The sequence below is a fragment of the Pholis gunnellus genome (genome assembly GCF_910591455.1).
Source record: "Pholis gunnellus genome assembly, chromosome: 9".
Classification (NCBI taxonomy): Eukaryota; Metazoa; Chordata; class Actinopteri; order Perciformes; family Pholidae; genus Pholis; species Pholis gunnellus.
This window is the reverse complement of record NC_136535.1, coordinates 19,926,682-20,070,860: the sequence shown is the minus strand read 5'-3', so window position 1 is coordinate 20,070,860 and position 144,179 is coordinate 19,926,682. Positions and strand designations below refer to the sequence as shown.

General features: G+C 41.9%; 5 protein-coding genes across 7 annotated transcripts; 4 read left to right on the top strand and 1 right to left on the bottom strand.

Moving 5' to 3' along the window:
• The first annotated feature begins 34,834 nt into the window (after positions 1-34,834).
• ccnl1a (cyclin L1a) lies at positions 34,835-44,152 on the top strand. Of its 2 annotated transcripts, none has more exons than XM_079166269.1 (10): positions 34,835-35,153; positions 35,365-35,439; positions 36,248-36,357; positions 38,208-38,328; positions 38,492-38,556; positions 41,069-41,168; positions 41,289-41,393; positions 41,724-41,977; positions 42,148-42,219; positions 42,352-44,152. In XM_079166269.1, the coding sequence occupies exons 1-10, from the start codon at positions 34,914-34,916 to the stop codon at positions 42,833-42,835; spliced, it is 1,626 nt and encodes a 541-aa protein (XP_079022395.1). In that variant the 5' UTR covers positions 34,835-34,913; the 3' UTR covers positions 42,836-44,152. The 2 variants fall into 2 exon arrangements, with proteins under 2 accessions (XP_079022395.1, XP_079022394.1); XM_079166268.1 differs by having other exon boundaries at positions 42,148-42,246.
• A 5,750-nt stretch (positions 44,153-49,902) lies between these two features.
• On the bottom strand, positions 49,903-105,442 carry veph1 (ventricular zone expressed PH domain-containing 1; the record flags this gene model as incomplete). The annotated part of the gene is made up of 14 exons (XM_079166265.1): positions 49,903-50,085; positions 50,421-50,474; positions 53,189-53,325; positions 62,189-62,306; positions 69,137-69,271; positions 69,651-69,790; positions 73,154-73,515; positions 74,083-74,310; positions 75,062-75,282; positions 81,077-81,286; positions 82,398-82,561; positions 101,751-101,925; positions 104,925-105,143; positions 105,305-105,442. The coding sequence occupies 14 exons, from the start codon at positions 105,440-105,442 to the stop codon at positions 49,903-49,905; spliced, it is 2,484 nt and encodes an 827-aa protein (XP_079022391.1).
• Positions 89,860-97,273, top strand: ptx3a (pentraxin 3, long a; the record flags this gene model as incomplete). Its single annotated transcript, XM_079166270.1, has 4 exons — positions 89,860-90,001; positions 92,112-92,271; positions 92,861-93,333; positions 95,468-97,273. 4 exons carry the CDS (start codon positions 89,860-89,862, stop codon positions 96,130-96,132), a joined length of 1,440 nt encoding a protein of 479 aa, XP_079022396.1. The 3' UTR covers positions 96,133-97,273.
• Positions 105,443-114,528: 9,086 nt separating the features above from the next.
• Positions 114,529-120,888, top strand: LOC306701049 (lysosomal amino acid transporter 1 homolog). The gene is made up of 8 exons (XM_079166275.1): positions 114,529-114,694; positions 114,891-115,284; positions 115,493-115,622; positions 116,006-116,093; positions 116,592-116,701; positions 116,946-117,047; positions 118,200-118,385; positions 118,553-120,888. The coding sequence occupies exons 2-8, from the start codon at positions 115,085-115,087 to the stop codon at positions 118,667-118,669; spliced, it is 933 nt and encodes a 310-aa protein (XP_079022401.1). The 5' UTR covers positions 114,529-114,694; positions 114,891-115,084; the 3' UTR covers positions 118,670-120,888.
• A 970-nt stretch (positions 120,889-121,858) lies between these two features.
• golim4a (golgi integral membrane protein 4a) lies at positions 121,859-137,864 on the top strand (the record flags this gene model as incomplete). Of its 2 annotated transcripts, none has more annotated exons than XM_079166267.1 (16): positions 121,859-122,063; positions 128,950-129,024; positions 129,312-129,361; positions 129,632-129,685; positions 129,875-130,025; positions 130,744-130,826; positions 130,994-131,077; positions 132,719-132,943; positions 133,028-133,258; positions 133,702-133,994; positions 134,699-134,775; positions 134,885-134,955; positions 135,388-135,612; positions 135,761-135,829; positions 135,975-136,067; positions 137,116-137,864. In XM_079166267.1, 16 exons carry the CDS (start codon positions 121,877-121,879, stop codon positions 137,281-137,283), a joined length of 2,136 nt encoding a protein of 711 aa, XP_079022393.1. In that variant the 3' UTR covers positions 137,284-137,864. The 2 variants fall into 2 exon arrangements, with proteins under 2 accessions (XP_079022393.1, XP_079022392.1); XM_079166266.1 differs by having other exon boundaries at positions 121,877-122,063; positions 133,717-133,994.
• Positions 137,865-144,179: the final 6,315 nt, after the last annotated feature.

Below are 144,179 nucleotides of genomic sequence, written 5' to 3'. Positions count from 1 at the left end.
TTTCGGACTACGGGAACAAAAATATGAGCTGTTGTGGTCCTCCTATGCCTGTCTAGTTAGTAGCGCCGGTGAGATTCACAGCTAAGCCAACATTAGCATTTAGCAGACGACTGGGAAGCCTGTAAGGGGATAGCCAATCAGAGACAGAGTAGGAGCGGGTCTTCCAGCGAGGCATTTAATCTGTAATCAGAGCGTTTTACACATGAATTGATGTCTGAATAAATAAATTAAGCAATCAATAAATCAAATGCCCTGACAAAAAGAAGAAAACAAATCAGGTATTTGTCGCTGTCCCAGGACTGTAATAATTTTTGGGGAGTGTCTTTGAAGGGAGGCCTGAAGGGACGAGCAGTCAATGTTGCCGACTTGGCGACTTTCTTGCTAAATTTAGGGACTTTTGGAGATAGTACTGTTAGCAACTTTCGTTGGAAAAGAGTTGACAGCACTGGGCTGGATTTGTCAGTTGGATCATTTTCAAAATCTAGCATACTCTTGCTAGATATTCAAGATGAACAAAGTTGCCTTTGATAGTTTTATTAATGAACCATAAGTCCGTGGAAATGAGCCTGAACTTTGCCACAATTTGTAAGAAGCTTTTAGTCTCGTTGGACTGATTTGCAGACCTCGACAAAGCACACACACCTTAGCCAGTCACCTATATAAGACTCCAGACTGATCTGGGCGTTAGCTCACAGTTAAACTGTGCTACCTGTCTGTCAGCGTTCTGTGGTTAGCGTCAAACAGCAGAAGAAAAGTCAAGGAAAGGGGGAAAGACGGCGAGGTTGCCTAATGTGAACAGACGAATGTGGTTTATGGTTTGGTGGAGAAGAAGAGGGTGGAAACGAGAGAACAACCTCAAGCGATGTGGAATTTTACAGAGAGCAAGACAAAGACGAGCACTGAGGGCAGAGGGAGATGAAAACATAATTCATCCGTGATCGTTTTGTGCAGATGTCAGCAGCTGACTTTACTGACAACTTGATTTGAAGGTGACTGACAGAGAATTTTGAAAGTGTGGGAGTTTTCATTCAACACGCTGGAAAAGAGGATAGAGGGGTGACAGGGAAATCAAGGTTAAAAAGCAATGACTAAGTGTGACTAAGGGTGTATGAATCTGTCTGTGTAGGTGTGTGTGTGTGTGTGTGTGTGTGTGTGTGTGTGTGTGTGTGTGTGTGTGTGTGTGTGTGTGTGTGTGTGTGTGTGTGTGTGTGTGTGTGTGTGTGTGTGTGTGTGTGTGTGTGTGTGTGTGTGTGTGTGTGTGTGTATGACCGATCCCTGAACCGCAGCCATCTGCCAACACCCTGGGCTATCCTTAGACTATATGGTGTCTATTTCCTAGGAAACTTTGCGTATGTGTGTGTGTGTGTGTTGTGTTGATAGTGACAGCAGCAATATAAAAACATCAAATATGTTCTCAGCAATGTTTCCATCTCCTCCCCGTCCCGCACTGTCTCCACATCTGTCTGTCACCGTCTGTGTTTTACTGTCTGTCTGTTAGCCATGTAGTATGACTATACTATGTCATTCCATATATACTGTTGTCAGGAGAGCTATTACGTGAATGTTCGATTAAGAAATCTTTCTGTTGCAACATGCATAAATCATTAAAAGATTTATGCACCGCATTAGAAATAAACTCATTCCCTGACGTACAAGCATCAGCTGGAATAGAGTTTGTGGTTTAGAAGCTGGTATTGCTTTTATTACGCATAATAAACTATGCAGACTCCCAACAATGTTTGCAGAATGTGATATTATAGTGATGTAGACCTCCGATGTGTAGCTGTTTGTGTGTTAATAGGTAACTGTAAAGGTGTGATTAACAGGACCCTGTTGTGTCACATTAGATTACACTTATTTATACTTTACGCCTTATAAATGGCCTCATACGCTGTAAATACCAGCATATCTGGAGGTGCTGGGTGTGTCTGTGTGCGGGTGTGTCTGTGTGCTTTTGTTGGCTGGAGAGAGAATATGTGACCAATTATTGTGAGTTGCGTTATTGAAATGTGATTATTTAATTTTGAAATTGATAGTCTATGTTATTGCAGAACACAGTATTTGTGAGTGAAAATATGTACCAGTTGTGTGGTACTGTGTTTCTCCCCTACTTATATCTACAGTAATATCGTTACCCATGAAAAACTGGCCAGTGATATTAGAGAATCCCTTTTTCTAATTTTACGATAAGTCTTGACAGAAGCTGCCTGTTCTTTTCACATTTTATGTAATTCTGAGATCATTTCACTTTCAGTATCACCTTCATCAAGTTTTCTTGTAGATTGCTCATACAGTGACCTTTTCTTCTTACAGTTGTGTTAAGGCCCAAATGCACTGAAAGCAATAAATGACGCATCAAATGAGGCAGATTGATGCTGCTGTGGCGCACTGCAGGCATCCGGTTTGAAATGCCAACACCACAGAGCCAGCAGCTATTTAGACAACATTTGTTTTATATTACAGAAACCCATTAACACCATATCTACAGCCCATAGTCACTAAAGTAAATATCGGAGCCATTTTCACAAGCCACATATCTTACAAACATTCTGACTCTAAAATTGGAAGAATCGGGGGAACATTTACATTTTTCGAAACCTAACTGTGTAAATGTCTAATCGAAAAATTCTGTTGTTTGTGTTGATGATTTGCCATAAATATCTGAAGCTTCTCTTAACTCCAAACCTTCCCTGGTCTTAATGGTAAGTTTCTCAGAAAGGATTTTTACGAGGACTGGTCAATATGTCAAAGAGGAGGAAAGTACTAGTGTTTGTAAAACTAGTTTTTTATCTCGTTTGTCATTTCTGCCGTCTACTGCAGCACTGCAACAACCTGCCCACTAACAATACTCTAAAGCGCGGTTACAGTACCTTGATGGCCAGGTGCCACTAAGTTGCTGTGATATTTACAACCACATCTTGTTACACTGTGTGTGTCTGTGTGTGAGCACTGTGACACACAATAGAAGCACTGCAGACAAAGTCAGTCAGGCCTGTTTGCCTTCATTGCAAAGTCTTTCTGCTCCATCAAGTATTTATACAACCATTTCTGTTTGGATGTGTCCATTACTGTTTGTGTTTTTGTGCTGCTCATGTGTCTTTCTGCAAGTAGCCCTTTCGCCATCAATTATTGTGTGTTCAGTATTATTATTGTGAGTCTGTGTACGTTTCTGAGTGTTTCTGTGCGTGTGTTGCTTTACCCTGGCGAACCTTGTCATGTCACAGTGACCAGAAAGCAATTATCGGTGTATTACCGCTTTGAGGAGGACCTCCTACACTTCCCGCTTCCTGCAAAGAGGGAGCGAGAGCAAGAGGGAGCGAGGGCAAGAGAGAAGGAATAAAAACAAAGCCGCAGAAAGAGAGGAAGAAATAGATGAAGAAAGACTGAGAGGAGAGAGACAGTGAAGAGATGGATGAAGGAGAAAAACAGTGAGAGAGAGAGAATGTTAGGAAAACAAAGACTTGGAGGAGGAAAATGTCAGGCTGACATTGCTGGATCAGTTTGAGGGCTGTCCAGAGTCACAGCCACTGTGCCCTGCGTTACGCTCAAATGGACCCTCACAGGCAACTCTCTCAATATAGATTGGACACACACCCACACACACACTCACAAATACAAACACATAACGCTTCTTTGACACACTCCACTACCCACACTACGAGCCTATCGGCCATACAAACAGCTAGTCAGACACCCACACGGAGCTTTTGTCTGTTGGCTTTTTTTTTTGGCTGCTTTTTTTGCTTTATAAAACAGAAAGGACTCAACCTGCAGCGCGTGCAGGACCACCATGACCTGAGGAGCGCTTGAACCTCTTGGTTACAAGGCAGCATGGACGTGTGTCTTTAAAGCAGCACAGTTCCATTGTCACACCTTCAGTCCCACACACACACACACACAGAATTGTGTCATGACGTTCAGACGTTCCTCAAAGTCACGTTTGCCGGAATAAAAAGCATTTCTCAGAAGGTTTGGTTTGTTTTATGCATGTTTGTAATTGCGACATGTCTGGACAGGCGGAGTGATCCATTACAACTACAGAAGAAGAAGCTCCTTTCTCTCCACAGAACTATAGTGCAGCCTTGCATCATTGGTTTAAGACACTGAGTATGCAGATCGTGATAGTGAGTTTCTCACTTCTACTTGAAGACAGAAGCCAGTATGCAAATATTTATACTGAAGACAGTTGTGTGCATATTATAACAAAAGTGGTGTTTTTTCAGAAAACAGTGACGTGCCTCGAGTTATTCGCCACTCAGACTTGGAGCTTAAGTGCTTTTCTCTTGCGTGATATCCACTGCTGCCTTCAGCTGCTGGCCGGACATCAGGCCTAAATATTGCAGTTAAGCATTTCTTCCAGGTCTATTCTTTTTTTAATAAAATGCATCCACCAGCCTGGAAGTTGTTATGTAAATTTGAATTTGCCGAGCAAAATGACACTCCGTACCTTTGCAGGATCACAGCAGGTTCAGATTCAAGCACATAGAAATGAGCCACACACAGCCTACAACATGCTCACTCACATCAGGTGTCTTCTTATTCAAAATGTGTCTAAGAATTCATGTTCTACTACAGTCCTACTATGTTTATTACATGTTTATTTGCAACTAGCTTACTAATTCTTTTATTTTGTATTTATTTTGTATTGTACGTCATTGCTGTATACGCATTGTATCATAACTGACAAGGTGAATATAGAAAGACAGTGAAGGGAGGAAACAGTAGCAATACAGCAGCTACTTTGTGTCAGACACACAACAACAAAGACTGCCAGACTTTGGTGTACAGTTTCATGGTTTCCCTTGAACACAAACTCCCTCGTACTCCCTTCTTCTCAACACTGTCCCCTCCTTCTGCTCCCCCCATCTTTCTCATTTTCAACCGCTTCTTTGTGTCTCAATTTACCACCTTGGTTTTCTTTTCAATACTGTATTTCTCACTCTTCCTCCTCACCTCTTGTTTGAGGTACTCTCATGTTTCTGTCTGGAACGTCTGTCTTTCTTTTGTCCCCCCCCCCTCCTCCAGCTCTTGTTTTGTTTCTCCTTCCAATCCTGTCACTCTCGTGGATAGATTAGTTTGGTGTAGTAACAGTGTGATAGAAAACTCTACTGTACCTGTCTTTCTCTTTCTGTAAATCATACAGTGTAACAGCCTCTGGTGACAAGCTTTGAGACGGCGTTCTATGCAGACAAGCTTTTTAATCCATGTGTGTGTGTGTTTGTTTGTACAGTGCTCAGAGAGGAGCTGAAGCATTCCAGTGCGGAGTTACAGAAAATGAGAGAAGTGAAAGAGCTCCTAACTCAGCAGCTGATGTAAGTATCTACACGTATGTGGTAAAAGCATGCACATGCACAGATGGGGACGCAGGTGGATTTTGGTATGTGGAATGTGTGCCGGGTGAAGAGAAGGTCACCGCAGGGCTTGGCGCTGTATAACTTTCCTCTTCCAATCAAAACCTTCTGAACAGCCCCACTTGCGCCGCCCAAACCAGGAAATGCTCACGTTCCACATACCGGGCCTGCTAAGCTGCAACAACAGAGGATTTGACTTGTATACACTCACACAAAGGTCTAGTCAGGGGTTTAGGACTTCAGAAAATAATATGCCCCTGTGGCTGTTGAAAATATGCTGATGACGAAGCTCTATCAGTTCAAACATTTTGCTCCTCTTTTGACATTTGTTGTTTTCCATTTTTACCTGGACCTGCAGACACACACACACACACACACACACACACCACACGATGTGTAATTTGTCCAATGGTTTGGTTTATGCCATCAAAACGTCTCAGCTGTACTTTGTTTGGTACTACCAGTTTAGCAAACATTAGAAATGCTAAAGAGCAAAACTAAGAACATGTTAAACATTATACCTGCTAAACATCAGCCTGTTAGCATTTTCATTGTGGCCAATGTGCTTCTTAACCACAGAAGTACTTACTCCATAGACACTGTATGCAGTGTTTTCCTTGTAGCATCTACTGTTATCACGAGCACTATAAAACGCTCACTGTTTAGGTGAAGTTTTGCCGTCCATTAAAAAACTTCCAAATAGATCAGTTATTCCATATTTGGTCATCTCCTGACTCTAGTTTGCACAGAATGGTGGCGACTTTTACAAGTGTTTGCACACGTCCCACATTCTGAGTTCTGGTGTTATTTTGAAGCAGCAGTGGATGCTTTTTGATCTTGTGTTAGTGACTTTCATAATATTTGACAAATGATCCACTTTGAAAGTGCACACTCAGGCGCACACAGATGGGCAAACGGCCACAGAAACACTCGCAAAAGTAGACAAAAACACAAACATCCCCCTTTACACACAGGGAGTAAATGTTAAATGTTGCTGCTATCTGAATATCAGCACATTAAAGGACTACTTGACCTGACAGACTGCAGATGAAGCACTCATTTGCTCTCTAATGTTTCCTCCTCCTCCGTTTATAACCTCATCGGTCTCTCTCTCGCTCTCTCCCAAATGTTTTTTGTCAAGAATCTATGTTTCTGACCTTTAGAAATGTCAATTTAAAGTCCTCAGTTATGGGAAAAACTATCTCATGCCACACAAATTGTCCATGCCACTTTGTGCATGTATCCAACACAAATATGACTTTGTGTGCGCGCGTGTGTATGGTTATGTGTGTATGGTTATGTGTTTATGGAATGTGCACGTCAGGGATGCAATACAGGGATCAGGGCTGAGACAGAGAGGATGGAGGGTTTGCAGTCGCACGCGACCCACCCAGACATATGGACATATGCTATAGGGAGGATCAGCCTTAAGGCCATGCATGAGGTGTGTGTGTGTGGAGGAGGAGAAGGCGAGTGAACTCAAGACTCTCTCTGTGTGTGTGTGTGTGTGTGTGTGTGTGTGTGTGTGTGTGTGTGTGTGTGTGTGTGTGTGTGTGTGTGTGTGTGTGTGTGTGTGTGTGTGTGTGTGTGTGTGTGTGTGTGTGTGTGAGTGAGAGAGAGAGTGAGTGTGGGAAAATGGGGGCTCACCTCTATCTGAGCAACTCAACTCTGCTGCTTAACACTTCGTACAATATTTAACCTAAACTGTAGGCCAACGTTTTTGCCTAATTTTGCCAATTCTAGAGCAATAGTTAGGCCTATCATGTACCTTATCGTTCATATTTTTTAACAACAATTTCTAAATTCTTATTTTTACAAACCTTATTGTAAGGGTAGTAAAAAGCGGTTTAATTTGAAACATGTCAATTTAATCTATATAGCATAAAGTCACAACATCTTTGTGACAACCTCAATTTCTTTTGAATTTAAAAAAGTAGACACAATTAGCAATGGTATGAGGAACATAATTACAATTTAAGGTACATAAAAGGTGTAATGAGTATAATGAGGAAATATTTTACAATCACAAATTGCAGTGGTGTGGAAAGTTGTCAGATCAGAGATAAAACATTGAATTGTTGGTATCAAAAAGTACTCAATTTAGAATACTGGCCCCAGCAAGTGTGAAGCTAATCTGTGTATATATATATATATATATATATATATATATATATATATATATATATATATATATACTGTTGGGCAGTTTAAACAATGTATCATATTTTACAAGGTCACCATATGTTTTGTAAGTAAGATGTTGATTTGTAATATAAGGATTAGAAGTAAGAAGTTAAAATCCATCACTAACACAATATAAACACAACCCAATGATTTCTCTTCTTGTCCTATATGTGTTGGCAGACAGTCCTGCGAGGTCTAGACTTAGGTCCACATGGGACGTCTGAGTTGATTGGCTAAGCCTCCTTTCACTTTCCTGTTGATGCCGATTGGTTGCCTGTTCAAACACCCTCTTCCATGTGCGCTGTGTGTGTTTGTGTGTGAATACGTGTGTGTGTGTGTGTGTGCATGCATGTGTGTGTGTATCCTTTATGTCTCACCATGCATCATATCAGCTCCGGAGCTTCACAAACCCGTTATGCCCACTTGAGATCCAAGAACAAAAAGTACCAGCTTGTTTATGTGCTAGAGGTGTTACCATGACAACTGCCCAACCCTTGACCCATCAAACATCAGCGTTAGGTTTCTCTGGCGCCAGCTGCATTGCCTTGGAAACTCAACATACACATATATTTCAAGGGCGGTCTAAGGACAGTGAGAGGCTGTGGAATCCTTGTGATCCTGCAATCTGATCAGCACGCCTGAGAGACTCACAAGGGCAGATTGTTTGACTATTTGCGCACTTACACGCTCTTCAGGATCTTCTAGCTTCTTCTCAATCTTCTGAATGTTCCTGTACTCACACTATCTGTATATGGACTTCCTTCGCATGTGAACAGTGCCGGTTGTCATGCTTGCATGATGTGATGATCAGCTTACCTGACTTCCAACTCACACCATTGGCCACTGAACAAGTCCATAGAAATGATGTGCAGTTACAGTGTGCACTTTCCCCCTCGGGCACTTTGACAGCGTTTGTCAAATAGGATCACAGAGAGCGCCGCAAACCCCCCTCCTGTAACGTCTGGGTGACACGTATGTCAAAGGTGTTTGGGAAGCTTCCTGCTGCCTCCAGATTGGCAGGAGACGTTGAGCTCATCCTTTCATCAGAGGATGAACACATGGATCATCCAACACAGAACGCAGGCCAGGTTGAAAGGATGGATTAGAGGGAAGAGAGGAATAGATGAAAGACGGGATGGATGCGCTGAGCAAGAGGAGGAGAGATGAAAGAGTGGATGATGGAATGAGTGAAGGTCAAGAGAGAAAGAGCAAAGGATTCATGTGATTGATGTGATACAGCTTGTTTTCATAAGGCGGATGCACGCGCAGGGCGAACGAGTATGTTAAAGTGTGTGTGTGTGTGTGTGTGTGTGTGTGTGTGTGTGTGTGTGTGTGCGTGCACCGTGTGGTTCTGTGTCTGTCTGACTGTTGGCAGTAAAATAACTATTGATCCCAGGGTGTATCCAAGGACCTCATTTCCTACAAGATCTTGCTCTGCCATTTGCCTGACCCACACACACTGACACTTTTCTCTCCCTCCGTCGCCTCGGTCTTCTGTTTATCACATATTAGATGAAATCAATCACAGCCCTTCAGGAAGGGGGACGCCTTTTTCCTTTTTTTTTCCTCAAAGAAAAAAAAACCCAACTCATCCCTCTTGTTTCTCTCTCTCTCTCTCTCTCTCTCTCTCTCTCTCTCTCTCTCTTTCCCTCTTTCCCTCTGGGCTCTGTTATCATGTGAGCACATGCAGCACATTAAATGGTATTTTCCTGAAATGCAAAGAGGCTTTTCCCTCTCATGTGGTTTTTTTGTTTTTTGGTGACTTGCCATTCACCACGGTGGGAGGAGAGACTCAGCAGGGTGTCACGGGTACAGTACAATTTCAGTGTCAAGATTCACCATGTTTTTCGCCGTCTGCCACCCGTCTGCTCAGACTAAATCACAGCAAACTATGCTCAGTTTTTTTTCACTTTCATTTGTGGAGGCACACCCTCATGTTTTTCTTGTCTGTTTTACTTTTGTGAGACTTTGTTTGACCAGCTGGCACATCTAATTACATAAAATGTATATATTTTTATTCTGAAAATGACCAAGAAGGCAGAGTGAAGATAATGTTTGATTATTATCAGCATCTGTCATCCACAACACCTATTTAACTCGCTACAGCCAGCTGTAGGCGGCAGGTATGCGTTCCATCTGCGGTCTGTAATTTGAGAAAAGCGTGTTGTCATGCTGTCCACTGTGGTCTTATGAAACCAGTTAACTTTTTGTTCCTCCTTCAACACATAACTCTGACTGTTTATGATTCATAAGTCCACATAGTTTCTTAGTTTATGCTGTGCAAGCTATTACAAGTGGAGACGGTGGAGTCCTCAGGTCACATTGAACATAACCTGACACGCCAGATGGTTTGTTACACAGAACCATCTAAGGCCGTCATTATAAACTGTTTGGAAAAGGGCAGGCACTTTCAAAAAAATACTTGGCAGGTAATTGGATGAACCATCTGTCAATCAAACTCTTACCGAAGTCAGTTGGAAGAAAAGCAAAAACATCTTTATCACAGAGAAAAGCCTTCAGTGCCGTTTTTTTGCTTGTCTTTCTATTAAGAAACACTCTCCACTTTGTTTAGAACAAACAGTGGCCTTTCCATGTTGTCTCGCACACACCTAAGCCACGCCCGTAGCTGCCAGGAGCTCCTCACAGGATACTGAGTGATCTAGTCACTGGCCTATCGTGTGATATGTGATCCCGTGATTATCTTGGACCTTGTGACACTAAGAGAATCCAGCTGACGTGCAAGGAAACATTTGACTCAGCCGATTTTACACTTACAAGCTCTCAGGAACCTACACATGCTGTGATTGTAACTTGCCCCCGAAATGCCCACTGATAATGTATGATAATAGATTCTTCTTAATCTCACCTTGTTTCCATGTGCACACCGGGTACACCTCATGCCTGCAGCCACATTATACCCAATGTGCTCCGGTACTCCTTCGGTGCACTGTGCACTTGACTGCACTTTGAACCCTTGTAATTCACAAAAACAACACCTCCTGTTTTATATTTCTCTGAACTCCCTTCTCACCTCTGGAAAAAAAAAAGAAGTCAGGAACAGGAGACCAGCGGATAAAGAATATTGGAAACAGCACCCAGAAGTCAGATATCATGTGGTCTCTGAACGCGGAGACAGAACGAGGGTTGAGACAGAGAAAGACGAGGGTTACAAACACTATGCTGTAGTTAAACAGGCAGAATGTAGAAGCACTCAGGAGGCTGCTCTAAATCACCAGTAGCTGTGACAGCACGGGAGAAAAGAAGGTTAAAAAAAAATAGAGTGAGAGAGAGAGAGATGAAATGCACATGGAGATGTGTGATGAGAGGTACAAAGAGAGGCTGACAACTGGTGCCAGACAGCTGTGAGTGTATTACCCTGATTGTGTTTGTGTGTGCTTCTGTCTGTCCAAGATTATTGTCACTATTCGTATTTGAAAAAAAATGCTTCCAAATATCCTTAAATGTACAATAGCTTTCAGCATCATGTTGTTTAGTTATACACTTAAAAGGAAGAAAAGCCAACCAGCCTACCGGTATCTGGTGTGATGCAGATATGATAAATTATTGATGGAGTGACGAGCTACACTGGATGCTTTACTGAATCCACTTTAGTAAAATGTACAAATAATTCCACACAGTTTCCAGAAATGTCCGTTGTAGATTGGCAGTGAAAACAAGCCGTCTGCCTGTGAGCTCAGACGTGCGAGCCCTCTCACTCTGTATCCTCATTGCGTGTGGCTGCAAGGTCACAGGGCTAGACAGCCAGCTACACACACACACACACACACACACGCACACACACACAAACACATTAACTGATCATGCCGCCAGAGAGGGGATTAGGCTGGGAAGCCGACAGGGTTGGGAGGGTTAGGGTAAAGTCTCTGTGTGTGTGTGTGTGTGTGTGTGTGTGTGTGTGTGTGTGTGTGTGTGTGTGTGTGTGTGTGTGTGTGTGTGTGTGTGTGTGTGTGTGTGTGTGTGTGTGTGTGTGTGTGTGTGTATTTGTGTGTGTGCACAGGAGGCGGGAGTACCACATACTGTCATGGCACGCAGAATTAGAATTAAAACTGATTTCCAATTTACTTTCTCAAGAGCGAGGCAGCAGCTGCACATGGAGGACGAGGTGATTTCAAAAACACAGCCGCACACAAGCTCACAGCTTATTTGAATTTAACAACAATAAAATCTCAATGACTTGTGGAAAGCTGCTCGGTTGTAAAATGGCAACCATTTTGTAAGCCAAAAAGAGTCGTGATGTACTTTCTTGAACTTTTGATGATCCCAGAGGGAGAATTCAAAGTCAAGCTTCTTCCGCACGGAGATTCAAGTGTAGGAGTAGAAAGAATAGGAGTTGTATGGATTTGTTATCTTGCTCAAGTACTTTTCAATGGCACTTGAAAATGTAAAATCTTACCCTGGGAGTACATATTATATTTCCACCTGATTGTAAAATGTGGGTACAATTAACATGAATTACATTAAAAGAGGAGAGGATTATTGTATTTCCAGCTATGTCGGTCTACCTTGTGAGTAAACGTTCTGATTCAACAAATGGGAAAAATTGAGTGACCATGCTTTCCACTTTGTGTCAAAAGGGAGCAGAGGAGACAGAGTGAGGAGAAGCTGTCCCAACAGAAAGACTCTGAGAACCAGCACAAGGAAAAACTACTCCGGTATGCTGAGCTCTCTTCTCTCTTTTTTATCTGTACTTTTGCTTTACCACGTGATAAATGCCCATCTTTTCCCTTCTCCAACTTTCCCACAATCCCTGTACTTATCCCACTCATTGTCCTCCAAATCATCCTCTTCCTCTGCTTCATTTCTCTTCCTCCATCTCCTTCCTCCCAGAGAGAGGTGGGGATATAAGTGTCAGCTGCGATCTGCTCGTGGGTCAGTTGAGGAGATCTTAGGCTCCATAAAGTGCCAGTAACACTGCAGAGAGCCTTGTGTGAGGATGGTGAAACAGATGGAAGCACTCCTGAGTTGGCATGGAGTCATGTTTCTCACACCCACACACACACACACACACACTATCATCTGTGCACAGAGGCATGCACACATTATAGATATGCAGAGACACTTCTATCGGACTGCATCACACTAATACCCAGGCGGACACATGTGTGCACACACCCAACCCACATGCGATAGACATATACACATGGAGCCTCTCATCTTTCCGTGCAGGCGTTAGATGTATGTGGGGTGTGTATTTTTTTCACATGGTATCTGCTGGTATTCTTTTTCTAAGCCATCGGCAGCCTGGTGTGTTCAATTACACTGTCAATTTATTTCCCTTCCCACACAGCAGTCTCTGATCTCACCCTCTGGCTCCTATACAGCTCAACACATGATAGCACTCCACTGGGGGGGGGGGTGGAGGCTATTTCAGTAGGGATGGGAGATTGGGTGCCCCCCCCCCCATAGCTCAGAGAAAATGTAACAGGAGACAACAATTCGCCAAATTGTCCAAGATTGGAGACCACCGGTGCCTAAGGATAATGTTTGTGCGGTCACCTAGCTTTGGTTTTTCTGGAGAGAAATCAACTACTGGATGCTATCTAGTAGTTGCTGCTTTATGTTGAATGGGTGTTGTGAATATGTCCAGTTACACTTAGTTCAAATTTGTTGAAATGGCTTTTCATTAACTGATTGTCATTAACTTAATTGATCATTAAAATGGATTGTCATTTATATTGCCAAGCTTTCCTCTGACTAAGGAGGAGAGATTAGCTGAGAAAACACGTCTTCATGTGTCCATTATTGTCTCCTGTGTCTTCTAATTAATAATTAAACGCACAGTAAAGTATTAGTGCATAAGGGCCTATTCTCAGTAGGCCTACTGCTTGACTTGCCAAAGTTCACTGTCAGAATAATACTACAATGTTTGGGCCTTGAGCTGTGTGGAAAACCTTGCCTGTGTGTTTTAATACACAGAATAAACAGAAAAGTTTATGTTGAATGTTTGAATTTCGGGTTTGACGCAGCTTTGGTGTGTTTGTGTGTGTCAACCACAAGGCTAAAAGGAGCCTGATAAGGTTAGAATAAACGGCTTCCCTCTTATGTAACAGACTTGCTCTGACGCTTACACTCACCTTTTGACCTATCAGTATAGAGTTTGCCTGCTGGTGTGTGTGGCTGTGTGTGTGTGTGTGTGTGTGTGTGTCTGTGTGTGGCTGTGTGTTTGTGTGTATTGTTATTCAAAACATGCACAGACATACTGTACAAACATGCAGATGAAAATGTTTCTTCCTAGAAAATCCATAACAGCAGCTATGTGTGTGTTTGTGCTCATCTTCTGCATCCCTTCAACAGGTTAAAAGAGGAGTTGGAGGAGAAACACGAGAGGTGGTTGTCATGCCAACGCAGGTGTGACATCATGCAGGAGCAGCTGTCGTCATACTGCGCAGCTGAAGAGGAAGTGACACGACGGAGGGAAGCTCTGGAGAAGGTCCAGCAGGAAACGAGAGAGCTGAGGAGAGAAAGGTCATGATTGTGTTATCTGTCCCGTCCCGCTCTGTTTCCTCTCTCGTCAGAGACTCTCACCGTTTTCTATTGCAGTCTGTTCCATTCACAAATATGCTATACATCTAATTCTGAATCTTTAAGTATGACCTAAAAAATTCAGAAACACATTTTGAACCTTAAAATGTGTATGATGAGTTGACTTGCACTGGTCCCTCTCAAAGCTAGAATCTCGTCGTTTCTGAACCAAAAAATAGGTTTAATATTCACATTTCTACGTTTTTTTTAACTGCTCCTCTCGCTTTGGCCGTTTGTAAACTGACCTGACCTCTTCCCTATGTGGACTTTGATTAAACACATTTGGGATTTCTGTCACATTTTGAACCGCAGTGTAAAATTGGCTGCTACGTGTTGCCTAATCGCAGCTCGCTGAGAGCCAGCTTCAGTGCGTGGCTGAACAGTGACGTTACAACCGCAGACTGGTGGCTGCGCTGTATCCCTTTTTGGGCAATGAACTGTTTTGTTCTAATGTTAAATATTTACAACCCGTTTGTGTCTGAGAGCACATGGGGTGAGCACAGGCAGGAATCCTGTGTATGTGCTGTTGTCAATGCAAAACCAAAGGCCCACGTCTTTCTCTAAGTGCAGAATGGGTGAATCTAATAGAGTGTTGGGAGCTGTGCCCACTCTCTTATGTAAGGTGTTACCTCTCCCTGTGTGGTCAGCTCACTCTGCCCAGCATACTGCTCAATAACCTGGCATTTACAGCTGTTTATCCATGTCAATACCTTTATTTGTTTGGACTCCATCTCCCTTGCGGCACTATTTGGAGATAAAGTTGGACAGTTATTAAAGCTCAGGGGTGTTATATCGTGCCTCATTTCGAACTATTGAAAATTAACATTTTTCTATCTAAGATGGGATAAAAACAACATTATCTCCGTCATCTTACACTCGTTTAAGAGTGGAGGAAAACTGTTCTCAGCTTGGTGCAACTATAGAATTCCGATTATCAAATGAAGTTCCTGCATCCTTTATTATTTTTCCTCCCAAAAGATGATAAAGGGAATATCAAGACCCTTTTATGCTAGATTTTGGAGTGAGTATATGCGTGTGTCTTTCCATGCAGGACCTGAGAGGTCATCTCCATGCTGGGACTCGTAAGTTACAGTGAAGTAACATCAATATATGATGCATACAATTAAACATATCCTTCATCTGTTCATCTAGTTTGATATTAATATTTGAATAAATATCAATGGCTTGGTGGTAAGGCACAAAGAGACACCCAAGCCTGTTTGTCTGCAGCATTATCAACTGAACTGAATTCAGTTGTTTGATATCTAATGGTCTGTGTGTGTGTGTGTGTGTGTGTGTGTGTGTGTGTGTGTGTGTGTGTGTGTGTGTGTGTGTGTGTGTGTGTGTGTGTGTGTGTGTGTGTGTGTGTGTGTGTGTGTGTGTGTGTGTGTGTGTGTGTCTCTAAATGTTCTTTCTTCAGATGTTCAGAGAGGCTCAGAGGAAAAGGCTGAATCACTGACTTGATTGTACTCACTTTATGTCCTAACCACAAGTACTCACACATACGCACACATGAACACGCGCACACATTCCAAGACTTTTCTTTGCCTTCGTTATAAAGTCAAGGGATTTGACCACTTCCACTGACCTCCAGTGACCCATGAAAAAGGACACGCTGTTCCCTTAAAGGGTCTTCCTTGCACACTCACACACAGATTTATACTACATTTATACACTTTATGCTCCTGTGCTTCCTCTCGCCAAGTCTCCAATATTAATCCCATCCAATTCCATCTTTGTCCCCTTCTAACCCCTGTTATCTCATTCACACACACACTCACACACACACACACACGCAAACATACACTGACTCCACCCTTTGTGCAACGCCAAACCGTCACTGCACCACATCGCACAGTGCCAACACTTCTGTTGCATGATCTAACCAGAAACAAGCGTCATCTCTCCTCCCCCGGGACCCGTTTATGCAATATGTGTATAAATGTGGTAGATTGTTCTGTAGATTTAAAATACATACATCACTTGTGTAATAGGCCTTTTGCTGGTTAATAGCTGTTTAGGCTTTAGGGTTTAGGCCTTAAAACGTGTTTATCTCCAGGAGGCTGCGGAGATAGAACATATAGCTTTATTCCACTTTCATACCCGTCATCATGTTTAATTTTGCTCATAATGTTTAATTTAGCTGTAATCAGTTGTCAGGTGACTATAATATAAAATTAAATATAGGTAATTAAAGGAAAATAATTGTCACGGTATCCTTTTGAAATATAAACCCTGTTGCAAAATAAAAAGAGTACAGAATGAAATACTGTGATTTATTTCGCAGTCCCCAGTTATGAGCGAAATCTGTCACCCAAAACTGATGTATTTTCAAATGAGAGGCATTTGTATAATACTAAAGTCAAAACAAATTTAAATCAAAGACAATTTACTGCTACTGAAGAAAGTCACTCGGTCACATTCTAATTTTCCCCATTGTCTCATTGGCTGCAGTCTTGAATCTTATAATGTGGACCAATGCAGATGTTGATGAAAACCAGTTGTGAAGTGACATTGAAAAGACAAGTTACCAGCAGACAATGGTCTCCCCAGGGCAGAGCATGCAGTGGGATTGTGGGGTGGGAATAAAGTGAATGAAAGACATATGAGTGGAAAGGGATGAAGGAAGGAATAGAGGGAGGCAAAGAGAAAAAGAATGATGGGCAGGGAGGAGGATAGTGAGACGCATGAAGGGAGGAAGGGAAGGAAGGAGGCTGAGAGAGAGGGTTAGAGGCAAGGGGTTGAGGGATTGTTGTAGGGAGAAGGGATGGAGACCATGACTGTGGTTGCAGTGGTTACTTTACACACTGTCTGGCTGTCGCATGCACACAGCCTGGGTCACAGGGGCCGCACACAATCTACGCACACATATGAAACATGACAGCTTGCCCTTGATTCGGTATAACTGACACAAAGTTAGAGACAGAGAGACAGAGCGAGAGAGGAAAAGAGGAGGAAGAGGGGAAAAAAAGAAGGAAAGTGGCAAAAAGTGGCGAGAGTAAAAGATTTAAAAGTCAAGAGAGGTCAGAAGTATCTGTGCAGTTCCTCATCCATCTGTTAAATGTGAGAGGACTTGTTTCAAGTGGTTTCAAGCAGCGAAGGAATGTTTTCGTGACAGAAATTATGATCCCTAAAAAACTCTCCCTTCTGTCTTTCCCCATAGAGAGAAGTGGTTTAATGCCTTGGGCTTTACACAATTAGGCTAATAAAAGACTCTAAAAGATTAATGTCAGCAGCACATCTATAGAATACCTCCTTCAGTTTAGCACTTTCAAACAGCCCTTTGTTCTCTCTTCTGATTTTTGTAGTGGAAAGTATTATATCATACTTGTCTGGGTTTTTACTTTTATTGTGGCTTTCAGTCCTTTTTGATCACTTGTCATAAATTGCCATTTGCTGTGAATTCATATGCCAAATTTTTATAAGGCAGTCCGTCCCTGCCTTGAAAGCGTGGCGAGTGTGAGAAGATTCTTGACTTCTTAATCATCTCTCCAGGTGGAGAGTTTATGTCCCTGAAAAAAAAGCATAGAGGCTGTATGAGATGATGTCAGAGAAGATTACTGTTGATCTACGTTGTTGATTGAAACACAATAAAAAAAATATATTTAAAATTGCCCTTGAGCTTTGCTGCAAGAATCGGATATTATTTGGAGTAGAGTCAGCTTTTTGTGTGCGTGCGTGTGCAGATGCAGATTGTATCAGCATAAAGTGGAAAAATGGAATGTGCCTTTTGATGAGGTAGCAGCCGCTCACACTGCACACGCACCCACACACTGCACATACTGCACACACTGCGCATATACACACTCGCCTGTCCTTAAAAGCAGCCTGGCGTGTGAGGGAATGAGAGAGTGCTCCCAGATTTTCCCATCATTCCTCCCTGTAATCCCCCCAGACCTCCTTCTGAGGGCTGAATTTGCACGCTCACGCTCCCCGGGGGGGCCGCACACACGCATAGACACACATGCCAACAGCCACACACATGTGCACATGCAGGCTTAAAGTTGATGTTAAAACTTCTACCTTTGCAGGGGTCTGCTTTTTTTGATAATCAGGGAACCAGAATTATATATGACAGCGGGATACAAACACGCATGCATCAGCAGTTTGTTAAACATTAAAAAGGCTACAGCTTCATAAAACATCAAATCCTCACTTCCAGAGGTTTTTCACCAGCTACGACTTAACTGCAAAACCCTTAAAGAGTCTGCGCTTTGGACACAAAAAGAGGGCAAAAATCGTCATTATCTCGGTCGTGTAAAGTAGAAATGTCCCAAACCGATCCTAAGCATCTGTATCTGGGGCTGACCCAAAAACATCCCCAGTGTAGAGGTATCCGTGCCACATAACTATCCCAAACCTATCTATCAGAAATGTTATGATACTGGTGGATAGTTTCATAATGCTTGTCCAACAGCAACATTTCTTTAAAGCTTATATCTCCTCTCTGAATCCCATCTTTAACAAGGCTGGGACACATTTAAATGAGCTTCAGGAGTGAGATCTTGGCATCAAACTTGCAACTCTTGGGGAGCATTCATGCATGGCTGTCTGTCTGCATCTATTTTTGTGTGTGTGCGTGTGTGTGTGTGTGTGTGTGTGTGTGGGTGTGGTGAGTAGGCTGATGTGATTAGCCAAAGCCAGTGGAGTGAATAATATTGTGTCTGCCCCGAGTAGGAAGAGATGGAATGTAGCTGCTGCTCTTCATTATACAGCAGATCATCCACTCCACTATCAGATATACACAGAGTCAAGTGTGCTTGTACACACACACACACACACACACACACACTTTTCTTATACAGATGGGCCCACTTACTCGCACAAAGGGCTGTAACGCAGTGGCTGTATGACATAGGAATTTGCACATATATTGAAATGTTCTCATGTCATCCGCCTTTGCAGCCAACTCTAACTGTTTAAATATTGGTAGTGAACATAATGTCTTAACTTATCTGGGGCCGGATTAAGATCCATGCTGCTTCACATCTTATCTGCCAGACCAGCTGCTGAAATGACACATTATGTTTGGATTTGGATCCGCAAATCAATGAAAATTCCCCCTGCTATGTCAACTCTGTCTCACTCTTTCTCTTTGCAGATGTTTCTTTTCCTTCATCATCTCCCTCTCTCTCTCTTCCCCCCCAGAGACTGTTGGGAGTGCTCTTGTTAAAAAAAATATTTATGCAACCAGACATGCTGAGAGGATCATCAAAAAATAAGCATGTGCAAATATTATCAGAGCTTTTTGGATTGTGAGGATATAGATGTGATGTTGGCTCACTTATCTATTCAACTGCAGAAAGTGCTGCACGGACAAAATGGTTAATGCAATCCTGCGTGTGTGGTATATGAGTGAGAGCATTTTACACTTCCTTCACTCACTGACTGTCATATCTGCCTGTGTTACTGCTTGTTATCTTTTAAAAAGGTGTGCAGGCCTGCTTCTCTGACTTTTGAAGTTGGTGTCAGAATGTATGCATTTGTTATGTTTTGTTGTTGTTGTTGAATTTCCTCCATCTGAAATGGTATTTGAAAAACTCCAGTAGATAAAGCTGCCAGTGACTAGGAGCATGCTATTTTGCTCTCATATGGGAATCTTAAGGCATAAACAGCAGAGGGGCAATGGCTTTAGAAACAGATGGAAGACTGGCAGCTGCTGTATCGTGTAAGGGAAGGAGTTATTAGGGCAATTACTCTTTGAACATGGTTTCAGATGTTGCTGTTGGCTGATGCTCCATTAATATATATATGTTGTCAGATTCAGTTTAGTTTCGATTGTACATTTTTTTAGAGGAAATGTAAGGGTCCAGTGTGTCGGATTTAAGGGGATTTAATGGCAGAAATGGAGTCTAATATTTAAAAATAAATTCTGTACTGTAATTCACCTGAAACTAAGAATTGTGTTTTTGTCAGCTTAGAATGAGCATTTTATATCTACATACTGTAGGGAGTGGGTCCTTTTCCATGGAGTCCGCCATGTTGCAACTGCATGTTTCTAGTAGCTCGGAATGGACAAACCAAACACTGGCTCTAGAGGGGGCCTGTCCCGTTGTTACGTTACCGGGAGGCCATTGTAGGTTTTCAATGCGCTTGGAAAGGGAGAAGTAATCTTAAGGGTATTTAGTTGGTTGCAATCTGCAACCTCACCGAGCTACATGCCATTCAATTCCTTTCCTTTAAGTTATAAGTACAGGACATTACTTTCATGGCAAAGCAATATATCTGAATGACTGAATGCTGGAGTATATGTGTATGTTGCCCTGAGTATTCATATGTTTTCCTTGTGTGTGTGTTTACAGGGAGATATTGATAGAGTCCCATGGCAGAGCCCTGACCAAGATGGAAGAAGACTGCAGACAGCAAATGCACTCAAAGGTAATTATTTCCCCATAGTAACAATATTACTGCTGATTACATATAACCACAGTAATAAAAACACTGACAAACGAACAGTAGGTTTGCCCTTAGCCAGTTTGTAGGTTTGGTATCTCTGCTGATCCAGGCGTTTTATTTTATGACAGTATCTGCTCTTTAAAACCCATCTGGCTCCTTTAAAAAAAAGAGAAACGCACGACATTGTGATCAAGTTAACGGCTGCCCAACATATTTCAATTGTCTGCTAATTTTGATGTAGACTATTACGGGAACAGTACACAATGCTGCTGAATTATCTAAAAGAAATAACTAAACGTGACCCAAGATTTTTACAATTTTAATTGAATTGTTTAGTATAACTGGATATTGGTTACACGGTCTATAGATGTAACATTGTAATTATGTTTGATGAACTTAAACAGATCCAAACATTACTCATACGCTCAGTGACTTTGGGTGTATCAGTTCATGACTGGCAGACATTTAGTTCCAGTCTGTTGAAGTAAAATAGACTCTAGGACGGCATCCAAGCCATTGTCACAGTTCAGAGGAGTTTAACAGGGAGGATCCTGACACACGCAATGTGGATACGATTACGAGGCTCCAAGACCACCAGTCTGTTTGACACCAGATAAACTGGAAACATGCACAAACACACAAAATCAATCTGTCTTTTATTAGTAAAACAGTGAATGTAGTGTCTCTTGCACTGTCTGCCTCTCTGGCTGCAACAGTGACTGAGGTTCAGTTGAATGTCTAAACAAAAAGGAAATTTCGCCCCAAAAAAAGAGAAAAGATTAGCATTAAATCATTGCTGTCTCATGTCGGTATTTTGTTTTTGTCTTGTTAGCTTTTTTTTTTCTATACAAATTCTTCTCAGTATTACATTACATTGAACAGCGCTATGCGTTTTCTTCGGATCAGGATCAGATTACTGGTTTTACAATTGAAGACGATGATATTGGAGGATGAGGACAATTGCTCCAGTTGTCAGATTATACATAAAACAATCAAACTGAATCAGTTGAATGCAATTTGTGTGAATAGAACAGGAGAGTAGAATGTTTTACCTTTTGAAATCATAATAAAATTCAACCAATTTTCTTGTTATAATGACTCATTTTAATTCCGTCCAGTCATGATACTCTTTGTACAAGAAATGGTAACATTTGTTCTTTTTCCTGCTTTTTCCTGAAATACTTGCAGACCAGTGTTGTGGAAATTGCAGTGGCTTTCGCAGCTTAATAAATGAATAACGTACCGGCTTTAAACTGTGGATTATCTCACTCTCCACACTGAACTATTGCTCATATAACTAAACTGAGTCAACATCCTACAAATATAGAATTGTCACCCCTTGAGTCTCGCACTCTATGGGTGTAATATTAGCACCAGGACGGTTTCTACACACGCGTTCATAAAAGTTATTGTTCATTATGGGCTTCCTGGCTAATTCCTGGCATGGAAAGGAAGTGATCACTTTTTGAATATAAACGGCAGCTGTATACACGCACACATACACACACTCACACACACAAAAGGATCAACACTCACAAACCATTCTCACACGCACGCTAACCAAGCAAAGAGGAAGTGGTGTTTTGTCATTTGATCTTGCACACGCAATCTTAGTCTCTCATACAGTCTCTCAAACCACAAGCATAATACACACGCACACCGGCTTTCACACGCCAATCTGTCTTTTTTTTTCTCTGACACCCACGTGCATTATTTTTCTTTTTTCACACTTGCATGCATAAATGCACACTATGCACACACACACACAACCATGACCTAAGCCCATGGCACTGACGCTCAGTTTGTTTGATCTTCTAGAAAACAAGGTAGCCCTGGCAAAGCATGACTAAAAATATGTCACATGCAACTTCAGCCCCACTCTGTCAACAGCCAAATCGGGTGTTTCATGTCCCTGACAATTACATTGTTCACTGCCAGAGTTTGATCACAAGGCCAGTCACACACACAGCTGTCATTGTCACACTTTGTGACGCTTTTCATAACCACAGTGCCCCTCATATACTATTAAAAGAGTTCAGACATTATTTGTATTTAGAACTGCAATACAACCATTGTCTCATATCAGACACATTTTCAGTGTATGAGTGTTTCAAGCTTCTTCTTAAGCCCTGTGTAGAAGCTTTGTGTGACTGTCCTTCCTGTTTAAATCATGAAGAAATCAGCACTTCACTTCACCTTTTAGACTTTGAATCAGAGACAGGCCTTAGGATCTACTTGGAGTTTTTTGGAGTATCTTAAATGGTCAAATGCCTAATGTTGTCATTACAGTGTGTGAGAATGAACACACACTCCTAAACTGGTGTGTCAATGTATCCTTTGTCTTCCTCTTTGATTTTGAAGCTGGCTGCCGCCCTGGAAGAGCAGAGAACCCAGAATGCATTGCACCTGAGGGAGCAGATGGAGGAGTCTCGCAGGGAGGTGGAGTTAGAGCTGACAATTCACAGGGAGACGAACCAACTGCTGCTACTACAATACCAGCGGGACAGCACACAGCTTCAGGAGAAGGTGCAGACATATATAAAATGACACTGAACATGACACTGAACACTACCCAATATTACATTGCAGTAATATATCATTGACACGCACTTGTAATAGGCAGCTTATATTTTTTATGTTTAGAATATAAAGCTTCTTTCTATGCCCTCATCTCCAGCTTTCCTGTTATGTCCCCTTTCTTCACATCTTTCAATCACCATATTTTGAGAAGAAATCAAAAAAGATGACATGGAGATAGATCATCCTGTGGTTGCAGAGCATATGACAGACCATGTGTCATTGACTTTTTTGACTTTTTATTTTTCTTGCCTTCACCTTCTTTATTCTCCTTTGGTCTATCCATTTCCTCTCTGTGACTTTCTACCCTACAGGAATTTAAGAACAGGATTTTTCATTTTGTTTTTGCATGTGATGCTTGTCTGATGAGCCTATGCTTATTGTCTGTATTTCTGTTTGTTTCATATGTGTCATTAATTCCCTTTCATACCTTCTGTATTATTGGAAACAACATTATGAACACACGCTCTACAGACTACTGACACACGCACACGCACACGCACACGCATGCATGCAGACAGTGTGAATGACCCTGTGGTTATTCTCTGTAAGTACTGAGGGGATAAAGAAGGAAGAAAGACAGAGAGAGGCATCAAATCTAGACAGTGGGGGTGAGACAACAGAAAACAATGACACATTAGGTGTGCTGGCTTCCTATTGTTACCACACACTGAAATAAATATCCGCCCACAGCACAGCTTATAGTATGAGTAAGAACCCAAACACAAGGACGTTTCAATATACCTACAATTACTAATATGACATGAAGTGACAGTTGATGAATAAAACCGAAAATTCCAACTCTACCCCTTAAGCTTCCACTGTGCCTGGCTATGCACATTCCCCATCTACCCACTTCCTGTGCAAAATCTAAACGGGGTAACAGAAAACATGTTGCATCCAACAAATGGCACAGAACCTATTAACATTCATGTCAGCTTGATTTCCATGTAATGTTTGCTGCAGATTTGGGTGAGTCAGTATAAGATCAGAATGCTGAAAAGCATCATTTCTTTTGGTATTTGAGATAATCACATATGTACGTACGATGAATGAAATTCAAGAATTAATGAGCAAAGAGCAAATCTAAAAACGTTGATTTCTTTCCATTTGACAAAACACATAAACAGTTACAGAGTCGGAATTCACTGAAAATGTAAAGATCCACAAATTGGAATCTACTGTTTATTCTTCTCCAGCTGGAGGAGAGAGAGCAGGTGCTACGAGGACTGCAAGACAAGCTGCAGGAAGAGAGGAGAAGCAGGGTGGAGGAGGAGGAGAGGAGGAGGAGGAGGAGTGAGGAGGAGATACGTCAGGAGCTGCAGCACTCCCAACAGCAAGAGGCCCGACAGCTGAGCCAAGCTAAGGCTGAACTACAGCTGGTGACTGAGAGGAATGCTGAACTTCAAGAAGAGGTGTGTGTGTGTGTCATTGTCTGTGCATGTGTGTTACATGTGTGTGTCAATTGTCCACACAAGAATAAGAAATACAGAAAATATTGTCACTGTACGTGTGAAACCAAAATGAGATTTGATTTATTAATCTATTGGTGTGTTTCTGTGCCAATTGTATTCAAACAGATTTGGATTCAATGTAGTAAGTGTGTGTTGGTGTGAGTGTGTTTGCAGCAAAAGGAAGTGAGTGAGCATGCATACAGTCACATACGCAAACAAACACAATCCCACACAAGCAAACACTTGCTTTCTACTGCTCAACTTTAAATCTAATTTCTCTTAGAATGTACCTTGTATGTCTAAAAGCGCAAGGTCCGAGATTGGTAACATTTCGATCGCCTCTCGACAGCGAGCTAACAGCGCAAACAGTGTAAACTACGGCAAACGTGCTGACAGAGCCGACAGTGTTGACTGTCAGCTCTCAGCCCAACACCATATACATTTGCGAGTGGGAAAGAGCAAATGTAGAAAACTTAAACAATCCCAGTTGAATTACAAACGACGGGGCAAAGATCCCACTGAATAATTTATTTAGCATTTCATCCTTAACAGTTGTTCGCATCATGGTGCACAAAAGTGACTATACTGTCCATTGTGCGCAACAACAGAGGATTCATTGAAGGCTGCGAACACTGGGTCTTTCTATTCATTTATATAGGATAGGATGCTTCGTCGAAGGTGGATGATTCGGTAATACACAAGGCAATCAATATCACAGAAAACCCATCAATAAAAGCATCCATCCGAAGTCTGGAAAGGTCACTAAGTCAATTCACTGCCTCCTATCCTCTTCTCAGCACTTCTTCACCGCCTCCTTTCTTTCTCCTCCACCTCACTCTCTCATTCAGCTCAGCTTTGTCCTGCTGCAGTCAGACAGCCGACCCACTGTCTCTTTAACCGCCTCCCTCTCAGACTGCCTGTCCAGAGAGGTTCAGCCGGTTCAAGGTGCCCTGATGCCAATTTCACAGCTGACATGCTCTTTTATGTCATTCATGGACCTTCAGCACAGCAGCTCCTTCCCCCAACCACCCTTTTCTTTCTGCTCTTTCTCATCTAATTTAAAGGGGCCATTTTTACTGTGCTGTGTTTGTAGTTTTAGAGCAGATCAATCAGTATAATCCCTTTAGATGACCTTTGATTTTTCTTTCTTTCTTTCTTTATGTCTTTCTTTCTTTGCAGCCTTTTAACACTGTCCATCAGTTCTGTCTCTAATGATCCCTCTCAGTTCTTATCTAATTCAAACCCTAGCTTCTATCATCCTGTTCTTTAGAATAGTTGTATTGATCTTTGGATGTTTGTATGTGTGTGTTGGTTAGAGATAATCAGGTTTTGATCATGACCTTGTGATATCGTTCTGTTGCCCAGATACCGTTGCACTGTTGAGGCATTTTCATCATGAAGTGTCAGAGCATGTGTGTGACCTTTTAACCAGTCAATTCTAAAGATGCATCACTGAAAAAGTCATTTCAGGACTGAACAACAGCAATCAGACCTGAAAGTCTATTTCATTTTCACAAAAACTGAACAAAAAAACAAAGCAAAGGAAAATCAGAACTATGCTACTTTAAGCATTTAAAGACATATTTACACATTTGTTCCACACTTTTCTATAAACTTTGTATCTCATTGGGCTACCAACACATGCTGAACCTGATGACCTTATGTGGCTCCTGTTTCTAGTTGTATCCAATAAATCAGCACACCAGCCACCACTAATGCAGAATTTCAACTGCATGGTACGACTCGACTCACTTTCGGTACCAGGTACTTTTCTCGTTCGTTTTCCACTGCAGATAGTGAATTGCAAAAATAGCTGCCGAGTGCTCTTCTAGTTCATCAATGCAGTCATGAAAAGCCAAGTCCTGTGTCCTCTTTCTTAGAGGAATACATGTGTGTGAATGTGTTTTTTCAGGGAACAGTGACTTTATTTACAAAAAAAAGTGTATGTTATGTTTAAATGATTATTCGCACATGTTTTGTTTCTTGTGTTTTGAGCTCACTGCTACTGTGTTTTGTTCCAAACTTTTACAATCTCTCTCTCCAGCGCAAACATCATCTCCAAAAAAAGTGTATATATAATATTGTACATGCACGTCATTCAATGGGTGATAGAGTATGGAGATGAGGTTAGAAATGAGTAAAGCTTCGGTGTGTAATTGTGCACATGGGCACACACAAGAACACACACCCAAACACATGCTGGTGGTGCCCCATTCAATCCCTCCCCTCCCTCCCTCTGCTTTGTATTTTCTGCCTGCTCCCTCCCAAACTCTTTCACTTTGTCTTTCTTCTTTATTTTGTTTCTCTCTCTCTCTCTCTCTCTCTCTCTCTGTCTCTGTCTCCCCCTGCCTGTCTTGTCTCCCTCCCCCTCCCCTCCCTCTCTGGTCTGATTGCAGTTGGACCAGGACAAGAGGAAAAGGTCACTGTGTCTGGGGGGAAAAGACGCCTGACCTGTAACCTCTCACTGAGGTCACACAACACACACATGCAAGGTCTTATGGTTATATGCTTTAACTGCATTAGGGTCTTTGGCTGTGTTTTCTTTGTGTGTGTGTGTGTGTTGCCGCTGGAATGTGGTTTACAGTGTTAGATTAAAAGCAAGGGCTCTGTGGGCCTGCGTGTGACTTCCATCTAATAGCCCTGTAATCCTGCTCTCACTAGGAGCCCCTAATGATGGCTGTCTCTCTCTCTCTCTACCGCTAGACTGGCATGCGAGACATCACACGCATGCACACACGTAGGATGTAACACATGCCGGCATATAAACAGAGAGGAAGAAGACTCACACTCCAAGTCTTGCATACACACAGAGAAAGGAAGTGGCCAAACACGTATGTGCAAACGGTCACACTCACAATAATTGCAGACAATGGCATAAGGTGTGACACACCGCACATGGAACATGCATATTGAGGCATATAGGCACCTATTAACACATACGCATGTGTTGACATTTATAGACCCATAAAAAGAAAACCATACCCAAAGTATGATCAAAAAGGGCCATGTTTACTGACTCAGGACTGGATAAATATGACTTGGATTATACTGTACGAGTTGTGTCACAGTTTGTAAATGGATGGTGTCATATATAGTTTTAGTAACAGTTACTTCAATTTATCAATAATTATACTTATGGTGGCTATTGTCAGCTAACTTAAAGAAAGATATTGCTATGTAACTGGCATTGCTAAGTCAGTTCATTGACTCTATAAATAGTCTACTTGAGCTAATGTAACTATGTTTTAGTTTTTGATCATGACCGTGATATCACTCTGTTGCCCAGATACCGTTGCACTGTTGAGGCATTTTCATCATGAAGTGTTAGAGCATGTGTAACTATGTTTTAGCATTTAGCATTCTCTAATTATCACTTGCTAAACGGCAGCCACAGTGTTGTTTTAAAAAAAACATATGTGGCGAATGTGTGAGCTAATGACTTATGATTTGCGCGGCGTACATTATATTAGACCGCCAACAGGAACCTGCCAGAATCTTTCGTTAAAGTATCTGTTAAATTCTAGTATTTGCGTTTGTTACCCAACCATTTTGGGATGCATAAAACACAAGTCTGTTATCAGTCAGCAGATGGACGTAAAACCATTCAAATGGCACGTGTGTGTAATTAAATGAGCCAGTGAGCAGTGTTTATGGACGTGTGCCATACTGGTAGGAAATGCATGTAAAGTGATGAGAAAGCTATGAAGGGCCTTGCGAGAGCAGCGTTTATTTTTTCATCTTTGGCTCAGGCCATGAAGTGAGCAGCTTTCCCCTTTTTCTATCCGGCTGTCATATAACAAGAGCTGTAGTTTGTTTGAATCAGATTCACTGACAGAGGCTCTATTTCTCAGTAGACCTGAAGATGAAAACAACGTAATGTATCACATGATAACCTCCCACCAACAAATGTAGTGTATATTGTTTTGTGATTCTGGAAAGAAATGCACACATATTGTATATGCGCCTGTATGAATAGTTCATGTAGATATATTTTATTTGAGTCTGTAACTTGCAATTCCTTTGATGCTGTTTTGCTGGGGATTGTTTGGTGGTTATTTTAATTTTTTTTATTTGTGCTGTACGATGCTATTAATACTGGATCACTGTGACTGTGTTAAGGTGGATTGGTTTTGTTGACCGAGTCTCTTTGTTTATGTCGCTGTCAGCGAGCTGCTCAGAATCACCACCTCTATATTTGGCATCCCGGCTGGGTCTCCCTAATTACCAAGAGTGAATGAATGAATGACATCTATCTTAAGATATTAGTACAGTATCTTGTCGCAAATTGTAGTTTTTAGATTTTCTGTTAAACAAACGAGTACATAAGTCAGCTTTATAACACGGCCTGACTCCAGCTCTGTACTTCACTCACATACATGAGTTTATACTGATTGTCTCAGCTCACTCTCAGAAAGAACGTGAATATGCTTATTTCCCAAAAGTTATACATTTTTGGTTTGAATACTACAGACTAAATGACTTTCTTAAATACTACTCTCTCTCTCTCTCTCTCTCTCTTCCCAACCTCCAGGTGGCGTTACTCCAGGAAACAGTAAGAAGGGAGTGTGAGGAGAGGGAGGAGCTGACTGCTGCTCTGTCTCAAGCACAAGGGGAGCTTCTTGCCCTGCGATCCCCAGCGTCTCATCAGGGCTCCTCCAGGTCTCCTCCAAACCCCATGGAGAGACAAACCCCCCCAGTGAACAAGCATTTCCATCTCCATAGTCAAACCCGGGTAACTCTTACTCGCTCTTTGAACTCCCCAAACACACTGCGACCCTCCCCTCCCTTTACAGACAAAGACAGAGGCCAGGGCACAGATGGAGGAGGAGCGGGGAGGAGTTTAGAGTCTCGGAATCAAGATGAAAAAAGACGAGAGGGGACACTGCCCAGACTGAAAGCCAGCAGCACAGTGAGCGAGGTCAAACGTAAGGTTCGTTTAGTGATGGAGAGGAAGGAGAGACTGTAATACAATCAGAATGAAGGAGCATAAATATATTACATAACAGGTAGTGCAGCGGTTTAAAATAAAACACGATTTCAGTGTTGTTTTGAAATATTTTTTTATAGTATTTTAATATTAATCATATTATTTTAATAGTGTTTTATTGTTTCCTTGTTTAATAATACACACAATTTAGTCAAATATCCCTATAGTTGTCTACTCTAAAACTCACATACACACAAACACACACTTTATGCACAAAACACAACTACTGAGTCCTGCCCGAACAGCAGTAAACTCCCCAGACACACACACTCTGTCAGACATGTACTTGTTTTCTCACAACCCAACTCACGCAGTCTCAGTGGCACGCACAGGATAAACACACACACACACACACACATGCAAACACACATACACAGCCTGTCACAAGGGCAGAGATGAAGGAGCATGACAGCGTGTCCCTTGCCACCCGTGGACACAAAGAAAAGGCAGGCAAACAAAAGAAACTGTAAGGCAAGCACCCCCAGACACACATGCACACACACACACAAATTACCCAGCCCTCACCAATCAGGCATTGTGTGTTATTGACATCATTCACTCCGTGCAAGGTCTTTCCATCCCTCCCCCCCTCTCTTCCTCTCCCTCTACATTTGGGATGAATTGGCATGATGGGAGAAATGTGTGAAGTGTGTGTGGCATGGAACTCATTTCCCCGCTTACTGGCACACATGGAAAGCATTTAGTTTGACTTCCTCGTGTCCCTCGCTTCCAACCCATCTGCGAGACAATGCACATGCACGTCGTTCACACAGAAAGGTGGGATGATAATGATTTTATCCTGCCAAGGTTTCCTCTGTTTGCCAAAACACACACATATGGTTTATCTGCTTAGGGTCTCTCGGTCCGTGGGGAGAGGACGTTCTGAAATATATAACAATGAACATTCTGTTTCATCAAAAGCTAATTTTCTTCCTCCTCTGCTTTTGTCACGATGGTTAAAATGGAACATTTCCTACTACACATGACAAAGTGGTTCATGTTTTTTTCTGAAGTTGACTGTTATGAAGTCTGAATATAGAAATGTATTTAGGTTTTTCATTAATTTTATGAACTTTGTTTGCTTAAGATATTTAATAAGATTTCCAGAGAAATCTTCCTCCACATTCAACACTCCCTAGCTGCCCCTTTATGAAAAACAGCAATAAATATTCCGTTCCTTTTGTGCTCTGCCGCTGACTCTTTGTTGCCTTCCTGTGGCCTTGTGTGTGTTTACTCATTGCATGAGACTTTGCCACGTGTGTGTGTGCGTGTGTGTGTGCGTGTGTGTGTGTGTGTGTGTGTGTGTGTGTGTGTGTGTGTGTGTGTGTGTGTGTGTGTGTGTGTGTGTGTGTGTGTGTGTGTGTGTGTGTGTGTGTCTTCAGTGAGTGATTGTTTCCGTCCTCGCCACCATCACTCAGTTTTTTCAATCAAGTAATCCCACTGAAGGACATTGATTATACGGTAATCATCACAATGTGGTGTGTGAGTGTGAGTGTGAGTGTGTGTGTCCATATGTTACACTGAATGGTTAGTTTTTCAATACAAGTGTCTGTTTCTGTACCAAAATTACTCTTCTTTCATTCGCATTGAGCAATATAAAACGAGTAAACCCTGTATTCATTTAACACAATAAGGGAAAAAGATAATTGAGCTTGACAATTCATTTACAAAACGGTCTCAACTCAAGGTCCACTTACTGGCTCGTTCCGAAACTTCTGACCTGATCAAATGGTCTTCATCAGCAGATGAGGTTTGCTCGTTAAACTGTATGTGTTGAAACTTTCCATTGTTCTGAGCACTTGTATTTAATTTCGGCTTAAGCGCTGAGCTTGGCGGTTTATTCTCTTTGTCAACTTCAGTTTAGATTTAAATTAGCAACTGTCTCATCACAAAATAACTAAACAGGAAGAAGAAGACGACCAGACATTTGTTGCCAACTTTTAGTCCTTGACAGTTTTAAAAGCTCAGTGCAACAGATACCTTGATGTCAGTTCCAAAAAGCTATTGAGGTTTTATACAAAGCCTTATAGACCCTTTTTGTGGCAAACGTGTAGACTTGTCAAAGCAGGAAAGGCACAAGTAGAATTAATAACATGAATGATGGTTGAATTATATTTAGCCGCTTCAGTTCCATGGCGCTAATGTTGTTCATGCTGTCTCACTGTCACACTGACATGGCTGACTGGGTCATTTGAACAGAACAGAGCCGTCGTTAATGTTTCTATATTTCCACCTCTTTTTTTTCCCCCCTGCTTTGACAAAATGTCTGCCGTGAAAAGGTCCAGTCCAGACACATAGGCTGACCTGATGACAACCGCTCACATTCTCCCTGCACATGCTCTTCTGACCGTTGACATTTCCTTTTATCCCGGCTAAACTTCCTCCCACCGTGACCTGCATGTCTGCTGCGTATTAAGAGATAACCTCTTCTCATGCCAGTCAGTGGCATAAAAACACACTCTGCCTGCTTCTACTCTCTACCCCACGATACACACACCCCCCCTCTCTCTCTCTGGCACACACATAAATATGTCTATTTGTCAATATTCTTTTTCAACTCTTTGGCCTTATTTTATTATTCAACCACTGTGACCCTGTTTCTAAGATGGACTTCCCCCTCAGCCTCTCTTGCTGTGCCTTCACTGTATTGATCCAGTTAGCTCTCTCTTTTCTACACCTGACCTGGTGTCCTTCCTGGTTTGTGTGGTGTGTGATTGTGTGTGTGTGTGAATAGATACAACTCCTTGAAATACTTTCCACATCTTGATATTTATGTAACAGGCTCCAAACATAAAGCACAATTGCGTTGACATGAATGATCGCCATTAAACATTCAAATGTAATCAGCCTTAACAAATGGCCACACACACACACACACACAGACAGTCATATGTAAACACACCAGGCGTGCCTTGCACACACATTAGGAGTGTGATCTCCTCGCAGTAATTATCATAGCAAGGCAGGCATGCACACGTGTCCCTGGGGAATCTGTGCAAGTTGCTCGTAAACACACACACACACACACACACACACTCTCCAGGGAGTGGCGTGTGTGTGTATAACTAAGCCCTTGTTCGTCACTGGGCGGCCCTGAATGCCTCTCTCCTGCGTCGTTTTTTGGTCGTTCCGGAATTCTGCTGTCCCGTGAGCCCTCCCACACCCTATAATTAGTGTCACCCGGGCAACCGGAGAAAGAATGCTCAGCATTCTTGTCGCTGTGGTAACTGCGTAAGTGCGGGGACCCGAGGTGCTGGTTTTATAGGTGTTGGTTAATGACGGGGACAATGAGACCTCAGTCTGCCACCTCATGTGGTGTATTAGGGAAAAAAAAGGTAGGTAAGTCTGTGTGTGTCTGTGTGTGTGTGTATATCTGTCTGCCCCTTACATGCCACATAGAGCCTCAGACAGGTTATGAAAGCAGACCCTTGTGCCATGTTTGCATGATTATGCTATTGCTTACAAAAGCTTCACACACACACACATGCATATAATCTCAGGAAATAACCAACCATGGTGGGATTAAACTGTATCCCAGTGTAGGGTAATAATTTGCTCTTGGGCTCCTACTAACCCCCACCTCACATTTCATCACCCTGTGAGTTGTGTATGTATGGTCCCTGTACTGTACACACTGAACACAGCTGACTAAACGTGAAAACGTCTCTATATTTGCCTGATGACCCAGTAGAAAAAAAACAGAGCTCTAACTATACCCTGCCACAGGATGTGTCAGTTAGTTGTGTTGTAATTTGACTAAAAACAACTGTATTTAGGACGACAGCATATAGCATAATACTGTACAAACCACTTCAATGGGTCACTCGATTACACTTCGATCTGAGGTAGAAGTCATTGTTTTGTTTAACACAATTGTTTTCACATAATTTCAATTAATCCTAATCCAAAATCAAACAAACACAAAGACAATACCAGCAAAAAGAATGTTTGGTATAGATACAACATTCACAGAAACAAACTACAGACACACACTGCAGCAGTATAGGCCCAAAAGTCACTTGTTGGTCAAACTGTTTCAAACATAGGTTGTACTGCAGCATCAGGCTGTTGGGGATTCCGTACAAGGTCAGTATATAAGTCTTCATTAGACACATTTTAAACGCAGTAAGATCATCGCTTCATCGGCCACATGATTTTCAGAAACCTCAACTGGTGGGTCTCTAGTTCTCTCTGCTGTCTGAGTTTAGTTACTGCAGGGCTTCAGGCTACACCTTCCTGGAGGCAGAGCAGTGAGTGAACACAATGTTCCCTGTACTAACTATTCAAATAAGGCTGCGCCTTCTTTCACAGAATCAATGCTAGAGTCCTAAAATCAAGCTCAGAGTCTGTCTTACACCATTTTGTCCTGGTCACCCAACTGGGTTACTGCTTTAAACGGTTACACAGAAAATCACAAAGCTGATATCACTGACTTCCTGTACACTTTGTGTAAAATACGACAGCGATTTCGTAATAAAATCTAAGTATCTGCTGTGACTCATTTTTCTCCTAATTGGCGGATGGATATGTTCCATGGGTGAGAAGTCAGGACTTTCCCGTAATGTACGTCACTGAAACCGTTAGCGGTGAGTCGTTTCCTTCTGTTGCCTTCGAGTGATGTTGGAAATAACACACTTACCTACTACACTAATGAAATTATCTAATGAGATGCCTTTATTTCTAATACGAAGTGATATTTAAGGAGCTAAATACATGGTGGTATTGATTTAATTAGTTGTAAAACTGAGCCTCCATATAATAACAACTTAAACACAAATCGGTTAAATCGAGTGAGACATGTTATTGTTTAAAACCACTTCTCTGGTTTTTTCTTTATGGATGCCGGATTAAAGGATCTGTAGTGTTTATTAAGATAGTGAAACAGTTTTGACCAACACCTATTAACTGTTTTCGGATTCATTTGTCATTATTTGACATCTAAAATACTTCTGATATTGGAAAATTAAGCTCACATGGAGCTCGTGAAGGAAGCATGAGATATCATCATTTGTAATGGAAAACAATGGAGCCATTTGTATCTCTGTATTAACTATTTGTATAATGCGTGATTAACTTTGTTTAGACTGTCTGAGTGTGCGGTTGCAATCTCTAAACAGGTGAGAAAAAAGAAGAAAAATAACCGGTAAATGACTGACCAATAGATTAACGGTGAGAGATTAAATGCATTTTAAATTCCAGTGATGTTCGTGAACATTTTGGAGCAACAAGTAATGTAGTTTTTGTTCAACGCTTGAGTATCGAGGAACTATTTTATCTGCGCGGATGTGCACAAACGTTTGCGTCCAGACAAGGCGGTTACGTCACGTGCTTTGTCAGTCACCCTGCTCCGCCGTCGTTCCTTTCGAGGCTGGACAAGCTGTTTGCTGAAAACCGAAAAATCGCAATTTTTTTCTGGTGAAAATGGCCGCAGGTCCTCTCTCTGTCTCGTCAAACGCATCCACTAACAACGATGGCATCCTCATCGGTGACAAAGTTTACTCGGAAGTGTACCTTACGATCGACAACTCGCTCATACCGGAGGAAAGGCTCTCTCCGACGCCGTCGATGGTCGACGGCCTCGACTTGAACACAGAGACCGACCTTCGCATCCTCGGCTGTGAACTGATCCAGTCGGCGGGCATTCTCCTCCGGTTACCGCAGGTAAACCTCCTTGAATACAACCACTGCTTCGTATTGTATATGTCGGTGTGTGTTTTATTTGCATTGAGGAAACGTTCGTATTTTTCTTGGCCTGGTGTTAGCTGTTTGCTAACATTAGCTTTTGTAACGTTGGCGTGGTGTAGTTAAAATGGCGGCGGTCCATTGTGTAAGGTTAGGCCTCCTTATACAAGGTCTGTATCTTTCTCGACAGGTGGCAATGGCAACGGGGCAAGTGCTGTTTCATCGTTTTTTCTACTCCAAGTCCTTCGTCAAGCACAGTTTTGAGGTAAGTCAGTTTAAGCCTCTGGCTCACTGTCAGGCCGCTGGTTATACTAATGTTAGCATAGCTTAATGTTAGCATAGCTTATATCGTTGTGGTTACGTTTCATGGCGGCCATGTTGTCGATACGTTTTACCAGCGTTTATGAACTGCTGTAAAACGAAGCGGGGACATAATTCAAAGCAAGCGAAAACGAATCAAACACTCGCAGTACAAGACCGAATAACACCGAATCTAAACATTACACATGTTCTATAGTGGAAGAATTTAAATACGAAAGTATTGCAAACGTTGCACATGTAAGTTTAGTCATAAAACCTTTTTTTTCTAGATTCAATTGGTCGTTGGTTGGCTGGTCAATGTAACACTATACATCTTCTCATTCTACCAGTAAGATCAGCAACTTTAAAAACTATATATAAAAAAAACTATAGTGATACAATTAGAATTACTACAAGTATTTGATTGGTCTGTCTGAGAAGTGCTGCCCAATATGGTAAATGCTCCCACAAAAAATCCCACACTGTTCATTGTGATGTGCATAAACAAAATGATATACAAATTTGTAATTTCTTTAAAGCTGTTCTCTTCTCAGATAATAACTCCTCCCACGTGACTTAAATCTTCCAGAGATATTACAATAGTAGCTACCATAGTATAAATAGGCACATGGGAACATTTCTTGATTGTTGGTACATTTATGTCTCTTCATTGGTATATTTGAATGTGTTTGTACTCTATTATCTCTGGATGCATGTCATAGGTTATTATACTCTTGTCTTCCAATTGTTTGTTTCAATCATCTTCTTTCCAGATTGTTGCGATGGCTTGTATCAACTTGGCCTCCAAGATTGAGGAAGCACCGAGACGAATACGAGACGTCATAAATGTTTTTCACCACCTGAGACAGATCAGAGGCAAAAAGTAAGTATCGCCATTGAACCCAGTCTTCTCTTTTAGGAAATAAAAAAACAATTTTAATGTTGTATTGTATGTTTTTTTTTGCTGTGAAAGTGCCCTTCTGTATATCCTTGTACTCTAAACCATTTTAAAACTTTTCAGTTTCCGCTTCACTGGTAGTTTCTGAAGTGTAATTGTCTACCGTATAACGTTTGAGTTTGACGTTACACTGAAATTGATATCGTGACAAATTCACTTTTAATAATTGGCGAGCATTTTAAGACGAGGCACCGCTGCTCTATTAGCGCGCGTGCCTTTTGTCTTCATAGAAATCTGTTCATGTCTATTCTATAGACCGTGGCATTAACTTGGCTTCTTTTTTCCCTTGCAACCAACTAACAGCGACCAGCTACATTTACCAAAGCCTGGGTGATGTGGAATGGTACGTAAGACGAAGCAGTCGGCATGACAACCATGATGCAAGGGGGTCTCTCCTCCCCCCCCAGGGCCACCCCACCCCCTCCTGTGGGAGACGCCCGTGGTCTGAACCCCCGTGGGGCGCTGGGATCGGGGATGACAGGTTGGCCGAAGGTCCTTGGCCCCCGGGGGCGCCTTGAGGACTCCTGTGGTTCAATCTTAAGCTTTTGGGTATCTGTCCGTCACTCTGCGGACCGTTTGGGTAACGTAGTCTCCTTCACTGACTGCTCTTCACCGTGCATCTTGTTTGTGCTTTAAGAGTAAAAAACCCCATTCACCAATTGTCTGCCAACCCATGGCTTTTATAGAAATATCACCTTGTTTGTTGACATTGGAGTCATTAATTGGATATTTAGTGGTCCGTGTGGCTTATCTTTTAGTTTAGGGTCGGTGCATGAACTGTAGCTTTAAGAGATTGGTATTAAATTAAAGGGAATATGAACCGTTTAAGTGTAAATTACGTGTAACCGTGGTGCACTTGAAGCAAGTCTGTTGATTTAGATTTAGATTTGGACTGTTGGTCGTGTTTAATAATGGACATCACACAGATAAGTGTACCATGCATGTGGCTTTTAGCATGACAGTATTCACACTTAATTTATGTGAGAGATCAGAATACTAGATTTTGATTTGATCATTGTTTGTAAAGATGCTAAATTATTCTGAAAGTGTTTAACGTTCTATTTATTCTGGTTTTGTGATATATAGATACTTTATTCATCCCGCATTGAGGAAATTTGTTAAATATTGCATATATTAAATCGTACATGATGTATAATAGGGAGGCCGACACACTGCCTGTTTGCAGATTTATAGATCAGAATACATCTAATCTGAAGGTTAATGCGGTTACTTTAATGAATGCTGAAAACCTGTTTGTCTGCATTAGTAGCATTTGAATTGATCTGTGTCTAACCAGCAGATGTGTTGTAGGTTTGTACAGTGTTTTGTTTGCAGTGACGGTTTTTGGTCTGGATATGCTGCTGTACTATGAATAAAAGTCAAGTGGTTTTGGTTACTTAACAGATTATTAACTTAACTGGCGTATACAGTACATAATTTGTGCCATCTCGTCATAGTAGTTTAATATTTTGCACGTTGCGGTCGTGATGTGGTCGATAGTCTGAGTTGATATTTCTGTAAAAGCTGTGACACCTGGTGAATGAGGTAGAGGGCTGTCTACAAAATCCCATAACGCTTTCACGTGAACCACAGGAGTCCTCAAACCCCAGCAAACTGTCAGGCATGCAAACAGTTAAACCTGTTGCTTTTAGTTGGTTGAAACGGGAAAAAAGAAAGAAAAGAGTGCAAGAAAGAAATCAAAAGGGCACTTTCATTATTTATTTTTATTTCCAAAGGGGGAAACATTATTTTATTTTGATTCCTTTATGAACCAGGGCTCCAAGTTCATTGATACTTGATCAGAACTACATTAATACCAAAAACCAAGTCATCAAAGCAGAACGGCGGATCCTGAAGGAGCTGGGCTTCTGTGTGCATGTCAAGCATCCTCACAAGGTGAGTTCAAGCCACACTCGCACCTATTTAAGTTGTGCTGCGCAGTGTAGTTCAGCTATTGCAACATTAAGTCAACCACACAAGAAGCAGCTTTTGCAGAATATAATGAAGCATCTGGAGGCCGTTTCTCTGTTTTTAACGTCCAGTTGTTTTATGATTTCAGATCATCGTCATGTACCTTCAAGTCCTCGAATGTGAGAAGAACCAGACGCTGGTCCAGACGGCCTGGTAAGTTCCTCCCTAGTTCTCCAATGTCCATCTCCCACAGCAGCAACCTGTGTCATGTCTGCAAGAAGTGCCACCAGACCTGGGCTAAATATTACGTTGAACGAGTTTCAAATGGTTGAATCGCTTGAAGAGCACTTGATTTATCTGCTAGGATCTCGGAACAAACCCATATGTGGAAACGACACCACCTGTCGGATAAGTGACGTTCAAGTGCCCCCCATGTGTTGTTAAGCACAAATTTGAAAATTATTCAACAACCATTTCGCCCAGGTTTGACTGCGACGTTCCCTCACTCCATTTTAACCCTTCCACCTCTTTATTTTTTTCTGATGGAGCAATTTTTTTTATTGCAAACCTGTTGCGTGTCTCACTCTCTTGTCTGCCCTTACATGGCTTTGCTGTAAAGTCTGTTTGATTTGCGCTGCCCGTGGAACTTGGTTTAACTTTGTCCTTTCTCTCTACTCTTTGATTAAAGGGTAGTCCATGCTGGTAAGTCACATAAAGAACCTCTGAACTCTGCCTCCTCCAACCACATGACCTAAGGAAGCTCCCCCCATTGGCTGGCTGCCCCTCTCCAGACAGCCAATCCCAATGCCGAGATTCACTGAAGGGGGCGGGCGGGCCTTTCCCAACAGCCAACATCATCTTGTTTTCTCTTGGGTGTCCAAAAGGATTTGTATTTTTTTGGTCTTGCTACAAAGGTTTTAACTGTAATACCCAGTTTTGCTAAGTAGCTACATATACATTTATATTCTGACTTTTTTTCTAGTTTACTTGCATCTAGCAATGAAGTAAACTTAGACGCAACAGAATAACTTTTTTTTTTTTTGACCAGTTTACCTGCCTATTTTTTTATTATTATTTACAGTAGTATACTGTGTCCTGTCCCCAACTTACTTGGTGTCCAGACATGTGTCTGTCTTACAGGCTGATCCAGTTCTCAGGTTTTTCCTCCACGGACCTGTCTCACCCACGCAGCAGTCAGAATCCAGCGGCCATGTGTTATCTATAGTAGCGTTAGCAGAGCGGGTTCACGCCGACAGGCCAAAGTGCAGGTGGTTCGATGAAGGCTGGCTAGACTGGAAGTAATCCCGGTGTGGCGATGTCGTTATTAGATACTTGTGGCATCCTTCCAGCAGAGCAGCTCATGTTATTTGAGTGGAACTGTGGAACTTGACACACAGTATTTGGAGACTTTTCACTGCTTTGTGATTAGTTGTATTTATTTTGTTGCTGGTTGTAGTTCCTGTTGATAATCTGAATGGGATCACTTATGTTTACCGGGGTTTAACCATCATGTTTCTGTCTGTCTTTAGGACTTCTATGTTTCTTAAGGACATAGATGCTCACACCACCCTCTACTCCCCCGATTCACATCCTGGCCATTTTCTCTTTCCTTTTTTTCCTAACTCTTCATGGCTAACCTAATTTATCCATTGTCCCAGACAACCCACTGACACATAATCTGTTTATATCACAGAGATTTCACTTAACCCAAGCGCCACCTAATGTCTTTTTAGATGAGTTAAAGTGAAATGACGATCAGTGGTCTTCCGGGGGTTTGTTTTATATCGTGGCTGGAAAGCATTCATCTACATTTAGAAGTAGTTACTGTTTTGCAGTTAAGCCTTCCAATCAATGTGATTATCACAAGCAGGTTGTCAGAATATTCGACCAGTGCTGCATCATTTGATGACATCAACATGCCTCTGACTCACAGACTCTGTCGTGCATGCCACCATACATGCTGTGCCTCCCTATTCTCTCAAATGTAACCATTTGAAAGCAACTGCATTCTCCATGAATGTGTTGAATCCGTGTGTCTGCATGCCCCCCTCCTCCTCCTCCTCCTCCTCCTCCTCCTCCTCCTCCTCCTCCTCCTCCTCCTCCTCCTCCTCCACACACACACACGGCATGTGTCATAATCTCAATCATCATTAGTCTTAATCTAGCTACTCAAAGGTCAGTGTGGTAAAATGGTGTTGGCAGGTCTTCAGTAGATTTTTTTCCCATTTGTGTCTTCATGCTTTACCTGTGACATACAGCACTCCCATGGATGCCCCAGAGAGAAATGGACAAAGTTACATTGACAGATCCAAGTGCATATCGCTCCTCAGTACTGTGTAACTTAAACTGTTTAACCGTTGTCTTTATCGATATCAGGGCTTATGATTGATTTGATGCTGTTTGGGCCTCTATTGGTCTAATCCTTAGTCAGTGAGCAGTTAGTGTTGATGCTTGTTCAACAGTCACCCAACGGCGATGTCTGGGTGGTGAAGAGGTTGTTTCTTAGTTGTAAGATTGAGCTAAGCTTTAAAAAGGAATGACAAATCTAAATCTTTATCAGAAAGTTAAAAACATAAAGCCCTGATAATCAGCTGATCATTGACCAACTAACGAGCTGCGGCTAAAGCTGTGACACGTCTTAAAGTGTGTCGGTATGGGTAAGAGGTGGCTTTGTGTAGAGAAGATGCTATGTTTTTGTTTCTATGTGTTGTTTTTGTCTTCATAGGAACTACATGAATGATACCCTGAGGACCAACGTGTTTGTGAGATTCCAAGCCGAGACCATCGCCTGTGCCTGCATATTCCTCGCTGCCCGAGCCCTGCAGGTAGTTTTCACAAATGCTTTATCATTGTTTTTGGACTACATGTTGTCTACTCCAATCCTCTCTAGCTCTACAGTGTTGTACCTTTCACATAATAATACCTTCTGTGCACGTGTCTCCCAGATCCCTCTGCCATCCAGACCTAACTGGTACCTTCTGTTTGGAGCCAGTGAGGAGGAAGTTAAAGAGGTCTGCATCACCACCCTCAAGCTCTACACCAGGAAGAAGGTAGGCCTCTTTAGAGAGCACCGTACTAGTATGACCGTGCATCATATGAATAATGCATTAGTTAATAAATAGTTAATATTTTAGCATGCTTCATTTCATCCCCAAATTTTGCCCAGATGACATTTTAAGCGTGGATGAAATAAAAGTATAAACCTGACAATCCATCATTGGTCGTAGACTGAAAAAACATTCTACATTTGGGATTAAAAGCTTACTTCACTTGGTGCATTGAGTTCAGAAACGTTAGTCAACAACGCTTATAATATGGTGTTATTTGCTCACAGTAGCCGGTGTAGTCTGTGTAAACTGACAGCGTGATTTCTTCCCCAGCCGAACTACGACCAGATGGAGAAGGAGGTGGACCGGAGGAAAATGTTCTTGGCAGAGGCCAAGCTGAAAGCTAAAGGCCTGAACCCCGACGGTACCCCTGCACTGTCCACACTGGGGGGCTTCTCTCCGGCTTCCAAGCCCTGCTCCCCAAGTGTGGCAAAGGTGGAGGAGAAGTCTCCAAACCCCCAGACCCTCAAACCCGTTAAGAAGGAGCCAGAGAGCCGGACTCAGGTCAACAAGAGTCCACACAATGGGTAAGAAATAAACACATGTTTTAGCAATAGTCATCCTCACTTTCCTTAAATACTTTTCTTTTGCCTCCATTAGATTATTCAGAGTACAAGATGGCTGTCATGCCACTTATCTAACAGTGTTTGTCTTTCTATTTTCATTAGTTCCTAATTTATATGGGGCTTTTTTTCAGCTTAAGGAAAGACATGAAGATTGGGAGGAACAGCAGGAGCAGAAGTCGATCTCGTTCAAGAACACGTTCCAGGTCTAGATCACGCTCACCTCGCAGACAGTAAGATCACTTGTTTGTGTTAAAATATTATAGTTAAACATAACTGTTTATGTTTAACTAGCTGAATGTATTGCTCATCTTCCTCTTTTGCTTCTCTTTCCACAGTTACAACAGCAGACGCAGTCGCTCAGGGACGTACAGTTCTCGCTCACGCTCTCGCTCTCACAGTCGTAGTCCATCGCCTCGCCGCCATCCGCCCTCCCCCCTCCTCCCCCACCTCAAGTCCAAGTCCAGCCACCACGGCAACAATAGCGACTCCAAGCCCAGCAGCCGCCACAGCAACAGTGGAGGTGGTGGAGGAACCGTTCACAAGAGGAAGCGCTCGCGCTCTCGCACACGATCCCGCTCCCCGGTCAAAGTAGACCGGGAACGGGACCGAGAGAGGGAACGGGAGAGAGACAGAGACCGCGGCGCCTTTGACCTCTCCACAAAGAAACACAAACACGAGCGAGGAGGTGGCCATCGAGGAGACCGGAGGGAGAGGGAGAGGTCTCGGTCCTACGACCGGGACCGGGAGAGGGAGCGTGGCCACAAGAGCAAACACCACAGCAGTAGTGGGCACTCAGGACACAGCCGTCACCGCCGCTGAGACAACACACACACCAACAGCCTCTCTCTGGGACTGATGGTCACTGAAGCATTTTCAGTATACCCCAAATTAAATCAGATTTTTACCGTGTTCTCTGAATGCAGTGTGCTAAATCAGTGTAACTCCCAGTCTTTTCATTTAATGAAGTCACATCTTGCAAGTTCTTCTGAAGGTTGAATGGTTGCACTTAAACTATTATGGAAGTCAAATATCTGCAACCTGTCGGATGACATTGCCGACATGTCCTCACAATGCAGCTCTGCCACGGGTGAGAGAACAGGCCAAGTTTGGTTTCATTTTGGGTATATTACCAGCCTAATGCAACGCAGCTGGGTTTCTCATATGCATCTGCAAAATTACCATTTAAACTCCATGACTTACAGGAATGTTGATTCTCCTCAACCTTTTAATTTTGTTGGCCAAAGTCAAATAAGTAAATAGTTTTTTTAAAATTGAATTTTGCCTAGTCATCGGTGGCAATTATGGAAACGACGTTGAAATGACCTAAATCCTCCACATACCGTCTGCATGTACAAATGTCTTTGTTATAGAATATTCGTTACTCTGACTCGTCTACACGACAGCACACTTGTAGCTGATATTTGGCAGAGGTGGTTGATGTTGTGTCTCTATGGATTGGAAGTGTGCGTCTGAGGAACCCAGGCTGCAGCCGTATCTACCAGCATTCAGTGGACTATTTGTAGGTTTACTAACCTTTTCTTTCACCCAGGTCAGGCATGATCAGTGGTTGAGGGAAGGAACCAACGCAGTGTGACATCAGTCCCAGACCGGTTGTCCCGCCCTCTCCCCACTATACGTTTATCTTCATTTTTCCCATGATACCTCCACCCCACACACCACAGCCATCTCTCTAGCCTACCCTTATGTTCTTAGTTTTACATGTGAAGTTATGGACTTTGGGGAAAACAAAACTTATTTACAGTGTAAAGATGGATGGCTATCTGCTGACAACATGTGAACGCTTTGATTTATAAAAGCGAACCGCTCAGTGGAACCATTGAATGAACAAATGTAAAATAAAAGCGATCATTCAGGAAGATCAGTATGTTTGCACATTAAGGGACAGGTGAGCGAGTGGTATTAGTTTCCATCTTCTTCTTTTTTTGACATGTGTTGCTAAAGCTGTGTTTTGTACAGTTTCAATTATAGATCTTTTTTTTTTCTTTTTTTTTTTACAGCAGGGGATGCAGACTTGATTTGAAGAAGTTTAGGGTTGTCAATTTGTTACACTGGTTTTTAGTCTGCACGTGTTCATGTCCAATTTTTATTCAATAATAAATGAGTTATGCCACTGAACTCTCTGGTCTCCATTGATTTGAACTGTTGTAACTAAACAGAACAGCACAACATATTTGATGTATGAAGAGGAGAAAACACATTGGTTTTGTATCCAATGCATTTCTCTCAAATATCACCAAATGGCTGGCGACCTCTCATCTCAAACCCGTCATAAGTAGAGGAAAAGTTTAGTCCATATGATGCACATGACATGATTTGCGTACCCTAAATGTAAAGCAGAGTATTGCAGGGGGTAAATCCTTAAAGGTGTGTTGTGACAGCCAGAGGGTGCTGTTGGCCTTACTAATACAAAGTGCTCATGTCTCTGAGCAGTCTTGTCAAATTTGGAGTTAGCTCTTAAGACTGTGGTCATATTTTCACCAGGCGATGGTTTAGGGAACATACCCACATCGGATTTGTCATTGTCCGCATCTCTTTTGTTCCCCATACTGCTCAATCTATGTCACGGAGCGGTTAAAGTTCCCAATCTTCCATTGTTAAGTACTTGTATCTTGTTGCTGTTGCACAATAATTAAACCTGCCAGAAAGCCCAATGACCAGACACACACATGTAAACTGACAGAGCAGTCTGATGCTTGCTTTGCAGATTTTGCAACAGGAAGCCAGTCCACACTGCCAACGCATTGGGGAGTATTCTCATCTATGATGTGCATTAAAGCACCTTCAGATACAGGTCACAAACACACACATGCACCATAATATCTACCGTTGGCCTTTACAATTCTGTAAATCCTTCCTGAGCATTTCTTATGGCAGAATATACTATATTTTTCTGAGCCTTTTTTTCTGACATCCTATAATATATTCTTAATGACAATTGTATACACATGGATTGGCTATGTTGTAACTATAATATGTTCATTCTGCAACATATTGCCCAGTTGCTCTCCCGGAGTTTTCTTGCTTTTTTCCCTGTTACAGGTTTTCTTGGGGGGAATTTTTCCTTAATCCGATGTGAGGGTCTAATGAAAGACAATGTCGTATGTTGTACGGATTGTAAAGCCCCCTGAGTTTCTTCCTGACACTTCATATCATACTATACTAGGACATTTGTGTGGTATGCTATACTGTGACATTTTGTATTACAATTTTAATGGCATACTCTATGACTTCTGATGACATTCTTATACTTTGACTTATTTATTTGACTTACTCTTAGGTTGTTTTTTTGAGAAAACACCACATATTGTACTATGACCTTTTTTGAATTACTATACTATGACATTTCTCTGACTTTTTTAACATACTACACTTTGACTTTCTTCGATCGGTAGAGCTATATTTGTATTTTTTGACACTATACTAGGACTTTTTATGACTTTTTTCGAGATGCTATACTATGACTTACATGACCCACAACGATCACAACAGACTGATTGCAGGAGAGGGATCCAGTCATAAGGGTTTGGATTTTTGGATCTTCTTATGAAGCTCCAGCAAAAACACTATTTAAATTCTTCAATTATTTTTTTCAATATATAGATATATATATGTATACATATTATTTTTACTTCAAGTGACAAAAACCAAACCCAGGAGTGGAAAGACACAAAGCGAGAGAAAGGGAAACTTAAGATACTTCACTAGAAAATATTTATTGTACAATTGTGTCAGGGAGAAAGAAGGCAGTGTCAGACATGCAAAAAGGTGCAACAAGCAAATATACAATCCATAACAATATCAGATAACTGTCAATAAAATACAGCATTCATTTGTTTTGCAGTATTAATTCATAGTAATATAAACACAATGTAGGAGGAAGACAGAAGCCACATTCATTGTTTCAGTGGCCTTTCTAGACATCATTGAAGTGTTACAACAGTGCTTGTACAAAATAAATATTGACCTTAAATGAAAAATCTAATGTAATTTAACACTTTAAAGTAAAAAGCCTTTCCTATGATTCTTTACACAAGGCTCAAAGATGTTTTTTATACATTCAGAAAATGTAACTCGTTCATCTTCACATATACAGTTTGTGATTGTTTACATTCTCTCAACTGCAAGTCGAATCTCTTTGTGCCGTAAAGTAGTGAAAATAACACTCTCTCAAGTGTGAGACGACAGACAGACAGACAGACGGACAGACAGACGGACAGACAGACAGACAGACAGACAGACAGACGGATAGACAGATAGATAGACAGACCGACAGACAGACAGAGAGATAGATGGATAGATGGATAGACAGACAGACGGATAGATAGATGGATAGATAGACAGACGGACAGATAGATAGATAGATAGATAGATAGATAGATAGATAGATGATAGATAGATGCTACAGTATCTATCCGCAGTCTTTACACAGCTGCCTACAAATGAAGCTCGAGCTTAAGTCATAGTCTTGTAGTTTATTTCTCGTACGTCTGCCATTCACTTCTCTCGTACGCTCACTCATAACGTCCCTGCTGTCATTGTTTGGGGCTTTCAATCATGATATCAGCTGTTTAGATCAGCTGGTCTCTTCTATCCATTAGCGCAGCACTTAGCGAAGGGTCAACTGGTCATTTTGGCTGTAACTGTTGCCCCGTGAGGCTTGGAAACTATAGTCCACACGGCAGTGTGACGGCATTCATATTATTACTTCACATTCATATGATCAGACATCCACTTCCAACACCAATAACTCAACACTATGCAACTGAAGAGGCCGGGTAAAGTCAGCATCATGGTACATTTAAAGCGAAGGGTAGAGAACGTCACTTAACAGTGGCAGGGGGATGTAACGTTTGCTTGCCAGCAACTACGGTAAAGTAATTAATGTGTGTGTGTGTGTGTGTGTAGTATAGTTCAGCACAAACACCGTTGTTTGTTCCAGCCGGCTGAACGGCCCAGATAGGTAGGTTTGCCACAAGACAAATTCCAGAAAGTGTACATAATCCATCACTGTTGCGGAAGTAAATCTGTGCATGATAACATCTGACAGCTAACTAATTGTCCTGAGGTGCTAAACCTGACACGTTATGCTAGTTTTCTTTAGGACAAATGATAGTGGATAAGTGTTGAACAAGGGACAGCGATGGTCAACTTAAATCTGATGCATTCCATAGGTCGAACCAGACGAGTCTATGCTATTGGCTCTGTACTTAAACACTGCAGTGCTTTGAGCTAAATACTACTATGCTAACATGCTGGTGTTAAGCAGAAATAATGTTTATGTTTAGTTAGCATGGTGAACATCTTAAGGTCTATTCTTAAGAGTAGCTTAAGGGTACCAGTTTGGGGGAGACAGCAAATAGTACAAACAGTGGTAACCTGAACCGGTGGGAAAGGCAGTGTTATGACTACAGGGTTATAGCTGGCCAGAGTCAATGTGTTTGTCTGTCACACGGGTTGAGATTAATACCACCTGAGGCATTTGTTTTATATATCAAACGTTGGATTCTATATATTTAACCAAAAGCAAACACGTTTGATAAGAGACTATGCTTCCAGCTGTGGGCAGAAACGCACCACACATAAAGATAAAGATCAAATCAGACATCATACATAATAATTGATTTGTCACCGGCCGACCGTGAATGTTTGTCCGGTACAGGCAGTTCAGAGCTTAACGGGGGCAGTACATGTCACGAGGAGTTTTGTTTTGAAACAAAGTTTTGAACTGAGCCATGTTGGTTTTTAAAAAAGCTGACTTTTCAGAATGACACGGATCACTTTAGTCAACACAAGGGAGTCATAGTGCTCCAAATAAGTACTGCAACATGCTTCGATTTTTCAGGTGGAAAGTTGTAAAGAAGAAAAACTTGAGCTGAAATGTTATAAGTCAGGTGCTCACTCGCACTTCATCCGATCTCACAGTTTTCAACACAAGACGACAAAACACCCAAGTGTTTCATTTCTAACCTTTGGAAAGGGCCTGTTTTAAAATGATGGCGATTGCTGCGTCACCACAGTATCTTGCTGTCAAAACATTTTCCTGAATTGTCAGCTGAAATTAAATCAATGTGACCGAACTGGAACAGTTTCTAAATCCACAAGGAAACACCACATTTACTTTACTGTTTTTCTTATGTTTCAAACACCACTGTGTTGCGCAACAGTTGAGCTGACACTGCTCCTCCTAAAATATGGAGTGAGTTGTTGCAGATTTCTCTTGTTGAGGAAAGCCAAAAATAACCAGCTCCATGTAGAATAGAGATTGCAAAAGAACGGAAATATGACCATTGCACTAACTCTTAGGGGGCTCGCTTCATAAGTACAAGAGCAGAAACAGGGTCGAAATGTTTTCTCTAGGTGTTCTTATTTTTTGGAGGAAACATTTCAGATTTTTAAATAACTCAACTTGAACCATGTCTGCTGACTTTGTGTTGGTGAAATTACAGTATAAATCAAAAATAATACATGATACAAATTATTTAAAAACACTGGGTCAACTGTGTACATCCATATTCCACGAGAAAACAATATGTCAATTAAGAGAATAGTTCCACATTCTGGGAAATACGCTTTTTTTGCTTTCTTGCCAAGAGACAGATTAGAAGATCGCTATTTCTCTCTTGTCCGTACGGTAAATATGAAGCTAGCAAGTTGGTTAGCTTAGCATAAACCCTAGAAACGGGGAAACCTGTAGCCTGGCTCTGTCCATAGGTGAAGAAGTTGTGCTTTTACAGGTTATGTGCATTTCTTGGTTGGGAGCAGCGACTTCCTCAAGATTTTACGCCACCATGACTTTGCCAGTTAACAGCGTGAGAATCCAGGAAGTCACTGCTCTTAGCCAAGTAGTAGTCCTGCACAAAGCCCCCACAAAACAAATCAAGTTTTACTTTGGATTTTGTACAAACTAAACAAACAAAAGCTGTTGACTAGTACGCTTGAAAGGTGATTAGATTCAGAGGGAGCCATGCTAGCTGTTTCCCCCCCTGTGTCTAGCCTTTATGCTAAGCTAAGCTAACTGTCTTCTGGCTGTAGATTCATATTTAGTGTACAGACATGAGAGTTGCATCAATCTTCTCATCTAACCCTCAGAAAGAAATTGAACTTGAAGTGAAGTTGAACTATTCCTTTGAGGCTATACGTCATACTCTCTCTCTTACTCGGACACACGCACAGACGAAGACATTATTCCAGTATTGAGTGCCCTTCCAAACTGCTGTCCATTAGGCTCCTCTTCCTCATCATTCCTGCTTTCAAGAAACACTGTTCAGTTTCATTATTGCTTCAAGTCCTAATGAGGTCTTTGCTTCTATGAAGTCTTTATTGCTAAATACTACCCAATCATCATGCATCGTTAAACTCACAAATCCCAAGTTTCCCCAGATGCTGATTTAGTTTGGTTGTTGAAGCTCGCAGTAGTGTTTGGTCTCAAGCAGAAGAATTTAAAATGTCCATACGGTAGAATCCAGTCAGGCTAAGATCATGTGCAACTTCAAAATGTAACACTTATGTACACCGTAACATTAATTTATGATGGTGCACAGCTGTAAATGCATCAGTGAGTCCATGTGTAACAGCGAGGAACAGTAACATCCTTCATTCTGGTTGGATAAACATCATTGCTGGTTAATGAAACATTTTATTTCTCTAAAAGTACTGCATAAAAAGTTGTTTGATTGTTTTTTTAATATTGGAGGATACCACCAATTACAGATACAAAGTTATAGTACTGGCAGTGGATGTTTGTGTCTACAACAAAAACTAAAAATTGACTCAGTGTATGTATGTGTGTGTATGGATTTCTATGCATGGCATGTGTTATCAATAGTCATGTACTATGTGCGTCCTCATTAGTGTTGCTGTTGCTCTCACAGGTAGGTGGTAGCCTCTCTGTTCTCCCTCTCTCTGGCCTGAGCCACGGCCACGTTGATGCACTGCAGCCACTCCTCAGCATGTTTCTCATCCTGAGCTTTCAGCACATACGTCTTACTGTCCGTGAAGATCTCAAAGGCCCGTGGCAGGCCCCGATCACGGCGCTTCTTGGCTACCACCTGTGAAGAAGAAAGTAGCAGATGACACACACACTGAAACATCTGTCTCCTGGGAGGGTTGTCGCTGTCCTTTTTTTTTTTAGATTGATGTGATTTGGCTTCATGTAGCCAAAGGATTTAGTTTGGGATCCACCCACACGGTACACTATACCATAATCAGATGACATCAAAGGCTTTGAAATGACAACAATGTAACCTCCTTTAAAAATCTAAAGTAAAAAACTTATGTGACCAGGTAAACTGCTGATAATGCAAAAAAGACGTGATCAGTAGGGAAGATCAAAAAGGTTTTTGGGAGCAGGTTTTTGAGGGATGATCACAATATAACTCCTCACCTTGACACTTTGCACCTTGCTCAGCTCAATAGGGATGTCATCCAGCTCATCTTTCTGTGGGGTGGACAAAACATCGCAGTAGTTAAAAAGTCTTCATTTTCCAACAGCTTTTGTACCAGATTGTTTGTGGATGTTTTACATCGTCTGGAGCTGTACAACCTGAAAATGAATGGAGGCTTAAGAAAAGAGACCCCCAAGGGTCTGTGGCAAGTTGTCAGGGGGTCCGTGAAATAATTTGCTATAAAATACAATATTGTGCTTTATCATTGAAAAGTACATCTACAGATAGGGGCCATTTGTAAACACAATCTCCCATTGTTTACAGGTATATAAGTGATATTAACATTCAATAACATTACACATTTCACCATTGTGGGACTAATTAAGCATTATCTGATCTTAACATGATTCAAATTGCGATGGGAGATGTGTGTTTCTGTTTATCACTGTGAAGCAGGTATTTAGGTGTTTATATTATCTGAGGTATTTAGGTTGAAAAGTTTAAAAACACAAATAGTTCCAATGGCATCTAAGAGTACAAATGGTAGCAATGGTACAATATACTAAATCGGTGTTACGATTAAGAGGGGGTCATCTTCAGCCACCTCACCAGCCTCACCAGTGGTAAAACTATAAACCAGCACAAAAACGGACACAAAAAACACGAACAAAAAGTAACATTCACATTTTGGAACATAAAACAGCATATGTAAGAAACTACTCAGTCAGCGCTCTGCACCTGCAGGCATGACACCAAATGTGGGCCGTCGCTATCGTTAAAATACTCTCAGCACTGGCAGACGGCCCTCAGTGAAGCGAGAGGTGGCTCATTTTCTCTTGTTGCTCTCTTCTTCAATATCAGAAAATTCCAATATTGCTCTGACTCCAGCACAAAACCAGAGCTAGCTGTAAGGCTCATGGCAACTGCCAACATCCTTTGTGTGGTGTGTGTGTGTGTGTGTGTGTGTGTGTGTGTGTGTGTGTGTGAGACACTGTTTTACCTCCCGGCTGGCTGTGCTGAGGGTCCGATGTTTCTCACAGCAGATTCATGTCAGTGGATTCGTGCAGTTATTTAATTGGACATTTGATGGATTCTTGCCATCTGGCCTGTGACAGCTGGAATCCGAGCCGGAAAGTCCATGAAGATATTGTCTCATAATGCTTAAACTGATCGCACCTCACTAACGTGCTTATAGTCTCAACATTTAATGAGACAATGGCGCTCGAATTAAGCCAAAGATTTACATATTCTTTGGCTACTCAAGGTGTCCGGAGACTACTTTATCTATATTGTTATACAATTATATGGTATCAATATTCGTATGTGTTCTTTGTGTTGCGGAGTCAGTTAGTTTTTTTTTCTTCTTTTTTTTCCTCATTGGCATTGACACTCATAACAGTACAACTTCCCCTGGCTGCTGAACAGAACCAATGTGTGTGGTGTCAATATCTCGTCATCCGCTTCATGATGGGCATGTTTGCTTTTTCTGTCTCTTCTGCTCTCATTTTCTCTCAAATCACCTTGTACATGAACACCATGCTGGATTTGAGAGATTCTCAGAGCAAGTGAACACACCACAATTAATCGGTGAGCATTTAATAAGTCTGCTGTGCCAGAGAGAGATACAAGACGTTCTCTCAAACCTCTCACATCAAATGTGGATGAAAACAACCTGTTTTTTTGTTCTTAATCTCGCTCCCTATTTGGGAAAAGGTCTTTCACAACATAAGCCTATACCAAAAATACCTCCAGAACAAAGATGGACTGAGCTCTGAGAACAAAGACTCAAAACCTTTCCAAATTTTGGCTGCTGCAAAAAGAGAGGAGTGCAATACCATCTGGAAAGGAGCACGACGACTATTGTTAGGAGTTAAAAAAAGAGAGCTCAAACCTACTTCTGCATTTCAACCACCAGAGAATATCCCACTGTTTCCACATATTCCTCTTTGATGTTGTGCCTCCCTCTACGTTTTGGGAGCTGATTGTATAAACATATCTAAAGATCCAGAGGACACCCAATCTCCTGTCGGCTGTGAACCTTATTTCAATTATAATAAATTGTTTCACTCCTGTAGATGACCGCCATAAACCCAGATATAAGCACGAATACACAGAGGTTTAGTGTTTCCCAATAAATCAGATTTTCTCATGGACTGATCTGACTGAAAATATTTTTCTTCCGTCAGCTGGATAAAATCAAACTTGACCTTTTTATTTTTTTAGCAAACTTTGTCAGAACTTTGACCCGAACAAATGTTTGAACGTGCTGCTTTCGCTTAAAGTTTTGATTAAACAAACCTTTCCTTTCCACAAAAATTCTCCGATCAGTAACCTGAGCCTTTGTTCGACCTTACAGTAAGACACCAGCAAACACACCGCTCATTGCTTCAATGAAAACGGTCTTTTCTTTGACTCACACCTGAACCCACGAGGCAGTACCTCCTGCTCTGTGTTTGCTACTTGTGCGTAATGATATCTGCTTTGAGTTATAGTGGGTGAGAGTGACTCAGGTTGTTGCAGCATCACGCTTTGGCCTTGGGAGTCCCCCAAGAGGCCTTACTGGGGCCATTGTTTGTTACAGTCGGATTCACCAGATGCTCCTGAGGGATAATGAGCTTATCACGAGATGTGATTTCCACTGTTTCATACAGAGTTTCATCATGATTCAAATGACACGGAACTAGGAAGCATTAATAAAGATTTTCTGAATGAGAGGCCAGAAACAGTGTACATGTGTGAGGAGGCTTGATTTCCATTGATGACGTACTGATTTGCCTCTACGGAAGAGGAGCTGGTTTCCTGCCAGGGTGAAGTAACGGGTTTTCCAGCGCTTGATGAACTTCCAGCGGACCTGCTTCTCCTTTAGCTTCCCCTCAATCAGAGGCTGTCCCTCCTGGTTCACAACTAGAGGGCCACACAAACAGAGACAGAGCGGGAGAAAGAAACATTATAACTTTATAGCTGACCATCAATAGATTGATCTGAAAGGTCTGCCAATATGATGCATTGGTGAGCTGGTGGAGGGGTCTGACATCTGAGACTTGAATCAGTCGTTGAACAGAACTGTGGTTATGAGCTATGTTACTAGAAAATCTAGCCCGAAAGGTGAAATAAAAAATGTGGAATGTTTGCAACCAACCAGCAAGCAGCACATTTCTAGATTCTGCAAATTTATTTTCATAGAGTAGGCCAGGCCAGGCCAGATGCAGCTCACGGACAAATTCACAGCCCCCTACATGGTTAGAATGTATTGTAACATCTGGCTCACAGATATCTATTTTTCCATTTCTTCCTATTTGGATTTTCCCCGGTCTTTTAAGTCTACAGTAATCATTTACTTTTTTATCATTATTATTTTTAGGATGCAACCTGGCTCATGGCCTCTGAATAATTCAAGATTGAGACCCACGCCATAGGGAAATGAATGGAAGCCAACGGCTGCCTGCAAGACAGAAAAAAAGAATTCCCAACTGAAAAAATAATGGTATGCTTTGGACATGGGCTGGCAGCAACATAACATACATGCAACTGGCTAAATATACAATACAAAAGCAGAGGTCTGGTACATTTAGGCCAGAAAGCCACCCGGCTGATCTGAGACTCACGTCATTAATTCCATTCCGTTCTCAATTCCCTTCACTTTTATTTCATCCTGTTTCTTTTGTTCATAGTTGTGATGTTTTATAAGCCTATAAAGCACTTTAACATTGTATCTGATGAAATTGTAGGATACAAACAAACTTGAACTTCCAGTGAACATCAATGAGTTGTTCAGGTCAGTTACTACGTTTAAGCGAAAACATTTTGTATCACTTGTGCATGTGTGCGTCTTTCTGATAAGATGAAGGAGAACTACCCCGAAGTGAAGTCTGTACTGGTCCGATTACAAACACTCACCCACACAGCCTCCTGGTTGTGTGATATGTTTGACTGTGTCTGAGAGACTGTGGTCCTCAGACCAGAACACAGATGATTTGGCTGGTTTAGGTTTGGTGCCAGTAAAGCAGGACTTCAGATGTTGACCACAGAAAAACAGAGCCACCCTTTGTATCCACGAGGACGAAAGCAGTCAAGAGATTACTGCAATCTGATAAGAGTGTACATGTGTGTGTGTGTGTGTGTGTGTGTGTGTGTGTGTGTGGGGGGGGGGGGGGGGGGGGGGGGGGGGCTTGCTGGAAAGATGATTCACAGAGGTGGCTGTGGCCAAACATGAACAACCTTTAAAGGTCAACCATTTCACATGATTTTAAATCAAATACCTTTCAGTTTTTAGACAGAAGGAGCATTTTTTAAGACATTATTTCAGGCTCTGCCAACTTTTTATGGGCCTATGATTGTATGATTTGAGATTTAGAATAAAAAATGAATTGAATACTCAAAAAATAGCATCTTAATCATTAATAATAACAATAATTATAATGGTAAGCCCAAACTGCAGCCCTCAACATTACACAATACAACATGATGGAGAATGACATCCTTTGCAGGGCTGTGACAGAAACATTGATTCCTTCATCATCCCTAATCTTTGTTTTGGGGGCGTGGCCATTCGAAGAGTTTCGGCTGGAATGTTAGTGTATCCATCATCCAGCAGCTAAAGTGAACTGCTGTCAATGGGTCGCGGGCCTGTTGCTGCACAGAGCGCTGTTCACATTTCTATTCAAAGTGTATTAATATTAAACGTGTTGCATGTCCAAATTTACCCGACTTCGACACTGCATGTTCTTGAGTACCCATCAATGTGTGAAGTAGATCGGATGAACGGTATGAACGGTATAGATATGCAAAGGACACACACACACACACACACACACACACACACACACACACACACGGACAGACAGACAGAGAATTCTCACTTACGTCTTGTAGTATGAGTAAAACATTTACATTCCTTCCAAATTGTCAGTCTGCGTGTGTGTGTGTGTGTGTGTGTGTGTGTGTCCTCTGCACATTGACTTCCTGTCAGACTGTTGAGACAGGCCCGCTGCTTATATACAGTTAGACACACTCCCATCATTACTGTGTGCCGGCTTCTCTGCATCATCTAACAAATATTCTTTGAGTGCAGAAATAAACTTGTCTGCTACATAAATCACTGTGTCTTCGCTTTGAAGCGGACACCTGGAAAGGGATCCCTGGATTTGTTGTCAGCCTCAGGCAAGTACAGTAATTCACAACACCTCGTCTGGGACACGCTGATGTCAAACAATGAGACAAGGACATAAAACGCACACACTGAGTCGCAACAAATAACGTATGTTTCTGCTGCATTTAGGCTTCTATTTAGATCCGTCCACGTGTAGTCACATGACCCATAACACATTAAATAAGGCTTCTCTACCAGCGCTACAATTTCAGCTTCATGGGGGACAGGATTTCAAAACTGTGACAAGAGTGAAGTGTCCGACCCAAATCATTAGCAGAAACAGCTGTTCCTCCAAACCAAGCCTAATTACGCCTCCAGGCCTAAAACATAAACACGTTCGTGTTGGGATATGTCAATTTGTTTGGCTTTTATAATGTATGAGTGCATTCGTGGATATGTGGTTTGGTGTTTGTAGTCTTTGGCTAGAGTACGACAACATCAGGATGAGGTGTGAGGAGAACAGCGAGATGTGTCCTGCAAGAACAATCTGGGTTTAAACCACAGTTCCCTGACTCACCCTTGTTAACCATCAACATTAGGAAAAAATGTGGTTGTAAACGCGTTACCAGGCCCCCACACATCCAACTGTTAATGTCAAGTTTTTCCTTTCTGAGTAACTGTAAAAAATGCCAAGTTATAACAAAGAGAAAAGGTGCTTCTTGTAACGTGCCTAGCTTTGCAAAAACATGTTTCAGAATAGAAAAAAACAGCAGCTAAGGGGAATCCCTGCAGGACTGTTGTTCACAGGTGATACTTTGTTTCTTAGTGACATGAAGCACAATGTAGCTAATTTGACAGCTAGTCCGTACTTTTGTGAATCCAGTTTCTTTGTTACTCTGCACTTTTTGCAATATCTTTGCTCTAACTTTTATTCATGGTATATTTTTCCGATTCACAATAGCCTCCAAGAAAAAACTCAAAAGGCTAAATATTGTCTTTCACTTTTATTGGAAGCATGTTTAGCTTGCTACGCAAAGTCCTGGTCCTGCTTGGACATTCAAAACCTACAGTATGTTACCTCTATGCTATGTAACTCTATTTAAGAGTCTCATTGATATCAAGATCTCTACTTCAAGAGGGACCTGAGAGCAAAAAAAAGCATTTACAGTGAGACAAACCAGAAGAGAACCATAAAGTTTGACAAACAACATGTTAAAAAAATGTCACAAAGAGTCATAAAAAATTCAGAGGATGAAGCTGTAAAACCTCAGATATGAATAAAACCTCTCCGACAGATAGTTCTCACACACTCACACACACACACACACACACACACACACTTTATTTATGCTTTAAGAAAAAATAATGCCCTAAATGCCAATTTTTCAAATGGGATCAACAATGGTATTGAATGTCGATATTTTTCAAAATATTATTTAAAGTTAGAAATTCCAGTATTGTGACTAAACCAGATCAGGCGAAAGCTAAGGAAAAACATTTTATTTCTCTGTAGGGTAATTTCCATAATATTGTCGTTTAATAAGAATCTGAGCCTGTCAGTGGCAAAAACAAGCACTTTTAGTGGACACAATGATGCATTGACGCTGCGCAACTGCGCTCGCAGCTCGTTTCGCAGCTGCCGGTTACATTGTTCCCCCACGACACTGGACCAATTAAAAAGAATTGTATCGCCATTAGTCACTTGGATACAAAATAATGGGAAAATATGAAGAAAAAAAACAGAAGTTACCCTTTAAGTCAATATTAGATTGCCTACCGTAGTTAAGATTTAAATGAGAGAAGAGTGGAAGATTTGACTGGAGAGCTTTATAGGCCAATATCCTGAAATGGTTATCCCTTCTTGTCAATAACAAGGTATTAGCCAACATGTTTCCTTATGACCACAGCCCTGCCTGAGGATATTAACGGCCCCCCCCGACAAATGCTGTCTGAAATCATTTGAGCACACTTCCCTAACTCTCAAAACTCCATCTTTAATAATGACACACTGCGTGATGAACGTCTCTCTTTAGACAGGGAATCCCTTGAATTTGCAACATAATTCCTGGAGGTTGGGAATTTCTGTCCAGCGTGTCTTCACTGATTGATGGCAGAATGATGGAAAGTCATTCTTGGGGTTTTCCATCTTTTTTTTTTGCAAACAGGGGATCAGTCTTCCAGACATGAGTGAATGTGTGTTCAAACCCACATGTAGCGGCACGAGGGAGTGAGGGTTGTGATAAAAGGCCTAAAAGTCCACTCAAGACAATCACAATTATCTTCTGTCTTGTTTCTAGTGGTTTCACACAAACCAGTTATCTCTGTGGTAAGTTTGGTGATGAGGCGATTAAAAACTCAATAATGCCAGAAACACCGGAAGTGGATTAGAGAGGGAACATGTTCAACCTGCGTATCTGTTTTCTGGCATGTCCACACATACAGTACATGCGCATACACACACACACACACACACACACACAGACACACACAACTCTGCTCGTTACCACTCACTTCAAAGGCATTCCAGTAGTTAAACTCAACAGTATATCGTAAAGCATCATGGAGTTGCAGTAACAACTGGCCTTGACAACGGAAAAACACATGGAAAAACCTTTCTCTATTTGTTTGTTTTACCATTAAAAACATGAGACTAGCTCCTTGCTTTTGTGCATGTGTGTGTGTGTGTGTGTGTGTGTGTGTGTGTGTGTGTGTGTGTGTGTGTGATATGTGTAGTAAGGTGAGCCACTAAGGCGAAGTCAGCGAGAATTTTAAAGTAAAATGTTGGCGGGGGGGCAGCTGTTAATGTGAACAGCATGCGTACATGGTAAATATGGAGAAGTGTTATGCGCTGCATTTGTGATGAAAATGCAAAAGTGGGTCACCTAAAAGTGACATGGATCCAATTCCAAATTGCACAGGGACTGAAGTCAAGTTGGTACGTTTGTTTCAGTGAGATGAGTCATTGCCGACATTTACTGTAACTTGACCTAATATGCTGGCTGTAGCTGGACAGCTTTCAGTTGGACGAGTTTCAAGTGGAGATTTGTTTTATTTCTGGCTACGACTGCATATTGTGAGCTTGTTTTATGGACATATTCGTTTTGGTGAAAGACCCGTTCATATGTTTTACATTTTTACAAACCATTTGAATTAAGGTTCATGTACATGAGCTCTTCAAATTTGTGTTTGTGTCCAATATTTGATGTCATGGATACAGGCACTGTGGTATGATCACCCACCCTACATATAAAAGTGCTATACAGTATGTACCAATTATTTTGTCTAAAGTGAAAACATCTTTCCTGAAAATCCCTTAAAAAAAGAATTAAAGGAAAAAGAAATAATGGTCATAATGTTCCGTAAACATGTTTTACATAAAATGTAAAGTAGCCCCTGTAGCTCACTATCGACAGCTGACTGATGATCAGCAGCAGATAATGTTGGTTCAGGGCAACCACTGAGTTCATGTGACTGACACAAACATGTCAGGCCTCAGGTGGTGAAGGTCACAGAGGGGTCCCTTATTCAACACAGTGGGTTGTTTGAATACAATGCAGGATAGATTTAGAGCCAAGAAATTCACATGTCAATACATATCAGGACTAATGTTAATTTAACTGACTGCCAAGTAGCATAAAGTGCCTCCAAGTCCTTATTTCCTTGGCTCATATCACACATACTCAAGTGTACAAGTATATGCTGGCTGTATGTTGCTCAATTGCTTTGGAATGTGTTAATTTCCTGTTTCAACAAAAACTCTCATCACTGGCCATGCTGAGGTGAACAGGTGACTGTTGGTGTGTTAACTACGTGTTGTTTTGAACAGGTTTAATGATGATAGTGACTCAGCTCTGCAGTCAGACATGCAGAGCAGTTGAGCTATCCAAGGATACAAAGACACAAATGCTTTTGTAAACACATGTATCCATGCACGCACGCTTCCAATTACACCATCCCAATGGGAAAGTACTACTATTCCTTTTTTTTCCGGTCCTGTAATGTAGAGAGACTGGCAGGAATCTAAAAGGTAATCACCCGTCCCTTGCAGTCATTCAGCTGGCTCAGTGATTACAATGTTCTGAGCAGCAGAGCTGGAAGAATGGCTTTCATTTGGCTTTTGTTCTGTTTGGATCGCGCAGGCTGACGACTGTGTGTGTGTGTGTGTGTGTGTTTACTTCTGTGCATGTGTGCTTGTGTATTTGAAGAAATGGATGATGACAAGAGGACGACATGGAAGAAAGTGAAAATGAAAAGCTGTGAACCCAGCTTAATGACAGCTTCCATGTAAATGAACCTAAATGAACAGTAATTCCAAGATCATTCATCACTCACTAAATCATCTATTAACTTGATTACTGACGACTGTAGAACCACTTCCAAGTGAATTAGTGTTGTTCCAGGTGCTCAGTGTGCTTTCAGATGACTTCTACGTTCTACCTGTTTCCTAAGCACCTGAAGCTTTACACTGTAATATAGCGTCATGTTGTTTTGTTTTGTGATGTATATTTCTGCCTACATTTTCACACTGATCGACAGTTGGTGGCTGAAACGTGGAAGGAAATATGGCAAAGCAGAAAAAAATCGGACTCATAGCTCGCAAACATGGATGTAAACAATGCTGGATTCATTATATTTTAACGTGTTTTTAGTGGAAGGAAATGTCCACAATGTGTTTTACTTAGAAACTGTATATATGACTGTGTACAAGAACAACTCCTCAGTGTATCTTTAAGTTTATTCTAATAATTATGGTTGTTTGTAATATGAAAATAACATGCTTTATTTCCTTGACATCTCAAAATAACTCAAATGACCCAAGTTCTTTTCTTATTATTGCTACATAAAACGTGTGAGACACTGAATGCGGTAATCATCCGTAATTTCAATTTACCGTCTCTCGCTTTTACTTTCTGGCAAATACCTGCTGGCTTCTTAAAGCTGCCGTCAAACAGCGGAGCCTGAAAACAACATGTTGCTGTTTGGAAAAAAGGTTTCAAACTTCTCATTTTGATTTCAAGTTACATTTCTCAGAAGCCAGTCCCCTCTCATTCTTACATTATTTCTTCATCACACAGCATCTACCACGAATTGCACTCTTCTAACACTCTTATACAACTAATAGCTGCTTCTATGAAAGACTGACCGAGAGATACACGTAGATTTTAAGCCCGTTTCCCCAAAATCTGTCACATTTGCTTTGAAAGGCTAAACTGTCACTCATCGATTTAGAGACTCTGTAAATGTCTCATCACTCAACTAAACACACTTTCTTTGTTTCACACAGTGGAGAAACGAGTGAGAAGAGACAGGCACCAGGGGAGAGATGCATAACAGTGTAAATAAGATACGATTATCTGTTATCAGTCCCATAGCGGAGGAATATGCAGTGCAGCAGTAGCAAAGGGAACAGTGATATAATAGATAATTAAGTATAAAGCTCAGTTATAAATAGTAAACGGTAGAACAAATATATAATCTTAGACGGACTGAATGGATGAATTCACATCAATAAACATATGAAAAACAAACCTAAGGCAGAATATCTTTTTTTGTTTTGATAAGCTTTTAAATGTGCTCAATAGATTTTTGTACAAATATATTTTGGTCACATTTTATACAGCTTTAAGTAATCAGTAATCTAAATGTCATTTAAGGATTTGGTCACTATTCCAAGTTTGACTTCATCCGGACAAAGTGCTCGTCGAAGGGGGTCGCTGGTCCAAAGTAAACTAATCAGCAGTAAATCACGATGGCACTGACTGACTGATTCCAGTGCTCCTTCAAATCAGACTGGCAGCTATTAAGAGCTGCTCTTTGCTCCATTTCTCTCGACTGTTCTGAGAAAAGATGATTCCCCTTGACGGCGTTTTGAGTGAAAACATCCCCTTGAGCTCAGCTCTGTGGTGGTTTTACCATCAGACCACAACTGTGTGCCCAGGACAGCTTGTGACATGATCGAATTGAGGGGAAAAAAACAACGTAAAACCCCACTTTGGTTGTTCATTGCTCTGTTTAGAGAGGACAACAAGGGGCAGGAGCAATTTAGGCGAAACCACAGAGGAATTTAGTCGTTAAAGTGAGTAATTTGATGGTAATATATGAGAGGAAATCTGAGGCGCAGAGGGTCAATTTGTTACAGTCTTACTGTCTATTTGTCCTTGTGTGCTTCCTCTCTGCCTCACCCTTTTTATACTTTTATGGGCCGTGAAATTTATTGATTTTTTTGCTTATTTCATCCATCAGTGTTTTCATCATCATTAATTCACGACATACGACAACTTATACAGAACAACAAACGATCTCACAGTAACTAACTGATGCTCACAGAGCACTTATTCGTCTCCAGGAGTCGTCAAATTTTGTACGTCAGCCTATGAAAAGTGTCCATATTCCTAATCCCTGTCTGTTTTCTTAATGACGATCTTGATATTAATATGAAGTTGATGAAACAGAGAATATTATTTTCTTGTTCAACCGCTCCTCAAAAAAACATCTATAAATCTCAAATTTTCAAACAGTTGCAACAATAATGTGCTTTTTCACAAACTTCTCTGTTTGTATGAAACCAACTTGGTTATGCCCGTACAGTAAACTATGTGTACTCTGATCATGGTATTATTTGGGCTGTGTGTGTGTGTGTGTGTGTGTGTGTGTGTGTGTGTGAGTGTGTGAGTGTACCTGTGGCCTTCTCCGGATTGTTACACATGAAGCAAAGCCAGCCTTCCTCTTCCTCACTGTAGCCAAACAGGTCAAAAAAACGCACCTCCTCCAGCTGAATCTGGAGACTGTCCAGGTCCTGAAGCCAGATGGAGAGAAAACAGAATAGCTATTAAATATCCTGTAACTACATTTTAACTTCCCATTCGGTAGATCTGTATTAATATTGACAAAAGAGCTTTTTCACAGAAGAAAATTGGACATGTCATGGTAGGAAAAGCACGAGTGTAACAAATACAAGTAATGATGTGTGAATTCTATTTAGCTTCTTCAGTTTCCTGGTATTGCGCTGTGACAGCTTACTAGGAATAAATACAGGGAATACTGCGTCTGATCCATCCTATCATATTTGATTTATTCTGTCCTGCATATTACATCTGCACATTGCCCACATAGCCGACATTAGAGCTGAATTATTAGGACATTTGAACAGCTGTGTATTATTAAATTAAAGCCGGCATCATCAACTTTCTTTAATGGTTTAATATGCTCACATTCTCTGTATGAGCTACTGACGCATCATCCCTCATTCTGATCCCACGGATAGTTTCTATAAACACAAAATACTATAAAGACTGAGAAGGAATAAGACAATTAAATGGGAATTTATAGGAGAGGTTTAACCAGCCCACATAAATTTGTTAAAGCTTGTTAAAGCTGCTGTACAGGAAGACACACACACATATACCAAATCACTAGCATAGTACACACAGATGGTAAGTAGTCCTCAACTCTAAGAGGTACTTAAAACCTTGACATTCCAGTCATGGACTGCGCAACTGTGCATCAGTGTGTGTGTGTGTTTCAGAATAGAAAGTAATGGAAACCAATACAAATCCCCGAAGACCCCCCGCACATGGTAAGAGTTATACTTCACTTTGAATACACACAAACACACTTCAATGACAGCTAAACCCACGAGATAATACATATCTTAAAACAGGAACATTCAAGGAGATGATGGATTACTGTCGTCAGTCTTCATGACAAAGAAACAGACATCATCCTGTGTGTGTGTGTGTGTGTGTGTGTGTGTGTGTGTGTGTCTTCATACTGTACTTGCGTACATTTGCTGTTTAACCTAATCTCTCTGTAATGAACTCAGTTTAAAATATCCTGACCACCAACCGCGGCAGAAGACTCCGCTTCATCATGTCTCTGAACTCTCGAGTCCTTTCACGTTTTCTGATGATCCATTTAAGAACGAGTGTAGAGTTACTGACCACGGACAAGGTACTCGCATGAAACGCCCAGAGGGAACTGGATTTTAATAAGGAGTATATGATGACCGAGCTACTAGTGTGCTTGACCTTTCGACCCCGCGCCCCTTCAGTCGGTCCTTGATGTTAAGCGAGGATTTAAATTTGAAAGCAGTTTTTTAGGTGTGTATCACACGCACACACTCACACACACAGAATTTAGTTTCATCCATATATCAGAGCCGTCCTTTGTGTTGTAATTGAGGTGAAAGGATTTGCCTGCGGATGCATATAAACCAGGAACACGTGTGGCTGAGAGAGATCTGTGGATTTGGGCAAACTTCATTATTCTGATACGATTTAGAGGACTAAGTGGTCTTCAGGAGACGCATGTTGCAAATTTGAGAAATCCTGATTACGATTACTGAAAAGTCTGAGACAGTGTGAGAGGCTGAAAGGTGGATGAAGAGGTGAAAGAAAGGGAGAAGAGCAAAAACATCGAGAAAAGCCTTCACTGTCGTTCTTTGCTCTTCTTTCAATTAAGACATTCTCTCCAGTTCTGAGGTAACAGATGCTATTGCAGCATCAACGCTAATCTCCATTGTTGTTTAGAACAAACAATCGCCTCTGTGTGTCGTGTGATCGTGTGATATTGAGAGAATCCAGCTGCTGTACAACGTAATCTGGTGAGAGCTTTGTGAGAAAAAAAAACTATTATTACAACAGAAAGAATATTATTATTCATTTAGAGTGTCGTTTCTGACCAGCTGATGAATTCAAGTCCAACATTCACTCGTTTAGCTCTGTTTTTGGTCTCGACCAACTCCTGAGGGAAATATCTGACTCTTTAGAGCTAAATGCTCCACTATGTTCACCAGCTAGCGCCAACTGTGTCTGTTTGATGTCGGAGGCTGGGCAGGTAGTATACAGTGGGTTTTTAGAGCTTCTTCACAGAGAACATCTGAAAACAAAGCTCCGTAAAGCCGAGAGCAGCTGCTGATCCAGGTGATATTTCTCTGTAGGTTCATCACTAAGAACACACCCAATGTCACGCTGGTTTCACATTTGATTCATTGCTATTAATTAAACATTTATCTTAGCCATTTTAAGTACAGGATGTGGATACTTTCTCCAATCTAGGATACTCATTCAAGGAAATAATGCGACGCAGATGAAAGATGAAAGAACTACCACTTGTGGCTGACAGACAGAAGTTGCTCATTAAAGTTACTTGTTGAATAATTCAAGCCTGCACACAGTAATCTTCATTCCACCGAGTTTTGGCTCTCAGAAGAAACAATGACAACAGAGCCTTTTCTGGATTGAACAATGCCAAACACAAATGCCAAGGTAATTAAAATAGCTTCAACATTGTTTCCTGATTACAAAGCATAGCTGATCTGAATCATCTATTCTTTAAAAAGCAACAAAGGAAAGACAGAAGCAGAAAGACGATGAGGGCCAGACTGTGAGTCAGAAGTTGAGCAACAATGTATGAGAAACAATCAAACAAGGCCCAGATCTGCTGCATAACACAACGAGAAGGGAATCATTAACTTGAATGAGTAAAACACCACACATGAGTATGTGCTTCCGGAGTCCATAATGAACAGATTAACTCATTTGTACTGTATACGGTTTGAATGAGCCTTTACGAGGAAGTCGCTGTGTTTAGGGTGACACATGACGCAGCTGGACAACAGACGGATGTGGACAAACACAAACACAAATTTGATCCTTCAGGACCTGAGAGGTGCATTCAATAAAGAGATGAAGAAACAATGGCTTAGTCTGAATATAATCTGTCTATCCTCATGTAACCCCCTTTACCCCTTCAGTACGCCCCCCCCCCCCCTCTCTCTCTCCTTCTGCACGTCACCCTCCTCCCTCTATCGCCGTTTGTAGATCACCATTATAATGTGATCCCGATGCAAGATTCTGACTGCACATGACGGATTACAACTGAAGGCAAAACAGCGACGATGGAGAGCTGTACTGCATCTGCAACACGTTCTCATGTTCAGTTTTAAAAAGCTATGTTATTGAAATAAGTGAGAGAAAAAAAATCAATCAGAGGAGAGAGATGCTCTCACTGCTTTCTTTGTAGTCTCACCTATTGTTGTATTTTATTACAATTTAAAAGGGAAACTTCATCATTCACCATTTTTACACATCAAAGTCTGCTTACAGGTCTTGGGGAGTCTCATCAATTGAAGAAGAGATCAAATGAGAGGAGGCTTGTGATAATGAGATGAGACCGGACAGGATTAGACAAAAGGAGAGGACAGTAGAGGAGACGTGAGGACAGAGAAGCTTCATGGAGGTTTCCTGAATAAACTTAACCAGAGACAGAGAGCAAGAACAGTGGGAGGTGGAGACAGGAAGAGGAGTAGAGAGGGGAGTGGGAGTCAGGAGAAAGACGAGTGGATGAGAAGTGGGAGTGTTGGAAGGGGGAGTGGATGAAATAAACATGGAAAAGGCTTTATATATGTCTCTCAGGAAAATGTCCAACAATGTCTGGGCATGAATGCATGATGTCCTGATATTATAAGCCAATTTTAAGCAGGCACAGCCGAACGCAACAATTCCCACATGTAAAGCACATCCTGTAAGTCTTGTTGCTCCTTTAAAAAGGAGCAATTCGTCTTCCCACCCTACCTTTCCTTCCCCAAATATCTTTATCTAATCTCAGTCTTTAGCTTTACTCTATCTCTTGGTATTCAGCCTTTCTCCTTCATCCTCATCGTCTGCCCAAACTTTATCTCCACCCAAAGTCGTATCAACAAGCGCTCTAACTCCGGGCTAAAGGCAGAAGGTGAAACAATACTTGTGAAGTATCTCGCTTCTCAGGCTTCCACTTTGCTGCCGTCATATCTTGTTTTCCTCTTGCTCTTTTATCTTGCCACATCCTTTATTCTATTATACTTCTTCATAATCTTTACCCCCGTCTTTTTCAGTCTGCATGTTCACATCTTGCTCCTTCATCAGTGTTTAATTGCTCCACATATCACATGTTTCGTCTTTACTTCATCTGCTTATCCTACGATACTTTTTTTTTGTACTTTCCTCTCCTTGAACCATTATTTTTAGTAATCTTAGCTCTCTCTGTCATCTCCAGTTACCACTGTTATTCATCTACCCTCTTTAAGGGACAACAGACGGTAGAGGAATACTGTGCTTAATCTTAATCACTCAGTGCCTGGATTTCTTTTTCCAATCTTGCCCATTATTTCCCATAATGTCCTTTCCTTTCATCCTTCAATCTCCACTTTGCTCTCTCGTACTGATCAATGTCTCTTGTGTTTAACGCAATGATGGTGCAGCTCTCTAATTTCTCGAGGCTCATTTCAGTTTAATCTTCGATTAATCTTCATCTCTTGACCCCAGACCGACTTTTCAAGTCTTTTTACTGTTTTCATTTTTTAAATCAATTACCTTTCTATTGTTAATGTATCTTTCTCAACCTTTTCCTCCCAAGTATCTCACATCCTTTCATTTCTGTTCATCCTTGAAGCTCTTACCTCCCTCCATCCCTCTCAGCTTTGCTCACACCAGCTTTTTATTATCTCTGTCATAAAACCACGAGCATAAGATGCCAGAGGCTGTACATAACTCATTCCTAAACCTCTGGAGCCTCGTGAAGCCCTATAGTGTCCTTTTAAATCTCCCTGTCAGGACAGACACAATCGATAACCTTTTCTGTCTGATGTATGTAATAGCTTTTCTTCCTCTCGCATCTCTTCTCTCCTCGTCTTCCACTACATGTGTTTCTTATTGGCTGACAGCGACAGGAGTGAAGCTGTAGGACTAATAGAGTGGGAAAGAACGCAAAGAGGAAATGCAGAGCATATGGATGCGGGAAAGGTCGTGGCCTTCTTATTCCCTCTTTGTTGTTTAATCTCATCTTCTCTTTTTGGTGTTATTTCTTGGTGCTACCTGACAAATGAAAAACCCACATTAAAGCAAAAAGGGACGTCAAAAGTGTGTCATTCCGTAGACTGTAGACTGTGTACTTGGCAGGTTTGTTGGGTCGCTACCGGTTAGTCATCTTATTAATGCCAGCTCTGATCATCACATCACACTTTGTTATCTTTGGACAAAGCCAAGCTAGCTGTTTCCAGTCCTATGCTAAGCTAACTGGCTGCTGGCTGTAGCTTCATACTTCATACTTGGGGCCAGTCGAGAACCGCACAAAGCATATTTTACTAGTGGGTAAGCACGTAAATCAGAGGTTTTAATGGAGACTGATGCAGTGAAAACCATAAAACAGAAGTTTACAACCGTGTTTGAACCGTTGAGCGTCACACAGCATGAATCTTCCTCCCCTGCAGTGATGGAATGTAACTACGTGCATTTAAGTAGAAATTTGAGGTACTTGTACTGAACATGCATCTTTTCTTATTTTTCCACTTCTACTCACAGATCAGAGGGAAATATTGTACTTTTTACTTTACTAGAACTATTTCCCAGCATTAGTTACTAGTTGCTTAACAAACTAACAACCAAACAGTTGGTACAAGTACAACTAAAAATGAATTTAAAATAGTTCTGGTAAGTCATTTTCCATGCAAAAACATGATATACAAATTCACAAGTTAGGATTTGCTGCTAATTATCATTATGATACAATGCTAATTATTTTGATATTTAGAATTTATGCTTAATAATTTTGAGGTCTGGACTGTTGGTTGGACGAAGCAGGCATCATGATGGTGTCACTTTGGGATCTGGGAAAGCATTTCTCACAATTTTATGATTTATTTTTTACACACCAATCAATTACTCAATTAACCAGTTGAACTATTAGTTGCAGTCCACTAGCCAACTACAACAGCAACATCCTGCTTATCCAACTCTACATCAATGCATGAGTAACAATAATCTGATGATAATATATGACAGTATGACAGTCACAGAGACTATTTTTCTCTATCTTTTAATACGTTAGTACGTTTAACTGATTATACTTAAATATTTTTACTAAAAATGTTCAATGCAGGACTTTTACTTGTAACAGAATAGTTTTACAGTGTGGAACTTGTACTTTTACTAAAGTAACGTATCTGGACACTAACTCCACCACTATTGCCCTGTGTAAAGTTAGTGTGTTTATGAATAACTGGGTACATTCATGCTCCATGCGGTAACTATAGCTGGTCCATCCGATAGAATACACAACACAACTTTAGAGAAAGACAAACCACAGCTGTATTTTTCTTTGTGAGTCTAATTATTTCCCAGGGACCACTTAGCGTGTCACATTATGAAAGAGCAGCATGAGGAACACCACCCACATCCACACACTTACAAAAACAGACATTGAAATGAGCACGCATATTCACACACACACACACACACACATACACACACACACACACACACACACACACACACACACAGACATGATGAAGACGAGGTGTCAGGGTGAGTAGAGGCCTTGTATACAGAACTGTCCATTTAGTGCATTCCATATTCAAACAAAGTGGATGTTGAACTTTGACACTTTCCAATGTTGGAGTTTAGTTTTTTTTTTGTTTCACTACCGATGACTTCATTCCCTCTGCTCAAGACAGATAGGGGGAAGCAGCATGCATGCACACACACACACACACACACACACACACACACACACACACACACACACACACACACACACACACACACACACACACACACACACACACACACACACACACACACACACACACACCTTCCTGTGTGGGGTGGTGTTCTGTGTCATAGCCATGGGGAAGCTGTGAGCTCCTTTTAGCTGCGTCTTCTCCCAAAGGGTGGAAAGCCTCTGGACACACTCATCCTTGGAGCAGAGAGCGACACTGGATTTACTCTGGTCAAAAGAGAGAGAAAAGAAAACAGCAGGAAAACAAAATTAAAATATAAAACAGAGATATGGTTCGGATAGAGACGGAGTAAAGATATTGGCACAAAGGAGAAAAAAAAGGTTGGGAAAACAAAGCTACTCTTGTTTGCCAGTTTACATTCGAACAGATGCAACCACATCTTGCGTTCCAGGATAATCCTCAACTGTACAGCTCTTCATATATTCACCAAATGACATGGAGACTTTCAGAATCAACTGTTAATTTAAAGCTTGTTATATTGATTCATTGCTAGATGAAGGTTTTTCAAAAGGGCACAACATGTTTTTCTACTCTGCAGTGTAAACCAACTTCAGTGAGCAAACCACAACCACATTGTCTGTGCACCTGTAGGTGCAGCAGCATGATGTGTATCCAAAGGTGAGGCTGTCGGCTGGTCATGTTGAAGCAGGACTTGGCGTACAGACAGTAGTGGCCCTTAAGAGGACAGGAGAACGACAGCTTGGCCGCACACCCTCGATTTGAATCTGACACACAAAAAAAGACAAACAAACACATAAAAGTTGCAAAATTTATATTTAGCAGATGCTCAAGTTGAAATTTCCAGGCTGATCCAGTATCAGTTAGCTCTCTGTCTTGGTGTGCTCCTCTCCACCCCTTGAACATGACATTTATGTAACTTTGGGAACATGTTTACTGAGTGATTCATGCAGGGACACCGCGTCTTGTAATCATCTGAAGACGTCTTCTCTTCCCACCACCACCTCCCACGAACTCCCACCTCAAAGCCCAGGACAAGAAACCATGCAGGGACAATAGACCATGCAGGGACAATAGACCATGCAGGGACAATAAACCAGTGACGATTTCACGTTTCTGTGCTTCATGTGGAAATCATCTAGATCAGAATGGTGATCAAAATATGTATTTTCTTTGTTTTTGGAGTGGATTCCATTTGTATTTTATGCAATAAATAAGAACATTGTTTTAGTTGTGTCTGATTTAACGAGTAAAGAGGTTTAGGATTTCTTTAGAGCAATAATTACGCAACATTTTGTTAATAAGTCTATTCCCTTTGTGGTGGAAAGGATTGATACCACTCAAAGCAAAGAATGTGGATAGTGTGCACATCCGACCCAGTTAAAGAGCCTACAGCTGCAGCACAATAGACAGCATACAAAAGAAAATTTGTCCACACGATGATATTTGCACGCTCCCAAAATTGTAATTGATGCCACGTTTTTATCTATAAGGGCTTTACAGGCGAACATCAACATAAACATGAGAGTGGTATCAATCTTCTCATCTAACTCTCAAAGAAAGCGAATAAGAGCCTTTCACAAAAATGGTTGAAGAAATCACACATCTTCTATATAATAACAAAGTGAAACTATCCATACTTCAGGGGACTGAAGTGGTTCAAAGTGATATAAAGCCAAACTCAACCTTAATTTGTTTTTCGGCACATGGGGATAAACTCAGATGCCTCAAAATTGCACAAAACAAAATCGTAGGAGAAAGTATGGTAGAGAATTTAAACCTACATGTGTATGAACTATAATGTGTATGTTTATCCTGCGTCACTCTTTAGCACAGGTGTGTTTCTAAGAGAGGTTGTTTGTATCTGATAGTCGGTGACGCTGTATATTTTTCGTGTGTGTGTGTGTGTGTGTGTAGATGTTTGGATTGAGGATACTCGTGCGCACTTCTGTATAATCCTCATCCCCTGAGATAGAGGGGTCGGCAGCTCCATGATGACATCATCCAGCTGAGACCACCTGTGACATCATCAAGTGCTAAGGGGTCAATTCTCATTAGGAGAAAATGCAAAGCACCAATTATGAATGGAGGAGTGAATGTCTCTCCATGTGTGTGCGTTTAACATTTGTATATCTCAATTATTTTTTCAGATTCAATCAAATAACCAGAGGCTAAAGGAGGAGTTTGTTATTTTATCTTGTTTCCTGTTTTACACATGTGCATACATGTGTGTGTGTGTGTGTGTGTGTGTGTGTGTGTGTGTGTGTGTGTGTGTGTGTGTGTGTGTGTGTGTGTGTGTGTGTGTGTGTGTGTGTGTGTGTGTGCATGTGTGACTCCTGGCTGCCTCTTAGTAAAAATGACATCAAGGCCAAAGGCGGAGCAATAACATCACCTCTTGTCAATCAAAATATCATCACCTCTCATGTCATGTTTGAGTCTGGAGCTGTGTGTGTGTGTGTGTGTGTGTGTGTGTGTGTGTGTGTGTGTGTGTGTGTGTGTGAGAGAGAGCTTTATCTGTTCCTAATATGTTCAAAAGACTGAAGCTGTGTCCCCATAGGCAGATGACTCAGACTAAGGAATAGAAAAATAACTTTATTGTCCTATTGCATACTTTCTGTGTTATAAAGTGTGAACTGATGTGTATTGTTGAATTTGTGCACACGCACATGCACAGAGGCGTAAGGTACCAGAGGTCTGGTTAACCAGCTAAATATTTTTCATATGTGCTGATCTTGTATAATATGTTTATCTCATGTATCAAATGCATATTCCATGTTGGCGTTGGTTGAATTTAGCTGTTTAATTTACATCCCATATCGCTAGGATTTATTATTACAGGAGGGGCAATGAAGTCTTAATTCAAGTGACTCAAATCAAATTAAAAAATGGGAAAGAAGCAGAAATCATAAGGCATTACTGAAAATATATCAAATATCATATTGCTGAATATGAGAAGAATCAGAGGGGAAATGTGAAAACGGATTACAAAGTTTAAGTAAGTGGATTAGATTAGTTTGGAAGAGGTTTCTCATTTCATTGTTTTTTCATATGAACTGCTTGGCCCCTGTTTCTAGTCAGTATGCACAGCTAGCATGAAAGCATGCATGCACACAAAACTGCACCAATACATATATATACATGTACTTCATGCATAGTACATCATCTGTTCCTGCTTAAACCTGAGTATGTTGTAGAGATTTAACAGAATCTAATAACCCTGCCCATTTCAAAACAATTCCTCGATTAATTTTTCCATTAACAAATTAGCTCAGTGACATTGGCCCTATAGAGTTTGGTTCATAGGTTTTATATCAGAGTACATTATTTCCCAAGTACAAGTTCACTGGAGTGTGCAGCTGAATAAAAGGATAGGTCTGGCAACTCTCCTATCAAAACAGTAAAACCAAGAAGAAATGGATCACGCTGACTCCTTTAAGATGATGCCATTTAAAATCTGCAGATTAAGCCACATGTGGAACTGTTAATGAGGTCAATGGGGACAAAGATATTTAAGTAAATGGTATCATTCAATGCCAAATGTAAAGACCCGAACTAAGGCTGTGTTTGGACAAATGGTCTAGGGGAGATAAAAAAATAAATCAACAAAATGAACAAAATATTTGCTTCTCAGTAACTAAACTGCCACTGCCAAATTGTTGGGAGTTCATACCAGAGATATATGCGACAGGATCCTCTTGATGCCGCACACAAAAAGATGCAATATTCTATATAAGGTGTCTGTCCAGACAGGATATGAATCTGAAGGAGTGTAACTAATACTGGGGTAGAAGGGGGAAAAAGATCACAGAGAAGCACATGAAATATTAAAACAAAACTATTCCCCCTCCAGAAATAAATCCCTGTCTGATTGGGTCTAAATGTGTGTGTGTGTGTGAGATGAATGAGGGGGAGAGTAGAAGAGAAGAGGAGGTGCATCATTAATCATCCCCAGCCACCACTTCTGAATGTATTCTCATTCAGGTTCAGCAGGTTACACAAACCCTCCCTCTGGCTCTCTCTTTCCTGCACTTTTCTTCTCCCCCTACTGAATAAACCAATAACGCTGTCATCAAATCATCTTCAGCACTTATTTAAAAAGGAAAGCCTGCCGTTCGTCATGTTCACATTACCTTCTATTGCACACTGCTCTGGTATGGGGATCTGCTGCACCATGTCTCGACAGAACTCTCTGATGCTCTCCATATTATCTCTTAAATGGATGAAGAGTCTGTCAGCGTCCTCGCGCTCCTCCTCCTTCTCTCTGCTTTGACCTTCCTCAGCCTCTTTGACCGCTCTGTCCAGGGCAGCTGTGAGGGGCATCGGGCCGTCACCTTTGGGTTTCCTCTCGACAGGCGGTGCTTCCTGGTTCTGCGAGTTCACCGATGTGTTGGAGAACATGTTGTCTGGGCTCGGCTCCGAGCCGTCTCCGTCCTCCCCGGTGTCTGAGTTGATGGAGCGCGAGCGCCCAGCGTGGAGGGCCAGGCTCTTTGACCTAAGAGAGGCCAGAAAAAAAAAGAAACTGTCAAAGTGGTGCAAAATTATAAATCTAGTGTTGGTCCAGGGTTCTGTGGCCAAACATTGTTGACAAAGCTTTTGTAAAGACTAAAGATACTGATCCCGTGTGGCCTGTCTGCCTTTGCCTGGGCATTTCTTTGTTGTCTTTGGACAACTAAAAAAAGAGCAAAAGGTCCTACGTTCATCAACCCGCTGAATGAACTGTCATTGTTTCATTTTAAATACAATGTGATGGAGTGCAAAGCAAATAAAAAAAAATACTGTCTCAGTATTTCAAGCATCCCTGTTCCCATTCTTCAGGTTTTCTTTGGAGTTATTTCAATAAAAACTGTATCTTTGGATGGTCTGTCTTTGTTTTTCTTCAATAAACAGAAATAGAATAATGTGTTCTTGGCTCAAGGGATCTCTTCTTAACATGACTGGAAATCATAAAAACCCACCAGGCGGCACAGTGATAACAGTCTATTGTTCATAAAATTGTTCCCATCCAGTCAGATCCAAGCAGATACTCAGCAGAGAAGTTTCATGCGACATGCTAACCGACCTGTTGAATCTCATTTCTCGTCTCTCCTCCCTGACGGCTTGGCTCAGGCTGTAGCGTCGTTGGGGGGCAGGGGAGTCCTCCTCCGCCTCGTCCTCCTCTCCCCTCTCCTCCCCCATTTTCTCCTCAAAGGCCTGGATCTTCACCTGCAGCCGCTGCTCTGACCCCCTGACTCCCCCTCCTCCCCCTGGGAGAGATGCACGAGGAGACGGCGGGCACGCCTCATCCACCCTGTAAGAAGCACACGCAAACGGGGCAAAGGGTCGGATTGCATGTGGTGGGCACGTGAGATGAAGCTGGACAGACACATTTGGATGGATTTCAATAGCTTCACTCTCGCCCGTCCTCCCTCCTCTGACTAGCCTTTCTGTAATTGTTGCTTTCTCACGATGACTGGCTCTATTTCTGTGTCTCTCACTCCATGTGTCCCCCTCTCTCCCTCTCTATTTGGTTTTGTTTTTATTTGTCCCTCACCATGAGGCCATTCTCCTTTCTTTTGATCTTTAACCAAACTATTTATTCCCTTCATCTCTCGCTCTCTTTCTCTCCGTCCCTATTGTTCCACCACAAGTGGCCTTCATAACTTCATTAAACAGTCCACTTGTTTTCTGAAAGAGGACATATCCAACTGCCTCTTTATTGTTTTTCTTCTGTCTTCCCCCGGCTCTTTCACTCATAAACCATCCTTTCCCTCTCAATCCCTCGTTCCCTCTTGTCTTTTCTTCCAGAAGACCCCAAACAAAGTCTTTGGAAGCTCCCAATCCTGCACATGATGTTTTCGTTTCGGAGAGAGCTGTGCGTGTCACTCCCAAGCTGCAGCCAGATGAATCCCAGTCAACGTATGCACATTAACACTCACACATGCACGCGCACACACAAAAGCACAAGCATATTGTCCTCACATGTTGTGCTTGCATACTGCATGATGAGAAAAGACATAAAAACATAAAAACCATCGGCCTGTAAATGCCCGTCTCCTAACCTGCAGTGCATGGCCGTGCTCTCCTCCAGTCGTCTCCCCAGCAGTCGGGCTATAGCAGTGAACGAGTTGCTCATCCTGTAGATGTCTTTGCCGCAGCCTCCCAGTAAAGACGGGTAGCGGTCGGTAAGAGCTCTGATCTCCAGCAGCAGTGTGTGGTGAAAGCTGTGCTCCATGCTGCCCAGACAGGACACCAGGTAGACCAACACGCTGCGAGCGTGAGTCTGGAGAAAGGAGGCGACACAGAGAGAAAGACAAGATGTTAAAAGGATAATATCTGCTGTTGTGACCCACGCTGGTCCCAGCGTAAAACTAAACAAAGAAAGAAGAAAAGAAAGAAAGAATGAATAAGATTGCCAACAAGTTCTTTCATTCTACTAAAACATCCAGTTTTATGGTTATTTCTAAAGTCGTGGTTGTTTCGAAATACACAGAAAATGACTGAAAATGGCACCAGTGTTGAGTTATAGGACAGCTTGAAAGTATTTTCTTTGTGTCACTGCATGTGTTTTGGTGAAGAAAAAGAGTAAATGTTATCTAATTCGACACACATTGGTTTTACACTTCCAAGAAGTTTGTGGGGGGGGGGGGGGGGGGTTTGGTGCAACTTCTTTTTGTTTCTAAATCACGACGAAACAATACAAAATACAAACACAAACACATGCTCTTGGTAAACTTCCACTAGTGATAACACATTCAGATTTTGCTTTTTTGTATTCAGAGCACATACAACCTGCTCACCTCTGACACAGAATAACAAGGTTTAACCCTCTGTTATGCATATTTATTCTCAAAGGAAGGTTCATACTTCTCTTCTATACGTACTATGTCCTATGATATGCAATATCATAATCAATTTCAGTAAATCACTTTTTAAACTGTCCATTTTGGATCCTAAACCGTTATTTTTACACACGTTTTAAAGTGGTAAATCACTGTGATAACAGATGAACACATGTGACATGGTTCAGTAAAGGCTCTCTGGCTGTGTTTGAGAGCAGAACCAAAGCCAACAAAACATCTGGAAGCAAAAAGAGGATTCTTTAAAAAAAAAAACTCTTTGCGCTTGTAAAAACTCACACTGCTTTGACTGAAAAAAAGAGAACCTCTCTCTCCTCCTCCTCCTCGAGACAAACTGATTGATTGATCGAAGGAAGGACAGAAAGACAGACAGAGCCAACCTGTGCTTACAGAGCTCAAGCACACCTTGTAACGAGGAGCGAAGAATGCAGTTACATTTGGGCATGTTTCACAAGCACTCTCTGTCGGATGCTATATTTATACGGGGATGTCAAAACTACCAGAAAAAGGTACAACTTGACTTCATACCGTAACAACATGCTAAGGTATTAAGGAGTTTATAAGCCTGGAGTGCAGGCTGCAGGTACAAAGACTTTACTCGGATGTGAGCTACTTTAACGCAATTCAAGCTTTTACTGTTGAGATGTTTTACTTTTTAAGGACTTACTATAATATTCCAAACGTTGCAGCATAAGCACAACTTGCATCATTTCAGACATTTAAGCGTAATACTTTTAAAAGCCTGCCAGATTAAATGAAGCTCTCCCTCATCATCAAACGACACAGCTCCTGTTTAATTGTCTGGAAAAAAGCACTTGGCCTTAATTTGACGTCTTAAACACATCACTGGTTTAACTCGTGACTAAATTCTTTAGTTTCTGTTATATCTAATTATAACTTTTAATGTTCACCAGAAAATGATGGCAGGACGGACATGAATGTGGAGAAATAAATCATCTCTTTCTGCCTCATGTGTGCTCTACTACACAAACAGATACACACACACACACACACATAAACACACACATAAACACGTCCTCTGAGAAAGACACAACTTGGCTCCGTCACTCCATTATCATAATTACAACAACACTGGGAGAACATCTCCTCTGGCGGTAGAACATGTGTTTGTGTGCAGGAGATATCTGATTAAAAATGTAGTTTTAATATTGAATGATTCAGAAAAAAAAGAAAGAAAACACTGCATCCGTCCAGCAACAAGCCAAATCTGTGCTCTGCTCACTAACCTGTTGTTTCTTTTTGTTTCTTTCTTTCCTTGTTTGCTCGGTCGCTTAGTTTCCCCTGATTGTCCATCAGCACACTGATCTCTCTGCTTCCTTTGGAGCTGTAATCTGGCACACTAACAAGCCCCATGGAGATACTCCTGTGTGCATGACTGTGTCCTTTGTTTCCCACAGCAGATTAATCACTTGCGACAATGACAATGACTGTGTACATGTCAAAGGGACGGATGATTTAACCTTTGAAATCCCAAAATTTCTATAAATAGTAAATGGGAAGAATTTCAGCAAAGTACAAAAATATCACACTTAAGTTACATTTCATAAGTTATACTTCACTTTTGTTTTTGCGCTAAATGTTTTTCCATGAGCTATGATTGTGCTCAACAGCGGTTGCTTTAAACGTTTTAAACTCACATGGACTGTGTGTCATGTTACCTCTCTTTGCCAGCAGTCCCCAAACCTCTTTGGCTTGTAATTTGCAACCCCTTGTCAGGTTTTATATGTTTAGGAGCTATTAGCGAAGAGTTTCTTTTTATCTTCTCAAACTGTTATTTTAAGTAGGTTGTATAGGCCTGAGCTAAAACGTACTCGTCTAGATGTGCTGTATCTTGCGACGCTTTGGAGGTGAACCAACATGAAGATGGTACACAATGTTAACAATTTTGTTAGCCTTATAATCTGAGTGTCTAGTAAAACAGCAACATTTGATTGATGCTGTCTTCTTTAAACAGTTAACATTTTGCAAAGACAATACTTAATTGTTACGTATTGAGGTTGTACTGCATAATTTGTGGTGATGTCGTGTTGGACTGCATAATATTGAAAAGTGTTTCTGATGTTTTGTCAACATTGAAAAAGAGGCAATATAATAATATAAAAAAAATTAATTTAGTATTCAATCAACACAATTTTGAAACATTATTAAAACCAAGTAAATCAAGTTTTCCAAAACAGGCTTTCTTTCTTTTCTCAATGTACTTTGATGAATATATAACACAATATAGACTAACTCTCTTCATGAGGTAAAGGAAACCAGAAAGAGTGTTGTGCAATCATGTTACACACAAATGCACCCCAGTGAGAAAGTGTGTGTGTGTGTGTGGCACAAACGGGAACCCACAGGAGGTACTCTCCACTGCCATCACCAGGAGGCCTCTGCAGAGGCATTTCCCAGAAAGACATGGGTTATTTTCCAAATGGTTACAATGTGAAGAAAGACAGGACACTGAGGCCTGACCAACTGTGTGCATATGTATGTGTGTGTGTGTGTGTGTGTGTGTGTGTGTGTGTGTGTGTGTGTGTGTGTGTGTGTGTGTGTGTGTGTGTGTGTGTGTGTGTGTGTGTGTGTGTATGTATTTGTGTCTGTTCTGAAGCTGGGTTGGCAGGTTTTTTTGACAAGAAGATTGAGGAGGAAAGGTTGCCCTGAAGCAATAGAAAACTGTATTATGGTTTCCAGCTCCATAATCTGTGTGTGTGTATGTGTGTGTGTGTGAGTGTGGGAGTCATGCCATATTTCCCCCTTTCATTAATTTCCCCAAATTGTCGTTAAACTGCGTTAAATGGACCCAGAGGAAAAGAGGGGGGGGGGGGGAGCCCTCAAGCTGTCCTGCTGTCACCTTCATCGCTCCGCACACACACATTACAGACTGACTGTAATGTGTGACTTGGACATGCTACGTCTGCAAGACTCACGTTGATGAAACTATCTGAGTCATACACTGTATACTCGTATGTCAGGCTAGCCCCATATGTGAGAACAGCACTCCCTCTAGTCATACAAACATATTTTTATTATTATCCATCAGAGGTTTGCATCTTCCAAGGTATTTTTGAGACGGGTGTTTACCGTCTTCCCGGGGATGAGAACATCTTTGCCGGGGGTTTAAATCCAGTATTTCCACATACTGTGCTCACTTTTCAGAAACAAAACTACAATTATTTTCTATCAATGTTGTCTCTTACTGGCAAACCTTTCAACAAACAACATTTTGGGGGAGCAACATTTACTGTGCATTTACTGTGTTGCAATCTACCACAGACTGGTGTTTTAAAGCCTGGGCAACAGAAACCTCTAGGCTACTCTAAACCACTTTCAGATGGGAAGAAAAGATAATATAAATAGAGGAATTAGAAGCATTGATTTAAACCATCAGATGAAGAGTCTACAGCCACACAATGTCATCATGGCAATCAATCCACCTCCCCTAAACATGTCAGTCCCATGCTGGCAGCAGAGGAGAAGTCAGGGGACCACCAGAATTAGTCGGACATATTGTCTGGCGACCATGAATGTCTCAGCCCAATTTCATGGCAATCCGTCCACCAACAGTTGTGGAGATATTTCAGTCTTGACCAAAGTGGTGAACCGACTGACATTACTGTACCATCCTCAGAGCCATGCCACTGTCTAAAGAATGACGGTGGGTTCGAGGGTCAAGCAAGCTGCTAAGACAGCACTTAATGACTGACCTTCCACCGTGTGCATGTGTGTGTGTCTGAGACAGCTCAGCCAACATCACGCCCTCCCTCTCCAGCCCGTCAGTCAGCAGAGATGCCACTTTGCTCCAGTTGGCGAGGCTAATTAACCTGCAATCAGCAGCTCAAGTGTTTTTGCAGAGGCCAATCACAGCGAGTTAATGGCCGAAACACCACTTTTTTACGTCAAAATGAGTCCCATTAGAAGGAAATGAGCGGCCAAGTCTGTAGGGCAGCCAAGGGTTTAACTCACGGGTTGGCCACAATGAGGCTCATGGGACACATTCAGTCTACTCCAAACTAATTTAGATTTTGTAAGTCTTCCAAAAAAGTACATTATTAGTAACAGTAGTTATAGTTTCAGTCGTAATATTTAGAAAAATGTACCTGGTACATCAAATTCAAAATCAGATCTGCCACACAAGTGCAGTGCAGTTCAGGTTGTCACATTATGAACACTTTCTTGCGGTTAGTAGTCCCTTAAATTGTGTCGTTCCTGCACCATTAGGCTGACAGAGCTGCTCTTTAACTGTTTCTCCAAATTAGATTTTTCTTCCCTCCCTGCCAGAAGAGCACTTTGTTGCGTTTCTTCTTCTATATTCAGCGGTAGAGAGGCAGAACTCTCTGGGGAGCCGGCGTGTGCTTGTTTAGAAGAGACGCTCCTGAACGATGATGTGCGCGGTGTCGGACTGCAGTTCAAACCTTCCGGATGTGCCCGGGTCTGTCCGGTGGATGAGTGTGTGCTTTACACTTGGCAGGACAACAGAGAACAAGTCATGTGAGAGCGCAGCCAGTTCCTCCCTACTCATTAGAATAATCACGACTGCCCGTTTCAGTGTGTGTGAACACCCACTGCTAGACAGACGTGGGGTGTATTAATAGCATTATCCCCAAGTTAACAGGAATTTGAGTATTTTTCTCTGTTTGACACAAACAGACACAAACACTGACGATACAGACGTTTTCTGCAGACAGCTACACACACACACACACACACACACACACACACAGGTAGAAACTTCAGAGTAAGAATACTTTCAAGGACCTTCATTTGCTTCTTATTGTCTTTAGACCCTAATTGTTCCTCTTGTCTCTTTAAGAACATTAATGTAATAATTGCAAATCTTTCTTTGTACAATACACGTGAAATACACGTATTCTCTTTCTTGGAGAGAGTTGGATGAGAAGATCGATACTACTATCGTGTCTTTAAAGTGAATATGTAGTTGAAGCCAACAGCCAACAGTTAGCTTAGCTTAGCACAAAGACTGAAAACAGAGGCCTGCCTGCCCTTCCTCACTAATTAACACGTTATATCTTGTTTGTTTAATCTGTACAAAACTCAAAGTGTAAAAAGAACATTATTACTATTATTTCTTGGCCCGGGATTAGTACATTCTTGGATTCTTCCAGAGTATACTGAAAAAATATGTTATCAGCTTCAAATCACTGCTGCACACGAACGTGAACTTGGGTATTTTGACTGCGGTGTTTGTACCTCACTGATGATACCCACGGCACCATGGATTTTGGCCACGTGACCCAAGAGAGCAGGGCGCTGTTGTCCCACAATCCTCAGCATTGGCAGAAAGCTGACCAGTGAAGAAGGGCTGGCCTGTGACACGTCCACGAGCGCGCCCAGTAGGGCCTCGGTCAGGGATTGGTCTTCCAGGTAACTGACGAGTGTGGGCACCTGAGGGCTCAACATCTGTTCGGGTGAGGAGGAACAAAGTTAGAGAGGGAAGAAAGCACTATTCATCGCTTTTAATCCTGTAATCCTGTCAGCGTTTTGGCACCATCGCTCAATACCAAACAGAAGTTTAATGGGCCTTTAATGAAGGCTTGAGGTGAGCGGAGTAACCTTGGATAGGGACGAACATACTGGTGAGTAATAGTAAACAAAAAGCTTGACCGCAGGACTGTCTGTACAAAGTTTGTGAATGGCCAGTTCCTCCCTACTCATTGGAATAATCACTACTGCCTGGAATGCACTAGACAGGACCAGATGCCCACCATTTCCGGGCCCTCCTGCTACTTTATGAGTCACTCGTTCTGAATAATCACATTAATATCAAACACGTATCTGTTCTCCAGGGAGAAGATGCTTGACTCAATAAAATAAAAGTTATTTTCAAAATTCCATATTAATGTCACGGTTCATCATTTCAATCACTTCCAGTAAGTGAATATTGGGATGCAGACGCTTTGGTAACTTTTGTGATGAATGCAGCTGCAGCTGCAGCCATCATGTGCTCCATTTCATCACTTCTAACTACGTTCCAGTGGCTTTTTCTATATTTCGACATGAGCTCATTACAGGATATTGCGAAGTTGAATAGTACAAATTCTGATTAAGCTTGACTCACGGGCAGAAATATTACACAAAAGCCACACATACATCATAGTAAGCCAAAACCACGTTAAATGTAAACTTAAAGCATGGCCACAGAGACTCAGTCCTAATGTAGTCGGATGGTGCTATATCCCCACAGTCTTATGTATTGCAACTACCTCATTATCATTTAATATTAGTATCTAATGCAGCTGGAAGGGTCCTTGTTTTAGATGTCATAGGCTTCTTGAAACAGCAAAAAGATTTTTTTCAATATGACAAAATATAATTCATATTTCCATCAGTGAGAGTGGAATAAGTGGGGTAATGCCGTAATAAAAAACAACAATATATATATATATATATACACAGTATATATATACACAATAAGTCTGCCGCTGTGACAACGAATAGTATGATTTACCCACAGTGCGTTTATTGCTTTATTCTTTAAACAAACTACACAACAAACAACACAAACACTCACCAGTGGATGTTGCTCGGCAACAATCTGAATGAGTCTGATTAGGTGTTGTTGCTCTGGGGACTCCAGCTGTGACATCATCGCAGTGAGGTTGCCTAGGTGACAGTGGATGGTATCTGGCTGTCTGGGGTAGACCGAGGGCAACACTCGTAACAGCATGTGGTTACCTGAGAGGGGGAGAGAGAGAGAGAGAGAGAGAGAGAGAGAGAGAGAGAGAGAGAGAGAGAGAGGGAGGGAGAGAGAGAGAGAGAGAGAGAGATGCTTTCAGTAAACCTCGTTGCCAAATATAAATTTGGTGACCACCATTTTGACAGTGAAAAGGGTCACAATTTAGAAAAAGTAGAAAGAGGTTCCCAGATTTCAACAATTAACTTGGCGACTATAATTACTGAATATTACTACGAAGAAAACTGAAGGCCATAACTATAAAACAGAGCCAAGTGGCATGAAACCTGAATTTTCCTTTAAGCCATTCGTGGGGTAGCTTTACTGGAACGTCATGCATATTTGCCGTAACTGTCATTTTCCCTCAAAAAACACACACGGCCCCCCCGTCATGACACAACATCTGCGTTCAGTAAATACAACTTTTTCCATTTGTTGTCAATATTTCTTCAATGAAGCTGATGCAGGAAAACAGAAAGTCAGAGCTGACGCACGACTGGACATAAAGGCATTTTTAAATCAGCACGCAGCCTAACACGACCCACGGCATTACCCAACAGCCTTTGACTCACGTACGAAACATCTTAAAGTGATTCACAGAACAAAGACTCTTGTTTTCAAATGGAAGGTTCGTTATTGGTGACATTTCAAGATTTCAAACAATGGCTTCTGTGTCAGACGCCTGACAAGAGATATTGCAAATTTAATTTTTAACCACAGTGACATTTTGGAGCTTAATATAGAAGTTGTATAGATAGATAGATAGATAGATAGATAGATAGATAGATAGATAGATAGATAGATAGATAGATAGATAGATAGATAGATAGATAGATAGATAGACTTTATTTCAGACTCATTTAAGGTCCATTTAAGACAAATACATAAAATGACACAAACAGTACAAGTACATCGGCCTAGCAATGCCTGACAAAGAGACAGCTGTAACAATGTCGCCACAGCTGGGACTGGTAGCGTGCGGTACTAAACCTTATGTTGGTTCAAATCAATATGATCTCATTTTCAGAGTCATTAAGTCGACAAATGAATTCATACATGAGATTTCTTAACACAGTTTGGAAAGTATACAAACATTTCACTAGCACTACTCCATCTAGGTCTCTTTAGCAATATGCTCATGGCGTCATTAGAATAAAGGTTTCTGTTACAGATGCAGCAGGGTTTAAACCACGGACAAATTGTAAGTGGTGTTCATAATTGGTGATTGGTATTCACCATCTTAGTTTAGAGTGTGAGCGTGCTATCATTTGCTAATTAGCGAAGTACAGCTGAGGCTCATTGGAATGTGATTAGGTAATATAAACCAAAATATCTGTAAAATGAACAGCTAAGGGATCACCAGAGTTATTACAGGTCATCCTGAGGGGAATATTAATGTCCCAGGAGCCATGCCGCGATAAATTTAAATTCAAGTAGTAACAGCAGAACTGCCGTGACACCTTGAAGCGAAATTACAGTATTTATGATCATTAATCATATTTGCATTCATCATGAACATCTGGTCCATAACATTTCAAACAGCTAGTAGCTCACGGTGAACTGTTGTCATAAAAGCTTAAAAATAGCAAGAACCTAAAGAAATGGTTTCAAACAGGTGATTCACAGCTCTAAATCACTTTAACCACAGGTTTTATCCTGTTACAGACAACTGGTGCTGACCAACTGAGAGGACTTTCTGTTCTGTACTGTTCTGTGCCGAGGCAGAGGACGGAAGAAGAGTGCACATACAGTAAAAATTTGAAAGATGGTCGCTGGCTCATACGTTCCTTTCATTTCCTGTAATCATAGATCATACCGCACACAACATCACACCCCCCCATCTCCACACTTACGGCACAAATCACCATAAAAAGAGACAGGTACAGTACATGTACAGAAAGACCATAAAGTTGTGGTTGCAGCATTTACAGGTCTGTTCAGAGGAATGTGAAAAGGCAGGAGGAGACGAGAGTCTGCACAGAAACACACTCGGGAGGATTTATAGAGCACACTCACCCACATCTAAACACACAATACATGTGAGACATGAAGATATTCTTTTGATTAGTGATTAAATATTCTTATTGTCTCATATTACATTTTTCATTTACTTGACTCACACTGAATCTCCCTACAGCACCCTCTGTTGTGGCTGCGTGTGTGTGTGTGTGTGCGTACAGTTTCTGACCTTCATTCCTTCATTCCAGCATACACCCAACCCATCATCATGAGTTACAAATCTCAATAAAATATCCTGTAATGACCTTTGGTTCTGTAGCACACAAAGGCGACACTTTTGAAAGGCCCATCAAACATTTTCCAAGAGGAACGAGAACTAAGTGATCCGTCAAACTATTGTTAACTGTGCTGAGGCAGGAGAGGACACGATGGCTTTCTTTTGCTCTGCTGTTTTCCAAATGTCATGTTAGAATCCCAAGGTGAGTCCCAAAGAGACTTACCAACTCTGGAGAGACACTTAACTTTAAATAGAAATGACTTTAACACAGCTATTGGCTTAATTGTTTTACCTGAGAGGAAACTAAAACAGTCTGAATCATGGGGCAAATGATTTTCAGTGTGTTTGCTGTGATATTTTTTTTCTTTGCTGTAGAAATTAATTACATCCCACAGCAACGACAAAACCATAAACTGAAGGTAACACTAACAGTGCTGGCACCAGTGCATCTAAATCAAAACAACTTGTTTGAGATCTGCATTAAAGATGCACATGCATAGTTCATTTTACTCAATTTGACATGTTAAGCAAAGACATTTTAACCCCCAAAGTCTGTAAGAAGAAACCACAAGTGGTTCACGATACTTTTAAAGTGAGATAAGGGAGAGAACATACATGACTGATGAGCAAAAACAAGGTGTTTCACAGTACAGTAAAACCAAGTTAAGTGTAAAAATGTCTATATTAAAGTCAAAAAGAAATATTTTTCAGAAAGGTTAATGAAAAGTTAGTTTTTAGTTGTCTTGTCTGGCAGGGTACAAGTGCTAAAGAGGTCTATGGTGTCAGCTATGGAGCAATTCATATAGTTGCAGCTCTATTTTTGACAAATACGGGAACATTCCATTGAAAATCCACAATGCACATATATATACCTTGGCAAAAGAAACTGAACTCTTAAGCACGGGACGTTATTGTACAGGACAAAACATGCAGAGATCAGCACAAATAATATCCAAAGGGATGTAGGTGGAAGCTTTACAGCTTACGAGTGTTTCCCAACACTCAGTTTGTGTGCGTTTGTCCCAAGAGTCGTATATATCACACAGCTTGAATAACCTCTGGTGGCAGAGGGAGGGAGAAATTGTCAAATCAAAAAAAGAGCCAGGGGGTCAAACATCTCCCAGAAAATATATATCTTCGGAATTCTGTGCATTTTTGTTGCATGAGTGACATACACAGTAAAATACTTTAAGCTGAAGGGGATCCAGAGAGCAAAAAAGACGTCAGGCTTTTCCTTTCGTGTACACAATACTCAACATTTTTCAAGCCTAACGATATTTTATATGCATACCATTCAGTGAAAACCATAACGGCGGGCCAGATGTGCGGCAATTCATAGACACACACACACACACACACACGGGTGTCTCTCGCACAGTTTAAACTCAATGACCATCCTCCCCCTTTCACCCAGATAACTTCAACCGTACAAACTCTCACCGTCTGTGTGTGAAACAAAATGTCCTGTGCTTTCTGACTTGATGTTTCATGGTGATAAAATATGCAGCGGAGCCAAATAATTTCACTGGTGAATCATGAATGAATCTTGCTTTCCATGACACATACACAATGCTAAAAACATTCATGTGCATAATGCACATGCACACACGCTGATGTGATTTCTTTACTGGTGTATCAGAGAAACTTCCAGTTGGCTTGATTCCTACCTCAGGTAGCAGGCTTAAAGTAAAACATGGAAACATTTACACCTAATACATGGACAGACGTTTATACTCATATAACCCACATGTGTTTGACATTTGTATCTTTAAGCATATAATATCCCTCCACTTCTATACCTTCAATCCAACGTACTGGCGGAAACGACTAACCTGATGAAGGTCTAGCAACATTTTTTTGTAACAAATGTATTTTTGCAAATTAGAGAGTGTGCAGGAGTTTTGTTTCCAGCTTTTGATCTACTCTTCCCTCTCAAACGCGCCCGTCTCATGAAATAGATGTGCATCTTCTGGTCTAATTACAGACACCTACTCTCTGTTTTAATGCCCTTTTAACTTTTATTCAATGAAATCTTGCAGCTAAAAATGCTTTAATTCCCAGTTCACTTCCATTTGTTCAGCATAAATGCAGTTATAAGTCTAGTTCATAATTTTCCCCCAAACACATGATGTCAAAAGTCAGCATGTCTCTCAGTTTTTTGTAAAGTCATACAGTATAGTACATACTATGGCCGCGATTATAAAAACGTAGTTTCCCGCCAGTATTTTGAGCCAAAATTCGAGCCGTGTCCCTATTTGATCTACAGTCAATGTGCTCTCAGTTGAAGGATTAGAGTCCATGCTTTCATCAAGTTTCAAATGATGGCTTCTGTGTTTTGACTTATGATGTCCTCCCTTGCTCTTTTTCAATATTTTCACAACTTTTAACATAGTGGCCTGTAAAATGGCTGAACAGCGTGGCTCACAGTCTGACCAGGACTTTTTTTATTGCCGATCCGTTACCAGGGTTTGCACTGACCGAATTCAAGCTAACTGCTATCAGTCTGTGTCTCCCGGAGATGCCGTCCACTCTCCTCCTAGTGAAGTTTTCTCCTGGCGGGAGGAGGCACACTTTGGATTTAATCCAATAAACAAACTATCGAAAAATGCACACGCACCATGATCGGTGCCGCTTTACATCTTTGTTCTCTGGACTGAGGGAAGAGCTGGACGCTACAGATATCGCTGCAACACCATACACGTTTTTGACAAATAATCAACACTGTAACCTCTTCACATTCAGTGGATAATGTCAATTAATATTTTTGAATGTTTTAAACTAGAATTCTGGCCATATCTTACACATTGCACCTTCAAATTCAACCTTTTTTCCCCTGGTAATTATTAAAATAGGTCTTTAAAAATGATTATTGGTTATTAAACATGTTATCATGATACATTTTCAGCACAGCCCTAGCATTAAACGAATTAAAGTCCATACTTTCTGTTGAGAAAATGTAAAAGCTTTAATGAACTGGCAACAGGTTAAACAAATATTGTGTTCTACCAAGTGGTAGTAGAGAACTAAATAAAGTAGCTTTTGCCGCTTTACACAACTCCATCTCCGTCTGTGCAGCGGTCTTAATGAGAAGGCTGTTCCATGCAGATAACAAGTGAGCAAGTGTGTGTTTCACCAGGTATTTGAGAGAGAGAGAGAGAGAAAACAGACACAATGAAAGAGAGACACAGGCAGACAGAAAGATGGAGGGAGGGGGGGAGCGAGATAAAATCTCATGAGGAAGTCATTATTTCCCTCCCCTTGAAAACACCCGCATACACACAATATATACTGACACCATACAAATTCACATACAGTATATACACCCACAAATACCTACAAACCCACATGGTGAGGCTGACAAATAAATAAATAAGTAAACAGAGCGAAGCAGGAGAACAATAAACCCATTTAGAAACCCCTAATGTCTGGGTTCTATTCAAAAACTTCCCACTACACACACACACACACACACACACACACACACACACACACACAACATCTCTGCATGGGGCACAAATCAGGAAATGTTGTGTTCTCTGCCTCCTCCCCCTTCCATTACCTCTCTCTCTCTCTCTCTCTCTCTCTCTCTCTCTCTCTCTCTCTCTCTCTCTCTCTCTCTCTCTCTCTCTCTCTCTCTCTCCTCTCTCTCTCTCTCTCTCTCCTCTCTCCTCCTCTCTCCTCTCTCTCTCTCTCCTCTCTCTCTCTCTCTCTCTCTCTCAGTGAGTCAAAGGGGCTGCAGTTATATCTGATTACAACATACAGGCTACCTCCAACGACGCATTACTCACCGCCTCACTTGTAGGTTTGAGCGCTGCTTTCACATTCTATACTTGTGAGAGCCAAATGTTTTCACAAGGATGGAAAATGTAGAGAGCTTTTTGAACATCGACTAACTTACTCACAGGATACTCTTCATTGCATAATGTTGTGTAATAAAAGGGTTTAATGCTAAACTTGTAATCAAGATTAGTACGGATCAAAGACAATTTGGAGTAAGAGGAATTATTCCAGTAGGTGAGGCTTTTGTCTGTTTTGGTTTTAATATTGTACTCAAAGTAAATGTTGAGATCTGGGGCCCATTTCCAAAAGCGAGCACTGCTTGCACACAGTTTGCAGGTGGTGGTGGCGTCATGTTAAAAAAAAGATCACTAGTCTCTCAGGCCTATCGCATCCTTGTGCATGGGTCACAGGTACATAGTGATTATTGTGATCAACTTGCATTTTGTAGATTTGCGAAAACGGGCCTCTTGGGGCAACATCGCTAAAAAGAAGTGAGATGAATCGCAAGCAGTCTGATCGGAATCAGTTTCGCAAATACGGGGTTTCTGATCAGAAACCCCGTATTTGCGAAACTGATTCTGTCTGACTAAAATGTTGGCCTGATTACAACCTATTTGATCGCCTGACTGCTTGTGTTTCTTGCCCCGTCAGACTTTGCTGTAGCAAAGTCACCGTGTTCCCAGGCTTTATTGCTGAGTTGACCCATGTTGCGATAATCCAAATTTATCTTTTAAGAGTAAGTATGCAGGGCTGAGAGTTACGGTCTGCTGGTTAAGATTATAGATAAATACAGTAAATCAACGGAAAGTACTGTATAGTATTATAAATGTGCGTGTGTGTGTGTGTGTGTGTGTGTGTGTGTGTGTAGCGCACGTATCCCCTCTTTGGTTGAAGTACTCTACACTGCCAGGCTTCCTGCCAAAGGATTGCTCAGCATTTAACGAGGGAGTGAGAGAGAAAGAAAAAAAGGGAAAGGGAGAGGGAGAGGTGGGGAGTCATTAGGGAGGAGGGACAAATGTTGCACGAGAGAGAGCGAGGGGTTGAAAAAGAAGAGAGGTGGACCTGCAGCACTGTAGAAAGTGAGACAGACAGGGAGAAGCAGCAGAGATTAAAATCAATAAATAACACACACACACAAACAGCTAATCGCACACATACAGACACACACAGACAAGCAGGTAGGAAGAGGAGCGGACCTGAAACTTAACCAGACACACTCTTCAAACACTCTCACTCTCTCTCACACACTCAGTCGGCAGCAGCAGCAGCAGCAGCAGCAGCAGCATGTTCCAGTGGAGGCTCCCCCAGGCGGTGTGTGCGCTGTCGGCGTGCGTGTGTCTGACTCTCGCCGCCTATGACGATGATATTCAGGTCAACTACGCTGACCCCTTCTACAATGAAATCTTAGATGGAGAGACACCAGAACGTAAGTGTTAAACCGCGTGTGCATTGGGGTGATTTATCTGATTAAGACTCATTAAGATGGAAATGTTGCAATTTAATTTAATTCTGGGAGCGTGTCATTGATTTCTTGCAGGATGCATGCATGGGGTTGTGTGAAAGGTGAGCTCAGGACTTTATGAGTCATCATCCCTTTTTGTTCAGTATCATTACTGAGATTGAACTTCGTTACAAATATACTGTACGAGCAGGACCTTAAAACTGACAAAAAAAGTGCTGGACTATGATTTAAAAAAGAAAAATTGAGCGATGGAGGGGAAATAAAGGAACAGTTGGGGTCCAGTCACACAGTAGCCGCTTCACAGGTTGCAGAAAAGGCAGTTTGTTGTTTTGGATTTGTGCTTACTTTATATTTGATGTGCTACGGCAGCTTGAAATCAAAGATAGAGAAAAAGACAGAGCTAAGAGATCACAGTACGTAGAGCACACAGACTGCTGGCAGGCACAGAGTTTGTATGAGACGAGCAGCATCAAGGAAAATGCTGAGTCAGAAAAATGGGCTTTTTCAACCAACACATATTACAGCATGAATGACTGGTCACCAACCGCAGAACCACGACATTATACTTGCAATCATCATGAAACTCTTCTCGCAGCTGTTCTTGATGATCTTGATAAGAAAGTGTGTGTTTGTGTGCATGTGTTTGTGTACGTGCAATGAATCCCTCAAAGCTTGAATTTGGCATTTGTTTGTTGTTTTAAAACTGGCGGGAGGTATAATTGCAGCTCCAACAGTTAACAGGCAGAAAACTTAGCTCGGGGCTCAGCAGAGAAAAAGGTGGGAGCAATAAGGTTGAAGAAATACAACATTTCATGATTGGCTTGCTGGACTAAGGAGGAAAAGTTAAATCACGTGAGTTACGTGCAGTTTAGTATGCAGCTGTGTGAGAAAGGGGGGAGGGACAGAGAGAGAGAGAGAGAGAGAGAGGCCCGTAGGAAGACACAGATCAGAGCATTCTGACCTGCTCGCATCTCTGAAACTCAGGACGGAGTGGAATTTATATCAACAAAGGCAGAGAGGTCACGGCACAGTTCATTTTAATACGAATGACAGGCTAAGACGTGTACAGGTTGCAGTAATGTCTGCTTTCTACCGAATGTTCGATGTACGCACGAACAGTACTGTGTGTACACTCCTTCCTCCAATTGCTACTTAAAATGCTTTGAAAAGTCCCACAACTAAATGTAACTCATTCATTAAGGAATAGTTTTAACAAATAAAAGTAAACAGGCAGTAATGCCTTTCTAAAGTGATAGAAGGCTAAAGGACAGTACGCACTCGCAGACCATCAGCTCATTTGCAGATCTATCCTTCTTAAACCTCTGACAGACCTGTACTTTTCAGCAGAGTGCATGAACCTTCTGTCTAACTCTCTTTGAACCTTGGGGACAGGCAGACAAAACACATCCTGCAGTCCTGTGATAATACCCTCTAATAGGTCTGCAGGTATAAACAGAGTTTGAGAGGCTCAACCGTTAATCAGAACAGTGTGTCTGACACATTCTCACTTCCCTGGCTTTGCTTTATCTCTCTCCTACTTTCGGCAGCTCTTTCCTTTTCATTGTAAACAAAACCTTCCTTTTCCTTCCTTCTTTCTCCTCATTCACGCCGGGGAGCCAGATGATCTTGCCGGAAAAAGCAACGTTGTTTATGAGTCAATTGTACTGTTTCTTTCTCACATTCTCTTATCGCTCCACTAACAACCTCATTTCCTCTTTTGTCCCCATCTTAACTCTTCATTTTACCTGCTTTTCAGCTATCTATGTTTCTGTCTTTCTCCTTATAATTACGGTCCTTAAGTTGATGCAATTATAAGTCATTCCAATCTGAACAAACAGATATAATACAAGCGCATAAACACTTTCTGAGTATATCATGTTCTCCAATGTCTATCGCAAATAAACATCTATAAACTGGCTTAGAAATCATAGAAATAAAAGTCAAAGTAATGGGTGTTGGGGAAGTGCAGTTGTGTCAAAAGGAAATCCTTCTCCACATGCATGCTGTTGAAACCCAAACAACTTCATCTTCCGTTTGATCTCGAGATTAACCTTTTTACAATCCCTCTATCCAGCCACACCGAGTCAAGCCCCCTGCAGTTCTCGAGACCTGACCAAATGGGACAAACTCTTCTCAATGCTGGAAGACAGTCAGATGAGAGAGAACATGCTGCTTCAGTATGCAGGTGACATCATCAAGGTGGAGATGGCTTCACTGCATGGAGAAATGCTCAGGTTGGTTGGCCAAAGCGATCAGAGGTCCGAGAAACTACTGTCTCAAATGAGAAGAAATGAGTTTTCACGATAGATGCACAAGTCAAGCTAAGAAGGTGAATAGAGCAACTAAGTCACGATAGTAGAAGGTCAGGTTTGAAACTCAAATGAAACTTAAAAGATCTCGAGCTCAAAGGTTTGCTACACTGGTGATCAAAGTCTACAACTTATAAGTGCAAATACTAGTATTGCTATCTTGATCCAACTAATGATTATTCTCATTAGATATATAATATATATACTTTCTTGATCCATCGATTAACGGTTGGTCTATACAAATGTATGCATTCTACCATCATAGACAACTAGCAAATATTTGTTTTTGAGAGGCTGGGACAACTGGATTTTAACTAATTGATTACTAAAAGAAAATTGCTTCAGCTCAAGTTATGGCCAGTATCCTGTTCCTAAACTCAAATGGTTTTATGAGTGAATTGGGAACAAAGTTTGGTTCCAGGTCAAATGCTGGTGCTAAATGCAGCCTTGGTTGCTGAGGATTGTTGACACAGTTTAAAAGGTTCAAATCTTTTACATTGGTTCTTTTCGTCAGATTTGGAGCCCAGTATGGTGGCTCCTGTGGGGTTGCAATGGAGACAGCGGGAAGAAGGATGGCCTTGCAGTTGGAGGGCCGCCTCAAAGAAACAATGGAGCGCATCAAAACCAGAGATCCGACTTCTGCTGCTTCTGCTGCTTCTGCTGATGCTTCTGATGCTCCTGCTGGGAATTCTGTCTGGGGTTCTAACCGCTCGGAGGCGATGCTACAAGAGCTCCTCTCCGCAGCACGAGTGCAAGCTTCACGACTTACCAAGCTGGAGACCAGCTGCCTTAGCAGCCCAGGAGCTGGGATGGGGTTGAATACAAAGTCAGGATTCCAGCTTCCAGAAGATGGAGAGGCAGGGCTCCAGGAGCAAGAGGTCACATCAAAAGAGGTGGCTTTAGACGGGGTGCTGGCAGCAATGCAACAGACGAGGGTGGAACTGGAGGAGGCGCTGAGGTCATCGAGGCAAAGATTACTACCCGCAGGTGAGACATCCATCTTTAACATCAGCCAACTCTGTGTCTGAAGTTAAGAAACCTGTTGCTTTCTTTATATTTGTCTTCACCTTTCTCAACAATGCCAACAAAACTACCTTCCACCTTCAATTTCTGTCCTCCGTGTTGACACATTCAGGTCACGCTTCGAGCAAAAGAAAGAGAACCCTTTGCTTGTGAACGCTCAACAACTAATCATGCAGTTTGTGGTTGTCCCAAATACCTATTCCACGTATTATGTATGTCTCCAGGCGCGTTGTCCTCCTTAAGTAGCAACCTATCATTTTCCCTTCGCAATTAGTCAAACATGGAGAAGACGGGCCAGTGGATGGTATGGGGTCCGTTCTATAATGTTCACTTATTGCCTCTTATTGATGTGTAACATTTATTTGAAACACATTTTAGAGAGTCAACAAAAGAACTCAAACTTTCAGCTCAGGCAGAGTGGGACATCATTCATCAAGCTAAACCTTTGCTGTTAGCTATTTTCATTGATTTACATAATTATTTAAAGATACTTTTACACGTTTAAAGATGCTAATGGCAGAACCCAAATGCAGGAAAGGATGAGGATCATGCAGAACCTTTGCTGGACAGACTGTGAACACAAATAAATTCGTCTCAGATTCAAAGCCAGCACGGCATATGGTTTGCATTATCAGAGCTACTACTTGAAAAAACACTGACTAATACTAATACCAATGTAACTTTAGAGATTACGTGACTCAGGGTGAGTAGGTAGACATGGACCAAGTTGAGTCCCACAAAGGCACCACTCATGTCAGTAAGACAGCTTCATTTCCAAGAATTAATCAAATAACAACTGCAGAAAAAGGATATGTTATATTACTCACACCTTTACAGTCCAGAAATATAAATCTGGCCTGCATAAAGACCAGAGGGGGATGTCATCATTAGCCGGTCACCACAAAATCCACACCAAAGCACACGGGTAAAGCAGAACCAGATGGAAACCATCATACACACACACACGGACACACACAGACAGACAAACTCAGCATGTTCATCATTATTTTCTGAGTGGCAGAAACCTGAGACAAATGAAACAATTATTTGGTATCCAAGAGAGACAAGGAGAGGAAGCGACTAATGGAGATGAGAAATGATGACGAGAAGAGAATAGAAAGGAGAGAAGAAGAACAAAAATAACAGATGCACAGTGAGATAAAAAGCAATATCTTTCCAGAAGGATAAATTGCCCAGAAAGGCCTCGCTCAGAGGAATACGCCGGGTATCAAACACAAGTTCTCTCTGTTTTTTTACATACACAAAAAACTAAACAACAAAAGTAGGTTTTACAATGCAGAGTGAGTTCAGAGGGGAGTAAATGAGAGTGAGTGAGTGAGTATGTTTGAATGATTAAAAAGAGAGAGGGACAGGGGAAATGATAAATGAAGCAGAACAGACCAATGAACCAGATGATCCAGAGAGGGAGAGGTGTGTGTGTGTGTGTGTGTGTGTGTGTGTGTGTGTGTGTGTGTGTGTGTGTGTGTGTGTGTGTGTGTGTGTGTGTGTGTTTGTGTGTGTGTGTGTGTGTGTGTGTTCATGCGTTGGTGGGATAGGAAAAAAAACTCCCATGGTTCATGACCTCATCACCTGAACTTGAACTGACTTCCATATTTACTGTAATAACGCCACGTATATGTACCTTTTAAAAACAGGAGGATAATGCACCGTATGGCTTCACAAGCATTCCAAATCCATTTTACAAAGAGACATTTATCCACATTAGTCAAAAATATATTCCAAACAAATTCACAAATGCATTTCCCTGTATCTGGTGATCGGTCCAACTACAAGAAGGTAATATACGACAGGGTCTAGATAGCTTTAGCTAGCTGTAGCTTTAAATTGGTTGCCTTAATATTAAATATTAAAATATTGCTGTTGCTGGTCTCCTAGCCAAGATTGCCTGTATGAAATGCCTTAAACCTTCTGTGAGACATGACTTTCTTTGTTTCAAATATCTCTATCATAAAGATTTAGAATAAGACTCGAACGTTTTTCTATTGAGCAGTCCATGACCTGTATATTCTACAAATGATTCAAGTAAAAATCAACCACCAATACTAACAAGTAACACCAAACATGTCTTCTTGTTTAGGTTGCGAGATGGCGCTCCTCTTCCCCATGCGTTCCCGTCGGATCTACGCCTCTGTCATACCAGACCTCCCTCTCTCCATCTCCTCTTTCACTGTCTGCATGTGGGTGAAGCCGACCACTGTGTCCAACAGAACCGTGCTGTTCTCCTACGGGCACCGTCGCAACCCATATGAAATCCAGCTGCTGCTGGGTCAAACCTCTGCGCTCTTCACCGTCGGAGGAGAGGCTCACCTGGTGGAGGCCCGGGATGTGGTGAAACCAGGAGGCGCATCAGAGTGGATCCACTTGTGCGGGGCTTGGTCATCCGAGCAGGGCCTGGCGTCCCTGTGGGCAGGTGGGAAAAAGGTGGCCTCCACACCCGGAGTGGCGGAAGGACACGTCTTACCCGAGGGAGGCTCACTCCAGCTGGGGCAAGAAAGAAACGGCTGCTGCCCTCTGTCTCCAAGCAGCGGGAGCAGGGTGACAGGGTTTGAGGAAGGGTTCGATCCAAAGTTGGCGTTCGTGGGGAAGATGACAGGAGTGAACATGTGGGACAGGGTGCTGTCAGAGGAAGAGATTTCCCAGCTGGCTTTGCGGGAGGGTCAGGGCTGCGATCCGAGGGGGAACATGGTGGCGTGGGGAGTGACGGAGATGGTGCCACATGGAGGCGCTCAGTTCGTCAACTAACAGGTTCCTTGAGGTGGAACTTTTTCATCATTATCGTCATCATCATTGTGAATATCAGCAACATCTTAATAAGCTTTCATACAACTGCTTTTATCTTTGTTAAATGTCTTAATTATTGTTATTTCTTTTCTTCATCATCTCAATCGCTATTATCATGAACAATAATGCTGCAAAGAACTTTACTGGACAATGGGAGAAAGCCAATGTTGTGAGAGACTGAAATGTATTTTTGTAACATAATCTTTTGAACTGAGGTCATAATACACACACACACACACACACACACACACACACACACACACACACACACACTGATGTAAATTCAGCTTCGAAAACTTGTATTGTAGCAGAAGAAGTCCTGCATTTACCAAAGACTCTCGCAATTAGACTGCAAGAAAGACAAAGAGTCTATTGTTAAAGTGAACGTGTTGTGAGCCAGTGAACAGAGTAATCAGCAGACAGAGGAAAATAACTTGTTAGAGTAACGATGGCATCTTATCTCTTTCTATCTAGATTTGTAAAGAAATAGCTAGTGCAGTTATTCAATTATCAATTTTAAACATGTTAAGCATCAATATAACACAATATTTTTATGTTCTAACTTTGCAGTCTTGTAGATACAATTATTATTAGATGTTTGAGATTGACTGTCATCTATCCCAATTACAAATAAAAGCAGCGGTACCACACTAATGTGTTAATCATGTGTTGTCATGCGCAGTGCAACATATAATGTATAAAATACCTGAATTTGTAAAAGCTTTTAAAATATTTTTAAGACCTTACATTTCCAAACGTGTAGAGTTTACATTTATGAGTTATATAATTCCAGTTCTGCTTTGTTCTAGTTTGTGAGCAATTCAATGTTAAGGTTATATTTGCCTGTTCTTTTTTAAACTGCATAAAGTAATAGAACTAAAACTGTTATATTTGTAATAGGAGATTGACATTGATTTTCTTTGTATTTTTTTAAAGAAACTGAGAACAATGTTAACACCCTAATCATTTAAGAACTAAGTTGTCTTGTATTATAATGTAAATTGCTTATGATATTCTTGTGAAAAGGTGAAATTGAATGTATTTTGTACATAAATATATTTTGTAGGATGAATGGAGAATGAGATATGAATAAACATTTCAAGTTATAATATAAACTCTTGCTGGATAAGCAGTGTCAGTGTTTTTTTCTGTCGTTTCAAAATCTTACCAAGTCTGCTTATGGCTTAAAGGGTACAATCAATGAATAAGCACATTTTGACTTCCATTCATTCACGCACACACTCGCTGAAAGCAGACGAGCTAGCATGCAGGGCTCTGGCCTGCTCATTGGGAACAATCTGTGACTTGCTCAAGGACACCAAACCTACAGTTAGCGGACAACCGGTTCTACCATGTGAGCCACAATACTCCACAGGTGAGATTTTCCCTGCTCACAACTTTTCACCCGGAGTCAATCTTTTACATGTTTAAGTCTTATCAGGGAAGACCTCGACTGAGTTCATCGAGTTCGGTGTTTGCCTTTTTAAAAGGCACTTCATTGTTAGTCGAGGAAAAAGTCCAACTGCAAAAAAATGACATTGAACCTACGCTGCTGAAATATGAATTGAAACGCATGTTTGACACGGACAATACATCTGCATCTGTATCTGCATCAAATTCAAGACACAGCTATAAAGATCCTTTCATATAATATATACAATCTCCTGTCGATTAAATGTAATCCGACAATGACACTGAAAATACATCTGCAACTGCAGACAAATTGCACGCAAGTTGTTGTGCAGCTCACACATGCTTACAGTTTACTGAGGCCCATCCTGCTACTTGCCCATTAGTGAAATATAACAGGTTTCTCCGGCAGCTACAACCTCTGGATAGTCTCCAACCGTTCCTGTAACTGTGACCTGTGGTGAAATGGAAACGTCACCTTTTCACACTGACATCCCACCCAACCCACCCTCCCGGACTTTCCTCACTCTGCCTTCTCTTAACCTTACAAGACAAAGTACAGTGAGTACACATGTCTCGCAGCAGGGGAGCCTGAAAAGACATAACACTTTGACAGATGACACATTCCAAACATTCAGTGTTGCCTTAAGATCAGGTTTTACTTGGAGAAGGAAGAAACTCTTTGCTGCAAAATCCTTATGGGGCCAAAGCAATGCCATATGTTTCTGTGTGCAGGTACTGTTGTGATTGTGTGTGTGTGTGTGTGTGTGTGTGTGTGTGTGTGTGTGTGTGTGTGTGTGTGTGTGTGTGTGTGTGTCATCCGATAATGGCCAAGTCCTTATTTTAGCAAGCTATAAAACCTTCACACTATATCCTGCTTCTGGCTTCCTGTAACTAGTAAACGCACACACATCCTCATAAAGCTCGCTTTATATGGAACTAGCAGATATATAATAGAGCTACAACAAAGGACAAAGTGCAGCCAACACATTGCCTTCCACAGAACACAGAGAAATGGATGAAATCAGTAAAAACCAACATGTGGCGACCTCAGGCTCTGATAACAAACTTAAAGTGTAAACACACACATGCACAGTGTGACCAACTCATCACACCCCCATCATCAACGTCACCCGAATCCCATTACATCAGCTCACATCCTGAACAGAGGGGCTTCTGGGAAAAAGAGATGTCATCTGTTTTTACTTCGACAAGCTTTGTGTGTGTGTGTGTGTGTGTGTGCAGTTTGGCATGTGTTTGTAGTCTTGTGTTTATGTTGTGTTGTGTTTATGTTGCAGTTTGAGAGGGGAGGAGAGAAGTAGGGGCTAGCTAGGCTTAAAGAGGCAACATGAGGTTGAAATGTTTAGAGTCTCAGCGGTGGGTTGCAGTGGGGGTAAACATTTGAAACTGCCGAGGTTGCAATAAAAACTGCCAAAGGAAACGTAAATCTGAACTTACTTTAAGAAAGCCCTCAAGCAAGCCTTGTTTACTTTCATCATTTCTCTCAGTATATACTGTGTATATGTGTGTGTGCGTGTTATTCCAGATGTCATAAGACCAACCATCAGTTCATCATCCCCTGTCCAGCCAGGTCACAGCCACTGGAAGCTTTTTAGTGTCTATTTGCATAGCACTGTCTATCCCTCCAATCTTTTTCTGTTCCTTTCTAAGCTCGCAAAGAAAGACCAGCTTTCACTGTGTGCTGGTGAACACACGTGTGTGCTGAAGTGTGATATATTTTGTGATGACTTTGGGGAGGTCATAAATCTATTGGAAAGAAATGTCCAGGTCCAAGTTCAGTGACAAACAATATGACTGTATCTCCCCTGAGCGGCTGACCAACAGGACTTTGACGCGTGCACGTGGACGACAAACTGTAAACATCCAAAATTAAACGCATCGGTATGACACACTGATACACGCGTGGGACTTTATTTACATCTCTATTCGATCAAATTAACTGAGTTTGACTTTGGCCCAGCACCGAGCGCATAGCTCATTATATTACTCAGATGGAACAAAGAAGTTGAACAAACTACTACAGTTGAGTGTAATATATTTTAAATTAGTTAAACTTAACTTAAAATATTCCTTCCAATAAGCCTTCCAAAGCCCATCAGCATAATGCGGTGAGTGACATGTCACCTTCGTGCTCGCTTGCATGTGCATCCTCGTCTTTCTGCACAATGCAAGCAAAACATGGACATGCTTGTATAAACGTTGCTCCGCAGCATCACTAATGGTTAAATAGTTAACGGAGTACCTTGTCTCTCAAAAAAAGCTTCCAAAATGCACCAGAAAAAGAAATAGCGTTAGCTGATTTGATTTGATTTGTTGTTTTTCTGGAAAGAAGCTGTGGTGTTTCTTTCTTTAGCGTCAACATGTGACTTCAACAGTGAGCCACGTTGACAGGCATAGGTTTTCAACACAGTACTCAAGTGAAAAAATAATCGTATTAGTCTCATATAGCAACTCTAATCAGAGAAACACCTGATTTCTGTTTCCCCGTTGGCATGGCACTGGGTATCTCTATTTTCAGCCACAGTTTTATGACCAAAAGGTGTAAAGTGTCTTTCAACTATTAAACGCTCTAAGCCCAAACGCTGGCTAAACTTCACTTGTATAATAAACCAGACAGCAGAGAGCTAAGCTGTTTCATGTGCTGAGCTGCTGGCAGAAAATGTGCTCGGTGGGAGCATCACTGTGGTGGGAGCCTCACTGTGGTGCTGCATGAGGCGATAAGCCCCAAGCGATAGTGTGTGTGTGTGTGTGTGTGTGTGTGTGTGTGTGTGTGTGTGTGTGTGTGTGTGTGTGTGTGTGTGTGTGTGTGTGCGTGTGAGGTGATAGTTCAGCATGTTGCCAAAAGCGAGAAAAACACATCTGTACATCTGTACACAGAATAATGTACACATAATGAGACCTAAATTATTTCTAGACAAAGAAAACTGTTTTCTTTTAACTGAACCGCTGCATGGCAACCACCTCGTATTAATGGAGCGTGTGTGTGTGTGTGTGTGTGTGTGTGTGTGTACAAGCCTGAGGTGTAAACAGATCTCCATCAGGCAGTGCTAACTGGTACTTTACACACTTACACCACACTAATGAGCTTGAAAATCATCTGTGTTGAAAAAAAAAACACGTTAAAAGGGCAGAAAAACAGGTTTCAGGGAATAGCTGTCTTAAACGTCTGACCAGAGGTCAGCTCAGTTTCCCTCTCTAACCAATAAGAGGGGAAGTTGAAGACAGTACGGATCAGATCGATGCCTGAGGACAAGTCCACCTTAAGAGGATACGTGCCTCAGCTGGATTCATATTATTTGGTCAAAAACATTTGATTTTCTTCAATTGTTTGGAATTTAAGTCTTTGTGGGGCAAATCAATGAAAGCAATGAACATGTTGTTTTTTGTTTTAATCAAACAGTAAAGTAGACAAAATACAACCAAGTTGAAAAAGAATATTAACGTATCACACAGACAAAAAGAAGAAAGTGCACAACACGAAACATCAGTTGTCCTTTTCTCCACACAATAACTACGTCTTACGTATGAATTTCCATGCTGCATCAAAGGGCCATCGGGGAAAAAGATGATTTGCAGCAGCTGCTATTTACCATCATTATTATCCCTGGTGAGCTGGCAATCATTATAAAAGCATTCACTACCAGCTCATGATAGGATAAGACTGTGGTTTGCTACTACGACGACAGCAGATTACAACAGTAATTCATTTTTCCACTCCAGTAAACCAGCTAATCCCATTGTTGCAGCCCTCACAGTAAGAGCATATAAACACTACTTCTACAAGCCCAACCCACATGTCAACCATCAACAGCTAAATAAATACATCAACGCCTGTAATGAAATCCTCTTAATGTTCATTCTCCTGCAAAGCTCTTTCTGTGACTCTCCTTCTCTTTATAGTCCCTACAAAAGGCACCCCCCCCCCCCCCCCCCCCCCCCCCAACACACACACATTTCGTCTGTATCTATCTGGAGCAGCCTAAACTAAGGAAAGGAGAAGAACTGTAATGCATTGCATTGAATTTGAAAGGGTAAAACTCCCTCACCACCCCTTTGTAACAGCAACGTCTAAAATATGCTGTGTGCACGTGAGTTAATATGCGTGCATCCTCTTCTGTGTGTATGAACAAGTGTATGCGCGTCCTTACCTCCCAGCACGCTGAGCGTCATGGCCTCCGTGTGCTCAGCCAGCAGATCGGCCTTGGCGATAGCGGCCAGGGAGAGATAACTGGACATGTTCCTGCTCAGCTCCCTGTTGCCGCTCTGCAGGAACCGCACCGCTACCGGGACGGCCAGCACCATGACCGAGGGACAACTGTAGTTCTGAGGGGACAAAAAGAAGAGAGGAGGTTGAGAGGACAGCACTCACCGTACAGTCAAGGGAAAGGAAGGAGACACGGGGGCTTATATTTAAGGCTTTTATTTATTAAGGGCTTTTATTTAAGCTCAAGAGATCTAGCTCTCTCTAGTCCTCGGTTTGCAACAATAATGAAAAGGAAGGTCCTGTCCTAACATTGTTGGCCTTTTTTTCTATATCTACAATGGTCAAAAAAGCAAAGCTGCCTGTGTCCTGTCAAAACGTGAAACAGTGTGACCTGGAAATATCCTCACTGCTGTGAGTTGTGCGTCAGATCGATTTTTAGTCATCAAACAAAAATCAGGAGCTACGAGTAGCACTTTCCTCAAGCAGCACAATGAGTGCCAGAAAGAAATGAAAAACAGGCTTTAAGACACGTTTTAATCGCTCACATGTACCGCGTGTGTTGTGTTTGAGGATGCAGACACGTGCAGACGTTTTGTCCCTGTGAACGTTTGCAGAAGGCAGAATGAGGAAAGGGATTTGAAATGCACTAGCACCCTCAACAGGACAGACTGATATCAGGCCTGTGTGGTTGTGAGTGAGTGTGTGTGTGTCTGTGACAAGGACACAGAAAGATGGAGGAAGAGGTTTAGATTTACATTTCTAAGACCATCAGTGCCTTTGGATATGTTTCAGGATGTATCATTCATCTGCAATGTTAACTGCATCCCCTTTGGACGTTACAATTTATCTTTAAGCAACTTATTTCAAACTCAACCTTCCTCATCTACGTCTGCTTCAGAATACCCAGAATGCCTTTCAACCCGGATGAGTTTAAAATGTGTCCTCTTTCTCTCTCTTTGTCTGTCACATCTCTACTCAGCCACTAGATGGAAGTGCAGACAAAGTATCACCAAAAGCGTTTTTTCACACAATCTATCAATCTACCTTACATTATATTCATTTGACAGGCCCTAATTTTAATCCAAACATAACATTAAATGTTTAGCCCATGTTCCTTATGTATGGATTTACAGATGTATTTATCTGTCCCGTCTCTCTCTTTTAATTAATCTAATCAGAGAGATTCAGAAGCAGTAGATGCCATCATAAGCCGGAAATCTGCGGGCTCATGAATGTGTGCGTGTGTTGCGCACAAGCAGTGAGCTAATGAAAATCTTTCTTCCTGCAGTCTTGCTTTTTGCTCCTCTCTGTGGGAGTCTCGGTGGAGGGTTAAGAAGAGCGTTTGTGCATCTGTAGAGTCAAAATGACAGGAAGACAAAAAGAGTAGAAGAGATCATAGAAGAGATAAAGATAGTCAGAGGGTAAGAGAAGGTGAGAAAGAAAGAAAGAGGAGAAAGGGCAAATAGGTAGAATGAACTCAAGAGGAAAAAAGATTGAGAATGAAAGAGAGCGAGAGAGAGAAGTGCTTTCCTGATAACAGTTTAGAGTTTTAGACATCAGAGCCTGGAGTTGCTGTCAGAGCTGTCAGAACTTTTAGTCTCACCTCTACGTGTGTGTGTGTGTGTGTGTGTGTGTGTGTGTGTGTGTGTGTGTATGTGCCTTACCCTCAAGAATCGGTCTCATTAAGATGGAATTAAGCACATTCCCGAAGGAAAAGGAAGGGGGGAGAGAGAGAGTGAGTGAGAGAGAGAGAGTCCCTTTGCTTTAAGCCTTTTAGAAGCAGAGGTCTGATGGGGAAAGTAGGCAAGATTGAGATTTACATTTTAAAAGACCCTCAGCAGTGATTACATAAAGAATATTTGCTCTTGAACCAAAAAAAAACACCAACGAATATGTTGCATGATGGATGGCTGTTCTAATTCATACTTGTATAGCCACTTTACCTCAATCTTCCTAATCTACTTTTACTTCCAAATACCCAAAATGCCTTTCAGCCTGCTGTCTTAGTTGAAGCCTATGATTAGCCTGTTAGCTGCAGCATTAAGTAAAACAAATGTCACCAAACAATAAAAAGTATTTTTGCGTGGAGTGTTGGTTTAAACCAGCGGTTCTCGAGCAGAAAGAAAGGACCTGAACATTGTGATTTGCTGCTTAAATTTTGATTATTTCTACAAAATTCCCCCACGATATAGGACAGTTTTACCTCATCATGCCGCTAACAGTTTTACAGATGACACAGGAGAAAATCACTCATTGCTTGAACTCATAGACATATATTCAACCTGTGACAAGGGTGGTATATCGGTGTCTTGGTAGGCGGGTATACTCTGGCTTCTATCAAAACATAAGATCGGCTTATACAATATTACACCCTGTTATAGATTAAATTACCCAACAGCATTTAAAATAGTTCAAATTAGCTCCACCTCAACCCACTACAATAGTAAAATACGTATTATGCTCATTAATGCATCAGTAATAATAATAATTCAACAATATCATACATAGTATTAGTAGTACCATTATATATTTTATATATATTCATTTTTTTCAAACAGGAGTTTTACTTGTAATAGAGTTAATTTATATACTGCAATATTGCGATTTATAATTAAGTAAAATATCTAAATACTTCATTCAGGTGATGTTCGTCTCATCGTGTTCTAGATTTGACTGTTTTCAGGATCCTCATTGTCAGACAGACAGACAATGAGTTGAACAATGTGGCTTGGTATGTGGTTTTCATATTTGTACTTGTGTGTGCCTGACTAGCTAACTCCAATGCCGGCAACCTTGCTCTGCAAGATGTGCACTGATACATATCTGTGGTCATTTTTTAGGTTAGTGCACGGTAAATCCTCCCGTCCAGAGGTGGGTACGAACCATAAACCTGCTTCTATGCTCCACTACTTTTTTTTAAAAACAGACCAAAACCCTGTTTGGCAAATTCACTGCTGAAGTATCGCATTATACAGAGTCATTTTTCAAAGTGTCAACAGGTGTGTGTGCAGAGGTATGTACTGTATGTGGCGTTTGTGCTTCAAACGAAAAAAAGAGAGCACTGCAAAACTATGTCTAGTGTGTGTGCGTGTGCGTGTGTGTGTGTGTGTGTGTGTACCTGCAGGATACAGCTGGTGATGTCCGAGGCTATCTTGGTATGCGGCGTGTCCTCTGTGTTTTCACCTTGCGGGGTGAGGTTATGTTCGAGACACGACTCCCACAGCCCCACCAGCGCCGTGCTGTGCTGCTCGATGGAGCCCGTCTCCCTTATGGCCGTGGTGATCCGCGTTATGCAAATCTCCACCACTGCCTGGTCATTGTCATTGGTCAAATAGTCCTGTCAGCCGGCAGACGGTAAGAGGACACACAATTGGTGATGAATGAAGGACAAAACGATGAATTATGGATGAGAACATGAATAATTATTCAAACGGACAATTTGCCCTTGTAACATATTTTGATAATTAACATCTATGTGTGTTGGTTCTGCATACTGACCTGTGAGCAGGAGATGGCCTTGATCTGGTCCAGAGCCTGAGACAGACAGGCTTCGATCTCTGTGTCCTCCAGAGAAAACAGGTCCCCTGCTCTGGACAGATCCCTCTGGCTCAGCACCTGGCTGAACAGCTGGTGCATCCTGGTCCTGGTTTAGGACTCCTGTCAGACCAGTAAAGGGGACTGGTGCTGCCCAGTTAAGCCTTAATTGCAAATGAATATATCCAGGACATTTTTTTGTCCTTTGAATAAAGTTTTCCTCCTGGTGTTAGGGGACCATTTAGAGGGAATGCAAAGTATTTTGCATTGTCATCCCAAAAGAGTAGAACCTTCTAAAATGACATTAGAGTCCTGTGAAAGCACTTGAATTGGCAAAATAACTTCATGGAGTAACGAAGAACACTGCTAATATTTCAAGAATGACTGATTGTGTAAATTGCGTGTTAAAATCCTCTTCAGTACCGTCCAGGATCAGGTAGGTTGGACTAGAGTGGATGTTTTCCCGGGTCTGCCTGAGGTCTGTTACCATGGAGACAAGGCATATTCTGGAGAGGTCTTTCTACAGCAGAGCCCTGAAGGAGAGAGAGAGAGAGAGAGGGAGAAGACGAATAAATTAACCAAAGACAACTAAATGCTGGGATATTCATTTTGTATACAAATATTAATATTCTGGCCGGCAATAGATTGAGCAGCCGAGGATGAGAAAATCAATTTTGAGCCAGTGAGAGAAGCTGTAGAGAAACAGCCTAACAGAAGTGGATGTAAGTCAATATTAAAAGGAAAAGCAGGAGTTAACTTGAGGAAATACGCTTGTATACCGTCTTATACCTTATAAAGTCACTGCTCTACTCCGGCATACAACCCCCTGCAAATCCACAACCTGCACGTTTCGTTTTTTTGCACTCATTAAACAAACAGTGAACCTCCACTGAATTTTGTTTCCATGGCCCAGCCGCCCCCCCCCCCCCCTTCCAGTGTTTAGCTAACCCAAGCTAATATGCTGCTGGCCGTAGCTTCATATTTAACAAACAGACATGAGAGTGGTATGTGTTCTCATCTAACTCTCAAGCAACACATTGAATGAGCATGTATCCCAAGTAACTTTCTAACAGACTTCATGGGAAAATGACTTTCAACAACAGCGTTTGAAGTATCTTATCTGCTCAAGCACTCCTACTAGTGTCCTTCCCCCTCATCCATCCTTCCTACAGCTTTCCTCTCCTTCTTTTCGTCTTTCTAAAAAAGGTGCACCAAGTGCAAGCTAATGTGAATAATCTCTTTTGAGCGGGACAAGAGTTTTGCACCAGGAGCGCTTAGGTTTCCGTTTGTAGTCTGAGAACTATCGACCAATCACGTTTAAGCAGGCTTTGGTTGAATTGAGGTAAACAGTCCGCGTGGAGACCAAAGAGGCAGAACGCATTGGCCGAAATGCAGTCTCATAATCCACTGGCTTTCGTCTGAAGATGATGTTGCTTTTTATCGGTTTAAAATGAGCTTGTAAACTCTCTGGCTACACCGGAACCCCAGAATCACAGCCCCTTGACCCCAGAGGCTTCTCTGTCGTCAGACCGATAGCCGACGGGTTCAGAGATCGAAGTGTGAATGATGTGAACTAGATGACTCTTGGTAATGTGTGACATATCAGCAACAGAATCATACATACCTACAGGGGTGCGCACACACACACACACACACACACACACCAACATACACACACACACACACACACACACACACAGGCATGCATTCATGCACTCTGGGAATGTGTGACTACAGTTTCCACTTCACAGGGGTGTTTGCTTAAACTGTGCAGCCTCAGTGACATTTTGGGTGACCGTCTGTGGTTTGAAGTTGTATTGATTAGTCCAGTGCACATTCCACACTGTGCTGGGTTCAAATCAAAAGTGTGACCCGTGTCGCCTAAAAGGCTAAACCAGTGTTTACGTGAACAATCTTCACAAAGGTTAAATGTTTTGAATGCATTCAAATGTATCATTTGATTTGTTATAGTGTTAATATGCCGTTCAGTATTCATTACAGTACTATATATTTATTTACAATGGCAGATTGGTTTAATGAGAATGAACAGTCCTCTGCCTTAAAGTCTTATGAATGGAGGCAGCGTTGAGGGAATTCAAAAGCACTATGTTAACCATTATCACTGTTCCTGTGATGCTCAATTAAACATTAAACACTATGAGGGGCAGCGGAAGGGCACACACACACACACACACACACACACACACACACATATGCATGCACAATCTATGTACGCTTGTTTCAAAAAGTGTGTTTTAATCAACACAAAGCATATCTGTCGTCCCATATAAAACGTACACACACACACACACACACACACACACACACACAGTAGGAAACACACACGTTCTTTAAAGCAGCCACCCCGTGTGTCTGCTGCTTCCTTTCAGAGGATGAGCAGCTAAGCATATGTATCTGTGTCATTGTCTTCTTGCTGCATCCGCTTTTCTCTACGATCAGACGTCATCGCACATCGTTTCTCTGAAAAGTCACATTGGAACGAGCCCAACGCTAGACCAAAGGACGGCACAAGGCGGAGCACTCGGGAGAACGTCGTCTCTCCTGCCAAGTCGGTGATGGCCATAGAAAACCCGCCCACTGCCAGGATACCACATCAGGAATTCTTATTGGTCCGAGCCAGGCTGCTGGGGCCGAAACAACAAAACGACCATGAACACCGAGCAAAGCGATTTATCTGTCCCACACACACACACACACACAGATCTATTATCCTTGTACAAGCAACAATGAGAGCTATTTCTGTGCATGGTTGGAGGTACAGTATGTGTGTGTTGAAGGGGTAGCAGACATCAATAACCTGCAGCATGTTTTTGTATATTGGATACATGTATTCTTGAACCTTGACGCAACAAGACTGTGAGTTTATTAGACACACCTGTTGCAACAATGCGGTCCTGCAATAAATCCTACGTTCACAAAGTTCATGATGTTTTTAGAGAGGTGATGATTCAAACAAAATTCAGAAAGTAATTCAGAAAGAAAGCAGAGACAGATGCAGAGGGAGATAGATAGATAGATAGATAGATAGAGGAGCTGAGAGAGACAACAGAGAAGAAGAAAAGAGACACCTGGAGAAAAGGAGGAATGAGAGTCGGACACACTCAGAGTGGGAGAGAACAGCAACAGAGCAACAGAGGAGCTGACAGAGAACCAGAGAGAGAAAGCCAGAGGTGGATAATGTTTCTGTGTCCTGAATTCCCTGAGTAACCTGCAGACAACTCGCATACTGAGCTTCCATTATTCTACCTGAATGCCCCACAATAACTCTCTCACACACACACACACACACACACACAGCATGTACACTGTACACATGCCATCCTCACTCTCCTGGCGAGTGAACTGTTGTGTTTATTTACTTATCCTTTCCTGCTCCCACTATGTCACAGCCCGTCTGAGTGACTGGGTGCCAGTGTGTGTGTGTGTGTGTGTGTGTGTGTAAAAGCAGAGGAAAAAAATGGGTCCGAGGAATTTCAGTTCTTAAACAATCAGCTAGTTACTATTAATCACCCAGCTACGGCTCAGTAAGCTCAGGAATGCGGCCTTTAAACACACGTTCACAGTAGAAGAAAGTTGCCGTCGCTTGTTCCCGCCTGTTATTCCTGATACATTCTTAACTTTTTAAATACTTCACAATTAACCGAACAGCACATTTGAGTTGCAGTTTTACTTTTTTACGTCTTGTTGGTGTGTTCTGTCATACTTCTACAAATTCAGGAGAGCTGTGTATGGGCCACTGGGTGGAGGGTGAGAGGGTGAGGGGGCTATGTGAGGACAATGTGACTGAAGGGCCTCTCTCTCTCTCTCTCTCTCTCTCTCTCTCTCTCTCTCTCTCTCTCTCCACCGCTGCCTCTACTGTCTTCACTCAGCGCTCCGAGAGAGTGAGGGAGAAAACACTGGCTCTTTTGTATGACCTATAAGACAGAGCTCCCTCCCCCGTCCCTCCCTCCCTCTGCTCAGTCGGCCCTATCCTTCTGTGTAATGTGCACCTGCTCGGCCTGCAAGACATCACACACACACACACACACACACACACACACACACACACACACACACACACACACACACTCACACAAACACTTTAGAAAGGAGCTGAGTGAAAGGGAGAGACTGAAGAAAAAAAAAACCTGCATTCCACTGTTGTCGTCACATTACTGCTTCATATCTGACTGAGCATCTTTCTTTCAGTCTTCATTTATGCAAAACATTTTAAGAATAGAGAGGAAGGGATTTGGAGTAAAGGCTGCATGAACGCTGGTGTAAAGATGTTTAAAAAAAAGAAAAGAAAACATTTTAAATTCCTCATCTCCCACCATTGAGACAAAGATAAAGATGCCCAACTGGCCTTCATTTTGCAGTCAGGAACCATTTGACAAAACATCCTCTAAACTTTCACTGATAATGTTTGCTCTTATTGGAGCCACAGGGTTTGATAATGTATTTACTCTAAAGATTGCATATTAACTTTGTCTCAAAAAAAGTTTGTTTTGTTCATTTCTGACAAGATGTAAACAAGAAGCATGTGTTTTCTTTGTTCATGAGAATAGTGCAGAACTATATGCTGGAGTGTGTTCGCTCGATTTAAAGAGCAAAAGCCAGGACTCCTGTTCGGCATCCCAGTCCACTATAACGTCCCAAAGTTGGTATCCGTGTGACAACAACTAAAGAAATATCTTTTATGCCACACATCAAACAGGTGAAATATGCCACACTGTGTCTCCCGTCATAGCTCCCCGTCACGTCCTGAGCAGAGATCCACTATACTAATGGTATGATTTAAGGCTTGTTGCGTTATAGTTATTCCCTATAACTGGGCCAATCAGTTATGTAACTGATGCCATGAATTTCATGAATAAGTAAGAGGACTAAGAAGAGATCCCTGAGGACTTCTCTGGAAATAGCAGAGAACTCTTCTTGAATCATAGACCGCCTAAGTTTCTCATATAGGAGCATAATGTATGAGTCTACTGTATTATATGTGCATGTGTGTGTGTGGGACAAAGGGAAAGTCCTCCATTATTTATGCCCTGCAGTTATGCAGCTGCCGAGCAACGATTGGGAATTACAGTATGACAGGAGCTGGAGAAAATAGCTACTGTAAAGACACACCGAAGCCACTGAGAGATAAAGAAAGACAGAATGGGAAATATGGAGGGACAGAGAGAGAAAACAGAGACTGAGAATAGGGGTGAAGCCCAGGAGCGAATATCTCACTTTCTCTCCTGAGAGATCGCTGTGGATCCGATAAGAGAAAGCAGAACCAGACCACAGGAACACTTAATGTGCCACTTATGGATGTCACACTGCCTACTGCAGACATGTTGTGAATACCAAGGAGGTAAGTTCACAACGGTTCAATGTGACTTTGTGGCCTTTTATCCTGCTGATGGACTGATCAATGTATCGTTCCAGCTCAGTTACTAAGGAGTGCTATTATTGAAAGGCTACAGTGTGGGAATCAGACATAAAGTATAGAGGATTTCTTTATAAAGCCACAGATTTAACCCAGATTGGTCACAGAAAAACATATTTTTGGACCCACCATGCTGAATTCCAAGGTGAAATGAATTTCAGTCCCAGGCAGGGAAAAAACATTAAAAGAAAATCCCCGCCTAATAGAAGGTCCTTATAGACTGATTTGAATTGGCTTCCCCGTGTGTTTGTGGATGTACGTGTGTGTGTGTGTGTGTGTGTGTGTGTGTGTGTGTGTGTGTGTCTGAGTCTCTGTCGGCATAACTGTGTCAAATAGCATTGAATCCAACCAAAAGTGTGGAGTGGGGGGGGGGTCCTCTTTGCTCTCAAGTTTGGCTCTGCTGCGCCGTGAGACTCTCGACCGCTGAGAGGATTTCCAAAGCAGAGAGGAGAAGTGCATTATCGCCACACTCAGCCAGCTAACATACGCGCACATTTTTTTAAAGCATTCATTATTCATTTAGTTGCCTTCAGGAGCCCAAACTCAAGAGAGCTGAACGGAAGCATGTTCTGGTTCCAGCATATATACGTGTCTGACCCAGGAGTGTCGGCTTAAAGGAATAAATTCAGTGCATCAAATATGAGGAGCTCATTCTTAAAAAAAAAAAAGTGAGCTGCGTACAAATATCCTCAATACATGTTTAATATGTTTCTAAGTTTAGAAATCTTGCATTCTCCACCTTAGATTTCCTGTCTCATGGGCGAGTATGAGGATTGATTTAACCTATTATGCATTAGAGTGCATATCCAGGAAAACATGTATAAATCAAGTTGTTTCCCTAAAAATATATATACGCAACCTAATCAGCCATCAGAATGAGGAAATGTGAAGATGACTCCACATAAACACAGTTTAGTCATCCAATAATTCCTCATTCCAAGATAACATAGGTACGCTTTGTGAAACCAAGTCAAATGATGAATCAAATTAAAGACTATTAGTCCGGTGTAAGGCTACATGGATGCGTATGTTCTTTGAATACCCTTTGAATGGAGTATACCACAGTCTTGTATACAAAGTAAATTCCTTTCACGATGTAGGTGAAAAGAGAATTTTAATATCCGTTATTATAGAAATAATGCATGAAAATAATCAGGACAGTCTCCTCCTTTCCTGGAACATCAAGCTATGTCTGCCTCAGAAGTCTTGACCTTGAGGAGTCCCTCCTCTCTACATATCCACGCACAGAGACACGCGCGCGCGCAAACACACATGCGCACACACACACACATTACGAGAAGAAATGCAGACTAAATGTGAGTAATGCGACTGAACTTGCCTTTCAAGCTCCAAAAACACATGCCTCTGTATTTAAACTGAAACACAGAGAGAGAGAGAGAAAGAGAGAGAGAGAGAGAGAGAGAGAAAGAGAGAGAGAAAGAGACAGAGAGAGAAAAAGGGAGAAAGAGAGAGAGACAGAGAGAGAGAGAGAAAAAGAGAAATAATGGAAGTAAAACGGGTTTAAAATAACTACCCAAGATCCCTCAATGTTTCCAGCCAAACCTACAACTTTTCACTATAAAAAGTGCCATAATGTGTCTGAGCCGCACTTATCTTACCTCTACCGTTTATCGTATGAGGGCAATATGTGTAGTCCGCATAAGCAATAATTAACAAGTAACCCTATATTGCATTCAGTGCCTTTTGGCGACAACCCACAGAAAACACCTCTCCCATCCACCTGCGTGCTCCGCTGTGTACTCGTATTTAGATCTCACACGTAAAACGCATTTGATGCGCGATGAGGAGGAACTGTGGCACATCGGCGCTTTGACGAACGATTTCACCTCATCCAGTCAACTTTCCCGACCACCAGGGAATGTGGTGTGGTGTGGCATGCATGCCTTAAGCCAGACAACGGGTTTGTGTCTCTAATGACAGAATACCACGCAACAAGAAAAAAAAAACAAAAGCTTGATTTAATTCCTAACACCTACAGCTTACCTGCTCCGTGCAGGACGAAGGACGCACGGACACTGGATTGCAGAGCTTCGTTCAGTAAGTCCAGACCTCGGTACGAAGCGGCACATAGCAACACACATTTACCCCTGCACAGCTTCAAGTTCTCCCACGGAGCAAGCCTTTTATTCATCCTCGTCGTCCACCATTGGAAAGCGCGCCATCGTGCGGTCGACGAGGGCGCGCGGCTCAACAGGTGGATGGAGGTGGGGGAGGACAGGTTGTGGTGCTGCCTACAAGTGGAAATACAGGAAGTACACCTGGCGGGACATTTGAGACCTTTCAAAGTAGCACATTGATTTTCCTCCGCTGGTTACACACATACCAATTCAACAGGTTTCATGGGAATTTAGATCAAGTTTTAGGATTTTATTAAATAGGCCTACACCTGTAACTAAAACTATGATCAAAGTCAGCACCAATTAAAGGTTTCTTCCCATCTGCAGCTGGCCTCAATAAACCCGATTCTGATTCACACGTTTTTAATTTCTGTAACTCTCCTGTGGCAGCAATTCTGTATTGATTGGAATTAAATTGAACTTGTTGTTACATGGTGAACTTTGCTCTTCTTTTCGCAAACTAATACTTATGATATCTCGGAGTTTACAAGGAGCCGTTTAAGGGCGCGTGGTACCACAGTGAGGATTGAGAGGGGGGCAAATGAGGCCTAATTACTTCATGGCTGCATTCCAGAGCAAAGTTATCCCTAATCTCTTTTCCCAGCTCAGACATACTGTTTAATGTTTGCTTGAGTGCCTCAATGAATCTACTGGCAGGGACTATATATATATATATATAAATAAATAAAGGTCATATTACATGTGTCAGATATACAAGCCCGGCCAACAATCTACTGTATGTCTTAAACATATTAAACATTGTTATTTTTATTGTAACTAGTAGTATCATTATTGGTGGTAGTGATAGTAGCAGTAGCAGTAGAGGTAGCAGCAGTCCAATTGTTTAAATGAATCATTCCAATAGGCTAATACAAGAAGAATCTAACGCCCAACATGAAGGTACATCATTTTGTTGTAGTTTTAATTCGACGTGCAGCCTAGTAGTGTAAATTAGCTGTATTTATTTAACTATTACATTATCTATGTATTTATTTGACTCACTTAATATTGCCCTGATGAAAGGTCCATGTGATCAGTAGGTGGTGGCAGAGCCGCATACAGAGATAGTGACACGGCTCTGGGTGGTGGTATTTCCCCGGGCATCATCCATCGGAAAAAAAAGCTAGAAAGTATGTGTGCAGTTTCCGGCGCGACAAGGTAACGCAAGTCATATAAGGACTTTTGCTTTCAAAATAAAAGCAAAGGATTTGTCACCTTAAATACTTGCAAAGAGGCTAGTACACACATAAAGGATACACATTATCAAAAGAAAACAACGTATTTTGAAACTTCGGAATTATCAGACTGAACAAAAATGAATTCATAAAATAGATACCATATTTTACATCTCTAATTTTAATTACATTTGGCAAAACTGTTCGTTGTAGCAGTACTGCATGGATTTGCATCATATTTGCACATCTCTGCAAATGAGACAGTATACAATAAAGCACCATTAATTACAAACAAATCGTGATATATGCTCATTATTGTCAATCTGCGCATCGGTATAGAAATAACTGTCTATACGGATATTATTTTGAAAGTCCTCACCGGATGTTGTAATGTCATTCAGGATGTCTTGTCTCTTAGAGACCACCAGCGATGGAAAACATTAAGCTAGGAGCTAATCTATAATGTTCTTCAAAGGCCAGACACATCGCTTACGGAAACGTGCGAGAAGGTGGGGAACATCTACGCAGACCCGTAAACACTCTGCGGTATAACGGAGTCCATTTCGTCAGTTGAGCGGTAACCGGAAGCTACATTTTATCCCATCATGTATGTGTTAGCATCTCATCCTCTATGCAAATTAGCCTTAATGACGGTGTCTAAACTGAATGAATTGGCCTTAAATATGCAATCAAGTTTCCCGAATTGAAGGCGTAATTACCAATTTGGGATTAACTATAAAGCAGTTGTAACACTTCTCAGTTGTTCAGTGTTGTACCTGATTTCTGGGATGTTTCTCTTACAGACTCGTCAAATGACAGAACAAGTCTTCACGCATCTACCAAGTGAGATAGGTGTGTCGGATTTGTTTACCTTGGGATTAGGTTTTGTTGTCAGAGTAAATACACATCTACTCACAATTTGGAAGCAGCAGGAGAAGGAGGAGGAGGAGGAGGAGGACAGATCCTGCAGCTGCGTTGCAGGTCCTGTCATAGCGCCATGGCCACCGCGCGGTTCCCCGGGAAGAGTGTGGACGTGGCGGCCAACTGGACGGCCCCGGCGCTGGGCCGGCCGGTGTGCGTCAACGGGACGCCGTGGATCCTCTACCTGTTGGAGGAGTGCGTGGACAATGTGTGGGAGTACTGCAGCGTGGTGATTGGTCTCATATCCATGTTCTGCTTTCTGCTGTCCACTCTGCCGTAAGTAACCTCAGCACAACGACTGTGATGTTAAACTAAATTATTTAAAGTGTTACTTTTTTTGAAGTGCAACCCAGTAATCTGGTTGAAAGTGCTTGTGATTTATCTTATCCTATCTATTCATCCATCTCTCTATCCATCTATGATCCACCCATCTATCCATCTATCCATCTATCTTTGATCTGTCCATCCATCCATCCATCTATAGGCAGGTCTACGAGGCCTATCGGAATGGTAAAGTGGAAGAGGCCATGTCCTTCGGCTTTCTTTTCTTCCTCTTCAGTGGAGATGTGACCAGCTTTGCAGGCTGCTACCTCACCAGCCAGCTCCCTATTCAGGTAAACACAAAACATGGCCACTCATCCGAAGTGTGTATGTGTCTGTGCTGTGAACTCCATCCACCCTGGTGTCGTTAGTCCCTGGCAGACCTCAGTTGTAGTCATATTTAATTTGCTTTCTTGTCCCTGAAGCCGGTGAGTTACCACGTCTCAGACGAGCTGTGTTCAGGCCTTCGTTCTGCTGCAGGTGTTTGAACACATCTGTATTTGTTTTGCTAAAGCTGCGCTTGAAACTGTCAGAAGAACTAAAGAACACATAGTGCTATAACTTTTACCATTTTGTCAGCATCTTTATATGGAAACACATTTCAAAGGCTCAAAGTTTCTGGGGTTTTGAACCAACTATTTCTTTTTCACCATGTCTCTCTCTCTCTCTCTCTCAGGTAGTCACTGTGGTGTTCTACATCTTCACCGACCTGATTCTCATCTCGCAGTTCCTCTACTACAAGATCAAGAACAGCTCCAGCAGAAGTAAGCCCTGACATTGAGTTAAAAGTATAGGAAGTATTTCCTGCTGTTGACTCAATACACTTTGAATTTGCATTGCATGACAACCTGCTAACTTCAGAGATGACAGATACCGTTCCGAGTGTTATTTACTTATGATGAGTTCTTACCACGGAAACCAAACGCACACAACTTCCTCATGACTCATGCTGAGACTCATCCAGGACTGCACACAGCCCTGCATATATATATATATATATATATATATATATATATATATATATATATATATATATATATATATATGCATATTAGTTTTGTTTTGTTTTGTTAATGCCGGTAATATAGCGGAAATTGAAATGATTCATATCTGTTGCACTTTGTCTAGTGTTACACAATCGTTAGAGACACTATCGGAGTGTTAGCTGATGTGGGGGGGGGGGGGGGGGGGGGGGGGGGGGGGGGGGGGGTGTATTTGCGCGTCTTCACTGTCAGTTCTTTGTTTTTGTGTGAGTGCTCTAGAAAGCCCTGTGTTGAAGTGGCTGTGCTTCATGTGGTGTGGCGCTGCTACATTAGTTCTCCTGGCTTTACCCAAACTCATCGTAGACAATAGTGCAACTTTAGACACCCAGGTAGGTCGATTGTGTTCCATCTACTGTGTATATTTGCATCCGTGTGTGTGTGTGTGTGTGTGTGTAGGATTTTAGATTAAGGTGCTTGTAAATCAAATTTGGGTCGCTTTTTCCCAGATTGTTTCAGGTTGATTGGACACATTAATTCACTTTTGACTAGAGATTGTGGCTGTACTGTTTCTTGCGTACATTTTGCCCCCTTTCACCTCTCTCTTCCTCTCTCTGTGTCCTCGTCCTTTGCCAGAGTGCATCTACCTCGAGATCGGTGGAAATCACTGGCTACGTATGTGGATACCTGGCGTCGATATTCTACCTCAGCTCCCGTTTCCCCCAGCTCTATAAAAATGTAAGTGGCAATGTGTTGGAAGGTGATTTCAGTTGCAATGTGAAGTTTGTTCTGTTCGCATGCGAGCAGTGCCCTCCTGGCAGGAGATCTTGGAAAGCTTTCTCAGGTTAAACTGAACTTATTATGTGTCAGTTAGTTATTAACAGGGACTGTGAGTGTGTTTTGAAGAGGGAGGTCGAATAACAGTATGCGTGTCAAAATAGGAACCAGACGTCAGAGACAATGGCGCTGTTGTGTTTGAGAAGCATCCTGGCTCGGCTGCAGATATTAATCACCAGAGGGGATCGTCTCGGTGTGTCGCTGGTGCCAGAGAAACTTCATGGCACACTCACGCACACACACACACACCCACACACACACACTCTTACCCCGACTATTGTAAATCATTTAAGAAGCATTTTCCCTGCGGAGATTCCCACAAGTTGAAACGTGCTTGTTTTTTCAGCAGGAAGCCCAAAACCTTTTCTCAACATCGTTCCTAGTGGCAAGTTAGTGTCATCCAGTTTGGTGAAATAAACACATATAAATATATATATATATAAGTTATTTTTAATTACCTTTAGTACTACTCTGGCAAACACTAGCTGGTTGTCTGGTATTGTTTGGGTCCAGCTCATGTAATAATTAACCGGTTACTAACATTGTTCAGTCAACGTTAAAATGGTTAACATGTTTCTTTGGTTTCGCAATATTGGACGGATGCTCTCAGACTCACATCCTTCCTGCTGTTTGTGCTGAACGACACCGTTGTTAGTTTCTACGTTTAGAATGAACTAGAAATCTGTGTGGTCTCTTCTTTTCTGTGTTCCAGAGCCATGCAACAGACAACACCGTATGTGTTAGTAGAATTAATTCATAGTTGTTCAACACCCCTTCAGGGGATTTGTTGATAAAAAAGATAAAATAACAACATTCTTGTTACGGTCGTCTGTATCTGTTGGGAGCACAAGTACACACAAAGTAAATCCCTTGTTGTGAGTGAAACACCTGGCTTGTGTTAAACCTGTAGGACCAGATCTTTTCCTTTTTCTCTGACTGTGCGTGTGTGTGTGTGTGTTGTTGTCTTTGACAAATGTACGCTAAGGGAATGATAGCTACAAGTCCTGCTGTTTGGGTCCATCAACGAAACACTGTAATCTCTATTTGTTCTAGTTCCAGCGACAGTCCACAGAGGGCACCTCTTACATGTTGTTCGCCCTGGCCATGATGGGCAATGGGACGTACGGGTTTAGCGTCATCGTGGTCCTGCCTGCGCTGAAGGGCTCCAAACAGACCTTCATCATCAAACATCTGGCCTGGCTCATCGGCAGCCTGGGAGTCCTCATACTTGACTTCTTTGTATCCTTCAAATCACAAGTTCAGCCACGCGATGACTCGCATCTGTCTTATCTTCTGATAATACCTGCATGGGAAAACTGGAATCGGTTATTACGCTGAATTCCTTTTAAGAGAAGATAATACTGCTTAACTCTTTTCTGTTTCTGTTTGAGCCTTAACCACGTCAGGTGACCGCCCAGTTCATCATGTACAGGAAGAACTACGCGGCTAAAAGCAGCAAACTTCTCAGCGTCCCGGAGGTGGAGCCTCTGCTGTGTGAGGAAGTAGAACTGTCCTTGTTATAGGACACCGGCAAGTTCCACGCCAAGTCAAGAACGAACTGCTCAGTCTTCAATTTCTGTTCCATCATTCTGTGGGGATTGATTTAAATCAGAACATCTTCAGAGAACGGAGACCTTGCAGAAGCATTGTTCCAGCAGCCATTGTTGTGGTATACCAGCAGGCAATTCCAGCGCGCCTTTATAGCCTAATTTTATGCCGTTAAGATGATCAACTGTCGTGTGGTTTGCTGTGGTAATAAGACAGGAAACGCTACAGACAAGATCTGGTCAACTTGTCTTAACTCCGGGGGATCAAGTTAAATTAAGTATCACTTTAGAGACATTTCTGTCTTTATCTCAAGGCAGGCGAGTTAGCTTCAACGAAATATATAATACTATAATACTGGCATTTTTGATACATTTCCCCACTGGGATTACTTGATTTTGTTTTGGATGGAATAACCGTGTTTTGGGGACCACACACGCCCAGAGGAGATGCCAGACGTCTCTTCACAAATGCAAGCTTTAAGGTAGAATGAAGTGCCTGTTATACTCACACGTTTCTGACAGGGTCCACACTGCTGTTAGAGGATTGCAACATTATACTAGCACGCAGGGTATGGGATTTAAGTTTCTTACCTGATTGGGTATTTCAGTGCCATGAAACACAAGAGTTTGTGTGAGCACAGTAATAGAGGAACACATGTAAACATGACAACACTAGACTCTAGTTTGACATTTATTCAGCCAGATGTGTTGGTAGCAGCAGGGGGCCATCCCTCCACCTAAAAAACAGTTAATCTACAGGTTTATAATGACCTCATTTCTATTTCTTGGTCTAAGCTTTTTTTTCTTTTTTCTGGAGAAACACGTTTGTGCCTTTTTTAAAATTAAATACAGTCTTAATATAAATGTTCTATATATATATATATATATATATATATCCATTTTAGAACTAAATTATTTTAAAATTAAAGTTAGATTTGTTAAATATTGACCTATTTAAGCCACTGTTCGTTGTTGTTTTTTTTACAAAATGCGGTGAAACATATTCCTAAAATATGACCTGCCTCTGTAATTGTTTTGCTCAGCGGTGACTGTTTTCTTGTAATAGCGTCCTCTTTACTTTTGTAACATCTTCAACACATTCAAACACATTGTTTGACGGAGACATGACTTTTTGATAACATATTTCCAGATGGATCTAAGAATAGGAACATTAATGGGATGCTATCGAAGACTTGTTGGAGTAATGAGTGATTGGTTTGCACATTTAAGGTGTGTTTTCTCTTCTGTCTGTTTAAAGCGCAGAAGATTAAAAGAAAAAAAATGTATTTTTACAACACTTTTTCTATTCTCATTAGCTTCAATGCGATTGTTCAAAGAGTCACACAAAACAAATAGATGACAACAAAGCTGGAGCGAAAATAAAACCGAACAAATAGGCTCATTGATGACGAGCACTTCAAGTTGTTGGGCATTCATTTAGATCATTAGCAAAACTAAACAGCTCATCAATTTTGGGCCAAATGTTACACAGTAGGTGTGTGTGTGGTGCTGCATAACTAAAGGACTGCAGAGATCTGCACGTTTCTCTACCTCAGTAAAGTGTGGACATGATTTGTTTGGTGTACATGAAGAGCAGGCTCGCACACATTGCATTTAAATGTGAAATGTACAATTCATTTTGTAGCATCCAAATGACAAATGTTTTGTTGGAAAACTAGTTCAGTGTGTGTTTGTCATTGTCATCACAATAGCGCGACTGGTTGTCAGCCAGTCAGCTGATGCAATAATGTGGAATTATATACAGATGTTGGGGGATTTCTTCTGACTTTGTTTACTGAAGAGGAAATTTATTTGCAAATATATGCAATTAGTCACTTTTTTCAAAAAGATTGTTTTTGTAAATTAGTTTTGTATTGCACGATTCTTACTTTGATCCCTTTTTCAATTCCTGTAATACGAGTCTGATACAGTTTTTCAATCCAGCACAAACAATTACGTATTTATTGTATACATATATTATTGCCGTAAACTGTAGAACATGTTGTAGATTTTACTTATTGGTCACAGTGTATTGCTCTTATGTATTTATTTTCTTAAAGCATTCAACGATGTACTGTACACGGCCAGTTATATTGTACCATGTGTACTGACGATGTCTTCTGATATTAACTGTGTGTATGATAATACATGTAATCTATATTGTACAAAACTTTAATAAACTGCAATATACAGTATATCGTCACTCATATGTTGTTTTGATGCGATGGAAAAGATGAGCAAAATAAATACATTTATATTATTTTAGTCAATCATCACTGCCGAATAATTTCTGATGTTTTACACTTGTAGATTTATTTAGCTTGTGGATATTATAGTTAATTGTTTTGCACATATATGATGCTATGAGTATTTTTATTCCAACATACTTCACACAGCAATAATTCTAACAATAATTTACATTTTTAAACTTTTCATGTCTCTTAACATTCCTGGTATTTTGTAGCTATTATTACAAACTATTTGTCCGGTACCTAAGATGTTCTAACAGTATATTTGGGGAAACTACAAAGGTCTAAACTTCTAAAACCCTCACAGCTCACTGCTTTTTTGATCGAGCTTTCTGGCGACCAATTGATCAAATCTATTTCTCTGAGGGCGGGAATAGGGAAATTTTATGATTTCTCTTTTTTCGGAGGAGGGACTTCCTTCAGAGTTGTGCTGGGATGGCAGGCAGCTGCTGGGGCTGACACGTAACTGAAGTTAAAAGGTGCTTTGGAGGCCTCGTCTGGGACTTTTTGAGTTTCTAAACTTTACCACAAGCTCACTTTGAATTGCCTCGGGAAAAAAAGTGCACGTCTGCAAGAAAAGGAACGTGGACGCAAAGCGGGGAGTCGTCAGCCTCGGGTTTTTTTTTTTATCGCTGCAGAGCAACGAGTTTTGACGTTTGGAAGTGAAGCAAAAAAAAATCTGAGCGGCGACTTTGAAGTCGCAGGGGGGGGGAGAGGAAGAGTCTCGAGTGGACGTGGCTATGCTAAAAGAAAACAATGTATCCATCGGTAAATATTCGCATTTAACGCGTGTTTTCTGCTTGGAAATGCTCGGAGAGTGAGGTGGGGGGGGAGGAAGAAGGGTTTCTTCACGTCTTCGTCAGGAGGTAAAAAAAAAAAAAAAAAGTTGTGTCGGGAAGTTTCCAGCAACGGAGGGGTGGGGTGGGGGTCCGACATGGGAAGCGGGGTGTGCTCCCGGAGGCAGCGGAGGATCTTCCAGTGTCTCCTGCTGGTCACCGTGGTGTGCGGGATGATGTACGGCGGCATGATATCCTACGAGATGCACAGACAGCTCAAGAGGACCGAGGCGACGGCGCTGAAGTACCAGCAACACCAAGAGTCCCTCTCTGCACAGCTCCAAGGTAAAAAAAAAAAACACACACACACAGGGTGGTGATGTCAGGGAAGCGTATTCAGGTGACTGAGCGTGAGAACTCTGTTCTCCTTTTCCGGGGAGGGAATGACACGCCAGACTCCGCTAACAAAACTTCAGTTTTATCGTTGTCGCGCTTGGTGTGAAACGCATACACCTGTTATTACACACTTGAGGGTTTAATACGGTGTATTACTAAGCATTGCTCAGTTCGGCGTCCCGTTAGCACCTTGAAACCTCTAAATGTAGTCCGTTTTAACCTAAATATACAGTGGGTGGATGTAGCACGCAATGCTGCAAAAGTTTACACTGTATCAACATATTCGCTTGTTTGTGTGTTAAATGCAAGAATGACTCCACTGGATTTGTTTGTCTGCCGTCTGAACTAGTTGACCTGGAGCTGTACTGTATAAGCCCAGCAGTTTGCTGAGAACCTGTCTTTGAACTATGACCTTGGGTAACCCAATCCTGTGATAAACCCGGTGCAGGTCTGAGCAGATTGGTCCGGAGAGTTTGGACAGGGTCTGTCTTTTGCATAAGCATACTGACAAGACTGAAACTCGACCCCACACTATACCTACAAGTGGGGTTTACTGCAGACTGTAGGTCGTGAAGCACGTGCACACGGTGCATAAACACACACCTGGTTGTAGTCAACTGTGTCCGCAGGCTCACCGCAACCGTACACAGATTGGTATTCTTTAAAAGTCACGAGGTCAGCCAGAACATCTGCTTCTGTCAGCCGGGGCTGAGGGAAAAGAGGGCCCAGTCACCTTGGTTTCAAGCAAAGGGTTTACAAAGTTACATACAGTATTGGCTTATTTTTAAAGCCATTTTAGGGTTTAGCCAGCTGGGTGCTGCACCGTCCTGATATTATTTGCAACACTTTGAATTTTGACAGAGCCGTTTCCTTGTCTTTCCTTATCTCTCTGTCAACGCATATGTTTTAGTCTCATGTTTACATACGGTATTGATGTAAACAAACCTATCATTGTGGACTAAAACAATAATAACTTATGTTTAGTTGTTAAAAAACATGTTAAAGATGGGGGACTGACGGATACAACTGACGATTATTTACATAGTATTGGTGTATTACCCAATGGTGAAACAGGCCTGCTAACATTGCCCGAAACCAAAGCTGATGTCTTCAAGAAGCTTGTTTTGTCTGATCGACTGTCACCCCGAAGTGATCACTTTAGTGGAACACAAGACTAAGAAAAACAGCAAATCTACTTTTAAAGATCTACTTTTCAATGAATCAAATAATCGTTTCTACTCTAGTTCCAGTCCTGTGTTTTGAATTTGATGGAGGCGGAGTCCAGTTAGTTTGCATTTGGACCAGAGGTTGTTCTTTACCTGCATTGTAGAGATCTGTTAGCAGAGTCACCAGTTATTAAGTGACACTCATGAAACATTATGACATTGACTAACATTAAAAACCACAACATTCACATTTGAAAATTATTACACAACAATGGACTAATATGTTTGCTTTATTGCCATGTTTGTAAAATAGTGACACACATCCACATTAGTTGACCTCCATTTAAAAACCTAACTTTTAGCTTCTTGCGTGCTCCCGCTCTACAAAAACAAATGAAACGGGATGGTCCTGAGGTAACATCCCAGATGTACTCCCTCCACATAAACACACTTAAACACAGTTGCTGTGCTGCTGACAGGATGTGAGGTTTTGTGTCATGCCATTATGCCATCAGTTTAAAATGTACAGCTGGGCGGAGTGCTCGCCCTCTACATGGCTCCATCTATTAGAGAACACTCGGTCTGTGCCCACATCAGGGAGTCTAATAGTGTGTCAGGGTTTAAGGCCAGACTCTGGACCGGGTAATTACATGCAGCCTTTGATCCACCTAACCAGTAATCAGGAAGTCGCTACTTATCAGAAATGTGTCATTTTAACCATGCTTTAGCATGCTTTTCTTATTGTGTTCACAAAGATATAGTCGGACGGGGGGAGTCAGTTGTCCCACATTTCACTTGATAAAAGAACAAACTACTTAAAGTAAGACATTGCACAAATCCCACCTCAACTGAATGTCTGTTTGCCTCGAGCTAAGCAGCTTCTTTCAGTCAGTTTCAGGTGGGACGTTACACAAATGGCTCCTATTTCATTTTTGCAGAGTGTGACAGTATCACGTGTCAACTTTACATGAAGTGGATTTTGCTCCGCTCCCGTTTTGCATCCCTCAACTTGTGCGCCACGCCCTTACTTTCATTGTGCAGCGATGGATCGCTCGGTCCCATCACGAGTTCCAGGCCACTTGATATCCTCGGCTGCCTGTTGATTGCTGTTTTTTTGTGTCCTATATTTAGAGGTGGGCCATAGCTCCGGGGGGGGGGTGGGCGGGCGGGCGAACCAGCTATATTGATTCACTGTCGCCCACAGTTGTCATTTAAAAGGATTAACTGGCACTTTGTGGTTTTGCATGCTCTCTGATAAATGTGTCTGGTGCATCACCAACACTGTCGTCGCCTCCTGTTTTATTACAACGAGCGCTCTTCTCTCAGCAGTCCATGAGATACAATGATTACTATTGTTCTTTGAGTTACAGATGTACTTTCTCCTCGGAGTTATCAGACTTGAATTTAATTTTTGCAACAAAAATGAAACGTTAAGGTTTTGCTGTCATCGCTCAGAATATAAAACAAAGGACCTCCATTTAAATAATACAACTAAATCACTTCTTTCTTTTTAGAATTCGTTACTGGGACTTTTGTAAGATGTTTGGTCCGGGTTTTAGAATGTCCAAATCTCTCCGCCCTTGAACCTTTTTGTCATGAAGTCCATTATCTGGTTGTCCCAAATCACTAATTTAGGATAAGATTAGATAATCCTAAAATGTTCTGTCTAGTTTTATGGACATATGGGTTTACTGGGTATAAAAGTACCCATGTGGGTTATATTTACTAGTAGGAGGTAGAAAGAAAGCCACAGGAATTACCAGGAAATTAGAAAATTGATGTGTGTGTGTGTGTGTGTGTGTGTCTTTTATACAGTATGTACTGTATGTTGTACTACACATTTGAGCTGTAGTGCGATGAAAGCGGTGAGGTGAACTTACAGAACCACTTGCTTGAAAATATTGTATTTTACTCATTAAAACAGCCGAGGCTGTTTATACAGGTTTTCACTTCTGTGACCTGATATGATCCTGGATCAGCTTGTGTGTTGTGGCCCAATGCCGGGCTTGACCTAGCTGTGGAGGGGATTGACTTGTGTGAGTCAGATAACCTGTTGGAGACAGTAGTCATTACCGTGTGTACACAGCTCAGGTACTCTGGGAGCTCTTTGATCAACGCAGGCGAAATAGACAGAGCACACACACGAAGCAGTCACACAACACTGTGTGCTTTATTGGACGAAGTTAAGATCTGCGTTGAGTGTACCGGGGGGGGGGGGGGGGGGGGCGACCAACACTGCTGAAAAACAATCTTGCAGCCAATTTCCTCCGTGTGATTGATAGCATTTCCCTGTGCACGCCACCGTTGCCAAATCTAACCAAACCAGTGTTCTCCACACCTTAAACCAGTAGGCCAGTGAAGGTCACCACCACAGAGGGCTCCCTTGTTCTCGCTCCGCCGATGCTCTTTAACCGCACCTTCAGGGAAAACGCTCATCGGTCCGAGGGGGGGGGGGACCTCAAACACGGAGCGCTCATTCCCATGCTCACTGAGGTCTGAACGAGATAAGGGCTGCTGTAAAGGCAGTTAGTGTGTGTGTTTGGAAGCTCGAGGGGATGTTGTTGCTTTTTTTTTTTTTTTTTAGGGAACAGTGGTCTGTACTTCATTACACATTTGACTGTGGGAACATTCATTCATGACTGGAGGTCTCCAGCTTTAGGTAATAAGCTCATTTTGAGGTTGTAGTTTTTTGATATTGCTTTAAAATGCAAAGAAGCCGAAACAAGAAATGAAGAAAAACAAAATCCATTTATTTCATTTGCTCTCCTTTCTTTACCTTCTCTTGACAGGTTTTTATAAAAAGTTGTTTATGTGTGGCACGTTGAGTTTCTGCATGTAAATTATGACTTTGCCTTGTGGGACTATTAGTGGGTTTTGATAATTCAAATGACCTTTTTTAGACTGTAGCCTCTTTGTAGCTGTTGCCCTGCTTGTCCATGTTGTCCCCTAGAGAGAGGGTGTGTGCGCGTGTGTGTGTGTGTGTGTGTGTGTGTGTGTGTGTGTGTGGGAAGTGGCCTGAACAGAGCTGACCTAAGAACAACATGGCCTCATCTTTGGCACAGAGGGTACAGAGCCTCTAATGCGTAGAATAAAACCTCCCTGTCCTCATGTATCTGGGCGGCCGTCTGATCAGAGAGGTTTAAAGAAGTCCATGCAGTCACTTCATATCAAAAGAAATGGAATCGTTTGATTTGTGCTTGTTTGAAGTTTGTTGTATTTAGCCATTTTAACAATTACTAAACCACATGTAACATGTTACTTCTGAAACAATCTTATCATGTGTAGTTGCAGCATTATACATCTTGGAAAACGTATTGTTTACAGTGGGAACCGGACAGAGCAGAGTCCATTGATGGCTCACTGATTACACTATAAAGGTCATAGTCACAAACAATTCAATAGCACATTTTATTGCTATGAAAAAAAGTGCTTTACAACACACAATGTAAATAAATATACAAGAATAAAGGTATAAAATAAGATTTGTCCTACAATTGAACCCTGGGGCACTCCTCATGTTGTCGGGGCTGAAGAGACACTGACACCAATTAAAGAACATACAGTCGGACCAATATGCTGAAACCCGCTGCAAGGCTGTGTTCAACGGACCAACCCGCTGCTGTAATCTGTTCAGCAACATGCCTTCCTTCATCCATGGCTTACTGTATCAAGTCTCTAGGCTTCACTTCAGCCCAGTAAGATGAGAATGGAGCAATCTCCAGCATCTGCATTCATTAAAAGGTCACATGTGACTCTGAGGAAGGGCAGATCCTGTGCTGTGATTTTTTTAAATAACCTGTAAACAGATGTTTGGAAACCTTCTATGGGGAGGATCAAGGCCAGGTGTCTAGAGGAGAGGCTGGGCACAGGTCGCTTTGAAATAGTTAAGGACGCAGTCGGTAGGAAGGGAAGTGCATATTGAGCAGACGAGGCAACCGCATTCCAAACTTCTAATAGAAACTGTGAGGGCATTACATCAGCTGGACTAGAAGAGGGTTTCAAATGAAGCACGGTGTCCACTGGTTTGTCAACGGACTCTGGAGGTGAAGTGACTTGAACACACTGGGAACAGGCAGGAAATGTGAAGGAAACACAAGTGGAAATCTTTGACCTGATACCTTTTTTAATTTAGTCAGGAGACGAGTTAAGCTATTTAGATAACCAGCGTGAATTTAATGTTTGTCCTTGATTAGTTTTAGGTAATCATAAGCTACCTTAATACCAAAGCTGTGTCTCATTCTCTCTCTGACAGTGTGTGTGTGTGTGTGTGTGTGTGTTTCCGTGACTGTCTCTTTCCCTTCAGTCTCTTCCGGTTTGTCTGTCTATCTTAACCCTGTGTGTGCTCGTCTCATCTGAGTCAGCTTTTCCTCTGTTTCACTCTCGCATTTCTTTCTTTCTTTTCTTTTTTTAAAATCTTTCATTGTTCCTAAATTTGCTTCTCTCTCTCTCTCTCTCTCTCTCTCTCTCTCTCTCTCTCTCTCTCTCTCTCTCTCTCTCTCTCTCTCTCTCTCTCTCTCTCTCTCTCTCTCTCTCGCCCATTTTCACCCTTCTCTCCTCCATAGTTTTGTTATCCTCATGGAATTACTGCCACACGATTGTGTGTCTCACAGTTTATCCCGAAATCTGTTGAGTTGGCACTCAAAAGGAAGAACAGCCACATCATCAGTTCGACTGCCCCCCCCCCCCCCCCCAAAAAAAACACAACCCAAGGCTGGAGAGTCAGAGAGAACATGTAAGAAACTGACGGTTGAGTCAGAGGCCCAGGACCACCACAGGGGATCGGTGCCAGAATAGATTGTCTTTAACGATCACAAATTGTGAATTTACAGTTGCTCCCTCTTTTCACATTTAAGTTGTGAGATAATAGATTTTTTTTGAACAAATGAATTGACGCATTACCAAATGTTTATGACCAAAGCGTCGGTGGGAGTGACTATTATTGTCACTTGGCACATATCGAGGTTACAGAATGCGTCACCTAAAAACTATTTTACCTCTGTGTGAGAATACTGTTCATGATGGCTACCACATGTCTGTTTGAATGTGAAGAGTATAACCAGCTTTTGTACAGTGTTTGATAATTGATATTCTGTTATCACTGGAAAGCATTTCGGATCCAAAACAATAATCCAAAAATGGTTAACTTGAAAATCAAGTGCAGAAGGTATTAAATAGATATATTGTTTAGTAATGAATCAGGCAAATTCTAGATATATAAATGAACTGAGAGCAGTTACATAAGCCTTCGCAGACCAGGCGCAGAGTAGAAAACATTGTGTGTGTGTGTGTGTGTGTGTGTTTGGAGAGACGACTGGCTTACAGTTTAAATAAGCATACTTAGACGCCATCCAGCAGGCGCTGAAGCAGCCTGAACCAAACTCGTAGTATTTGTAAATAGCTTTTGACCGACAGCCTTGTGAGGAATACCACAGCTTTGTGCCGATGGAGATCACAGTGCGGTTGAATAAACATCACACCTGGCTCTCATATCAAGCTTAAAAGGCACTTCCTATTTCTGTCCACCTCTCTGCACGGACTGTTGAAGCGTTTGTGGGTGCATACGTTTAGTGCAGAGCACATATTTGTGTTACAGCTCCCGTTTTGTTAAGTTGTTCAAACTCACTAAACCGTTGTGCTTTCTCTCTCCATCTCCTTCCCTCCATGTCCAGTGGTGTACGAGCATCGCTCCAGGTTGGAGAAGTCTCTTCAGAAGGAGCGGCTAGAGCACAAAAAGGCCAAAGAAGGTGAGAAAAATAACGTCTACGTTCAATTCTGACTCTTGAGGTTTATCTCCATTAAAAGGAGCTTTGGAAAGTTCACATTCTGAGACTGCACATCATTGGGTACAGTGAGTTATTGAAATGACGTGTTAATGAAATGAAGTGGGTTTGAGTTTACAAGGCATCAAAATAAAGCTTATAAGTCAGCATCATAGTGTCGTACCCTTTCTTTTTCCATCAAAAGCATTTATCACGTTAACGCACAATTTTCCATCTTGTTGAAAAAGACCTGTGTTGTTTCTGTCTTCTAGATTATCTGGGTTATAAACTTGATGCACAACAGTCACTGAACAAGGAGAAGGTATGTTTCCACACACGTATCACTTCTGCCGTGACTCGGCGTCTTTCTTTTCTACACTTTTATATATTGTGTCTCTTGTCACCCGTCCTCCCACCGTTTTACGTCTCCTTGCATTGCTTTGTTAAACACTGTCGGCGATAACTCACCTCTTCACCATTATGAGTTGAGACGGTGCCGGCGAGCCTGACCTACAAAGTCACTAGTTTCATTTTTTCCCAATAACTGCTGAAGTAAGAACATTTTTTTTCTTTTGTTTTTATGCTCAAACAGCAAGACTCCGGCAACAGATTCAGTTCTCTACACGTGCAGCATCAGATGCTAAAGGTATAAACCATTAAAATCCCCTTAATCACATTCTTACACTGTGTTGTTTTTTTTTGCTGTCATTTGTTACACACTCTCTCTGGCCTTACCGCATCCTTCCTCTCCTTGGGTTAAAGTGTGTGTGTGTGTGGGGGGGGGGTTACATTATATATTATCACATGATGACGCCGGTCTTCTCTACTCTGCCAGAACCAGCACGACGACCTGAAGAAGCAGTTGTATGACCTGCAGGAGCAGCACCAGGTCCAAGGCGAGGACCACAACCGGCTGCTGGACGAACACAAAGAGCACTACGAGAAAGTGCAGCAGGTCAAAGAGTCTGAGATCTCCCACCTCAAAGGTACAGACACAAACCTACAGTAGCAGCAGTGCGGGAGTGGTGTCATCAGTCAACATTTTGACTTATTCAAATACTGCATGAAGTAGTTTAAGGGCTTTTAGATATACATTAGAAAAAAGTGTTTTGGAGTAGTGGGAATATACAATTGTTCTTCTGTTGTTTCTTTCGGGGCACGTTTTGTTTTGTTTCTTATTTTAACTATTAGTGTTTTATTGATTCTGCTTTTTCTAAAGTGTCTAAGGTTTGGTCTTTTATCTCTGGAACCTTGTCAGCTTGTTGGCCCAAGGAGTACTGATGAAAATGAGCTTTAAGCTATAACTGGCACAACATATGTATTGTGCATTGTTCCTGCTAAATAAACAATACTAAGCTGACGTTCACAAATACCTGCTCCAGCTTTACACACAGCAGGTGTTCAACTAGATCTGATTCATCGCACTGTATTCTCCTTTTAATGAAGTACCTGTGATGAGATGCACAGGATAAGTAGAGCTAATGTAAAATATATATATATATATATTCATACATATATAGTTAAACCCGTCCTCTGCTTCAAGCCTTAAGTCATAACACAAGTCATAAGGTTTAAAAATAAATATAGATAAAACACAAGTTATTATTCATGCAAATGTGTTGAAGTAGAATATCGTTCTTGTGTCATGGGTTTCCTGTTCAGATGCATGCTTTCCGTTAATGCGTTTGCCGTTTGTGATCGCAGAAAATGTCTACAACCTGAGAGAGGAAAATAAGCAGCTGAGGAAAGCCCACCATGACATCCACACACAGCTACAGGATGCACAGGTCGGACTCAACCGGTTCTAGGATATCCGTGTCATACAGCGTGTGCTATTTGTGCTCCGACATGGAAGAAATAAAGTTGTCAGTCAGATCTTACATTTGACTTTATATTAGATATTTTGGGCAATAAAATGAAAGTTCAATCTTTTTGGTTGCACTTGTTTGTCCAGGTCCAGCATCAGAACCTGAAGTCATCCCACGACAACCTCGCACTGACACTGGAAGACCACAAGAGTGCGCTGGCTGCAGCTCAGGTAGGACGGCAGCAGGCCTCATTGTTTATTCCTGTCACTGAAGACAACAGCTGATTGATGCTGAATTGCTGCATCGCAAGTATTTTGCTCACGTAATTGTCTTCCCGTCAACTGCTGCAAATGTTATTGCCTGGTCTAATGAAAGGCTCTAGGTGAGATTATAACACATAGAGAGGAAGAAGAGTCTCATTTAAATTTGTCGTGCGAATGGGTTTGTGTGTTTAGCATGTTAGCGGCGGAGCTAACAGACACAAGGGCGGTGTTAATGGAGTGAAACAGCCAGGTGAGGGGGGGAGTCTCTGCTGCTGCTGTACAGTGTGTCAATAATCCGAATGAGCTGATGAAAGACAACTGGAGAGTCCTGCTCTGCATTCCTCTCAGCCAAACTTCATCCTTTTACTTTAACCTTCGTAGTAAAGCAAACCTTCGTAATAAAAATGTTTATTGTAGCGGATTGCGTAATCCCCAGGAGAGAAGAAGGAAAAAATGCCCCAGTTTTTGTTTGGTTTTTGGGTAATTAGATCAGATGTTTGCAGTTTCTCCCCACGACTGACCTTTTGAAATGCCTGAATGCTTTATTGAATACACAGTGCTCTGCTCTCCTCCTCTCTGTCTGCATTAATGGACACTCACTCACCGTCTTCTCTTCTCCCCTCTCTCTCTCTCTCTGTCTGTCTGTCTGTCTGCATTTGCTAATTTATTTTAAAGCCTGTCCTGTTTTCCATCACTGCGTCTGGTTGGACAGACACACACACACACACACACACACACACACTCTTTCTCTTACTCTTCTCCTGGGGGTTTGGTTTAGTCAGGGCTGTCAGAACAGTACATCTAAAGCACGTTCAAGCCAATCAGCCAGAACGATATAATAGAGGGAGTGGAGCAGGATAAAGAGAGGAATTTTTCAAATGTAACCCTCTGGCCTGGTGCGGTGTCCTTTTTAATGGTTTGATGGTCTGAACTGGAAGAAATGTCTGCATCGCCACAGCAAATCATGTTAAAATGTATCATTGTTCCCCAGATGCAGATATGTAGGTGGCTAAATAATGTTCGTTTCTGAATAATGACCTACATGATTACTACTCTGATGACTTTTCATTTGACCCATTCACATGTAATAGCGTACAGCATGTTTGTCTGTCTTCAGGGCTGGGTATCAAACCTCAGTACTGATTGAATTGTTCAGAAAGCTTTTTGGATGCGCGTGTCTTTATCCTTTGGCTGACTGAAATCTGTAACACAGAGGATTTAAACTTTAAGTCTTAAGTTTTAAATCCCAAAAGCTGGCATTTAATAAATCATCAGATTAAAAGTATTGTTTGCTTCAATAAGATATTTCTGTTTTTGTATCATTATAATTTTGCTATTTGAGTTTTTTTTTTCACAGCAGGACAGCTTAAAATAACATTAACAATTTCACAACTCTGCGTCTTTTTAAAATAGGAAGCAAGAGTATTGTAGAAAAGCATGTTCAATGTAATGGCCACTAGTATAGTATATATATATATATATCAATATCCAGCCTGTTCTTCAGAGGTTCACTCATGGGATTTTTTTTTATACTGAAAATCGAGCAGCATCACACAATTGTCCCAGGATGGTCACTCTTAGCCAACCTGTGCCTGTTGTTCCCTTTAGATGCAGGTGGATGAATACAAGCAGGTGAGGGAGTCCCTGAACCGGGTGTCTAATCTGAGACAGCCGGAACAAAACCCTGCCCCCCCCCAGCAGCCGCAAGCAGCCGCCGTAGCACCCGAGTCCCAAGTTCATGAAGCCCAGCAGGCCACAGTACTGGAACAGCCCCAGAAAGAGGAGCACGCCCACGAGGACGATCACCAGCTTCACCCGAACACCGAGTCCAAGGTAATGTGGGATTCTTTGGGGTCATACTGTTGGTGTAAAAACACACAAATCTGATTCTCATTTCTCCTGCTGCTTTGTCCTCAGCTGGACCATCAAGAGGAGGAGATCAAGTCCCACCCCACCGTATCCCAGCAGGAGGATGGAGAGGGAGAGGCTGAGAGGAAGAGGGAGCTGGCGGAGGAGGAGATGGCTCAAGCAGGACAACCTCAGAAGCTGGAGGAGGACCCGGACCAGCCACAGGAGGAAGAGGAGGAGCCAGAACAGGAACAGCCGGACGAGAACGCCCTGGACCGACAGAGACGCCAGCCACAACCGGTTAGCACTGGTGCAGACTACTCAGTTTCATCTAAACGGGGTTTAAAAACGGGCCTTAAACTGGCTTTAATTTTCTGTATCTCGGTTACTATTTTAAAGTGACTTGTATACATGTGGTGTGGCTGAAACTTTTCAAAGTAGCTGATTGGAGCAACATAACAAACCTTGTAATCATAAATGAGACATGTGTCCTTGCTAGCGCTCAGATTGAAGTGCTTATCATTTATCTTAAATCCCAGAGGACCTGGAATGAGTTACAACCTTTCCTCAGCGTTTACTTCTTTGATTAATGGCAGCTTGCTCATTATGCGTCGTGCTAATTGTTCTACGCCATCACTCTCATCTATTCAACTTTTCCCAAAGGATGAATTATACCTTGCCTCTACATTCATGTCTCAAATTAGCAACAGCTCTCTGTGTGTGTTTGATTTGCTCTCATCTAGTTGTCTCCTCAAAAGGGCCTCCATCCGGAGCAGCACCAGGAGGAGGCGGTGGCGCACGCCCAGGTGGAGCGCGTGAAGTCTGCCTACGAGCAGCAGCAGGAGCAGCAGCGGCTGGAGGCCCAGCGGACCGAGGAGCGCAGGCAGATCCAGATGAGGCAGGAGGCCCTGAAGGTCCAGAGAGACCAGGTGCTGAAGGAGAGGGAGCAGAGGCTGAAGCAGGAGCAGGAGAGAGAGAAGCAGCAGCACAAGGAGGCCGACAGGCGGGAGCAGCTGCTGAGAGAGGAGCACCAGAGGTCAGACTTTCCAATCAGAGCTGCAGTCAGTTGAAATGGTGCAGAAGGAGTTTGCTCAAGTTACCAAAAAAAATGAACTTTCACACTTTTGCTAAGCCAGTACAAAGGAGCTAAATGCAATTTCATTTGTCCTCTTGAAATCGTTTTTAAAATGTTGTTAATTTTTTTTTTTGCTTTACAAGAGTTAATTTGAAAAGAACAAAGTGAAATGAACGGGGTGTGTTTTTATCTTCAGTCTTGTTGCTACATCAGCTCAAAGGCCGCATTGGAGATAGAAAATCAGCGGCTCAGTCAACCGTGGCTCTCGGACATTTTTGTAATTAACTTTTTCTAAAAAAAGATGAATTAATGAGACTAGCGTTGCGTTGATTAACCTGAGCAATAACGAAATCTCCCTCTGGCAAACTGGAAGTTGTAGTTCATTGTTTGCCACTCGCCAAACTAATCGTTCTCTGATCCTGTCAGTAACACACACACACACACACACACACACACACAATAAAAGAGGAAACATATGATGCTCTGATTACATTTTAGCGAAAGCTCTATGCCGCGGGTCTCAATATGCATGATCATTTATCTACGTATGTGCAAACTAGACCAGTTCTACCACACAAATGATACATCTTCTACATCTAAACATGTATCAGTAGATGTATATTTCTCAACGTTTTGCTCTTCTTTCCGCCCTGTACTGTCATTAGGAAAAGAACCGATTATGAGAATATGGGGAACGATATTGTTGAAGGAGAAGAGGACCGTCACACTGACGATGAAGAAGGTACATCACGTCGGCAGTATATCACATCAAATATATTCTGAATGAACGTTTCTCACTGTCTGATGCTGTTAGAAGAGTTCACGGTGGACGTGTTTGTGTTCGTTAACAGACGCTCACATGATACACGAGGAGGAGGAGGAGAATCAAGAGGCGGATCACAGAGTGCCACCACATAAGCAGGTGACTGTCCGTCCCACTCACTGCCATCTGTTAACGTGTGTGTGTCCTCATCGTCTCACTCTCCTTTCAGCTCGTTCCGTCACTTCACGTTCACACCAGTGTATCATGTGTGTCACGTCCATTCAGCCGTCCATCCATCCGCAAATCGATGCTTTCACCCCCCACCCCCCCCACCCCACTGGCATCTTCATCTCCCCTCTATCCATCTTCCACTTGTCAGTCAACCCAGTGATCTGTTAAAGCTTCTGAATACCAACAAGGCCATTAATGCATCATTAGCGTTTTTATCTGCCAACATATTCCGTTATAAATCCTCCACGCTACTGTTTCATTGCATGCATTCAATGCAAATATTAACGCACTAATACCAATGTTATTGTACCTCTTCTTTACGTAAACCCTGTGTTGTTTTTACTCTCTTTTTTTCTGTAGGGTGGTGCTGGTGATCTGGACCCCGAGGACGACCCCAACAACCAGGGAGAGGACGAGTTTGAGGAGGCGGAGGACGACCGGCCGGGGCACAGGGTTGTACGAGAGGAGGAGGAGGAGGAGGACGTGATGGAGGAGGAAGAGGAGCCAGCAGCGGCAGCAGCGGTGGCCCAGCACAAAGACACGCGCTCAGGCCCCAAACAACCTGCCGTGGAGGAGGAGCTGGTGGTGAGTAACGAGGGGATGCGAGGCATGACGGTGGCATGACGAAACTGACTGAGAGAGTTTGAGATCCGGAGGCAGATTGGGGGGGAAGGGAAGAAACCTAAAGTATCTTTAAGTGGTGTTTAAACTTGTGTGGTTTGTGTGTGTTCAGTTGGCTGGAAACCCAGATCAACAGGAAGACACGCTGGACGACCAGTACCAGGAGGGAGCAGAGGACGATGTATGTAACACTCATGTACATATTGAGTAAAGTAATGCGAGAGATGAGAGGGAGTAAAAGAGGGAGCACAGGAACAGACTTGCCCTAATGACACACCATTCAGTTTTTTGTGTAATTCTGTCTTCTCGTTGTTGGTGTCCTGAAGGTCCAGGAGGACATAGCTGGTGGACAGAGGAGAGAGGAGGAGGTGGTGGAGGAGGAAGGAGAGGATCCATATAACGAGGAGAACATAGAACAGGTGGGTTATTCTTCGGGGAACCAGAGTTAGAGGATTTCTAGCTATCTGTGCGTTTTTGTTCCCTTAATCCCAAACTGGTTGTGGTTCAAAGCTTAGACGGCATCTGTCGTACGCGGTAAGATGCTTTTGGTACCACATCCGGAGAGTAATATTTACTACGGTGACGTATTCGCTGTAGTGGCTACACAGGGATGAAGGTGCGTGTGCATGTGTGATGCCCCTGTAACTTGAACCTTTGCCTGTGCGCGTCCTGGTAAATGTGGGAGATCGGGTGTCGAGTCACCAACCGGGTTTGGTTTAATTTTTCCTAAAATGAAATCTGTTTAAATGGAGAAGCTCACACACATTTCATAACTCTGAAACAATACAGTCATGTCATATATTTACTTGTTTACATGACAAACGCTGGGTTGGTCTTAATATTTCTAAGAAATAACTTGAAGAAGTCATATGATTCAGTTTTGAGTAATATACAAAATAAGTGATAATCAGCAGCCCACCTTGCTGATGTGTCCTTGCTCAAGACATTTGACTCCTTACTCCCTTCTGTAACTGACCTCCTGACATTCATTTATTTATAATCCCTAGTTTTTAGGTCCTCGGTCCACTCGCCTCTTTAACCGACTGGCGTTTCATACTCGTGAGTGAACGTACTTATGTTTCTCTGTAATTTGAGCTCAGTCGAGCTTTCACTTCATTCAGCGTCATTCATCCACCGGTGCATCTCTTGGACCTTTGCACGAGAGTCACTGCTTCCATTTATTTACAAAAGAATCAAAATCCTGTGAGTTCTAATCTTACGGACAGATTATCAGAAGAAACCCCCCCCAATAATAAAAAGTTATTTTTGTAATGTCTACTTGGTTGTCTCTACTCCTAAAGTGTGAAATGACATGAAATCTGAAATGAGTTTGGAATGCCACCAGACTAAGACGTTAACATGAATTCAAATCTTGTGATTTCTACAGAAGTTAAATTGTGTCATGAATACCTGTCGATGTCTGAAACGATCATCATCCTCTTGTTGTGTGCTTGTGTTTTGCTCCAGGATGACGTAAAAACCAATGAGGGACCAAGACACGAGGGGGGAAAGGAGGGGGATTACAGAAAAGAGGCCGAGAATAACGAGGAAGAGCATTACGAAGAGGAAGAGGAGGAAGTGGAGGAGGACACGGCTGGTCGAAACAAGGGAACCAATCGGAGGGCCGAGATGTAAGACGGAAGCAGACAAGTCGCAGTGCCTTTTCGGCTGCCCTTAGAGCCTGTCGGGTCTTTCTTTCCCTTGTTTCCCCAGAGGAATAAAACCAGCCATCCATTCACAATCCCAATTAGGAAAATTGGGTTATTATGCCTGGAAGATAAGATGCCATTGCGAACTCTGTGGGGATGGAACTGAGCATCTCTCACTGTGGAAATGGACAGAATATGTCGGGGCGGAAACCGGATGCGTACTGTATATTTCTTTTTTTTATTCAATTGCTTTTCTGTCTGCCTGATTGCCGGCCTGCTTCTGTTTCTTTTAAGAGCAGACAGGCAGAGAATGTATTTCTACCATGTGCTGTCTTTTGAGTATGTGTAAAGAAAGCAAAGATAAATGATGTTATTCATGTTCAGGCCTTTATATGTATGTGTTATGCAAACGGCTGTATACTTTATAGAGCTCAAATTTTAATCTTGCATTCCAATCGATCGAGTCGTTTTCTGTTATTTATTGTTGATTGTAACAATTCTGACAATCGTTAAAAAGAAAAAAAAAAAAAAAAAAAAAGGTGCAACATTTTTTTTATTTCCCCCGACTGAACTAGTTTGTGTCATAATAAGCTTTTACCAACTATCTGAAGCCGAGGAGTATTTTCACTGGATGTTGCCAGTCCAAAAGACATTGAGTGCTGAAAGTGTCACACTGACATGTGCCTTCCAAACAAACCATTTTAATAGGGCAGGAGAGAGAAGGGTGTAGAGGTTAGTGCTGAGCCTTAAACGGGGCTTTTTCATGTCGACTGCTGTCGTGAATTCAATTCACAACCCTAATGCGATTTCCTGCTAAATCTTTATTCTACTGTACCATGTATAGTAAAACAAATGTTGACAATTTGTACTATTTCCCCCGGCAGATATATTTGATACAAAAGGTGGGATATTGATTGCATTGAACGGTGTGTGTGTGTGTGTGTGTGGGGGGGGGGGGGGGGAATAAAGATGTCAAAGGATTGTTGTCTGATGCAGTTTAAAGTTGACAGTAATCAGTCTCCGGTGGAGGCTGGAGGGGGAAAGTACCTGGAGATACTCGCCCATAAGAGGAATACTAATACAGCAAAGTATTAGGTCGTTGTAACTCAAACCCTAAAGTCTATCTTAGGATGTTAGCTACCATTTAGTCCGTTTGAATGTTTGTGTAGCAAGCAGAGCTTTCCTCAGAGTGGTTTATTTTTACCCATAGATAGTTTTTACCTGTCCGTGCTGCCTGTGGGGGGAAACCTGAGAGGAAAAAGAAACTGGATGAGCAACATAATGTGACTCTTTGCTGAGAGCACGGGGCTGCAGAGCAACACTGGAGGCAGGATGAGTAAGTATGTGAAAAGATATTTAGATATTTTTAGAGGGGTTCTAAAATGAATAGCGGGTTGGACCAATGGTGTTGGTGGCATTTTGCTTTTATGCCATAAAGCACTCTGTAATTTGTTAGTAAATGCTCTTAAATTTAAGTGTATTATTATTATTTAGTGTCAGCCATGAAAAAAATTAAAGTCCAAAGTCTCTACAAATTGAAGATGCTTCGTAAAGAAATTGATATTCTGCAGTTCTGGCAATCTTCGCTCCAGCAAAGTTCAAATGTAGGAATCCGGTGTTGAAAAGTTACCACTGTGGTACTTACTTCTTACATATTTCTTTTTTTTTAGCAAAATCAAGGAAAAGTAATTGGAGCGGACATAATTGATTGACCATTTAGATCCATCCAAGCGCTCGTCTATTATGACACAATTACTTAAAAACCCCGCTGCTCCATGTAAAGAGCGTTATCTGGGTATTATATCTGAAATGATTGAACTTGTATTAAGCATTTCAGATATAATACCGCTTATCTAAAAAGATATATATTTAAATACGTATATGTTTGGTTTACAAATACAATTTTGTCTTTCAAATTGACAAATATTTGGCCATACCCTGATTCGGTTTACTATATTTGTACCGTTAGGTAGATTTGATTTGCAGTCGAAAAGGCATCCACATCTTAAAAGACATTTTACAAACGACATAATAAAAGCACTCGAGGCTCCAATAGTGAAAGCGCCCAACTGAATATTTTTACAGATGTTCTATCGGCTGGAGGGACCTCAGAGTTGTGCGGCTGCTCCTCGACTAAATTGTTAATCAATCTGCAGTTTGCCAGAGACCCACCGAGGATCCAGAGGAAGTTGTTGGGATGCTCTACTGCTGCTGTTGTCCTGTTGCCTGACATTACTTATACCAAATCCTCTCGACTGTTCTTTGCCCTCTGTGGTTGAGAGTATAGCGAGGTGAGAAGATTTGTGTGTGAACTCGCTCACACGGGAAATGAAACGACAAATTGGGATGAAATGAAAATCAAACGAGAGGGGGGGGGGGGGGGGGTTGACTGAGTGAGGCAATTACCTCAAATAAAAAACATTTGTCCCTGGCGCGCAGTCTCAATCAAATCATGCCTTCTCCTCTCGGTCTCCATTTCTGCTCTGCCTCTCACTTCCTGTCATCGTTCCCGGTGCTTTCTCTGTTTCCTCCCTCTCTCTCTCTGCCTCTCACCGTGTCTTTTCTCTTCCTGTCATCATCCCTCTACTATTGTGAGATTGTTGATCTCCCCAGAGGAACTGTGGGATGCTGGAGGAGCACGAGAGTAACAGGTGTCTCATTACTGTGCTAATAGCAGGCCACAGGGAGACGCACACATTTATTTTACAGTGACGAGAGAGATAACTCCTCCACATTCCTCTCTCTCTCTCTCTCTCTCAGTCATCACTTCATGGGTGAATTACCAGGCATGAGTAATTTTAACATGTCGATGCCTACAGCCGGAGTCTATCTTGAGACGCATGCCCACACGACTGCCACCAATTCTCACATCCATTTAACACCAGTGCAAGATTTACTTGAAAGCTGAAGCTCCGAGCTATGAAAATATCTTTTTTTTTTTCAGCCCACTTTTATGGGAACAATCAACTCAAACTCCTCTCTTAATAATATTTCACCGCCATACCGGAAGACATCATAGCATCAACATGGGCAGCAAAGATAATTGATGACATCTCGAAACCCCTCAGTTGAAGACCATGCTTCTCCTTTTAGACCCGGATCCTGCCTGCGGTGCACGAGGAGCCAGCGTGCTCATTATACCGTGCCTCTGCAGCAGTAACGATCTCTCACACATCAGCTGCAGACTTAAGTTCTATCTCTATCACACACACACACACACACACACACACATATAACACGCAATTGCACAAACAATCTTCCACACTTAAACGAATCCCAATGAGGCATGTAACTGGCAGTTTGTGCCTGGCTGTATGCTTGTTAGAGAGATATCTGCTGCTTAAATTGTGTTTCTCCACATTACTGTGAGGGAAGAGAAAGCGAGCGCTGTGTGTGTGTGTGTGTGTGTGTGTGTGTGTGTGTGTGTGTGTGTGTGTGTGTTTGTGTGTGTCTGCGTGCACCAGTTCATACTTGAGACGTGTGTATGTGCATGGGTGCTCCCTTGAGGGAACGTGTGGCAGTCTTCATACTCATGTTCTTAGGTATCAGATAACAAAGTGTGTTTATGTTTCAGGTGCAGGCTGAAAATGAAACCATTATTAAAGAATGCGCTGCTGCAATGTATGAATAAATCAACTCCAGCCGACAGGAGGGGGCAACGTGCGTAAACCCTGCAACCCTGCTTCATGTACGACAGAGTGGACGCCATTGTTTTTTTCTTTTATCCAAAGCACTTTACAGGACGAAGACACTTTCAGTGGGAATTAAGTCACGTCAATGTGAGTGCTTCGCAAGCTACCGAGGATTACTCTGTGTGTGTTGTGTGTGTGTGTGTGTGTGTGTGTGTGTGACCGTGGTGCATGAGGCTCATGGGTCATTACCCAGTCAGTCAGAGGACACAAGAGGCCATTAACCCAGGGAGCCTGGTCACTAAATGTTTGATAGGCCTCGATAGCGGATGTCCTGTTACTCCTCTCACATATTACAGACGGACACTAAGGACACAACTACCGATTATCAACTCATAAATCAGTAAAGATAATTGACATTATGGATCCCTGTGTGCTGCGTTTCCGCTCAGCGAGACAATCGTGTCTGAACAAAAAAAAAAATCTCCTCCGTGTGTTCGACGCAGGATGTAGCAGATAGAGGAGCGCGAATGTGTTGGCTCAGCAAAGTCCTGAGAGTTGTCGAGCTGGCGGAGATGAGTCACGTAGCAATCTGATTATGCCTCCATCAAAGACAAAGTTCAGTCTCCGTACGGCACCACAGTCAGTTCAAAACTGAACAAAATGGATGAAAAACACAGCTAAAAGACTTCATGGTATTTTCTATTTATTATCAAAATATCCCAAAACAAATACTATTACAAAGATATTCATAATTATAAGAATATATATAATTGGTACTACATATAAAAAGGATTTTGCATGGCGTTGTAGCACATTGCCATTACATTTCCTGTGACTGCTTTGTCAAGTGTGTTTTCGGCAACTGACGTGACACACTTTGTGTAAAAACAGTTCTATGAAACCTTCAGTGCGACTTCAGCGTTCGCTGACCAGTACTTTGCTGAAAGCCTCGTCAAACCGCGTCAAGTGTTGTAGGATCTGGAGAACTGACTCCGTACACATCCATCCATGGAGAGAATGTCACAAAATGTTGCACATCCTGGTGGTTTCTGGGAACTGTAGTCTGGTGGGCAGAGAGTCTTCTGGCAGCTTTGGGATTCCATCCAGGATCTCTAGCTTTGGCAAACAGAGGAAAGCACTGTGCAAAGACAGAAGCAGAGTGAGAGGAGCATGACATAAAAGGACAAGAACAAAAATGTTCCCGTCTTCTTCCCTTAACCGTCCGTGTGTCTCCTCACCGTGCACGGTAGTCCTGAGTGAAGGTCACCGGGTTGTGGGTGAGGTTGAGGGAGCGCAGAGGGCTGCTCCCCAGAGCCCCCAGTCCCCCCAGGGAGCCGATGGCATTCTCAGACAGACAAAGGTGCTCCACCGCCGGGAGCTTTGGCAGCTGACGCAGACACACCAGGTGGTTACGTTGCAGGTTTAGCATTCTGCACCTGGATCATAGGGAGCACTGATAGAGCTTAGCTTTCTTTTAGTGGCTACTAATACAAACAAATTACATTTTCTTGGATGAAGGAACAGCTCTCACATCCGACTACAGCAGTGGCATAGAGGTTGTAGTGAACTCTGCATTGTTCTACAGGCGAGGGAGTCGTGGTGCAGCCTGGGTAGTGCGGTTCATACCTTGGCAGACGTACGGAACTCAGGTTGGTGAGGGAGTTGTCAACCAGTTGTAGTTTCTCCACGCGGATCAACCGGCGGAGGATCCGCAGGAAGTTCTCTTGCTGGAAGGGGTCACCCAAGTCCTGGTAGGACAGATTCAACTCCTGAGAAGAGACAGGCGGTGAAATGGTGAGAGCCTTCATCTCTCCGTCTCCGTCACAACTCCAGCCAACTCCCAACATTCATTCTGCTGCTTGTTATACTCTGCCATATGCTGACTCTCCCTCACACACACACAATGCTGGCTGACTTACCAGACAGTTTTCCCAGTTCTCTTGCAGTCTATCCTCCCATCGTTGTCCTTCCTCCTCTCTCCTCCTACTCCTCCTCCCTCTCTCCAAACAGATGTCATCCCCCTCTCTTTGAAGCAGCTCCTCTTCTGATGGCCCTTTCATGATGACATTGTCAAAAAAAAAAAAAAGTCCATAACAATGTTCATGTCATTATCATCCATTAAGTGAGAAAACGATTCCTAATCCTGCTTGCCGTTTTAGCAGTTATCGGTTGGGATTCTTTGTAGTATGTCTGTCACTATCTACTAAATGAAATGAAACGTACATGAAGTGTACAATGAAAAATGGAAGTGATTCATGAGCTTGAATTGCTTCTTTTTGGATGCTCAAATCATTTCAATTTAAGTAGAAGTTCATTAACTTCTACTTAAAGAAGTTAATTAGCTTGATGCAGGTATGTCGCCGCAGCATAAAACAAAATCCCACTATCCAATTAATGGTTCTTTTTTACTTCCACAAAAAAAAAGAGTACATTTTCGAAAGAAATACTCTCAAACAAAGAAGCCACATTGCAGCAGTGCACACGTAGGAACACCGTACTCTCTTCTTTTATACCACAGGAAGTTCTTATACCACATTTCCCTTCCTTCTGTTTCGTTTAATCCAAAGTGACTGCGGCAAACGGAGCACAAAGAAGGACTTCTGCTGTGGCTGTGTGCATTTCGGACTATCAAAGTTCAAAGGTCACAGTGGCGATTTACTCTGATCCAGACCTTCTCTGACCCTGGGGCAGGTCAGCTGGTCACCCGTGACATCACACTGCTCCAGGCGATGCCACGACACGAACCTGAAGCGTCTGGACGGGAGCTGACAGAAAAATAGAAGCAGAGAGCAGGATGAACGATCAGAAACAACTTCTATTGATCTATAATCGCGGTGCCTGTCCTCGAGTAAAGCTGTGACGGGGGTGAGATGCATACGCAGAGACATTTGGACCGTTCAGTATAATGCTGAAGACACCAGTGAACAGGACACACACTAAAGCTTGATCTACTATTTCCCATTAGCGCAATATAAACTGTATTCCCTCTGCGTGCAGTTATGTGGCCAAAATCAATGGGTCATTTTTAAGACCATTAACCAATACTGCTACACATGCTAACAAGGTGAAAGCAGTTAATTCTCCTTCAGATTAGCTGATGCTTGACAAGAACAATTAACGTTTTATCATCTGATGACGGCAGCCTCCTCCTTTCTCGCCGAGATCCCTTCCTTTGTCTCTCTGTCCTTTATATATCCGAGACGTAATAGCTTATTAACAAAATTGCTAATGTAACATGGAAGTTGACTGT

Excerpts from the sequence above, each read along its gene's own strand:
- ccnl1a (XM_079166268.1), top strand. The coding sequence starts at position 34,914 with ATGGCCGCAGGTCCTCTCTCTGTCTCGTCAAACGCATCCACTAACAAC. Across the intron at positions 35,154-35,364 it reads TTCTCCTCCGGTTACCGCAG|GTGGCAATGGCAACGGGGCA; the intron begins GTAAACCTCCTT and ends CTTTCTCGACAG. Across the intron at positions 41,169-41,288 it reads TCGCTGCCCGAGCCCTGCAG|ATCCCTCTGCCATCCAGACC; the intron begins GTAGTTTTCACA and ends CGTGTCTCCCAG.
- LOC306701049 (XM_079166275.1), top strand. The coding sequence starts at position 115,085 with ATGGCCACCGCGCGGTTCCCCGGGAAGAGTGTGGACGTGGCGGCCAAC. Across the intron at positions 115,623-116,005 it reads CCAGCCAGCTCCCTATTCAG|GTAGTCACTGTGGTGTTCTA; the intron begins GTAAACACAAAA and ends TCTCTCTCTCAG. Across the intron at positions 117,048-118,199 it reads TCCCCCAGCTCTATAAAAAT|TTCCAGCGACAGTCCACAGA; the intron begins GTAAGTGGCAAT and ends TATTTGTTCTAG.